Raw genomic sequence first — 144,179 nt, forward strand, 5'->3', positions numbered from 1 at the left:
AGCAATTATATAGATAACTATAGCTCATTGTGTTAAGTGCCATAAATGAGATAAATACTACAGCAATATGTAAGGGAAAACTCTAAAACATGCTTTGAGATTCAGGTAAGACTTTTCAGAAATGGGAGCTATGAAGGATAACTAGACTAGAATGAGAAGAGGTAGAAAGGCCTGGATATGGGAGACAGCATGGTAAGTCTAAGAAACTGTTAGTGGCCTTATCATAATGAATGCTTTGACTTTGGCTGACAGGAGGGGAGGATGGTTGGGACATGAGTGGATATAGGAAAAAGGCTTATGGGGGTCATTCTGGCTGAAACAAGATGAATAAAGGCAGTGACACAGCAGGGGAAAAAATAAGTGACAGATTATATAGATAATAAACAGGAAAAATGACAGCTTGGTGAATTATTATGGAGGAACAGTGTGAAGACAAAAAAGTCAGATTTCCAACTGGAGTTACTGAGTGTCTTAAAATGCCATTCATTGTGTTACAGTGAATGGGGAACAACATAGGAAGTACGAGTTGAAGGAATTTTGGGCATGTTAAACACCATGCTTCTATGGGACACTCATGAACTTGTCTGACTGAGAGATCTATATCTACCTCTGCAACTGAGAATAGACATGGAGGCAGGAGTTAAAGGCTAGGCATCATCCATATATTGAAGGTGTGGAAATGAAAGTATTCAGGAAAAAAAGACGGTTTAGAATAAACATTTGAAAATAATACCATTTAAGGGATGGGAAGGAAATGAGGAGTTGCTGAAAGAAAGGAATTAAGTAACTAGAGAACAACTAGGAAATGAGACGTCACATAATCTAAAGAAGGCATTGTAAGACAGATGGAATGATCAACATTGATAAATGCAACAGAGAAGTAAAAGACAGTAAGTCCCCTACATAGAAACCTTCAAGTGTGTTCACGTGTCCAATCAAGTAAGTTAGTTCACATTGTCTACTGTACATTGTCATGTGTGTGCATCCTCTACAAATGGTTTTGTGCTTTTGTGTAATTTATTGCACAGTACTGTATAGAGTACAGTAGTACAGTATCCTTATTTCAAGCCCAGGATGTCCAGAAGCAAGCATAAAAGCAGCAGTGATGTAGCTGGTACTACTATCAGCCCCTCTTTACCAGTTGTTGTACTGTACTACTGTACTTATCAGGTTACTATACTGTAAGATTTAAAATGTCTTTATTTTTTGTGCTTGTTTTTTATGTATTATTTGTATGAAAAGTGTTATAAACTTGTTACAGTATGGTACTATATAGCCGATTGTATTAGTTAGGTACCTAGGCTAACTTTGTTGGACTTAATGAACAAACTGGATTTATGAACTCACTCTTGGAACAGAACTTGTGTGTATGTAGGGGACTTACTGTAAGGTAAATACAGAAAAGTAACCATTAGTACACAAAACAGAAGTTCTATGTGACCTTTGCATAAGCAATATCATAGAAGTAGCTGACACTGGGGGTAGTGGGATTAGAAATAAGTAGGAAGGAAATAAGACAGTGAGAATAAATAACCCATTTATAAAGTTTGGTTGTAAAAGTTATGAAACACACGCAGTAGAATTTCCTTCTCTTTCTCTTTCTCCTTTCTCTGTCGCCTTTCCTTCTTTTCTGTTTCTTCCTTTTCTTGTTTTCATCTCATTTCTTACCTTTCTCCTTCCTTCCTTTTTCTTTTTTAAATATATAAATGATATGGGAATATATAAATGATAATGGGAAGGAGTCAGTACAGAAGATGGCGAAGGTCAAAAAGAGAGAAGGATAAATTGATTGTTGATGCTTGGGGCTAGTGCACGGGGATGACCCAGAGAGATGTTATGAGGAGTGCACGGGGATGACCCAGAGAGATGTTATGAGGAGGGAGGTGGGAGGAGGGTTCATGTTTGGGAACGCATGTACACCCGTGGTGGATTCATGTCAATTTATGGCAAAACCAATACAGTATTGTAAAGTAAAATAAAGTAAAAATTTAAAACAATTGATTGTTGAGATTGGTTGCTGAGAATGATGGAGTGAATTGAAGTCAAATTATAGGTGAAAAGATTGTTACTAAGGATGCAGGGTTCTGCTTTGATTCTAAAAAGTAAAGCGGAGGAAAATATCCTGCTAATATTTTAGAACTCACAGTAATGCCTTAACTGAATATCTTTCTTTTCTTTCTCAATAAGGGAAAATTCATGTTTATCAAAGGGAGACTAATAGGTGGTGGCAGACATTTGAGGAGAATGGACTAGAGGCCCTCTGGAGAATAGGAGAGAGAGAGAATGAAGGAAAGAGAAGCGTTTGGTAGTGTTTATGGCCCAGCTTAAATTGGAGACTTTAAATCTGTATTGGAAGCAGGTGATATGGCAGTGTGCTTTATCTGATGTTCAGGAATCAGAAAACAATGCAGAGAATATTAAGTTCGATCCAGGTGTGGAGACAGCACATGATTGTTAAGTGTCATTAAAGTACCCTAGAAACATTCACGTTGTAATCTAAACAGCATAATTTGTGAACAACCTGCAAAAGCATGTACGATGGCTCTGGCAAGACTGGCTTCTTGCCAGATGAATGCAGTGAAAGGGTAAAGAAGAAGGAGGTTGGAGAATATTGTAAAGACAGTTGAATGGCACTCCATGGAGGCTAAGCTAGACAGGGAAGGGGTTAATGATAGGTGGGGGAAAGTGAATGGCTAAAGCATACTCTCTGTGCCTACGGGAACAAGTTTAATGAACATTCCCATGGTACGTCTTATGCATCTCAAGAGGGCAATTTCAATATTCCCTCTGAAGGCCCTAACACTGTCCCTTGACCTTATTCATTTTGTGAAACCACAGTAGCAAATGTATGGCATGGTGCTGGGTCTCAAATAAGATATTGCTAGATACCAAGTAAGCTTGCAACACTCAAAGAAAATGACATTAAAGGTACAGCCTCTGAAGAAGAGAATCAAAAAGCAAAGAAACAAGCTGAGGATTTTGGAATAGAGTATCTATATAAATGATAAAAGGGACCCCAAACTTTGTCCTTCAGTTTTCTCATTTTCAAATGCTTAATTACTGTAGTTTCAGAAGTGCAATAATTTGGCAAATGCTTCATTTGTCAAACTTATTTCCCAGTTAAAATGTGAACTTGAAGAGGTACATTAGACTTAAAAATAAATAAAAACAAAAAATCTGCATTGAGTTTTCAGGAAGACAAATGTAACGTTATTAATCAAAATATATGATTAAGACATTTATCATCCAAATTGGTATTATTTACTCTATTGAGATTTATGAATTTATTTTCAGAATTAAAATTCTCAGTATGATGGTGAAGAATGATAATAGACCTTAAAAACACAATTCAACATACTTTTTAAATTGGGAAACATGACTTAGCATATCATGTTTTAAAATTTGTAGTCTAAAATGTTTTGAGTATATGCCTAAATCATTTTACTGTTCAATTTCCTTTGTTTCTGCTATATGCAAATAAACTATCAATCAAGGATTTGACAGCCAATTCCTTTAGGTTGAATGGTTCTGGAGAGCCTAAGATCAGATTCTGACCCTCGTATCTTAATCCAAATCATATAAATCATATCTGTGGATTTTCTCCCTGACCACCACTAATTTAGAGTCACAGTAAAATAATTGAGTTGTTAATAGTTTGACAAAAATAATTTATTTGAAGTCACACAGTCCAAAAACAAGTCAAAGAAATTTCTCTAAAAGAGAAATTGAGTTATTTTGTGTGTGTGTACATGGACCAAAGATAAAATTCATTTTCCTACCTTTATTCTCTCTCAGAATCTTAGTAAGAGCTGAAAAGAACATGGAATGCTCTTTGTTGTTCAGTCACTAAGTCGTGTCCAATTTTTTGTGACCCCGTGGACTGCAGCACGCCAGTCTTCTCTGTCCTTCCCTACCTCCCAGAATTTGTTCAGATTCATTTCCATTGAGTCGGTTATGACATCCAAGTCATCTCATCCTCTGTCACCCCCTTCTCTTCCTGCCCTCAATCTTTCCTAGGATCAGGGTCTTTTCCGATGAGTTGACTCTTTGCATCAGGTGGCCAAGTATTGGAGCTTGTTTCAGCATCAGTCCTTCCAATGAATATTTAAGACAGACTTAAATCAATCCTTTAGGATTGACTGGTTTGATCTCCTTGCAGTCCAAGGGACTCTCAAGAGTCTTCTCCAGCACCACAATTTGAAAACATTAATTCTTCAGTGCTCAGCTTTCTTTATGGTCCAACTCTCACATCCATACATGACTACTGGAAAAACCATAGCTTTGAATGCATGAACCCGTGTTGGCAAAATGATGTCTCTGCTTTTTAATACATTGTCTAGATTTGTCATAACTTTCCTTCCAAGGAGCAAGTGTCTTTTAATTTCATGGCTGCAGCCACTGTCCACAGTGACTTTGGAGCCCAATAAGATAAAGTCTCTCACTGTTTTCATTTTTCTCCCCATCTGTTTACCATGAAGTGATCTGCTACTGAAAGACCAGTAAGAAACTCCCAAGTAAACATTGTGTGTATATAAAATGTTTGAACTTAATCCTGTTTGACAATCTTCCTCAATGTGCATTAGAATAATTTGAATGTGTAAGCAATAAAGTTCACTGGAACACAATAATATAATTTTACTCACAAGAACTAAATGAATTAAAATGTCTGGTTGGTGGGAATAGAAGATAATCGTTTAACAATTTTAGAAGGTGAGTTTTACATACACTATTTGCCAATCCCTGGTGGCTCAGAGGTTAAAGCGTCTGCCTGCAATGCGGGAGACCTGGGTTCGATCCCTGGGTCAGGTAAATCCCCTGGAGAAGGAAATGGCAACCCAGTGCAGTATTCTTGCCTAGGAAATCCCATGGACGCAGGAGTCTGGTGGCCTACAGTCCACGGGGTCGCAAAGAGTCAGACACGACTGAGCAACTTCACTTCACTTCACTTCACTTGAGTAGTTTAGAAGGAAATACAATTTAGAAAGCCATAATCTTGATTTTCTCCCTCTTGCAGATACCTATATCTACAACTTTTCATGAAGTTTTTGCTGTGTATAATTTTAAAATTATTATTTTTTTAAACCATGTCTTGGAGGAGCTTGTAGGATTTTAGTTCTTCAACTAGGTATCAAACACATGCCCCTTTGCATTGGAAGGTGGCACCCTAACCACTGGACAGCCAATGAATTCCCTGAGCTATTTTCTTAAATGGGGTTTCAATGAACCATGTGATTGTATAAGTCATGGAGAATATACTAAAATTGAAGAAAAATTGTTCACCATATGTGACAAAACCTTCCTTCCTTTTTACAACCCTAGATTCTTTTCTTCTCTGATTTGAATTGTCACCCACAAAGAAATATATCTATATGATTGCTTTACATACACCTATACACATGCACAAGCATGCACATACATTAATTTTAATTTCCTTCTAAGGAAATCAATTTTATGATTTGGAAACATAAACTAGTAGAAGGCAATTGTAGTTGAATTCCAGCTGGAAATCCTACTTTATTAAACAAATTTCTTGTTACACATCTTTAGCTTGTTTACAGTTCTGTCCATATGTTTGTATGGCATTGCGCCGACTCATCGAATCTGCCAGTTTTACAGAGGCACTTACTGTTCAGAAAAGATGGATCCAGATGGGTTATCTGGATAATGGCATGTCAGGGAATGTTTAACAGGAGGATTCCTACTTGCTGTTTCTCACAAGTCCTTTGTTTCTTTTTAAGCAGAACTGCACGCTGTTCCCAGGAACTGGGGTCATTATGTGAGACAGTCTTGAATCTCCTTTAGTAAACATTCTCTTTAGGAGAAAACTGCTTAGTCTCGATCCCTTTTCTTGAGATATGGATTGTCTCCTGACCTTGTGACCATCATCATCCCTTGTTCCCTTGGTAACGGTTACTCTACATTTGGTTTTCTGATCTTTATCATTGACAAAAGAAACTTCTTGTACTACAGCCTATATATACTCACAGAAAAATCATTAAAGCACCTTTGCTCCATCAGAGCTTGGGTCTCCGTGTCTATCTTTCTTTCTTTCTCTCTCTCTCTCTCTCTCCTCGGCTGATTCCTTGGAGTGCAGAGACCTGTCTTGCTCACTCTCCCGCCCGGGCTTCTAATACTCCCTCGAGAAAGCTCCCTGTGCCTTCACCCTCCTTGAGAGGGCACCCAGTGCCTTCGTGAGAGATGCAAGTCCTGTTTCAAGGACTTTATTGGTTTTCTGCGTAAACCAGGGAGTATCAACCTCTTTCTCTCTTTCATTTTCCAATCATTGCCTCCGGACCACCAGGTCCCGGTCCATTAAATTACCCCAACAATGGCATGCATATTATCACCTTGGAAAAATGCCGCCTGTCTGTGACAGACTCACATTGGTAGCCTGTGTTTCCTTAATTAGACTTTTGGTGTGTCAATGGCTACATATATAATCTTTCATCATCAGGGTGGAACCACCACGGGTTTCATGATCACTTCAACACAACTTAGTCTGGAACTCTAAAAAGTGCGTGGCAAAACTGTGCATAAAGAGCAAATATGTAAGAAAATATTACAACTTTGTAGGAAAGATGAATAATAATTTACAACAAATCAAACAACATGGGTTGGGAAGATCCCCTGGAGAAGGAAATGACAACACACTCTAGTATTCATGTCTAGGAAATCCCATGTATGTAGAAGCCTGGTGGGCTACAGTCCAAGGGGTCACAAAAGAGTTGGACATGACTTAGCGACCCAATAACAACAGCACACCATAAAGGTCCATGATTGCCACTGTAGCCCATGGTCTCCATACTCATTCGACATTATTTGGTGGCCTTTTGTTTGGAAGAGGAACAAGGAGGAAGGACTACAGATGGACTTTATGCAATTTGTATAAATCTGAAATAAAGTTCAACAGGAACAGAAGGTGAGCTTAAGTCTGTTTCATTATGAAGATAGGAAGGAATGTAATGGCACTATCAACTTGCAATCAGTAATGTTGAATCCAACACTTCCCTCAAAGGCACTGTATCAAATCTGTTTCAAAGAATTGGATGGTTTGTTTTCTAATCTCAACTGCATCTATTGAGAGATGCTAACCATGCTCAGAAATGTCTTCATTTTTTTAATGTTTTTGTTTTAAATATAAATTTATTTATTTTAATTGGAGGTTAATTACTTTACAATATTGTATTGGTTTTGCCATATCAACATGAATCTGCCACAGGTATACACGTGTTCCCCATCCTGAACCCCCTCCCTCTTCCCTCCCCATACCATCCCTCTGGGTCATCTCAGTGCACCAGCCCCAAGCATCCAGTATCATGCATCGAACCTGGTTGGTGATTTGTTTCATATATATTATACATGTTTCAATGCCATTCCCCCAAATCATCCCACCCTCACCCTCTCCCACAGAGTCCAAAAGACTGTTCTATACATGTGTGTCTCTTTTGCTGTCTCACATACAGGGTTATTGTTACCATCTTTCTAAATTCCATATATATGCATTATTATACTGTATTGGTGTTTTTCTTTCTGGCTTACTTCACTCTGTATAATAGGCTCCAGTTTCATCCACCTCATTAGAATTGATTTAAATGTATTCTTTTTAATGGCTGAGTAATACTCCATTATGTATATGTACCACAGCTCTCTTATCCATTCATCTGCTGATGGACATCTAGGTTGCTTCCATGTCCTGGCTATTATAAACAGTGCTGCGATGAACACTGGGGTACAGGTGTCTCTTTCAATTCTCGTTTCTTCTGTGTGTATGCCTAGCAGTGGGATTGTTGGGTCATAAGGCAGTTCTATTTCCAGTTTTTTAAGGAATCTCCACACTGTTCTCCATAGTGGCTGTACTAGTTCGCATTCCCACCAACAGTGTAAGAGGGTTCCCTTTTCTCCACATCCTCTCCAGCATTTATTGCTTGTAGGCTTTGGATCACAGCCATTCTAACTGGCATGAAATGGTACCTCATTGTGATTTTGATTTGCATTTCTCTGATAATGAGTGATGTTGAGCATCTTTTCATGTGTTTATTAGCCGTCTGTATGTCTTCTTTGGAGAAATGTCTGTTTAGTTCTTTGGCCCATTTTTTGATTAGGTTGTTTATTTTTCTGGTATTGAGCTGCAAGAGTTGCTTGTATGTTTTTGAGATTAATTCTTTGTCAGTTTCTTAATTTGCTATTATTTTCTTCCATTCTGAAGGCTGTCTTTTCACCTTGCTTATAGTTTCCTTTATTGTGCAGAAGCTTTTAAATTTAATTAGGTCCCACTTGTTTATTTTTGCTTTTATTTCCAATATTCTGGGAGGTGGGTCATAGAGGATCCTGCTGTGATGTATGTCGGAGAGTGTTTGGCCTATGTTCTCCTCTAGGAGTTTTATAGTTTTTGGTCTTACATTTAGATCTTTAATCCATTTTGAGTTTATTTTTGTGTATGGTGTTAAAAAGTGTTCTAGTTTCATTCTTTTACAAGTGGTTGACCAGTTTTCCCAGCACCACTTATTAAAGAGATTGTCTTTTCTCCATTGTATATTCTTGCCTCCTTTGTCAAAGATAAGGTGTCCATAGGTGTGTGGATTTATCTCTGGGCTTTCTATTTTGTTCCATTGATCTATATTTCTGTCGTTGTGCCAGTACCATACTGTCTTGATGTCTGTGGCTATGTATTAGAGCCTGAAGTCAGGCAGGTTGATTCTTCCAGTTCCATTCTTCTTTCTCAAGATTTCTTTGGCTATTCAAGGTTTTTTGGATTTCCATACAAATTGTGAAATTATTTGTTCTAGCTCTGTGAAAAATACCGTTGATAGCTTGACAGGGATTGCATTGAATCTATAAATTGCTTTGGGTAGTATACTCATTTTCACTATATTGATTCTTCCAATCCATGAACATGGTATATTTCTCCATCTATTACTGTCCTCTTTGATTTCTTTCACCAGTGTTTTATAGTTTTCTATATATAGGTCTTTAGTTTCTTTAGGTAGATATATTCCTAAGTATTTTATTCTTCTCATTGCAATGGTGAATGGAATTGTTTCCTTAATTTCTCTTTCTGTTTTCTCATAGTTAGTGTATAGGAATGCAAGAGATTTCTATGTGTTGATTTTATATCCTGCAACTTTACTCTATTCATTGATTAGCTCTAGTACTTTTCTGGTGGAGTCTTTAGGATTTTCTATGTAGAAGATCATGTCATCTGCAAACAGTGAGAGTTTTACTTCTTCTTTTCCAATTTGGATTCCTTTTATTTCTTTTTCTGCTCTGATTGCTCTGGCCCAAACTTCCAAAACTATGTTGAATAGTGGTGGTGAGAATGGGCACACTTGTCTTGTTCCTGACTTTAGAGGAAATGCTTTCAATTTTTCACCATTGAGGATAATGTTTGCTGTGGGTTTGACATATGTAGCTTTTATTATGTTGAGATATGTTCCTTCTATTCCTGCTCCCTGGAGAGTCTTTATCATAAATCGATGCTGAATTTTGTTAAAGGCTTTCTCTGCATCTATTGAGGTAGTCATATGGCTTTTATTTTTCAATTTGTTAATGTAGTACATTACATTGATTGATTTGTGGATATTGAAGAATCATTGCATCCCTGGGATAAAGCCCACTTGGTCATGGTATATGATCTTTTTAATGTGTTTTTGGATTCTGATTGCTAAAATTTTGTTAAGGATTTTTGCATCTATGTTCATCAGTGATATTAGATTGTAGTTTTCTTTATTTGTAGCATCTTTTTCTGGTTTTGGTGTTAGGGTGATGGTGGCCTCATAGAATGAGTTTGGAAGTTTACCTTCCTCTGCAACTTTCTGGAAGAGTTTGAGTAGGATAGGTATTGGCTCTTCTCTAAATTTTTGGTAGAATTCAGCTGTGAAGCCGTCTGGACCTGGGCTTTTGTTGGCTGGGAGATTTCTGATTACAGTTTCAATTTCTGTGCTTGTGATGGGTCTGTTAAGATTTTCTATTTCTTCCTGGTTCAGTTTTGGACAGTTGTACTTTTCTAAGAATTTGTCCATTTCTTCCACGTTGTCCATTTTATTGGCATATAATTGCTGATAGTATTCTCTTATGATCCTTTGTATTTCTGTGTTGTCTTTTTCATCTCTCCATTTTCATTTCTAATTTTATTGACTTGATTTTTCTCCCTTTGTTTCTTGATGAGTCTGGCTAATGGTTTGTCAATTTTATATATGCTTTCAAATAACCAGTTTTTGGCTTTGTTGATTTTTGCTATTGTCTCTTTTGTTTCTCTTGCATTTATTTTTGCCCTAATTTTTAAGATTTCTTTCCCTCTACTAACCCTGGGGTTCTTCATTTCTTCCTTTTCTAGTTGCTTTGAGTGTAGAGTTAGGTTATTTATTTGACTTTTTTCTTATTTCTTGAGGTATGCCTGTATTGCTATGAACTTTCCCCTTAGCACTGCTTTTACAGTGTCCCACAGGTTTTGGGTTGTTGTGTTTTCATTTTCATTTGTTTCTATGCATATTTTGATTTCTTTTTTGATTTCTTCTGTGATTTGTTGGTTATTCAGCAGTGTGTTGTTCAGCCTTCATATGTTGGATTTTTAATAGTTTTTCTCCTCTAGTTGAGATCTAATCTTACTGCATTGTGGTCAGAAAAGATGCTTGGAATGATTTCAATTTTTTTGAATTTACCATGGCTAGATTTATGGCACAGCATGTGATCTATCCTGGAGAAGGTTCCATGTGTGCTTGAGAAAAGGTGAAATTCATTGTTTTGGGGTGAAATGTCCTATAGATATTAATTAGGTCTAACTGGTCTATTTTATTGTTTAAAGTTTGTGTTTCCTTGTTAATTTTCTGTTTAGTTGATCTATCCATAGGTGTGAGTGGAGTATTAAAGTCTCCCACTATTATTGTGTTATTGTTAATTTCCCCTTTCATACTTGTTAGCATTTGTCTTACATATTGCAGTGCTCCTATGTTGGGTGCATATATATTTATAATTGTTATATCTTCTTCTTGGATTGATCCTTTGATCATTATGTAGTGTTCTTTTTTGTCTCTTTTCACAGCCTTTGTTTTAAAGTCTATTTTATCTGATATGAGTATTGCTACTCCTGCTCTCTTTTGGTCTCTATTTTCATGGAAAATCTTTTTCCAGCCCTTCACTTTCAGTCGTATGTGTCCTTTGTTTTGAGGTGGGTCTCTTGGAGACAACATATATAGGGGTCTTGTTTTTGCATCCATTCAGCCAGTCTTTGTCTTTTGGTTGGGGCATCCAACCCATTTACATTTAAGGTAATTATTGATAAGTATGATCCCATTACCATTTACTTCATTGTTTTGGGTTCAAGTTAATACACCCTTTTTTTGTTTCCTGTCTAGAGAAGATCCTTTAGCATTTGTTGGAGAGCTGGTTTGGTGGTGCTGAATTTCTCAGCTTTTGCTTGTCTGTAAAGCTTTTGATTTCTCCTTCATATTGGAATGAGATCCTTGCTGGGTACAGTAATCTGGGCTGTAGGTTATTTTCTTTCATCGCTTTAAGTATGTCTAGCCATTCCCTCCTGGCTTAAAGAGTTTCTCTTGAAAGATCAGCTGTTTATCCTTATGGGAATCCCCTTTTGTGTTATTTGTTGTTTTTCCCTTGCTGCTTTTAATATTTGTTCTTTGTGTTTGATCTTTGCTAATTTTATTAATATGTGTCTTGGGGTGTTTTGCCTTGGGTTTATCCTGTTTGGGACTCTCTGGGTTTCTTGGACTTGGGTGATTAGTTCCTTCCTCATTTTAGGGAAGTTTTCAACTATTATCTCCTCAAGTATTTTCTCATGGTCTTTCTTTTTGTCTTCTTCTTCTGGGACTCCTGTGATTTGAATGTTATGGTGTTTCACACTGTCCTGGAGGTCTCTGAGATTGTCTTCATTTCTTTTTTCCTCTCTGATTCATTTATTTATACCATTCTATCTTCTAATTTTCTAATCCTATCTTCTGCCTCTATTATTCTACTATTTGTTCCCTCCAGAGTGTGTTTGATCTGATTTATTGCATTATTCATTATAGATTGACTCGTTTTTATGTCTTCCAGGTCCCTGTTACACCTTTCTTGCATCTTCTCAATCCTTGTTTCCAGGCTCTTTGTCTGTGATTCCATTTTGATTTCAAGATTTTGGAACATTTTCACTATCATTATTTGGAATTCTTTTCAGGTAGATTCCCTATCTCTTCCTCTTTTGTTTGATTTGTTGGGCATTTATCCTGTTCCTTTACCTGCTGGGTATTCCTCTGTCTCTTCATCTTGTTTATATTGCTGAGTTTGGAGTGTCCTTTCTGTATTCTGGCAGTTTTTGAAGTTCTCTTTATTGTGGAGTTTCCTCGCTGTGGGTGGGGTTGGACAAGTGGCTTGTCAAGGTTTCTTGGTTAGGGAAGCTTGTGTCAGTGTTCTGGTGGGTTGAGCTGGATTTCTTCTCTCTGGAGTTCAATGAAGTGTCCAGTAATAAGTTATGAGATGTCAGTGATTTTGGAGTAACTTTGGGCAGCCTGTATATTGGAGTTCAGGGCTGTGTTCTTGTGTTGCTGGAGAATCTGTGTAGTATGTCTTGCTCTGGTACGTGTTGGCCCTTGGGTGGTGCTTGGTTTCAGTGTAGGTATGGAAGCGTTTGATGAGCTCCTGTCAATTAATGTTCCCTGGAGTCAGGTGTTCTCTGGTGGTCTCAGGGTTTGGACTTAAGCCTCCTGCTTCTGGTTTTCAGTCTTATTTTACAATAGTCTTAGGACTTCTCCTTCTATACAGCACCGTTGATAAAACATCTCCTTTCAAAGACAATGGGCTGCTTTTCTGGGTGCCTGATGTCCTCTGCCGGCATTCAGAAATTGTTTTGTGGAATTTACTCAGTGTTTAAATGTTCTTTTGATGAATTTGTGGGGGAGAAAGTGGTCTCCCCGTCCTATTCCTCCACCATCTTAGGACCGCCCTTTTAATGTATTTTTAAAATTTTTGTTTTATATGTTAAAGTATAGTGATTTACACGATATTTTGTTTCAGGTGTACAGCAAAGTGACTGCTATACATGTACAAAAATCTATGTTTTCTCAGATTCTTTTCCCATACAAGTTATTACAGAGCATTGAGTAGAGTCCCTTGTGCTATACAGTAGGTCCTTGCTGGACCTACTACAGTGTGCATGTGTTAGTCCCTAACTCCTAATTTATCACACCCCCCACACCTTTCCGCTTTGGTAACTGTAAGTTTGTTTTTTAAGTCTATGAGTCTGTTTCTGTTTTGTAAATAAGTTCATTTGTATCAGTTTTTAAGATTCCACATATAAGTGATATTATAAGTTATTTGTCTTTGTCTGACTTCACTTAGTATGATCATCTCTAGGTCTATGCATATTGTGGAAAATGGCACTATTTCATTATTATTATTTTTTTGGCTGAGTAATATTCTTTCTATGCTAAGAGATAATGTTTATTTCTTTTCTTCTAAGAAATACAGTTATATTCTACATTGGCAAATTAATGTATAAGATGGGTCTGAGCATTTCATATCAAATACTGTTGTGGTTCAGTCACTCAGTCATGTGACTCTTTGCCACCCCATGGAATGCAGCACACCAGGCTTCCCTGTCTTTCACCAACTCCCAGAGCTTGCTCAGACTCATGTCTGAGTCAGTGATGCCATCCAACCATCTCGTCCTCTGTCACCCCCTTCTCCTCCTTCCGTCAATCTTTCCTATCATCAGGGTCTGTTCTAATGAGTTGGCTCTTGGCATCATGTGGCCAAAGTATTGGAGTTTCAACTTCAGCATCAGTCCTTCCAATGAACATTCAGGAATGATTTCCTTTAGGATTTACTGGTTTGATCTCCTTGCAATCCAAGGGACTCTCAACAGTCTTCTCCAACACCACTATTCAAAAACATCAGTTCTTCAGTGCTCATCCTTCTTCATAGTCCAACTCTCGCATTCACCAATGACTACTTGAAAAACCATAGTTTTGAATACACAGAACTTTGTAGGCAAAGTAATGTCTCTGCTTTTACATATGCTGTCTAGCTTGGTCATGGCTTTTCTTCAAGGAGCAAGCATCTTTTAATTTCATGGGTGCAGTTACTATCTGCAGTGATTTTGTAGCCCAACAAAATAAAGTCTGACACTGTTTCCATTGTTTCCCCATCTATTTGCCATGAAGTGATAGGACCAGATGCCATAATCTTCATTTCTTGAATGTTAAGTTTTAAGCCAGCTTTTTCACTCTCCTCTTTCACTTTCATCAAGAGGCTCTTTAGTTCCTCTTCACTTTCTGCCATAAGGGTGGTGTCATCTGCATGTCTGAAGTTATTGATATTTCTTCCAGCAATCTTGATTCCAGCTTGTGCTTCATCCAACCTGGCATTTTGCATGATGTTCTCTGCATATAAGTTAAATAAGCAGAGTGACAATGTACATTCTTGATGTACTCCTTTCCCAAATTGGAACCAGTCTGTTGTCCCATGTCTGGTTCTAACTGTTGCTTCTTGAACTGAATACAGATTTCTCAAGAGGCAGGTAAGGTGGTCTGGTATTTTCATCTCTTTTAAAATTTTCCACAGTTTCTTGTGATCTACACAGTCAAAGGCTTTAGGTTAGTCAATGAAGCAGAAGGAGATGCTCTTCTGGAACTCTATTGCTTTTTCTATGATCCAATGGATATGACAAATTGATCTCTGGTTCCTCTGCCTTTTCTAAATCCAGCTTGAACATCTGGGAGTTCTTGGTTCATGTAGCATTGTAACCTAGCTTAGAAAATTTTGAGCATTACTTTGCTAGCGTGTGAGACAAGTGCAATTGTGTGGTGAGTTGAACATTTTTTTGGCTTTGCCTTTCTTTGGGATTGGAATGAAAATTGACCTTTTCCAGTTTTGTGGCCACTGCTGAGTTTTCCAAATTTGTTAGTGTATTGAGTGCAGCACTTTCACAGCATCATCTTTTAGGATTTGAAATAGCTCAACTGGAATTCCATCACTTCACCTCCACTAGCTTTGTTCATAGTGATGCTTCCTAAAGTCCACTTAACTTTGTACTCCAGGATGTCTGGCTCTAGGTGAATGATCACACCATCGTGGTTATCTGGGTCATTAAGATTTTTCTGTATAGTTCTTCTGTGTATTCATGCCACCTCTTCTTAGTATTTGCTGTTTCTGTTAGGTGCACACCTTTTCTGTCCTTTATTGTGCCCATCTTTGCATGAAATTTTCCTTTGGTATGTCTAATTTTCTTCAAGAGATATCTAGTCTTCCCCATTCTATTGTTTTCCACTGTGTCTTTGCATTGTTCATTTAGGAAGGCTTCCTTATGTCTCCTTCCTATTCTTTGGAACTCTGCATTCAAATGGGTATATCTTTCCTTTTCTCCTTTGCCTTTCACTTGTCTTCTTTCCTCAGTCACTTGTAAGACCTCCTCAGATGACCATTTTCCCTTTTTGCATTTCTTTTTTCTTGGAGATGGTTTTGATCACCACCTCCTATACAATGTCTTAACCCCTGTCCATAGTTCTTTAAGCATTCTGTCTATCAGATCTAATCCCTTGAATCTATTTGTCACTTCCACTGTATAATCATAAGGGATTTGATTTATGTCATACCTGAATGGCCTGGTGGTTTCCCTACTTTCTTCAATTTAAGTCTGCTCAACCCAGTATACTGGGCTGAATTAAAATATATTTATGCATATCTAAGTCAGTTTGAAAACAAAATAGAGCCTTGGATGTCATTCAAGTTTCTCATTATCGAAGAACAAGTGGCTAGTAACTGGTCACAAATTATTTACCTAATTTAGATTTGTACCCCCTTACCCTAAACCAACTTTTTAATATAGATTATTAAATTAGCTGTAACATGTCTAATATTTTAAAAAATTATCTTCCTGGAGTAAAATGTCATGTTTGCATATTTATATGAATTAAAGAGATTACTTGTGAGTGAAAGTCTCTCAGTCGTGTCTGACTCTTTGCAATCCCATGGACTGTACAATCCATAGAATTCTCCAATCCAGTATACTGGAGTGAGTAGCCTTTCCCTTCTCCAGGGGATCTTCCCAACCCAGGAATTGAACCCAGGTCTCCCACATTGCAGGTGCATTCTTTACCAGCTGAGCCACAAGGGAAGCCCAAAAGAGGTTACTTAATTCTCAATAACTGTAACTTTTTAATAAGTAGAAAAAAAATTATACTTCTTAAGAAATCTTAGAGGATTCCATACCTGGGCATGATCCCCAATTCTGGCCAGTGTAGGAGCCTTTTCTCCTGTCTCTGAAAAAGTCTCCTTTAAAAATTTTCCTCATCTCTAAGCCAAAGACAAAACTGTCACAGCATTTTTTACAATACATTGGGTTGGCCAAAAAGTTTGCTCATGTTTTCCATATGATTTTGCAGAAACCCAGTATAATATCATACATAATATAATATGTCTGTAGGTATATTGTCATTCAAAATAAAATTTTTAAGATAATCTATATATTTAATCTCTTCTTTGCCAAAGACTATTATTACAAAAATAAGTTAATAATCAAGTGATCATCAAATTATATATCTATATATCAACTGTTTTATATTTATTTTTATTTATATTCATAACTTATCTGACACAGGTAAAATTTGCTGAAAGCAAAAGTTTCAAAGAGAAAGTGAAATTTAAAAATGAGTAGAAATTTATTAAGCATAGAAAGGGAAAAATAATATAATTTTGATTGTTAATATATTTGCTTTAAAATTTTATGAAATGGTTAAGTTTGTGACTTGCATGCTTATGAAAGACATTTATTTTAAGTTGATATAAGGCTTATAACATAAATTTGATGAACTTTTGCTCTTTATGTAATAATTGGGAAAACAAAGTGAAAATGGTAAAACTGCTTGGAACAATGCCTCTTTCAGTGACTTGAAAGAGCAAAACTTAGTTTCTACTGTGAGATAAAAACAGCCATGATTAGGTATCTCTGGATTTTAATTTTGCTGTGGAATTGTGTTCGCAGAAAATTGCTTTAAAACTAACCTAACACAACAGAATTAAAAGAGGCTTACTCCTTGGAAGGAAAGTTACAGAGACATTACTTTGTCAACAAAGGTCCGTCTAGTCATGTATGGTCCATGGTCATGTATGGATGTGAGAGTTGGACTATAAAGAAAGCTGAGAGCCGAAGCATTGATGCTTTTGAACTGTGGTGTTGGAGAAGACTCTTGAGAGTCCCTTGGACTGCAAGGAGATCCAACCAGTCCATTCTAAAGGAGATTAGTTCTGGGTGTTCATTGGAAGGATTGATGTTGAAGCTGAAACTCCAATACTTTGGCCACCTGATGTGAAAAAAAATGACTCATTTGAAAAGACCCTGACCCTGGGAAAGATTGAGGGAAGGAAGAGAAGGGGACGACATAGGATGAGATGGTTGGATGACATCACTGACTCGATGGATATGGGTTTGAGTGGACTCCGGGAGTTGGTGATGGACAGGGAGGCCTAGTGTGCTGTGGTTCATGGGGTCACAAAGAGTCGGACACGACTGAGCGACTGAACTGAACTGAACTGAACTGAACCCAACAGGATTACTGACCTCAAACATGGCTGCCTGTAAAAAGATTATCTAGTGGGCTTTTCCAAAAATAAGATACCACAGCCTCATTGACAGATATTCTAATGCATAACCAAAGTTGAGAACCACTGGTCTAGATGATCTAAAACCTCTTCTCTTTTGAACAATCTAGTATTGTATGCTATGTCAAATTAATGTAAAATATATTAGTAAAAGTTATTTGCATGTGAAATTCAATTAAAAAATGCTTATAGGTTTCTCAAATATGATAAAATCACTCCCTTTGATCAATTATTTGGCAAAGGTAGTAACTGATAGAGTTTCTTAGGAAAATAACATTCTCAGTTTTCTATTCTACCACTTTATAGAAAAATTTTGTCCTATTACCCAGCTAAATAGGTACAAAAGTAAAATTCACTTATATATTCAAATTGAGAAGCAAGTAGCAAGGGTAACTTCATTGAGTGGGTTAGTTTGGATTCTCTCTTTTGTGTTAGTGTATGTTCAACTTATTGATAGCTAAAAATATGCATCATTTTCCATAAGATTTACATTCTGAGAAATTATCCTTTAAGTTATTAGTACAAAGATTTCAGTTCTCTCTTATTTTCTGTGTAAACATGATTCTGCCTCTACATGGCAGATAAGCAGAGAGTTGTCAGCAGCATCAACATAAGTATACAGCCGATGTTATTCACCAATGGTCAATTATCTACTTAGAGGTTAGGGTAATGAGGCTACTAAATAAATAATTTTAAGCTTGCAAAATAGCCAAGTGCTTCTTAACATGTCATACACATATTCCTGATGTAGTTCTTCTAAATAGACAACTTTAGGAGTAAAAGTTTCCCCTTGATATGTATTAATTCTCTTGGTTCTTCTCCTATAATACTTGTTGGAATTGAAGAAGACACTTGGCAGTGGCTGCGTCCATTCTACCTCAGAGACGGTGTATATAATTGGCAGGAGATTCATTGTCAAGTATTTGGACACTTTTCAGTCAAGCTGATCTACCTGACAATATTCCTAATATTCATTTCATTTTTCAACCAATGTTTTTGATTGCCTGCTATGAGTGAGACATAGTTAATGATATAAATCATAACTGAATCTTTAAAGGCATATATTTTAGAATCAGAAAGACCCAGGTTAAATTCCTAGTTCTTCTGTTTATGTGCATTTGTTCTTGACCAATTTGCCTAAATTATTTGACATTTTCCTCATCTATAAAACAAGAGATTAAAAATAACCACTTCACTATGTTTCTGAAAGGATTTAGAAAATGTATGTGACCACACACAGCAGAGTTTCTAACATAAAGCAGACATCCAATGAATACCAAGTTCATTATTTCTTATAAAATTATCTACAGTTTTATCTTAGAAAAATTTTATTTGACAACTCGGATAATTTGTTTAACCAAGTTTAATAAAAATTAACAGTATCATCTACTAACCAGTAATTGCATATAAGTAAGTATTGACCCATTCCAAACAGCACATGAAGGAATAATGTCTTTAGTATAATAAAGAAATACTTAAATGAGAAGAAACAACATACTAGGGGAAAATGGATGTGAACAAGAAATTCAAAGAAAGAAAAACATTTAGGGATAATAATCATATAAAATCATTCAGTGTAACTGAAAATTAAAGATAAATTATTGGTAAGGATGTCAGAAAAATCCCAATATATGTATTTCGGAAGTGGTATAAACTGGTATATCATCTTTGAAGAGAAATTTGGCAACATCTGTCATGTTATAAAATGTATATACACCTTTGACTCATATATCTATGCAAGAATATTCCTTGAAGAAATGTTTGTAAGAACAAACATTAGAAGCAACTACATGTCCAGCAATAGAGGATTAATTAAATAAGATAAGGTGAATAAAGCTAGAGATAAATACAAATCATGTTCTATCAATTTAAAAAATACTATTGAACTTTTTGAAGTATACATTTTGGTCCTTTAAGAGCTATAACCTGAAAAGATCATATATACATATTTCTATAGGAGAATGGCATTGAAGCATGTATAATATCATATATGAAACAAATCGCCAGTCCAGGTTCGATGCATAATACTGGATGCTTGGGGCTGGCTCACTGAGACGACCCAGAGGGATGGTACAGGGAGGGAGGAGGGAGGGGGTTCAGGATGGGGAACATGTGTATACCTGTGGTGGATTCATGTTGATGTATGGCAAAACCAATACAATATTGTAAAGTAATTAACCTCCAATTAAAATAAATTTTTATTAAAAAAGAAATTTAATAAAAGTATTAAACATCTATAAATAAAATTAGGCATAAGGAAATATTTTTCTAGTGGGTAAAATCATTATATTTAGTGAAAAATGCTCTGCCAAGGTTTTAAAATTCTAATTATTCCAATATGATAACAGAATGCAGCACCCAATGCTATTATGAAAAAAGTACAATAGGCTAACATTATTTTGGTACTCTTACAGGGTAAGCATCAAATAATTCTTACAGATTGCATTTCTATTTTTGAAATTTAGAAACAATTCATCAAAATGCTTATATTTTTATAATCTGCTTTACTTATTTAAAACCAAGTCAAATTGCCAAAATTTAAGATAAATTACATTGGGGACATTAAAACACTGAAATTTCAGTTCATCCTACATTAAAGAGTTGGAAAGGTTAACACAAATGCAATAAAATTAAATATTTAGTTCCTTGTATTTTATTTCACAGTATGTGTTCATATCTGTCAGATTTGAGCAGTAGGATAACAGGATAGGTTTGTCTTCTGAAACATGATACTGACCTAGAAGTCATTATGTAAATGTAAAAAGCTAACAATGTGATCATACAAAATTAATTGTTTCTCAGGGCCACAGTTATTAATAGAAAAGAATCCTAGGATAGCTTTTGATATGGTTTCCTATAAATATTTGCCTAGTTTACTTGTTATGTAAAATGATTTGGATGATATGGAGAAAAATAGACTGTAAGAAAGTGTAGCTTTTAGCCCAATTCTGTTTTCTTGTGGACTGGTTGCTTTATGGCTGGGATTTTAGAAAAGATATATTTAACGAGTACTTTTGGGAAATGTCACTATTTGTTTTGGATCACAATCTCCCCTCCCTTCATGTCACGGATTAAATTTCAATAAATTTTGGAATAAGTAATACTTATCTTTTAAAAAAATATTTATTTATTTTTGGTTGCACTGGGTCTTCATTGCTGTGCATGAGCTTTAGTTGTGGAGAGCAGGGGCTACACTTCATTGCAGTGTGTGGGCTTCTCATTGCAGTGGCTTCTCTTATTGCATAGCACAGGCTCTAGGCACGTTGGCTTCAGTAGTTGCAGCATGGGGACTCAGTAGTTGCGGCTCACAGACTCTAGAGCACAGGCTTAGTAGTTGTGGTGCACAGGCTTAGTCGCTCCATGGCATGTGGAATCGTCCCAGATCAGGGATTGAACCTGTGCTCCCTGCATTGACAGGTGGATTTTTATCCTCTGTGCTACCAGGGAAGTCTGGCAATACTTATCTTTAATGGTCTCAATAGCACTATTATATCTTCCTGTTCATTTCTGCCTCTCATTCAATGTTTTGCTTCCTCTGTTAATGTCTAATCCTGTCACTCTGTTCTACATTAGGTGTCTCTGATAAGTAGTATTTTTCTTAAAAAAAAAAAACAACAACTCAAAATTCCTTCATAGTAACACAAAAATCCTTCATAATCCTTCATAGTAAATAATTTTTTATTTTTTAATATAAATTTATTTATTTTAATTGGAAGCTAATTACTTACAATATTGTATTAGTTTTGCCATACATTAACATGACTCCACCATGCGTGTACATGTGTTTCCCATCCTGAACCCCCCTCCCACCTTCCTCCTCATCCCATCCTTCTGGGTCATCCCAGTGCACCAGCCCTGAGCATGTTGTCTCATGCATCAAACCTGGACTGGCGATTCGTTTCACATATGATAATATACATATTTCAAAGCCATTCTCCCAAATCATCCCACTCTCACCCTCTCCCACAGCGTCCAAAAGACTGTTTTATACTTCTGTGTTTCTTTTGCTGTCTCACATACAGGATTATCATAACCATCTTTCTAAATTCCATATATATGCGTTAGTATACTGTGTTGATGTTTTTCTTTCTGGCTTACTTCAGTCTGTATAATAGGCTCCAGTTTCATTCACCTCATTAACACTGATTCAAATGTATTCTTTTTAATGGCTGAGTAAAGATGGAAATACCAGACCATCTGACCTGCCTCTTGAGAAACCTATATGCAGATCAGGAAGCAACAGTTAGAACTGGACAGGGAACGACAGATTCGTTCCAAATAGGAAAAGGAGTACATCAAGGCTGTATGTTGTCACCCTGCCTATTTAACTTATATGCTTCTTGATGAAAGTGAAAGAGGAGAGTGAAAAAGTTGGCTTAAAGCTCAACATTTAGAAAACAAAGATCATGGCATCTGGTCCCATCACTTCATGGCAAATAGATGGGGAAACAGTGGAAACAGTGTCAGACTTTATTTTGGGGGGCTCCAAAATCACTGCAGATGGTGATTGCAGCCATGAAATTAAAAGACGCTTATTCCTTGGAAGAAAAGTTATGACCAACCCAGATAGAATATTGAAAATCAGAGATATTACTTTGCCAACAAAGGTCTGTCTAGTCAAGACTAAAGTTTTTCCAGTGGTCATGTATGGATGTGAGAGCTGGATTGTGAAGAAAGCCTAGCACTGGAGAATTGATGCTTTTGAACTGTGGTGTTGGCAAAGACCCTTGAGATTCCCTTGGACTGCCAAGATCCAACCAGTTCATCCTAAAGGAGATCAGCCCTGGGATTTCTTTGGAAGGACTGATGCTAAAGCTTAAACTCCAATACTTTGGCCACCTCATGCGAAGAGTTGACTCATTGGAAAAGACCCTGATGCTGGGAGGGATTGGGGGCAGGAAGAGAAGGGAACGACAGAGGATGAGATGGCTAGATGGCATCACTGACTCGATGGACATGAGTTTGAGTGAACTCTGGGAATTGGTGATAGACAGGGAGGCCTGGTGTGCTGTGATTCATGGAGTCTCAAAGAGTCTGACACGACTGAGTGACTGAACTGAAGTGAATATTCCATTGTGTATATGTACCACAGCTTTCTCATCCATTCGTCTGCTGATGGACATCTATGTTGCTTCCATGTCCTGGCTATTATAAACAGTGCTGCGATGAACAATGGGGTACACGTGTGTCTTTCGATTCTGGTTTCCTCGGTGTGTATGCCTAGCAGTGGGATTGCTGGGTCATAAGGCAGTTCTGTTTCCAATTTTTGAAGGAATCTCCACACTGTTCTCCATAGTGGCTGTACTAGTTTGCATTCCCCCCAACAGTGTAAGAGGGTTCCCTTTTCTCCACATCCTCTCCAGCATTTATTGCTTGTAGACTTTTGGATAACAGCCATTCTAACTGGTGTGAAATGGTACCTCATTGTGGTTTTGATTTGCATTTCTCTGATAATGAGTGATTTTGAGCATCTTTTCATGTGTTTTCAGCCATCTGTATGTCTTCTTTGGAGTAATTAATTTTAAAATTAACTTTTAAAAGTTTAATTTCACCTTTGTTTGTTAACTTTGTATCTTTCTTCTTTGCTAAATTCACTTACTAGTTCTTGCCATGGTTGTGGATGTATAGGATAATCTACACATCAGTACAGACACTTTTACTTCTTCCTTTCTAAGTGATTTTTAATTTTTTTTTTTGCTTTAGTATAATGACTTGTACCTTTAGGACAATCCTGGACAGCAATTTTGTGAATGTGCATTCTTTCCTTGTTCCCAGTATACAGGGCAAAATACTCATATATGCACCATTAAGTACAATATTAAGTTTTCTGCAGATATTCTTTTATATATATATACAAATGTCTTTACTATAGATATCCCAGAAACCTGAATTTTTAACATGTCCCCCTTCTCAATTCTGACTGCACAGGGTAGGTCAGGCTACAGAAGACTTGAAGTTTAGAGCCCCTGAAATTCCTAACTTCTGCTTACTGGTTTGTTTTTTTTTTTAATATAAATTTATTTCTGCAGATTATTCTTTATCAAATTGAGGGTGATTTTCTAAAAAGGGTTTTTTTTTGGGAAATTGGATTTTTATCAAGTGCTTTTTTAAAATCCACTGACATTATCATATTGTTTTACTCCTTTAATCACATGATATACTGATTTTCATTTATTGATTTTCCTTGTCAAGCATTCCTATATAAAACATACTCAGCTACAAGGTGTTAGACTTTTTATACATTGGTAAATTTGGTTTGCTTTAACCTATACTGGCGATCTCTGCCTTTCCTTTCTTTTCCTTTTGCTGTCTTCTTTTTGTGTTAAGTTGAATATTGTTAGCAGATAGACCAGTCAGAAAGTCATTGCACTAATCCAGGCAAGCGGTGGAAGTGGCTAGGATCAGGTGAAATTGGAGAAAGGGATCAGATCCGAGGTGAATGTGGCTAGGATCAGGTGAAATTGGAGAAGGGATCAGATCCGAGATATATTTTTGAGGTAGAGTTGATAATTCTTACATATGAATTATATATACATATAAATAATATCTGAACAGTAGCATACTGATTGTCTTGAACATAATAGGCACTCAAAAGATGTTAGTTTCCTCTTTTATATGATCCCTGGCAACATTTGTAAATCCAGTTAGACTAGTCTCCTAACTGTCCCATCAAACACATTATGTTAACTCATGTCTTTATTTGCCTTTTCTCATGTTTAATTTCTACATCCTCTGTTTATATGTTTTAGAGATTAATTTCTTGTCAATTGCTTTGTTTGCAAATATTTTCTCCCATTTTGTGTGTTGTCTTTTCATTTTTGTTTATGGTTTCCTTTGCTGTGCAGAAGTTTTTAAGTTTAATTAGGTCCCATTTATTTATGTTTTTATTTTCATTACTATAGGAGGTAGATAAAATCAATTTATGTCAGAGTGTTCTGCCTATGTTTTCATCTAACAGTTGTATAAGTATCTTGTCTTACATTTAGGTCTTTAATTCATTTCATGTTTTTTGGTTTTTTTTGTGTGTGTATGGTGTCAAAGAACGTTCTAATTTCATTTTTTTATATGCAGCTGTCCAGTTTTCCAGCACTATTTATTGAAAAGACTGTTTTCCATCGTACCATCTTAACCTCCTTTGTTGTAGATTAACTGATAATAGGTATGTGGATTTATTTGTGGGCTTTCTATCCTGTTCCATTGATATATATTTCTGTTTTTGTGCCAGTACCATAGTGCTTTTTGATGACTGAAGCTTTGTAGTATAGTCTGAAGTCAGGGAGCCTAATTCATCCAGTTACACATTTTTTTTTTAAACAATATTGCTTTAACTATTAAGGGTATTTTGTGTCTATACACAAATTTAAAGAGGTTTTTTTTTTTTTTTTGCCTTAGTTATGTGAAACTTGCCATTGGTGATTTGACATGGATTGCATTCAATCTCTAGATTGCCTTAGGTAGTATAGTCAATTTGAGAGTATTGATTCTTCCAGTCCAAGAACATGGTATATCTTATCCTTCCATCTGAATCCACTTCAATTTCTTTTATCAGTGTCTTATAGTGTCTTACAGTCCTTAAGTAGGTTTATTTCTAAGTATTTAATTCTTTTTGATGCAGTGACAAATGGAATTGTTTCTTTAATTTCTCTTTGTTAGTATTCATTGTTAGTATATAGAAATGAAACAGATTTCTGTGCATTAATTTTGTATCCTGCAACTTTACTAAATTCACTGATGAGTTCAGTAGTTTTTTCTAGCATCTTTAGGATTTTCTATGTATAGTATCATGTCATCTGCAAACAGTGACACTTTTACTTCTTCTTTACTAATTTGGATTCCTTTCATTGCTTTTTCTATGTTTACTATGGCTCAGACTTCCAAAATCATGTTGAATAAATGTTGTGAGTGTGGACATTCTTGTCTTGTTCCTGGTCTTAAAGGAAATGCTTTCAGCTTTTCAATACTGAATATGATGTTAGCTGTGGGTTTGCCACATATGGCCTTTATTATATTGAAGTTGTTTCCCTTTATGTCCACTTTCTGGAGAGTTTTTGTAATAGATGAGTGTTGAATTTTGTCAAAAGCTTTTTCTGCATCTATTGAGATGATCATATGTTTTTTATTCCTCAATGTGTTACCGCTGTGTATAACACTGATTGATTAGTGTGATAATCACTAATTATTAGAGAAATGCAAATCAAAACTACAATGAGGTATTACCTCACAGAATGGCCATCATCAAAATAATATATGCTGGGGGGTGGTGTGGAAAGAAAGGAACCCTCCTACAATGTTGATGAGAATGTATATAATACATTGGTCAGATTTTTTTAGCCAACAAGAAAGGGTAGTTGGCAAAGGAGAAGAATAATAAGAGGAAATGGTGCTTTCTTCTTAGGATTTTAAAACAATGAATCACTGTCTATGTTGTATTTATGCAGCTGTCTCTGTCCTATTCCTGTATTATAAGGGTATGAAATGTACATAGTGCACCAAATTTAATGAGGTAAGCCCGGAATGTTGTTCCTTCTAAAACACTTATTGCAGCAGCATCAGTAGCCTGTATCTAAACAGAGAATGGCTTTTTGTAGCTTCCAGTGCCTCACCAAATAGCTTAAATTTCTGATAGGCCAATAACATCAATGATTTATTTTAAGTAGGCAATTCAAAACCAAAAATTTATTCACATCAAACAAATGAAGCTAAGTGAAGTTAAGATACTAATCGAAGTAGAAGTATTAATAAAATTGTCTTTTCACCTTGTTTGTAGTTTCCTTTGCTGTGCAAAAGCTTTTACATTTAATTAGGTCCCACTTGTTTATTTTTGTTGTTATTTCCATTAGTGTGTCATAGAAGATCTTGCTTTAATTTACGTCTTCAAATATTCTGCCTATGTTTTCCTCTAAGAGTTTAATAATCTCTAGTCTTACATTTGCATATTTAAGCCATTTTGAGTTTATCTTTGTGTATGGCTTTAGGTAGTATTCTAATTTAATTCTTTTTGCAAATAGCTGTCCAGTTTTCCCAGCACCGTTTATTGAAGATTATTGAAGAGCCTATCTTTGCCTCATTGTATATTCTTGCCTCCTTTGTAAAAAATAAAGTACCCATATATGTGTGGGTTTATCTCTGGGCTCTCTATCTTGTTCCACAGGTCTATATTTCTGTTTTTGTGGCAGTACCATACTGTCTTGATGACTGTAGCTTTGTAGTATAGTCTGAAGTCAGGGAAGTTGATTCCTCTGGCTCCATTCTTCTTTCTCAAATCTGCTTTGGCTATTCAGGATATTTCATGTTTCCATATGAATTTTGAAAATTTTTGTTCTAGTTCTGTGAAGAATAACATTGGTAATTTGATAGGGATCACACTGAATCCATAGATTGCATTTGATGGTATAGTGATTTTAACAATATTGATTCTTCCTACCCAGGAACATGGAATATCTCTTCATCTGTTTATGTTGTCTTTTATTTCTTTCATTAATGTCTTATAATTTTCTGTGCACAGTTCTTTTGTCTCCTTAGGTGACAAAATTAATTATTTTTGTTGCAGTGGTGAATGGGATTGATTCCTTAATTTCTTTTTCTGATTTTTCATTGTTAGTATATAGAAATGCAAGTGATTTCTGTGTATTGACTTTGTATCCTGTGACTTTGCTAAATTCACTGATTAGCTCTAGTAATTTTCTGATAGTTTCTTTGGGTTTTCTGTGTATAGTATCATGTCATTGGCAAACAGTGAGAGTTTTACTTATTTTCTGACCTGGATTCCTTTTATTTCTTTTTCTTCTATAATTGCTGTAGCTAGAAATTCCAAAACTATGATGAATAATAGTGGTGAGAGTGCACACCCTTGTCTTGTTCCTGATCTTAGAGGGAATGCTTTCAGTTTTTAACCACTGAGAATAATATTTGCTGTGGGCTTTTCATATATGGCCTTTACTATGTTGAGGTAGGTTCTTTTTATGCCCATTTTTTGAAGCATTTTTATCATAAATGGATGCTGAGTTTTGTCAAAGGCTTTTTCTGCCTGTATGTGATGATCATATGGTTTCTATCTTTCAATTTGTTAATATGGTGTATCATGTTGATTGATTTTCATATATTGAAAAATCTGAGTAATGGAAATAAAAACAAAAATAAACAAGTGGGACTTAATTAAACTTAAAAGCTTTTGCACAGCAAAGGAAACTACAAACAAGGTGAAAAAACAACCCTCAGAATGGGAGAAATAATAGCAAAGGAAATGACTGACAAGGAATTAATTTCCAAACTATACAAGCATCTCATACAACTCAATACCAGAAAAGCAAACAACCCAGTCAAAAAGTGGGAAAGGAACCTGAAGAAACATTTCTCCAAAGAAGACATACAGTCGGCTAACAAGCACAGGAAAAGATGCTCAACATCACTCATTATTGAAAGTGAAAGTGAAGTCGCTCAGTCGTGTCCAACTCTTTGTGACCCCGTGGACTGTAGCCCACCAGGCTCCTCCGTCCATGGTATTCTCCAGGCAAGAATACTGGAGTGGATTGCCATTTTCTTCTCCAGGGGATCTTCCCGACCCAGGGATTGAACCCAGGCCTCCTGCATTGCAGGCAGACGCCTTAACCTCTGAGCCACCAGCAAATACAAATCAAAACTACAATGAGATACCACCTCACACCAGTCAGAATGGCCATCATCAAACTGTCTACAAACAATAAATGCTGGAGAGGGGGTGGAGAAAAGGGAACACTTGCACTGCTTGTGGGAATGTAAACTGATACAGCCACTATGGCTGTATGGTATGGAGATTTTTTAAAAAGTTAGGAATTTTAAAAAAAAGCTGGGAATAAAACCACCATATGATGCAGCAATCCTACTCCTAGGCATATACCCTGTGGAAACCAAAATTGAAAAAGACACATGTACCCCAATATTAATTGCAGCACTATTTACAATAGCTAGAATATGGAAGCAACCTAGGTGTCCATCGACAGATGAACAGATAAAGAAGTTGTGGTACATATATACATTGGAATACTTGTGGTGGTTTAGTCACTAATTCATGTCCAACTCTTGCGACCGCATGGACCGTAGCCTGCCAGGCCCCTTTGTCTATTGGATTCTCCAGGCAAGAATACTAGAGTGGGTTGCCATTTCCTTCTCCACGGGATCTTCCTGACCCAGGAATTGAACCCAGGTTTCTTGCATTGCAGCAGATTCTTTACCAGCTGAGCTACAAGAGAAGCCTCTCAATGGAATACTAGTTAGCCATAAAAAGGAACACATTTGAGTATATTCTAATGAGGTGGACGGACCTAGAGCCTACCATGCAGAGTGAAATAAGTCAGAAAGAGAAATATAAATACTGTATACTGACGCATATATATGGAATTTAGAAAGATGGCACTGATGAATTTATTTTCAGGGAAGCAATGGAGAAACAGACATAGAGAACAGACCTATGGACATGTGGGGAGGAGAGGAGGGAGGAGGGAAGATATATAGAGAGAGTACCAAAAAAATTTACAATACCATATGTAAAATAGATAGCCAATGGGGATTTGCTGTATGACTCAGGGAACTCAAACAAGGGCTCTTTGACAGGCTGAAGAGTGGGATGGGGAGGGAGATGGGAGGGAGGTCTGGGAAGGAAGGGACATGGGTGTGCCTGTGGCTGATTCTTGTTGATGTATGACAGAAAACCACAAAATTCTGTAAAGCAATTATTCTTCAATTTAAAATAAAAAATAAAATAAAATTATCTGAAAGAAACATCATATGTGTTTGACAAGAGAAAAATGATATTGTCTAAAATCACACAATGCAATGACTGAATTGTCTTAAAGTGGCCCATTATACCTTTAAATTTATTAAAGGTAAAAGGAAAATGGAGAGTCAAATATAGCTCTCAAAAGATGGTGATATAGGAAACTTGGAATGGAGGGTTATCTGACAGACGTCATCCAAAGCCTTAGCTACTCATCAAGGTAGGGAAGTCCAAGCCAGTTCAAGTTCAGGGGTATCAGCCTTAAGTCCGAGTAATGCTGTCTCAGAATAAAGGAGATGTTTTGCACGCATGAGGCATAACACTGTAATTTTTGTATTCTATGTGTTATGTTTCTCAGTTGGCACAACAAGAGCTCTGACCTTTTAAGTTATCCTTTACTGAGCCAGAAAAATGAAAGGCCAGTCAAATTTTTGAGGAGGAATGAAGAAGAAAGCAAATATTTTGCAAGTGTACCCCCTCCTTTCTCTGATAACAAGTATCCTTTCAGTCCTAGTTAACAACTTGTGCAATTTTTAAATCTGTGAAAAGTAGGGAGATAACAGATACTGTCCCTCTTTCTCTGAAACATGTTACTTCCTAGATCCCTTCACTATTCTTAGTATGTTGAAGACTTTACCTATTTAATAAGGATTTAAAATATAAAAAATGAGAACTAATTGTTCTCAATTATTAAATCATTTTAAACTGACACTGAAAGTCCTGATAATTTGACAACCTTATGGTCAACTTTTACCCTTGTAGCTCTCTCTCTACCTTATAATGGAGAGAACTTTTCACCATTAACATGGATATTACTGTCAGATATGAGAGACATTAGAGTATAGTGCTAAAGTGTTTGGATTCTGTAATCCAAACCACCTTCCTAGGTTCAAAACTCAGCATTACCATTTATGAGCTGTGTGACCTGAAGCAATTTATTTTAATCAGCTGCTGGGTAGTTGGATTGTTTCCAGTTTATTTATTTATTTTTTATCAACTCATGCATAGTTCTCATTGGTTGATAGTGACATAACAGGGTGATATCACAGGGGCCAACATTATCAATCCTAAGGATCCAGTAGGCCTTGAGTGCTACTTGTAGTTAACATCTACTATTTACTTGGGATTTTAATACCTGTAAAATAGCTCAGGAAATGTGTGGATACTGTTATCTAGGTACTTCAGAGAGGAGCAGCAGAAGATATGGGGGAAGGATCTGTACCATGAAGGCTCCAGAGGGTCCTGCTCAGTTTTGGTGATACTGATGTGCCTATTTAAATAATTTGTCCATTTAAGTGTTGTTTTTCTTATTATTCAGCTATCAAAATATTTTACATGTTGTGGATATAAGACCTTTAAATTTTATATCAGGACTTAGCATTTGTTCCCTCTATAAACTGTCAGAGAGTAAATATTTATTTTTGCTGTGTGGGTCATATGTTTCTCATAACTCTGCCATTGTAGCATGTAAGCACCCACAGAAAATACATAAACATAAGGTAATGACTACGTTGCAGTAAAACTTTAGTTATATAAAAATAAACTGGAACATGAGCTGTAGTTTACTGACCCCTGAGTAAAATAATTTGGAAATTCATTCTTCAAGTTATTCCAGTCTCTGGGTTCTCTTTCCATTTTCTTAATGGAGTATTTTGAAGTACAAAAGTTTTTTTTTGTTTAGATGAAGTTTAATTTTTTCACTTTTTTATGGAGCATGCTTTTTATATTGTATCTGAGAAATCTCTGCCTAATAAAAGGTCATAAAAATTCTTTCATCTTTGCCTCTGAAAGCTTGATTATTTTAGCAATTAAAAACTTCAGTTTTTTATCTATTTTGAGCGAAGCTTTGTGTAAACTGTGAGACAAAGTTGTAAATTTATTATTATATGGATGTGTATCCAATTGTTCCAGCACCAGTTGATGAAAAGACTCTCCTTTACCCATTGACTTGACTTAAAATCTTTATTGAAAATTAACTTGCCAGAAATGTGAGAGAACCTTTCCTCTCTATTCTGTTTTACTGATATATAAGTACATTCTTTTACCAATGCCACATTGTTTTGTCAATGGTTGCCTCACAAGATATTTTGAAATCAGGTAGTGGAAATCATTCATCTTTACATCTTGTTTTTTTTTTAAAAAAATTGTTTAAGATATTCTGGATCCGATTCATTTTCTGTTGTCTGTTCCATTGATTTCCACTTAATATATATCATTTTCTCTCTTTTTCTGGAAATGGGTATGATTTGTTCCATTTCTAGTTTCTATGACTGATGCTTAAATACTTCAAGTTTTCTTCCTAAAATAAATGTTTACACATAATAACTCTCCCTCTAAGTAGTGCTTTAGGTGCATCTCGGATATTTTGCTATTGTTTGTTGTTGTTTGCTTCCATTCAGTTTATGTATTTGAATTTCATTTTTAATTTTCTTTTGACCTAATGCCTAGTGTGAAAAATGAAAGTGTTAATCACGCAGCCATGTCTGACTCTTTGTGAGCCCATGGACTGTAACCAATCAGGCTCCTCTGTCCATGGAATTCTCCAGGCAAGAACACTGGAGTGGGTTGCCATGCACTTCTCCAGTGGATCTTCCCGACCCAGGGATTGAACCCGGGTCTCCTGCATTGTATGAAAATTTATTTACCACTTAAGCTACCAGGGAAGCCTAATGCTTAGTATACTTATTAATTTGTAAAATTTGAAGAATTTTCTAATTCCCTGTGCAGTTTCTAATTTAATTTCATTGTGGTAAGATAATATACTTTATATGACTTCAGTCATTTAAAATTTATTGACATTTGTTTTGTAGATTAGCATATGGAATCTCATGGAAAGTACTCCATGTATGCTTTAAAAAGATACATATTTTGCGACTGTTAGACGTAGTGTTCCATTTATGTCCTTTAAGTCAAATTATGTTGTAATGTTGCTTAAGTATTCTACATCTTAAATAATTTACTGTGTAGTTTCTGGTGGGAAAGGAATATTAAATTTTCAAATTTAGGTTTTGTAGTTACACTAAAATATGGAAATTTCCAACTATAGTGACTGTTATATCTATCTCTAATTTCAGTTGATTTTTTTTCTTTTTCTTTTTTTTGCTTCATATATTTTAGAGATCATTTTTAATTGAAGGGTAATTGCTTTACAATATTGCTTTGGTTTCTGCCATACAGCAATATGAATTAACCATAGGTATACATATGTCCTCTCCCTCTTGAATTTCCCTCCCACCTCCCACCCATCTCTACCCCCACTAGGTTGTTACACAGCACTGGTGTGAGTTCTGTGAGTCATACAGCAAATTTCCATTGGCTATGTAATTTATATATGGTAGTATATATGCGTTCATGTTACTCTCTCCTTCCTCCCTCCCACCTTGTCCATAAATCTGTTCTCTATGTCTGCATCTCCATTCAATTCAGTTGCTCAGTCATGTCTGACTCTTTGCGACCCCATGGACTGCAGCACGCTGGGCATCCCTGTCCATCACCAACTCCCAGAGTTTACTCAAATTCATGTCCATTGAGTCAGTGATGCCATACAACCATCTCATCCTCTGTCATTCCCTTCTCCTGCTTTCAATCTTTCCCAGCATTAGGGTCTTTTCCAATGAGTTAGTTCTTTGCATCAGGTGGCCAAAGTATTGGAACATCAGCATCAGTCCTTCCAATGAATATTCAATACTTTTTACCTTTGGGATGGACTGGTTGGATCTCCTTGCAGTCCAAGTGACTCTGAAGAGTCTTCTCCAACACCACAGTTCAAAAGCATCAATTCTTCAATGTTCAGCTTTCTTTATGATCCAACTCTCACATCGATACATGACTAATGGAAAGACCATAGCTTTGACTAGATGGGCCTTTGTTGGCAAAGTAATGTCTCTGCTTTGTGATACTCTGTCTAGCTTGGTAATAGCTTTTCTTCCAAGGAACAAGCATCTTTTAATTTCATGGCTGCAGTCACCATATGTAGTCATTTTGGGGCCCCCCAAAATAAAGTCTGTCACTGTTTCCTTTGTTTCCCCGTCTATTTGCCATGAAATGATGGGACTGGAGGCCATGATATTAGTTTTTGGAATGTTGAGTTTTAAGCCAGCTTTTTCACTCTCTTGCACTTTCATCAAGAGGCTCTTTAGTTCTTCTTCTCTTTCTGCCATAAGGGTGGTGTCATCTGCATATCTGACATTATTGACATTTCTCCCAGCAATTTTGATTCCAGCCTGTGCTTCATCCAGCCCAGCATTTCTCATTATGTACTCTGTATATAAATTAAATAAGCAGTGTGACAATATACAGCCTTGACATACTCCTTTCCCAATTTGGAACTAGTGCCTTGTTCTGTGTCTGATTCTGCCAGTTGCTTCTTGTCTTGCATACAGATTTCTCAGGAGGCAGGTAAGGTGTCTGTTATTCCCTTCTCTTTAAGAAGTTTTCACAGTTTGTTGTAAACCACACAAAGGCTTTGGTGTAGTTCCTGAAGCAGAAGAAGATTTTTTTTTTTTCTGGAATTCTTTTGCTTTTTCTATAATCCAATGGATGTTGGCAATTTGATCTCTGGTTCCTCTGCCTTTTCTACGTCCAGCTTGAACATCTGGAATTTCTCGGTTCACATACTGTTCAAGCCTTGATTGGAGAATTTAGAGCATTACTTTACTAGTGTGTGAGATAAGTGCAATTGTTCAGTAGTTTGAACATTCTTTAGCTTTGTCTTTCTTTGGGAATCAAATGAAAATTGACCTTTTGCATTCCTGTGGCCACTGCTGAGGTTTCCAAATTTGCTGTCATATTGAATGCAGCACTTTACAGCATCATCTTTTAGGATTTGATATAGTTCAGCTGGAATTTCATTGTTGCCCTTCAAATAGGTTCATCAGTACCATCTTTCTGGATTCCATGAAAGTGAAAGTGAAGTCGCTCAGTCGTGTCCGACTCTTCAAGACCCCATGGGCTGTAGCCCACCAGGTTCCTCTGTCCATGGGATTACCCAGGCAAGAATACTGGAGTGGGTTGCCATTTCATATGTGTTAATATACGATATTTGTTTTCTCTTTGACCTCACTCTATAATAGGCTCTCAGTTCATCCACCTCATTAGAACTGACTCAAATGCATTCCTTTCATAGCTGAGTAGTATTCCATTGTATATATGTACCACAACTTCTTTATCCATTCATCTGTTGATGGACATAGGGTTGCTTCCATGCCCTACCTGTTGTAAATAGTGCTGCAATGAACTTTGGTGTTCATGTGTCTTTTTCAATTTGCTTTCCTTAGGGTATATGCCTTGAAGTGGTATTGCTGGGTCATATGGTAGTTTTATTTCTAGTTTGTTTTAAGGAATCTCCATGCTATCTTCCATAGTGGCTATGTAAATTTACATTCCCACCAACAGTGCAAGAGAGTTCCCTTTTCTTTGGAGATTATTTTTAAGCTACATATACATTGGCTATGTGTTTTTAATAAATGTCCCTCTTCATCTCCTTAATTAATTATAAATGCTGTCTCATTAATAAATGTCCCTCTTCATTTTGGTTTTGGAAAAAAAAATAGAAGCCACAATTTGAGTATCTCCCTAAGCTAAACACTCATAGCTATGTAACCAAAACTTAAAACTGTCTTGATTTCTCTGAAATGCTGACTCTGACTTTAAACAAAACTTAAGGTTTCTTCATGTTAATAAGACCGTGAATCTTCCTAGCCAATAAGCTACAAACAAGTAACTTTATGCATTGCTACCATCCTAAAAGGAATGTAAGTTTCTCTTACTGTAAACTCCTCTCCCCATGGGATTTTCCAGGCAATAATACTGGAAGAGGTTGCCATTTCCTACTCCAAGAATCTTCCTAACCCAAAGATCAAATGTGCATCTCTTACATCTCCTATGTTGGCAGGGGGATTCTTTACCACTGGAACAACCTGGGAAGCCCTCAAATTTTTAGTAACCAATCACAATAGAAAACAATCATTCATGCTCTATAAACTGCACTGTAACTGCTGAGGAAGAGCTTTTTAAACTCTTAGTTTTGAAGTCTCTCTGTTCAGTTTGTTTCTCATTCAATTACATATTCATATAAAGTAAAGTTCTCTGAGTTGTCTTTTCACAAAATATATTTTGTCTGATATTCATACAGTGACCCAAACTGACTTATGCTTGCTATTTGCATAGAGTAACTTTTTCTATGATCTTACTTTCAAATTACTTGTATCTTTGAGTATGTGGCTCTTGTAGAGAATTTATATTTATATCTCAATTTTTATCTATTTGATAATCTCTATCTTTTGGAGTTTTAGTTTATTTACTTTTTTGTTGGAGTATAATTGCTTTAAAACGTTGTATTAGTTTCTGCTGTACAGTGAAGTGATTCAGCTATAGGTATCCATATATCCCCTCCCACTTTGACCTCCCTTTCACCCCCCTGCATACCCAATCCTCATCACAGAGACTGAGCTGAGCTCCCTATGCTATACAGCTGCTTCCCACTTGCTATCTGTTTTACACATGGTAGTATATGTAGGTCAATTCTATTCCTAATTCATCCCACCCTCCCCTTCCCCAACCTTCCTCCTCACCCCCACCCTGTGCCCATACATCCATTCTTTATTCCTATGTTTCTATTCCTTCCCTGAAAATAGGTTCATCTGTACCATATGTACAGATGACATGTCCTTTGACATGCCCCACCCTCTTGTGTTCCAAATACTTCCTAACTTCCTGGAACTGTGAGATGGTTCAGGCTCATCTTGTATTTTCCCTCTGTCAGCCCTTGAATCAGTCATTTCTCCAAAGAGCTCTGGTTTCTTTTATTGGAAAATGGCATTTAGAAACTGTGTTATACACGTTTCTGAAGTTTCATTGTATTTCTAGACCCTCTTAGTAGACAGAGCTAGGACATACATGTGGACTAACAAACACATTGCTAAATCTAACTACCTATGTCTCTTCATTTATTTACCTATGTATATATGTATGTATTCATTTATACTTACAATAAAATACACATGGGTTCCATTGATATTGCAGGCTCTAACAGTACCACACATTCATTTAAGCTTTTCCTGCTTGTTAGCAGATTCTTTAGCTGAGAGTGAGAAATTAAGCCTTCATTATCCACAATATGTTTACTTATTTGTGTGTCTCTAAAAACATAATTGCTCACCCATATCCTTTGAGTAACAGCTTTACCAAGTAAAGTGCAAGATTTATGTACAGTTGCTTTTAAAAATTTAGCCTTACAGTATTTAATCAAAGCACTATTCTGCAAGGATACTTTGGTCAGCTCCATTTCCCCACTCATTTCAGTGAGTCTGTATCATATATTTCCAGATAGACTCATGTGCCACGGTCTACATTTCATCCTGGTTTTCTCTCGATATCCTAGTTACTTTTTTAAAAATTTTCGTGCATCAAAGATTATTCTTTGTGGTACATGTGTCTATGGATTTTGATACATGAATGCAGTCATGTATTCACCACTATCACATCATACATAACGTTGCTTTGTAACCTTTGTCTGCTAATCCTCACTGCTGAACAGTTCTTGTTGATGGCTTCATTTTCTGAGTTTGCATCACACTTTTCTGTTTCTTTACATGTCAAGAAATTTTTGGTTAAAACTGGCAATTTTAGATCATATTTTATAATGACACTGGAATCTGTTCAGCTGAAGATTACTGTTTATTTACTATTGTTACTGTTGTTCAGTTGCTCAGTCATGTCTGACTCTTTGTGATACCATGTGCTGCAGCACAACAGATTTTCCTGTCCTACGCTATCACCTGGAGTTGGCTCAAACTCATGTTCATTGAGTGGATGGTGCCATCAATCATTCTCATCCTCTGTTGCCTCCTTCTCATCATTATCATCATTGAGTCACTCAGTGATGTCCAACTCTTTATGACCCCATGGACTGTAGCACACCAGGCTTGCCTGTACTTCACCATCTCCTGGAGCTTGCACAAACTCATGTCCAATGAGTCGGTGATGCCATCCAATCATCTCATCCTCTGTTGCCCCTTCTCTTCCTGCCTTCAATCTTTCCCATCATCAAGGTCTTTTCTAATGAGTTGGCTCTTCACATCAAGTGGCCAAAGTATTGGAACTTCAGCATCAGTCCTTCCAATGAATATTCAGGACTGATTTCCTTTAGGATTGGTCTGATCTCCTTGCAGTCCAAGGGACTCAAAAGAGTCTTTTCCAACATCACAGTTCAAAAGCATCAATTCTTTGGCACTCAGCCTTCTTTATGGTCCAACTCTCACACCCATGTATGACTACTGGAAAAACCATAGCTTTGACTATACAGACCTTTGTTGGCAAGGTGATATCTCTGCTTGTTAATATGTTGTCTAGATTTCTCATAGCTTTTCTTCCAAGGGGTATGCGTCTTTTAATTTCATGGCTGCAGCCACCGTCCACAGTGATTTTGGAGTCCAAGAAGATGAAATCAGTCACTGTTTCCATTTATTCCCCATCTATTTGCCATGAATTGATGGGCCTGGATGCCATGATCTTGATTTTTGAATGCTGGGTTTAAAATCAGCTTTTTCTTCTTGCTCTTTCACTTTCATCAAGAGGCTCTTTAGTTCCTCTTTGCTTTCTTCCATTAGGGCGGTATCATCTACATATATGAGGTTGTTGACACTTCTCCCGGTAATCTTGATTCCAGCTTCTGCTTCAACCAGCCTGGCATTTCTCATGTATGTCTATATATTGTCACTGTGCTTATTTAACTTATATGCAGAGTACATCATGGGAAATGCTCAGGTGGATGAAGCACAAGTTGGAATCAAGATTGCTGGGAGAACTATCAATAACCTCAGATATGCAGGTGACACCACCCTTATGGCAGAAAGTGAAGAAGAACTAAAGAGCCTCTTGATGAAAGTGAAAGAGGAGAGTGAAAAAGTTGGCTTAAAGCTCAACCTTCAGTAAACTAAGATCACAGAATCTGGTCCCATCACTTCATGGCAAATAGATGGGGAAACAGTGGAAACAGTGGCAAACCATTTTCTTGGGCTCAAAAATCACTGCAGATGGTGATTGCAGCCATGGAATTAAAAACAAAACAAACAAACACTTACTCCTTGGAAGAAAAGTTATGACCAACTTAGACAGCATATTAAAAAGCAAAGACATTATTTTACCAACAAAGGTCCATCTAATCAAGGTTATGGTTTTTCCAGTAGTCATGTATGGATGTGAGAATTAGACTATAAAGAAAGCTGAGCACCGAATAATTGATGCTTTTGAACTGTGGTGTTGGAGAAGACTCCTGAGAGTCCGTTGGACTGCAAGGTGATCCAACTACTCCCTCCTAAAGGAAATCAGTCCCGAATATTCATTGGAAGGACTGATGCTGAAGCTGAAACTCTGAAATATAGGTCACTTTATGACTCATTGGGAAAGACCCTGATGCTAGGAAAGACTGAGGGCAGGAGGAGGAGTCAACAGAAGATGAGATGGTTGGATGGCATCACCGACTCAATGGACATGAGTTTGAGTAGGCTCTGGGAATTGGTGATGGACAGGGAAACCTGGCATGCTGCAGTCCATGGGATCAAAAAGAATCGGACACGACTGAGCTAGTGAACTGAACCGCATTAAATCTATAGATTACCTGGGGTAGTGCAGTCATTTTGACAATACTGATTCTTGCAATCCAAGAACATGATATATCATTCCATCTGTTTTTGTCATTTTTTTATTTCTTTCATCAGCGTGATATAGTTTTCAAGTACAAGTCTTTTGCCTACTTCACTTCAATTCAGTCGCTCAGTCATGTCCGACTCTTTGCAACCCCATGAATTGCAGCTCGCCAGGCCTCTCGGTCCATCACCAAATCCCAGAGTCTACTCAAACTCATGTCCATCGAGTTGGTGATGCCATCCAGTGATCTCATCCTCTGTAATCCTCTTCTCCTCCTGCCCCCAATCCCTCCAAGCATCAGAGTCTTTTCCAATGAGTCAACTCTTCGCATAAGGTGGCCAAAGTATTGGAGTTTCAGTTTTAGCATCAGTCCTTCCAATGAACACCCAGGACTGATCTCCTTTAGGATGGACTGGTTGGATCTCCTTGCAGTCCAAGGGAATCCCAAGAGTCTTCTCCAACACCACAGTTCAAAAGCATCAATTCTTTGGCGCTCAGCTTTCTTCACAGTCCAACACTCACATCCATACATGACCACTGTAAAAACCATAGTTTTGACTAGATGGACTTTTGTTGGCAAAGTAATGTCTCTGCTTTTGAATATGCTATCTAGATTGGTCATAATTTTTCTTCCAAGGAGTAAGTGTCTTTTAATTTCATGGCTGCAGTCACCATCTGCAGTGATTCTGGAGCCCAAAATATAAAGTCTGACACTCTTTCCGCTGTCTACCCATCTATTTCCCATGAAGTGATGGGACCGAATGCCATGATCTTCCTTTTCTGAATGTTGAGCTTTAAGCCAACTTTTTCACTCTCCTCTTTCACTTTCATCAAGAGGCTTTTTAGCTCCTCTTCACTTTCTGCCATAAGGGTGGTGTCATCTGCATATCTGAGGTTATTGATATTTCTCCTGGCAATCTTGATTCCAGCTTGTGTTTCTTCCAGTCCAGCGTTTCTCATGATGTATTCTGCATAGAAGTTAAATAAGCAGGGTGACAATATACAGCCTTGATGTACTTCTTTTCCTATTTGGAACCAGTCTGTTGTTCCATATCCACTTCTAACTGTTGCTTCCAGACCTGTATACAGATTTCTCAAGAGGCAGGTTAGGTGGTCTGGTATTCCCATCTCTTTCAGAATTTACCACAGTTTATTGTGATCCACACAGTCCACAGGACCCATAACTGTTCCATGGTAAATATATACCTTTACCCCATCATTGGTGGAAGTGAAGCTCATTCTGATCACATTCTCCATGTCTCTCTCTCCTCTGCATCTCGGGGCTTGTCAAGTCAAAACTTACATGCCATTAGTCTTTTTTCACAAATGAAGTTTTCAGCATTACTTACACAACTTGGCGACAGGTGTTTTACATTGCCAGGCCATTGTTACAAATGTCTTAGGATTTTAAAATACCTTAGCATGTTTGGGCCTACCGTCTTACTTAAGCATGTCAGGTTACTTGACCCCTATGCCATTGTTTTCCTAACTTTTAAATATTTGCTTAAACTGAGTCCATAGAACAAGACATTTGTAAAAACATGATTTGTTAATAAAAATGTTCCCCTTGATATTTTTCTTGGCAAATACTCTTTTCTTTTTGTTTTACATATCAATTTAGCTTTTGCACAGCTTCTGATGCATTTTCACAATCATCATTCTGCTTAGCAAACTAAGGAACTTCCTTAAGATCTACCTTTTAGAAAGTATTGTAAAAAACAGTTTTCTGTGAATTTTTTTCACCTGACAATTCTCTCTCCATGCTCTTTTTTTGTTTCTTTCTGTGAACTACTTTGACCCTTGCATGATAAAGACTCTGTGCTTAAGAACACACCTTGCAGCACTAACTTCATGAAGCTTTAAATTATGATTTTAGGTTTTTCCCCATGAAGTGTTCTCATCTTACATTAATCGGAATTGTGCCCTCTCAGTCCCATGCCAGCTGTACAGTCCTTCCAGTAGGATTTTCTGTTGAACCTTGTAGTTAAACCTATACATCATCTTTCCCACCTAAACATGTCTGAATACTACCACAAATAAATTTTTAATATAAATTTATTCATTTTAATTGCAGGCTAATGACTTTACGATATTGTATTGGTTTTGCCATACATCAACAAGAATCCGCCATGAGTGTACACGTGTTCCCCATCCTGAAGCCCCCTCCCACCTCCCGCCCCATACCATCCCTTTGGGTCATCTCAGTGCACCAGCCCCAAGCATCCTGTATCATGCATCGAGCCTGGACTGGCGATTCATTCCACATATGATATTGTGCATGTTTCAATGCCATTCTCCCAAATCATCCCGCCCTCACTCTCTCCCACAGAGTCCAAAAGACTGTTCTATACATCTCTGTCTCTTTTGCTGGCTCCCATAAAGGGTTAACATTACCATCTTTCTAAATTCCATATATATGTGTGTTAGTATACTGTATTGGCGTTTTTCTTTCTGGCTTACTTCACTGTGTATAATAGGCTCCAGTTTCATCCACCTCATTAGAACTGATTCAAATGTATTCTTTTTAATGGCTGAGTAATACTCCATTGTGTATATGTATCACAGCTTTCTTATCCATTCATCTGCCAATGGACATCTAGGTTGCTTCCATGTCCTGGCTATTATAAACAGTGCTGCAATGAACATTGGGGTACATGTGTCTCTTTCAATTCTGGTTTCCTCAGTGTGTATGCCCAGAGTGGGATTTCTGGGTCATAAAGCAGTTCTATTTCCAGTTTTTTTTAAGGAATCTCCACACTGTTCTCCATAGTGGCTGTACAAGTTTGCATTCCCAGCAACAGTGTAAGAAGGTTCCCTTTTCTCCACACCTTCTCCAGCATTTATTGCTTGTAGGCTTTTGGATTGCAGCCATTCTAACTGGCGTGAAATGGTACCTCATTGTGGTTTTGATTTGAATTTCTCTGATAATGAGTGATTTTGAGCATCTTTTCATGTGTTCGTTAGCCATCTGTATGTCTTCTTTGGAGAAATGTCTATTTAGTTCTTTGGCCCATTTTTTTTTCGAGTGTATGATCTTTTATTTTATTTTTATTATTTTTTTTAAATATAAGAGACACAGATGTATAGAACAGTATTTTGGACTCTGTGGGAGAGGGAGAGGGTGGGATGATCTGGGAGAATGGCATTGAAACATGCTTGGGGCTGGCCCATTTTTTGATTGGGTCATTTATTTTTCTGGAATTGAGCTGCAGGAGTTCCTTGTATATTTTTGAGAATAGTTCTTTGTCAGTTGTTTCATTTGCTATTATTTTCTCCCATTCTGAAGGCTGTCTTTTCACTTTGCTTATAGTTTCCTTTGTTGTGCAGAAACTTTTAATTTTAATTAGGTCCCATTTGTTTATTTTTGCTTTTATTTCCAATATTCTGGGAGGTGGGTCATAGAGGATCCTGGTGTGATTTATGTCAGAGAGTGTTTTGCCTATGTTCTCCTCTAGGAGTTTTATAGTTTCTGGTCTTACATTTAGATCTTTAATCTATTTTGAGTTTATTTTTGTGTATTTTATTACAAAGTGTTCTAGTTTCATTCTTTTACGAGTGGATGGCCAGTTTTCCCAGCACCACTTGTTAAAGAGATTGTCTTTTCTCCATTGTATATTCTTGCCTCCTTTGTCAAAGATAAGGTGTCCATAGATGCGTGGATTTATCTCTGGGCTTTCTATTTTGTTCCATTGATCTATATTTCTGTCTTTGTGCCAGTACCATACTGTCTTGATTACTAGTTTGTAGTAGAGCCTGAAGTCAGGCAGGTTGATTCCTCCAGTTCCATTTTTCTTTCTCAAGATTGCTTTGGCTATTCAAAGTGTTTGTATTTCCATACAAATTGTGAAATTATTTGTTCTATCTCTGTGAAAAAATACTGTTGATAGTTTGTCAGGGGTTGCATTGAATCTATAAATTGCTTTGGGTAGTATACTCATTTTCACTATATTGATTCTTCCGATTCATGAATATGATATATTTCCCCATCTATTAGTGTCCTCTTTGATTTCTTTCACCAGTGTTTTATAGTTTTCTATATATAGGTCTTTTGTTTCTTTAGATAGATATATTCCTAAGTATTTTATTCTTTACTTTGCAATGCTGAATGGAATTGTTTCCTTAATTTCTCTTTCTATTTTCTCATTATTAGTGTATAGGAATGCAAGGGACTTCTGTGTGTTGATTTTATATCCTGAAACTTTACTCTATTCATTGATTAGCTCTCGTACTTTTCTAGTGGAGTCTTTAGAGTTTTCTATGTAGAGGATCACGTCATCTGCAAATAGTGTGAATTTTACTTTTCTTTTCCAATCTGGATCCCTTCTATTTCTTTTTCTTCTCTGATTGCTGTGGCCAAAACTTCCAAAACTATGTTGAATAGTAGTGGTGAGAGTGGGCACCCTTCTCTTGTTCCAGACTTTAGGGGAAATGCTTTCAATTTTTCACCATTGAGGATAATGTTTCCTGTGGGCTTGTCATATATAGCTTTTATTATGTTGATGTATGTTCCTTCTATTCTTGCCTTCTGGAGAGTTTTTATAATAAATGGATGTTGAATTTTGTCAAGGGCTTTCTCTGCATCTATTGAGACAATCATATGGTTTTTATTTTTCAATTTGTTAATGTGGTACACTACATTGACTGATTTGCAGATATTGAAGAATCCTTGCATTCCTGGGTTAAAGCCCACTTGGTCATGATGTAGGATCTTTTTAATGTGGTCTTGGATTCTGTTTGCTAGAATTTTGTTAAGGACATTTGCATCTATGTTCATCAGTGATATTGGCCTGTAGTTTTCTTTTTTTGTGACATCATTGTCAGGTTTTGGTATTAGGGTGATGGTGGCCTCATAGAATGAGTTTCAAAGTTTTCCTTCCTCTGCAATTTTCTGAAACAGTTTGTTTCTTTGAAGACCAGGCAGATACTGTTAAAACTTGTCTGGGAAGTTCTGACTGAACCACTGTTTTCACTACACATTTCACCTTTTGATTTCTATATATTTTGGCCTTTACAAAATTCTCTGAAAGGAAAAAATTTCAATTCATTGGAAGACGGTAAAAGGCACTTGTAACAGTTCTTTGCTAAAACATAAAAAATTTGGGGAAGGTGGAATTATGAAGTTCCTGAAAGATGGCAGAAGGTAATGGAACAAAACACTGAATACATTGTTAAACAAAGTTCTTGGTGAAAGTGAAAAACATCTTTTATTTTTACTTAAAAATCAAAGGAACTTTTGGGCCAGCTCAATATCTAATCAACAAGGATCTATGATATAGCACAAGGAACTCCATTCAATAATTTTTAATGACCTGAATGAGAAAAGAATCTGAAAAATAATAGAAATATGTATAACTGAATCACTTTGCTGTACTAATACAAAATTTAAAATCACCTACAGTCCAAAATAAATAAAAATTATTAAAAAAATTAAGGATTATGCTGCTTTGCCTCAATTCAGTTCAGTCACTCAGCCATGTGCAACTCTTTGTGACCCCATGAATCGCAGCATGCCAGGCCTCCCTGTCCATCACCATCTCCTGGAGTTCACTCAGACTCACGTCCATCGAGTCAGTGATGCCATCCAGCCATCTCATCCTCAGTCATCCCCTTCTCCTCCTGCCCCTAATTCCTCCCAGCAACAGAGTCTTTTCCAATGAGTCAACTCTTTGCATGAGGTGGCCAAAGAACTGGAGTTTCACCTTTAGCATCATTCCTTCCAAAGAACACTCAGGACTGACCTCCTTTAGAATGGACTGGTGGGATCTCCTTGCAGTCCAAGGGACTCTCAAGAGTCTTCTCCAACACCACAGTTCAAAAGCATCAATTCTTAGATGCTCAGCTTTCTTCACAGCCCAACTCACATCCATACATGACCACTATAAAAACCATAGCTTTGACTAGACGGACCTTTGTTGGCAAAGTAATGTCTCTGCTTTTCAGTATGCTATCTAGGTTGGTCATAACGTTCCTTCCAAGGAATAAACGTCTTTTAATTTCATGGCTGCAGTCACCATCTGCAGTGATTTTGGAGCCCAAAAAAATAAAGTCTGACACTGTTTCCACTGTTTCCCCATCTATTTCCCAGGAAGTGATGGGACAAGATGCCATGATCTTGTTTTGTGAATGTTGAGCTTTAAGTCAACTTTTTCACTCTCCTCTTTCACTTTCATCAAGAGGCTTCCTCTTCACTTTCTGCCATAAGGGTGGTGTCATCTGCATATCTGAGGTTATTGATATTTTTCCTGGCAATCTTGATTCCAGCTTGTGCTTCCACCAGTCCAGCATTTCTCATGGTGTACTCTGTATAGAGGTTAAATAAGTAGAGTGACAATATACAGCCTTGACATACTCCTTTTCTTATTTGGAAACAATCTGTTGTTCAAATGTCCAGTTCTAACTGTTGCTTCCTGACCTGCATACAGATTTCTCAAGAGGCAAGTCAGGTAATCTTGCATTCCCATCTCTTTCAGAATTTTACACTGTTTATTGTGAACCACACAGTCAAAGGCTTTGGCATAGTCAATAAAGCAGAAATAGATGTTTTTCTGGGCTCTCTTGCCTTTTTGATGATCCAGTGGATGTTGGTAATTTGATCTCTGGTTCCTCTGCCTTTTCTAAAACCAGCTTGAACATCTGGAAATTCATGGTTCACGTATTACTGAAGTCTGGCTTGGAGAATTTTGAGCATTGCTTTACAGGCATGTGAGATGAGTGCAATTGTGCAGTAGTTTGAGCATTCTTTTGCATTACCTTTGCTTGGGATTGGAGTGAACACTGACCTTTTCCAGTCCTGTGGCCACTGCTGAGTTTTCCAAATTTGTTGGCATATAGAGTGCAGCACTTTCACAGCATCATCTTTCAGGATTTGAAATAGCTCAACTGGAATTCCATCTCCTCCGCTAGCTTTGTTCATAGTAATGCTTTCTAAGGCCCACTTGACTTCACATTCCAGGATGTCTGGCTCTAGGTGAGTGATCACACCATCATGATTATCTTGGTCATGAAGATCTTTTTAGTACTGTTCTTCCATGTATTCTTGCCACCTCTTCTTAATATCTTCTGCTTCTGTTAGGTCCATACCATTTCTGTCCTTTATCAAGCCCATCTTTGCGTGAAATTTTCCCTTGGTATCTCTAATTTGCTTGAAGTGATTGCTAGTCTTTCCCATTCTGTTGTTTTCCTCTATTTCTTTGCGTTGCTCACTGAGGAAGGCTTTCTTATCTCTTCTTGCTCTTCTTTGGAACTCTGCATTCAGATGCTTATATCTTTCCTTTTCTCCTTTGCTTTTTGCTTCTCTTCTTTTCACAGCTCTTTGTAAGGCCTCCTCAGACAGCCATTTTGCTTTTTTTACATTTCTTCTCCATGGGGATGGTCTTGATCCCTGTCTCCTTTACAATGTCACGAACCTCATTACATAGTTCATCCTGCACTCGATCTATCAAATCTAGTCCCTTAAATCTATTTCTCACTTTCACTGTATAATCATAAGGGATTTGATTTAGGTCATACCTGGATGGTCTAGTGGTTTTCCCTACTTTATTCAATTTAAGTCTGAATTTGGCAATAAGGAGCTCTTGTCTGAGCCACAATCAGCTTTCTCTCTTGTTTTTGCTGGCTGTATAGAGTTTCTCCATCTTTGGCTGCAAAGAATATAATCAATCTGATTTCGGTGTTGACCATCTGGTGATGTCCATGTGTAGAGTCTTCTCTTGTGTTGTTGGAAGAGGGTGTTTGGTATGACCAGTGCATGTTCTTGGCAAAACTTTATTAGTCTTTGCCCTGCTTCATTCTGCATTCCAAGGCCAAATTTGCCTGTTACTCTAGTTGTTTCTTGACTTCCTATTCTTGCATTCCAGTCCCCTATATTGGAAAGGACATGTTTTTTGGGGTGTTAGTTCTAAAAGGTCACTTAAGTCTTCATACGATCGTTCAACTTCAGCTTCTTCAGCTTTACTGGTTGGGGCATAGACTTGGATTACTGTGGTATTGCATAGTTTGCCTTGGAAACGAACAAAGATCATTCTGTCGTTTTTGAGACTGAATCTAAGTACTGCATTTCAGACTCTTTTGTTGAACATGATGGATACTCCATTTCCTCTAAGGGATTCCTGCCTGCAGTAGTAGATATAATGGACATCTGAGTTAAATTCACCCATTCCAACCCATTTTAGTTCGCTGATTCCTAGAATGTTTATGTTCATTGTTACCATTTCCTGTTTGACCACTTCCAATTTGCTTTGATTCATGGACCTAACATTCCATGCCCTATGCAATATTATTCTTACAGCATCAAACCTTGCTTTTATCACCAGTCACATCCACAATTGTGTATTTTTTTTTTTTTTGCTTTGGCTCCATCCCTTCATTCTTTCTGGAGTTATTTCTCCAGTGATCTCCCATAGCATATTGGAGATTAAGCGCTGGTAGCTGGGATGGCGAACAAGTGTGGGTGGATGCGATGGCATACATGAGTGGCCGAGAGGAGCTACCCCACATCTGAGGTCGGGGCAGTGGCTGAACGTGCCAGGCTGTGACAGTGCAGGAGCAGCCTAGAGGAGGTACCTCATGCCTGAGGCCAGGGGTTGCGGCTGGGAGGAGCTACCCTCTGCCACAGGTCAGGGGTGGTGGCCGCGTAGGAGGGCCTAGAAGAGATACTCCACATTCAAGGTCAGGAGGAGCGGTGGTGAGGAGATTCCCCTCATCCAAGGTAAGAGAAACCCAAGTAAGAGGGTAGGTGTTGTAAGAGGGCATCAGAGGGCAGACAAACTGAAACCATAATCACAGAAAACTAGTCAATCTAATTACACTAGGACCACAGCCTTGTCTAACTCAATGAAACTAAGCCTGCCATGTGGGGCCACCCAAGATGGGCGGGTCATGGTGGAGAGGTCTGACAGAATGTGGTCCACTGGAGAAGGGAATGGCAAGCCATTTCAGTATTCTTGTGTTGAGAACCCCATGAACAGTATGAAAAGGCTGCTTTGCCTAGGCCCATACAATAAAATGATGTAACAAGAAAGAAATATTTTTATAACTTACAACAAGGCAAATGTATACAAAATCTTTCCTGGATTAGTTGATTCAGTAGTATATCAGCTTCAGTATACTATATTCTCACAATTTTGTTTCTAAATTTACAATATGGATGAAACTCACACAGTATTGTCCAAAGGCAGAGAGTTTCTCCATAATGAGTGGAAAAAAATCATTTGAGAAGCTCTCTTGGAGTCACTGCCTTATGTCTCATTGGCTAGTGTTGGATCACACACATTCACAGAATGACCATTATTATCTTAGACTAAGGAAACTTCAGTCTCTGGGGCTGGGAGGGAGGAGGATCATCTTCCGAGCACAGAAATCAGAATTCTATCAGCAATAAAGTATGGAAGTGAGGATAAATTTGGAGCAGGCAATGAATAATGCCTGCTGTAATGTACTGTGACTAAAAACACCCTTCGTTGTCTGACTCAAGCCTATTCCACTATCCTCAACTTCTCTGCTCACCCTTCTATATTGCTATTCACTGTGTTCAACTTGAGTCTTTAGTCTTCCTGCTTCCTTTGCTTAGGATATGGAGGAAAATAGTTGTATGTAATCAACATTGTCTGCCAAAATCCATTTCATGTCCATTATTTTAGCATCCAAATAAGTCAACTGAGTTAGGAATCAGAAACTCAACTATATTTTGATCTTCCTAAAGCTCCTCACTTTAATAATCTTGCTCATGATCACCTATTTTATATTGATCCATTATTTTGTGCATATCAGTGCCTTCTTATACAGTATATTGGTTTTTATGAAAGATATAAATTAAGCAGAGGATACAAGAAAGGTCAAGAGATTTATCCAGAGTCATCCAAATGACTCTTGGATCAAAAATTACTACACACAGTTGTGACTCCTTAGGCACTGCTCTATTAATTCTTTCAACTTATTTCATTCAGTGTTAACTGTGAGCATACTCTCATTTCTCTGATTTGAGAAACACTGTACCAGATAATAGGCTTTCCCAGTGTCTCAGACGGTAAAGAATCTGCCTGAAATGCAGGAGATTCAGGCTCGATCCCTGGGTTGGGAAGATCCCCGGGAGAAGGGAATGGCTACCCACTCTAGTACTCTTGCCTGGAGAATTCCATGGACAGGGAAGCCTGGATATAACAACAGGGTATGATTTGGGCAAAAGAACAGAAAAAGAAAATGTAGAAAGAAAATGAATTAAGAAGGCAAAACATGTTGAAGTCTCAGTATTCTGGCAGTAGGAAATCAGAGCCCAGAGTCCAGTTAAGCCGCATATTTTCATAAACCTCAGCACAAAACTTCAGAATGGCTCTGCAGCAGCTCCAAAATATTGAAAAATGGAGCTCTTTTGAAACAGACAAACTAGGGTGCTCTGGAGTTAGGCTTCAGAGGCTCACTCATGCCCAGCCAGTTTGCAGGATAATGGTAGTAAGCCCAGATGGTCCACGTACTGTGTTGCCTATATTGTACCAGATGGCTGTGGCCTCTGACATTCAAATATCTTATTGAGACATCCATTTTCATTATAAATTCCCCCACTAAAAAGCAAAAAGCACCACACACAAAAATAAACTCAAAATGGATTAAAGATCTAAATGTAAGACCAGAAACTATAAAACTCCTAGAGGAGAACATAGGCAAAACACTTTCTGACATAAATCACAGCAGGATCCTCTATGATCCACCTCCCAGGATTCTGGAAATAAAAGCAAAAATAAACAAATGGGATCTAATTAAACGTAAAAGCTTCTGCACAACAAAGGAAAATATAAGCAAGGTGAAAAGACAGCCTTCTGAATGGGAGAAAATAATAGCAAATGAAGCAACTGACAAAGAACTAATCTCAAAAATATAAAAGCATCTCCTGCAGCTCAATTCCAGAAAAATAAACGACCCAATCAAAAAATGGGCCAAAGAACGAAATAGACATTTCTCCAAAGAAGACATACGGATGGCTAACAAACACATGAAAAGATGGTCTACATCACTCATTATTAGAGAAATCCAAATCAAGACCACAATGAGGTACCACTTCATACCAGTCAGAATGGCTGCAATCCAAAAGTCTGCAAGCAATAAATGCTGGAGAGGGTGTGGAGAAAACGGAACCCTCTTGCACTGCTGGTGGGAATGCAAACTAGTACAGCCACTATGGAGAACATGTGTGGAGATTCCTTAAAAAATTGCAAATAGAACTGCCTTATGACCCAGCAATCCCACTGCTGGGCATACACACTGAGGAAACCAGAATTGAAAGAGACACATGTACCCCAATGTTCATCGCAGCACTGTTTATAATAGCCAGGACATGGAAGCAACCTAGATGTCCATCAGCAGATGAATGGATAAGAGAGCTGTGGTACATATACACAATAGGGTATTACTTAGCCATTAAAAAGAATACATTTGAATCAGTTCTAATGAGGTGGATGAAACTGGAGCCTATTATACAGAGTGAAGTAAGCCAGAAAGAAAAACACCAATACAGTATACTAACACATATATATGGAATTTAGAAAGATGGTAATGATGACCCTGTGTGCGAGACAGCAAAAAAGACACAGATGTGTAAAGCAGACTTTTGGACTCTGAGGGAGAGGGAGAGGGTGGGATGAATTGGGAGAATGGCATTGAAACATGTATACTATCATGTAAGAAACGAATCACCTGTCTATGTTCTATGCATGATACAGGATGCTTGGGGCTGGTGCACGGGGATGATCCAGAGAGATGATATGGGGTGGGAAGTGGGAGGGGGTTTCATGTTTGGGGACTCACGTACACATGTGGCAGATTCATGTCAATGTATGGCAAAACCAATACAGTATTGTAAAGTAAAATAAAGTAAAAATAAAAATTTAAACTAAAACAAATAAAATAGAAAAATAGTAATAAAAAGCAAAAAGCAACCAAAAGAAATCAATCCCCTTCTGAATTAAAATCAGATATTGAAATAACCATTATCTTTTATCATGAAAAGGTACTCTTGTTTATCTTATTGCTTGAGGTATCACAATATGCTTGCAGAACCAGAAGTGAGGCCTTACTTTAATTCAAACACACCATCTGAAAGAAATTGATCATCTGTGTTTAAATATGTGGGCTTAAATGTTCATGTCTAAATATTTGCACAGGTATTTTTATTTTATACTTTCTATGTATAAAATGATTTTTGCTGTTTTATTTTTGCATCTAAATGAAAATAAGTCTAATAGGACAGGGTCCTATAGGGTCTAATAGGGTTATGGGTTTCCCAGGTGGTGCTGGTAGTAAAGAACCTTCCTGCCAATGCAGGAGACATGAGACACAGGTTCAATCTCTGGGTCAGGAAGACACCCTGGAGGAGGGCATGGCAACCCACTCCATTTTTCTTGCCTATAAAATCCCATGGACAGAGGAGCCTAGTGGGCTACAGTTCAAAGGGTCACAGAGAGTCAGACATGGCTAAAGCAAATTAGCACTCATGCACATGGAATTATAAGTGAATTAATCAGAAAGATGCAATCAATATTATGAGTCTTATGTTCAGTTTCTTATGTACTTAACAATGTGCCCCTTAAGCCTTGCACCCAAATCCTACTTCCATCTTCAGATTTGTTGGCTACATTATATTTATGTCAAAATATAGCTTACTGTTGTCCTTTGCCATTGGATCAAAGCTTTGAATTCTTTATTTTTCTATTTCAGATAATTTATTTTTTATTATTTGGAAATCAGTAGTTTAGGGAGTGAAGTGCTTAAAATGAAACTATTCAATGGAACTGCATAGGCTATAAACAGACCTATGGTTGGGTTTTATATTGAGCAAGCCTAAGTTCCAGTTTACTCATCAGTAAAGTGAAGATGATAACACCTATTTAAAAGGTTTTAATGATTGAGCACTTATGAAACAGTTCAGTTCAGTCACTCAGTCGTGTTCAACTCTTTGTGACCCCATGGACTGCAGCACACCAGGCCTCTCTGTCCATCACCAACTCCCAGAGTTTACTCAAACTCATGTCCATTGAGTCGGTGATGCCATCCAACCATCTCATCCTCTGTTGTCTCCTTCTCCTCCCACCCTCAATCTTTCCCAGCATCAGGGTCTTTTCAAATGAGTCAGTTCTTCACATCAGGTGGCCAAAGTATTGGAGTTTCAGCTTCAACATCAGTCCTTCCAATGAACACCCAGGACGGATCTCCTTTAGGATGGACTAGTTGGATCTCTTTGCAATCCAAGGGACTCTCAAGAGTCTTCCCTAACACCACAGTTCAAAAGCATCAATTCTTTGGCGCTCAGCTTTCTTATGTTTATTAAACATAAGCAAATACTCTAAAACTCATCTTGTGAGGCCAGCATTACCCTGCTAGTAAAATAAGACAAGGATACTACAGGAAAACAAAATTATAGGATAATAACCCTGAAGAACATAGATGAAGAAATCCTCAACAAAATATTAGCAAACTGAATTCAACAGTGTATTAAAGGGAAGACATATCTTGATGAAGTGGGATTTTTCCCGAGGGGGAAAGGAGGATTCAATATCTGCAAGTCAATTAATGTAATCTGCCACATCATCAAACTAAAGAATAAAAACTGTATGATCATCTCATGGATGAAAAAAAAGCTTTTGATAAAATTCAACATCAATGGATGTTGATGAGAAAAACTCTAAACAACATGAGTATAGAGTGGACATGCATGCCTGCATGCTTAATCACTCAGTCGTGTCTGAGTCTTCGTGACTCCATGGGCTGTAGCCTACCCATCTGTACATGGGGATTCTCCATGCAAGAGTACTTGAGTGGGTTGCCATGCCTTCCTCCAGGGTTGAGTAGATATACTTCAACATAATAAAGGCCATATACAATGTCCACAGCTAACAACATACAGAACAGTGAAAAGCTGAAAACATTTCCTCTAAAATCAGAAACAAGACAAGGACATCCACTTTCATCACTCCTATTCAACATAGTATTGGATCTTCCTATACGGATCACTTTGGCAAGAAAATAAGGAATAAAAGGTATCTGAATCAGGATGAAAGAAGTAAAACTATCTCTATTTGCAGATGACATGATATTATATACAGAAAGCCCTAAAGATGCCACAAAAATACCATTCAAATAATAAATTTAGTCTAGTTGCGGAATATAAAATCAATACACACAAAAAATCTATTTCAGTTTATAGATTAATAAGCTATCAGAAAGAGAAGCTAAGAAAACAATCTCATTTACATTTTCATGAAAAAGTAAAAAGAAAAGAAAATATCTAGGAACCTATTTAATCAGGGAGTTGAAAATCTATATGTTAAAAACTATAAAATACTGATGAAAGGAAATGAAGAAGGCACAAATAATTCCATGCTGACAGACTGGTGGAATTATCACCAAATGTTTCATATTCCAAAGCAATCTATATTCAATGAAACCCCTATTAAGATTCCAATGGCAACTTTTACAGAAATAGATCAAACAATCCTAAAATCTGTATGGACCCACAAAAGACCCTAAGAAGCCAAAGCAGTTTTGAAAAAAAAAAAAAAAAGAAAGAAAGAAACAAGCTGGAGGCATCACATTTCTTGATTTCAAACTATACTATAAAGCTATACTAATCAAAACAGTATGTGAAAGTGAAGTGAAAGTGTTAGTCACTCAGTCCTACCCAACTCTTTGTGACCTCATGGATTGTAGCCCACCACACTCCTCTGTCCATGGAATTCTCGAGGCAAGAATACTGGAGTGGATTGCCATTTCCTGATCCAGGGGATCTTCCCAACCCAGGGACTGAACATGGCTCTGCCACATTGTAGGCAGAATCTTTACCCACTGAGCCACCAGGAAAACCCTATAGCATTGCATAAAAATAGTCACAAAGGGACTTCCCTGGTGGTCCAGTGGTTAGGATTCTGTGCTTCCACTGCAAGAAGCACAGGTTTGATCCCTGATCAGAAAACTAGCATTCCACATGCTGTGCAGTACAGCCTAAACACACACACACACACACACACACACACACACACACGGGTCAGTGAAAGAGTACAGAAATAAACCCAGGCATATATGGTCAATTAATTTATGATAAAGCAGTCAAAGATATACAACAGAGAAAGGATGGTCTCTTCAGTAATTGATACTGGGAAAACTGGACAGCCATATGCAAAATAATGAAACTGGATCCTTGTCTTACTGAATCCATCTGTAATACCACTGCTCCAAGTCTAGTCCAATCTATCATCTTCTCTCATCTGTACTACTGCATTACCTCCTAACTGGTTCTCCCTGCCTTCACTCTTGCCTCTTTTCAATACATGGTCTACAAGGTAGATTAAAGAATGTTGTTTTTTTTTTTTGCAACATATAAAATTATATGTCATCCCCATTCTCTCTGCTCTAAGTGAAAAAAAGAAATAACCCCCCTTTACCAGAGCCTTAAAAACTTCACATGATAATATTAGGTTCTTGCCTACCTCTAAAACTGCCTTTCATATCATACTTTCCTTCAATCTAGGGTCTCCTCTCTATTCATAGGTCAAAGCATGCATGTCTTTCCTTACTTGTACTTGCTTGTCCCTCAGCCTAGAATATACTTTCCTAAGATGTAAAATGATTGTCCCATTCTCATCACTAAAGCCTCAGCTTAAGTTTTGCCTCTTTAGAGAGGATATTTTGTATGCTGTATGAAGCAGTGGTGAATGTGCTTGTCTCAGATCTCCAACAGCAGGGTGCAAAACTGGTCAGTTTCTTTCCATGTTCCTCGACTCTAAAGTCATAACCACCTTGTTGCTCCCAGCCAACGCCTGGATGTAACAGGGATGCTAAGTCAGGCTCCTTCCTAGGAGATACAGGACTCCTCTGACCGATGACTTTGGCTTGAAGACTCCCCATCAGTCAAGACTTCAGTACAACTTTGATTCTACAATTTCCTCTTCTTCTCTCTCTTCCTCACAGAAGTTAGAGCTGCATAGGCATCACCATCAGGGCCTCTAAGCCTCCTCTGACTCACTCTACATTCTCTCTCACAGGTATTTTTCCCAATAAACATCTTATACTTCTCAGCTCACATTAGTCTCTATTTCTCAGAGGAACAAGCCTAACATAACCATATGTAGATGGCCTTCTCAGTCACTATCTCATTTACTTGTTTATATTCTCCAGAGCCTTAATGTAACCTAAAATTATTACTTTATCTTCGTTTGTTGTTGTCCTTCCCACCCCACTGTAAGCTCCATGAAGACCTTATTTTTCTTATTTATCCTATGTCAGCAGCATAGCGTGTGACACTAATTAGGTATTCAATAGATAACTGTTTTTTAAGAAATAAATAAATAAGAAAAAATAAATAGATAACTGTTGAGTCAATTAATCTATTCATGAAATATTGAGTGGAAAAAAAAAGATGTAGACTAAGGTTTTAATAGTTGTCACTATAGTGAGGAGAGTAAAATTAGGGTTTTACTCTCAAATTTTTAGGGAAAGTACATTTTTCTCACTTAATTTGTACTTTGGAAGAAAGTAAACTAGGTAAGATAGGTAAAAATAAAAAGAAAATATTAACTCATATGAAACCATGCAAACTGAATTTCAAGTATAAATGAAAATAATCCATTTTTCATTCAAGATTCTAATAATCTTTTAAAATGAGATTTTAAAATTTATTGTGAACATATATAAAATCCCTCTAATAACTTTAAAGTAAACTGCATGCTTGCTTCACAAATCCATAATCTAAAAAAAGAAAGAGTAAGGAATAGAATATGGCAGGGAAGGAAGAAAATTGCTTTTAGGGTCATTGTATGATAAGATAGAAAGTACTGCCTAGACTTCTCTAACCCTCATTTATGGTCCTGTGATACTTAGAGAAAAGCTCCCCCAAAGAATTAATGATAGATTTTAAGAAAGGCAAGTTGTCAAGAGAACACTAGGATGTTATTCTAAACATGTGCTACAGAGCATTCAGTGAGATTATACAACTGCAGCAACAGAACAGGGTAGGTAGGAAAAGGGTGTGTAACAACTCAATACTACTGGATGCCTACTCTGTATCAGGTCTTGAGTTAGGAAATTTGGATAATGAGAAAAACAAGTCAGAGAGCTGTTAAACTCATAGAACTTCATTTAATGGAGAAGTTTGGTATGAATGAAAATGCAAACATATAAGTACAGTAAGTTTGATATGTGTGCTCAATCGTGTCTGACTCTTTGTGATCCCATGGACTGTCGCCTACAAGGTTCCTCTGTCCATGGAATTTTCCAGGCAAGAATACTGGAGTGGGCTGCCATTTCCTCCTCCAGGGGATCTTCCCAACCCAGGGATTGAACTGGCATCTTTTGCACTGGCAGGCGGATTGTTTACCACTGCACCACCTAGGAAGCCAATAAGTTCTACAGGGTGTAATAAATGTAAGAGTAGTAATGGTAGAAAGGAAAAGTCTCACTTGAATTCTTTGTGGAGGGATATTGGAGAGCAAAGTGGTAGAAGCTGAAGCTAGAGAAAGAGGCCAAGGCAAGATATGGAGGGGCTTTGGATATAATTCTAGGTAATTTGGAATTTTTATTAGCGGTCATTGTTCTCCTAAGTTTTGATTGTGCATCCCTATCACTTAAAGTAACTGAATATAGACACTCAATGAATGTACATTTTTATATATTCATAAATTGATAAAAGTGAATATGCTATGTACATTATAAAGCATATAGAATAGAAATTTTAAGATGAGACACAATTAACATAAAAAGAAATCACACTATTTTCCCTAAAATAGCATAGTCTTCATGACCACTTTGGATAATGGGTCTTAAGGGGGACAGTAAAATGATCAGATTTTTATTTTAAAGATTACTGAGGGCAATGTGGATAGATTACAGCTACTAATATAGGAACTTAAGGACCAGTTTTGTGCTTATTGTACTTTTGGTGATGAGCAATTGGAAATAACTTGATTTTTATGGAAATAAAACCTTGGGGTAGATTTCAGAGATACTTTCTAATAGCATAGGTATGGGGATTTGAATGATTGGATGTGGTTGGATAGGGTCAGTGCAAGGATGATTTGAAGATGCTATCTAGTAATTTAAGATCCGTCCCAAACAATAAAACAACAAAAACAATATTAACAACAAAAAAAGAAAGTTGAAAAGTGAGCAGAGTTGAAATTGCCATGGGGATGATTTAATTTTGGATTTCTGAATTTGAAATGTTCCCTTGGTATCTTTAATTTTCTTGAAGAGATCGCTAGTCTTCCCATTCTGTTCCTCTATTTCTTTGCATTGATTGCTGAAGAAGGCTTTCTTATCTATTCTTGCCATTCTTTGGAACTCTGCATTCAGATGCTTATATCTTTCCTTTTCTCCTTTGCTTTTCACTTCTCTTCTTTTCACAGCTATTTGTAAGGCCTCCTCAGAAAGCCATTTTGCTTTTTTGCATTTCTTTTCCATGGGGATGGTCTTGATCCCTGTCTCCTGTACAATGTCAGGAACCTCATTCCATAGTTCATCAGGCACTCTATCTATCAGATCTAGGCCCTTAAATATATTTCTCCCTTCCACTGTATAATCATAAGGGATTTGATTTAAGTCATACCTGAATGATCTAGCGGTTTTCCCTACTTTCTTCAATTTAAGTCTGAATTTGGCAATAAGGAGTTCATGATCTGAGCCACAGTCAGCTCCTGGTCTTGTTTTTGTTGACTGTATAGAGCTTCTCCATCTTTGGCTGCAAAGAATATAATCAATCTGATATCGGTGTTGACCATCTGATGATGTCCATGTGTAGAGTCTTCTCTTGTGTTGTTGGAAGAGGGTGTTGCTGTGACCAGTGCATTTTATGGCAAAACTCTATTAGTCTTTGCCCTGCTTCATTCTGCATTCCAAGGCCAAATTTGCCTTGGAGTACTGCCGGGGTCCAGCCCCGGTGGATCCAGGGAATTCGAAGGGTGGACGGCGTCGGCGTGGAAAGACTTGTTTATTTATTAAAGTAAGATTAGATTAAGAAATTATAGTGTAGTAAGAAGATTAAGTGGAAGAAGAGGGCTGAATAGCTTGGTTTACGCGGAAGGCCAATAAAAATCCAGACAAGGAATTTGCACCATCTACGTTGGGCCACCGGCGCCCGCTTGAATATCTAAGGGTGCCTCGCCTTAAGCTCCCTTTCTCGCAGGTCTTAACAGCCGGGGCAAGTAAGTAGACGTGGAGAGCCTCCGCGCTCCAGGTGGAAATTCAGCCCGAAATTAAAGTAAAGAGCAGAGAGAGGGAAAGAGAGAGAAGAAGAAAGAGAGAGAGACACGGGGGGAGCCAGAGTGCCAAGAAACCAGGCTGGGAGACTAGTTAGAGAAGCTGGTCCAAGAAGCTGGCCCCGGGCCCCCGGCCCCTGGCCCCTGAAGCTGGCCCCATCCTTTATTGTTCAAAAGGCCTTTTATACTTTTTGATAAAACACAGAGATCAATGGGTAACACAAGATTATGTAGCGTTCGCAGCTCAAGCTCTTTCTATACATCATTTGGCATACAAAAGGTCTCAGGTGATTTACATTATCTTCTGGCCAAGAGGCTTGTTAACACTTTTTGGCTCTCTTCCTTAATGAATGTTAATCTTGTTTCCCCTGAAGTGTTTTTCTTTAATCTACATTTCCTTAAAGCATTAGCATTAAAGTTACATCTCTATAGAACAAAGGTGCAGTGGGATATAACAAAGAAGGTACTTAACTCAAAGATCTAATGTTGCTAACACAAGGTCTACTACTTGTTTTTCTAACTATATCTACAACTAAAGGATGTGAAAATTTGGCAGCAAATATTGACTTAACAAATGAAACCTTTAATCAGTCCTATTCTAAAGATTTTGACTCCTCGGAAGCTCCTACATTCCTAGGATGTTTTAAGCTTCCTGTGCCTCCTGCGGTCAGGAGGCCTCAAACAATCACACGCGCAGCTGTACGAGTCCTGCAGGCAGGCTAGAAAGCCATCAGAGGGTTTTTTGGATTGAAACACTCTTTTAAATGCAGAAGACTAAAGCCCTGAATTGACTTTTTCCAGAAAATGTCAGAAGAGTGGAAACGCAGAGCACAAAAGCCGGCAGATTTTTGTTGGGGTACATGCTTAGGAATTTCCAGAGGGGTCCCTGAAGTCTGAGCACGCCTTGCGTATGTCAGCTTCCTTCCTCATGACCTTGTCACGGGCGGGATTCCTCACACTGGCTTCCGGCAGAGTACATTTCTGAACTGTGGTGAATGACTGAACTGAACTGAACTGAACTGAATTTGAAGTACAAATGTCATCAGTTCAGTCACTCAGTTGTGTCTGACTCTTTGCAACCCCATGGGCTGCTGCATGCCAGGCTTCCCTGTCCATCACCAACTCCCGGAGCTTATTCAAACTCATGTCCATCAAGTCAGTGATGTCATCCAACTGTCTTATCCTCTGTCATCCCCTTCTCCTCCTACCTTCAATCTTTCTGAGCATCAGGGTCTTTTTCAATGAGTCAGTTCTTAACATCAGGTGGACAAATGTCACATACAGGTGGAAATGAATGACAGGAAGGTGGGCTCGCAGAAATTAAGTTTAAAGCAAAATTGTTGATAAGAGACCTACTGATAGTTAAAATCATGGAGATAAATATCACCAGCTTTCTAGAATATACTTTGAAATTGCTCCTATCATCATTCATAGTTAAATTCAAAATCCACATTTGACCAGGTGTTCTTAATGCTGTACTTAAAGTCAGCTAGGGAACCTTTACAGGGGGTGGTCCTAAGATGGCAGAGGAAAAGGATGGGGAGACCACTTTCTCTCCCAAAAATTCATTGAAAGAACATTTGAACACTGAGCAAATTCCACAAAACAACTTCTGAATGCTGGCAGAGGACATCAGGTATCCAGAAAGGCAGCCCATTGTCTTCAAAGAGAGGTAGGAAAAGATGTAAAAGATTAGAAAAGAGGCAAAAGAGATAGGGATGGAGATCCGTCCTGGGAAGAGAGTCTTAAAAAAGAGAGGTTTCCAAACACCAGGAAACACTCTCATTGGCGAATATGTGGTGAACCTTGGAACCTCAGAGGGCAATATAACCAGAAGGAAAAGTAAATAAATAATTAAACCCCACAGATTACGTGCCTAAGGGCAACTCCCAGGGGAGAAGCAGTGCAGAGGCTCGCATTGGCCACTAGCAAGTGGGGACTGGACAGGGAGGCGCAGGCTGGATTGCTTAGGGTAAGGACCAGGCATGAATGCCCAGAGAGCAATCTGAGGGAACTAACTTGAAATAGCAACGCAGACTGTGAGATAGCTATCCCATGCAAAGCCCTAACCTAACACACCACTAGGCCCGGTCACAGAACAAAGGACTGAACAGAGCTAGCTGATTGTGGACTGGCCTGTCCCCCACCAGAGACAGGCAGGTGAGGCCAGCCAGAGACAGAATGGGGCAATAGCGGCCTCAGAGAGGCATCATCTACCAAACTGCAAGCAGGCTTCATTGCTAACCAAGACTTCTTGGGATTCTGGATGGTTGACATCCGCCAGGAGGGTTTCAGCCAGAGATCAGCTTCCCAGAAGAGACACAGGGCACACCTGAGAAGGTGCGCCAGTTGTACACCCAGAAAACCGAGTGGTGGGGATGGGGGAAAAAATAAGCCACAGCCTCCAACTGGGGGCGACTGCACTCGTCAAGCACCTGGTCACCTGAGCTGCTTGGACCTGGGAAGGGCACAAAACGCAGGCCCAACCAAGTCTGCACATTTGCAGAGTACCCGAGAACCTTAACCTGAGTGGCTTAGACCTGAAAAGTGCATGCAACCCAGGTCCTGCCTCAGACATGTCCCGGCAGAGCAACCTAGAGCCTGAATAGTGTAGATGGGGAAAGCACACATGCCTTGAGCAGCGGCAAACCCAGTGTGACAGAGACACTGCAAGCACTCCCGACACACGCCAGTGATATTTGTTTGCAGTGTTCCTTCCTCGCCACAGCATGACTGAACAAGTAATCCTAAAAAAGTGACCACCATTGCTCCCTTGTGTCAGGTTGGAAATTAGACACTGAAGAGGCCAGCAAACAGAAGAAGCCAAAATAAACAAAGGGAACTGCTTTGGAAGTGACAGGTGCAATAGATTAAAACCCTGCAGTTAGCACCAACGACATAGAAAGGGGCCTACAGATGTTGAGAAATATAAGCTGATCAAGGAACTATCTGAAAATGAACTGACCCCACAACAACTTGAGAAAGTCCTAGATATATTTTAACTATTGTCATTTAAATTTTTTTTAAAAAGTCCTCTGTTACTCCTTTAATTTTAATTTTTATAACCTACTACTATTTTGCAGAAAAAAAAGACCTTATTTTTAAAGCAAACTTCATCAGTTCAGTTCAGTTCAGTTGCTCAGTCGTGTCCAACTCTTTGCGACCCCATGAATCGAAGCACCCCAGGCCTCCCTGTCCATCACCATCTCCCGGAGTTCACTCAGACTCACGTTCATCGAGTCCATGATGCCATCCAGCCATCTCATCCTCGGTCGTCCCCTTCTTCTCCTGCCCCTAATCTCCCCCAGCATCAGAGTCTTTTTCAATGAGTCAACTCTTCACATGAGGTGTCCAAATACTGGAGCTTCAGCTTTAGCATCATTCCTTCCAAAGAAATCCCAGGGCTGATCTCCTTCAGAATGGACTGGTTGGATCTCCTTGCAGTCCAAGGGACTCTCAAGAGTCTTCTCCAACACCACAGTTCAAAAGCATCAATTCTTCGGCGCTCAGCCTTCTTCACAGTCCAACTCTTACATCCATACATGACCACATGAAAAACCATAGCCTTGACTAGATGGACCTTAGTCGGCAAAGTAATGTCTCTGCTTTTGTATATACTATCTAGGTTGGTCATAGCTTTCTTCCAAGTAGTAAGTGTCTTTTAATTTCATGGCTGCAGTCACCATCTGCAGTGATTCTGGAGCCCAAAAAAAATAAAGTCTGACACTGTTTCCACTGTTTCCCCATCTATTTCCCATGAAGTGATGGGACCAGATGCCATGATCTTCGTTTTCTGAATGTTGAGCTTTAAGCCAACTTTTTCACTCTCCTCTTTCACTTTCATCAAGAGGCTTTTTAACTCCTCTTCACTTTCTGCCATAAGGGTGGTGTCATCTGCATATCTGAGGTTATCGATATCTCTCCCGGCAATCTTGATTCCAGCTTGTGTTTCTTCCAGTCCAGCGTTTCTCATGATGTACTCTGCATAGAAGTTAAATAAGCAGGGTGACAATATACAGCCTTGATGTACTCCTTTTCCTATTTGGAACCAGTCTGTTCCATGTCCAGTTCTAACTGTTGCTTCCTGACCTGCATACAGATTTCTCAAGAGGCAGGTCAGGTGGTCTGGTATTCCCATCTATTTCAGAATTTTCCACAGTTTATTGTGACCCACACAGTCAAAGGCTTTGGCATAGTCAATAAAGCAGAAATAGATGTCTTTCTGGAACTCTCTTGCTTTTTCCATGATCTAACGGATGTTGGCAATTTGATCTCATATATATATATATATATGTATATATATATATATAATAATCTTTGTGACTGTTTTTTTCTTTCTTTCTTTTTTGTTTTGTTTCTTCTTTAATATTGTATTTTTGAGACTGTAACCTCTACTGTAGATTTTTAATCTTTACTTTTTGGTGTTTGTTGTCATTTTTGTACCTTTAAGAGCCCAATCTTCAGTACCCATTTTTACTTGGGTGTGAGATTACTGGCTGGATTTCTCTCTCCAACTTTGGACTCTCCCTTTTCTTCACCAGTTTGCCTCTATCTCCTCCCTCCCTCTTCTATTCTCTACCCAAATCTGTGAATCTCTTTGTGTGTTCTGGGCTGTGGAGAACACTTAGGGAACTGGTTATTGGCTAGATCAGTATCTCTCTTTTTGATTCCTCCTTTTATCCTCCTGGGCACCTCTGTCTCCTTCCCCCCTCTTATCTTCTCTGTGTAACACCATGAACATCTCTGAGGGATCCAGACTGTGGAGAGCACATAGGGAAGTGATTACTGGCTAGCTTGCTCTCTCCCATTTTGATTTCCTCTCTTCCCCTCCTGGTCACCTCGATTTCCCTCCTCCCTCTTCTCTTCTCCAGGTAACTCTGTGTACCTCTCTGGGTGTCCCTCACTGGGGAGAAACTTTCATCATTAACCTAGATGTTTTATAATTGGTGCTGTATAGATGGAGAAGTCTTGAGGCTACTGTAAGAATAAGACTGAAAACCAGAGGCAAGAGGGTGAAGTCCAAATCCTGAGAACACCAGAGAACTCCTGACTCCAGGAAACTTTAATTGATAGGAGCTCATCAAACGCCTTCATACGTACACTGAAACCAAGCACCTTTTTCTCAAGTGCACGTGGAAACTTCTACAGGATAGATCACCACCTGGGCCAATAAATCTAGCCTTGGTAAATTCAAAAAAATTGAAATCATTCCAAGTATCTTTTCTGACCACAATGCAGTAAGATTAGATGTCAATTACAGGAGAAAAACTATTAAAAATTCCAACATATGGAGGCTGAACAACACACTGCTGAAAAACCAACAAATCACAGTAGAAATAAAAATATGCATAGAAATGAATGAAAATGAAAATAAAACAACCCAAAACCTATGGGACACTGTAAAAGCACTGCAAAGGGGAAGGTTCATAGCAATACAGGCTTATCTCAAGAAGTAATAAAAAAGTCAACTAAATAACCTAACTCTACACCAAATACAACTAGAAAAGGAAGAAATGAAGAATCCCAGGGTTAGCAGAAGGAAAGAAATCTTACAAATTAGGGCAGAAGCAAATGCAAAAGAAAGAAAAGAGACCATAGCAAAAATCAACAAAGCCAAAAGCTGGTTCTTTGAGAAGATAAATAAAATTGACAAAACATTAGCCAGACTCAACAAGAAACAAAGAGAGAAAAATCAAATCAATAAAATTAGAAATGAAAATGGAGAGATCACAAAAGATAACACAGAAATACAAAGGATCATAAGAGACTACTACCAGCCATTATATGCCAATAAAATGGACAACTTGGAAGAAATGGAAAAATTCTTAGAAAAGTACAACTTTCCAAAACTGAACCAGGAAGAAATAGAAAATCTTAACAGACCCATCACAAGCACGGGAATTGAAACTGTAATCAGAAATCTTCCAGCCAACAAAAGCCCAGGTCCAGACAGCTTCACAGCTGAATTCTACCAAAATTTTAGAGAAGAGCTAACACCTATACTACTCAAACTCTTCCAGAAAATTGCAGGGGAAGGTAAACTTCCAAACTCATTCTATGAGGCCACCATCACCCTAATACCAAAACCTGACAAAGATGTCACATAAAAGCAAAACTACAGGCCAATATCACTGATGAACATAGATGCAAAAATCCTTAACAAAATTCTAGTAAATAGAATCCAAGAAAACATTAAAAAGATCCTACATCATGACCAAGTGGGCTTTATCCCAGGAATGCAAGGATTCGTCAATATCTGTAAATCAATCAATGTAATATACCACCTTAACAAATTCAAAAATAAAAACCATACGATTGTCTCAATAGATGCAGAGAAAGCCTTTGACAAAATTCAACATGCATTTATGATAAAAACTCTCCAGAAAGCAGGAATAGAAGGGACATACGTCAATATAATAAAAGCTATATACAACAAACCCACAGCAAACATTATCCTCAATGGTGAAAAATTGAAAACATTTCCCCTGAAGTCTGGAACAAGACAAGGGTGCTCACTTTCACCACTACTACTCAACATAGTTTTGGAAGTTTTGGCCACAGTAATCAGAGCAGAAAAAAAAATAAAAGGAGTACAAGTTGGAAGAGAAGAAGTGAAACTCTCACTGTTTGCAGATGACATGATCTTCTACATAGAAAACCCTAAGGCCTCCACCAGATAATTACTAGAGCTAATCAATGAATATATTAAAGTTTCACGATGTACAATTAACACACAGAAATCCCTTGCATTCCTTTATACTAACTATGAAAAAACAGAAAGAGAAATTAAGGAAACAATTCCATTCACCATTGCAACAGAAAGAATAAAATACTTAGGAATATATCTACCTAAAGAAACTAAAGACCTATATATAGAAAACTATAAAACACTGGTGAAAAAATAAAAGAGAACACTAATAGATGGAGAAATACACCATGTTCATACATCGGAAGAATCAATATAGTGAAAATAAGAATACTACCCTAAGCAATCTATAGATTCAATTAAATCCTTATCAAGCTACCAACGATATTTTTCACAGAGCTAGAACAAATAATTTCACAATTTGTATGGAAATAAATACAAAAAACCTCAAATAGCCAAAGCAATCTTGAGAAAGAAGAATGGAACTGGAAGAATCAACCTGCCTGACTTCAGGCACTAATACAAAGCCACAGTCATCAAGACAGTATGGTACTGGCACAAAGACAGAAATGTAGATCAATGGAACAAAACAGAAACGCCAGAGATAAATCTACGCACCTACGAACACCTTATCTTTGACAAAGGAGGCAAGAATATACAATGGAGAAAAGAAAATATCTTTAACAAGTGGTTCTGGGAACACTGGTCAACCAGTTGTAAAAGAATGAAACTAGAACACTTTCTAACACCATACACAAAAATAAACTCAAAATGGATTATAGATCTAAACGTAAGCCAGAAACTATAAAACTCCTGGAGGAGAACATAGGCAAAACACTTTCTGACATAAATCACACCAGGATCCTCTATGACCCACCTCCCAGAATATTGGAAATCAAAGCAAAAATAAACAAATGGGACCTAGTTAAAATTAAAAGCTTCTGCACAACAAAGGAAAATATAAGCAAGGTGAAAAGACAGCCTTCGGAATTGGAGAAAATAATACCAAATGAAACAACTGACAAAGAACTAATCTCAAAAATATACAAGGAACTCCTGCAGCTCAATTATAGAAAAATAAACGACCCAATCAAAAAATGAGCCAAAAAACTGAACAGATATTTCTCCAAAGAAGACATACAGATGGCTAATGAACACATGAAAAGATGCTCAACATCACTCATTATCAGAGAAATGCAAATTAAAACTACAATGAGGTACTCTTTCACGCCAGTCAGAATGGCTGCAATCCAAAATCTACAAGCAATAAATGCTGGAGAGTGTGTGGAGAAATGGGAACCCTCTTACACTATTGGTGGGAATGCAAACTCTTACAGCCACTATGGAGAACAGTGTGGAGATTCCTTCAAAAACTGGAAATAGAACTGCCTTATGACCCAGCAATCCCAGTGGTGGGCATACACACCAAGGAAACCAGAATTGAAAGAGACGTGTTTACCTCAATGTTCATTGCAGCACTGTTTATAATAGCCAGGACATGGAAGCAACCTAGATGTCCATCAGCAGATGAATGGATAAGAGAGCTGTGGTACATATACACAATGGAGTATTACTCAGCCATTAGAAAGAATACATTTGAATCAGTTCTAATGAGGTGGATGAAACTGGAGCCTATTATACAGAGTGAAGTAAGCCAGAAAGAAAAACACCAGTACAGTATACTAACACACATATATGGAATTTAGAAAGATGGTAATGATAACTCTGTATGTGCGACAGCTAAAGAGACACAGATGTATAGAACAGTCTTTTGGACTCTGTGGGAGAAGATGAGGGTGGGATGATTTGGGAGAATGGTATTGAAGCATGTGTAATATCATATAAGAAACAAATCGCCAGTCCAGGTTCGATGCAGGATACAGGATGCTTGGGGCTAGTGCACTGGGATGACCCAGAGTGAAGGTACAGGGAAGGAGGTGGGAGGGGGATTCAGGATGGGGAACACGTGTACACCTGTAGTGGATTCATGTTGATGTATGACAAAACCAATACAATACTGTAAAGTAGTTACCTTCCAATTAAAATAAATAAATTTAAATTTTAAAAAATGAAGAAATTAAAAAAATAATAAAAGTAGAATAGTCTGGAGCACATTTACATATTAAGGTGCAGGGACTATGAACACAAAGGTGTTGAAGATGCAGAAGAGAGAAGATAATATAGTAGTTTCTCAGCTAACCAGTATGCTTGATTTAGAGTCTTTCATTTCATCTTTTTCGGTTGAAAATTCTGTTTAAATTCCCAAATTCACCTTCATGTCCTTGTAAATGTATTCTACTAAAAGTTTCCAACATATCTGAATCATAATAGGCATGTGGAAAGTGAGATTTGTGATAAAATATTTTAAACAATTTTTATAATGCTTTTTCAGAAATGTTTACTTCAGTATGCTATATGAAAAACTACTCAGTCTTTCCTGAAGTTTTTTAATCACAGAGCTCCCTAAATCTGCCAAACATGAGATCATCGTAGGACAGCAGTCTCCAACCATTTTGGCACCAGTGACAGGGTTCATGGAAGACAGTTTTTCCATAGACTGGGGAGTTGGAGGGGATAGTTTCAGGATGATTCAAGTGCATTACATTTATTGTGCAATTTATTTCTATTATTATTACATCAGCTTCACCTCAGATCATCAGGCATTAGATCCCGGAGGTTAGGGACTCCTGTTTTAGGAAGCTATTACCATGTAACACACATGGAAAACAGCATTCAAATCACTAGGTTGTCAGTTTTTGCATCAATTTGCCAGAAAATAAAATATCAGTGATATATAATAATAAATACTTATTTTTCACATTTGCATTTCAACTAATCTAGGCTGGCTTGATGGTGACAATCGGGTAGATCATTTTCCATGTGTTCTTCACCTTCCTCTGGAAGAAGTGACCTAATTGGAGCATGGTTTTTACATGGCAATGACATAAGCAAAAGAAGACACAACCAATTTTGTGAACCCTGTTTTGTGTTATGTTATATCTGCTCACATCCCATTGTCCAAAATAACTCATATGACTAAGTCCAAAGTTAGGGGGCTGGGAAATATATGCACCATTTTGTAGAGGAACTGTAAGATTACATGGAAGAGGATGAGACTACACGGTGTGAGGAAGAATTGAGGCTAGTAATTCAGTCTACCAGAGTTCTTGAGATAATCATTTTGAATGAGGCTGAATGTAGGAATCAGGACACCTGAGTTTACAGTGTTTCTAAATTAAGGTTCTATTGACATATTACATTGTCTAACCTTTCCTAGATGTTATCAGATTTTAGCATTGCTGACTTTCACCTACTTAATGCCAATAAGCATCCCAACAAATTTTTCCAAATACTCTCTGGGGAATCAGTAACATCCCTAGTTGAGACACACTATAGGACCAGTGCCCTGGAGGCAACATGCTCTCCTCCTGGGTGTTCTCTTCACACCCCAGGGCAGGGGGTTCTCCCTGCCTCACTCTCTTTGCTTCTCTGTATCTAACATTCCAGTAGAATGTTGAGATTATACTTTTTAATAATTATACACAACTTTGGCACAAAATGCATCGTCTTATTTTTCTCAGCCACAAGAAAACAGTGAGAATTAACAAACTTTAAATTTTGCTTCAGTGTTAACATTTGATGAATTGAAATATAAAATGAAAAAATTGAGAAATATAAATGATAGAGGCAACTATAATGTGTCTGGAAAACAGAATATACTCTGCAGGCCATATCCCAAATCACCCTGGGAGTATATGGTTCCCTTCTCATACTTTAAGATGACAGTAACAAGCTAAAGAATACCAGAAGAAAGCAATTAGAATGGTCACTTAGGACTGAAAAACGTGTCACATTAATAACTTTTGATCTAACTGAGGACATTTAGTTATGAAATAAAGGATGAATTTATGAAAAGAGAGCTGAAAATCAGGATAAAAGCCCAATAACAGTTTCATTTGTTTATTAAACATATCATTTTTGAGTACCTGACATGTGTGGGATGTGATGTTGGGCCTCTTGAAATTTATAATATAAAATAGATTTAATATCTATTGCCAAAGGGGCCATGCTAGAGGTGCAGGGGGCAGGGGGAGGGAGGGCAGATAAACAACTTTCATCTCAACATAAGACAGAGGGACATAGTTAGTAAGTAGTCTGAAAAAGAAATATGTGATTTCAGGAGTCACTGAGGCTCCCATCATTGGAGATATTCAACTATTCAGAGAGTAAAAATTAATCTTATATATCTTTGAACACCTGGTAACTTAGCACATGCTGGTCACAGGGTAGGTCAGTAGGAGTTTGTTGGATAAATAAATACATCAAGTGGGTGACAAAAAAGTGTTTCTTTATAAAGTTATCCAACTCAAAGATTTTGTGACTTTAAGATAAATGGAACCCACAGAGTCACAGTTCCTTGCTTTTTCTTACCTCAAAATTTTCCTTATACAGTATGTTAAAAGGAAGTATATCTTCAAAGATTGAGGACAATATGGGAGAAAAAAAACAAAGTTATCCAAGGTTAGCCAGATGGGTATATAAATAGTCCGGGCTTTGCAAGTTATGTCTGGAAGGGGGCTGAGAGTATTCATACAACTCACCATTCTCTTTTGCCTACCATCTGTAGTACTTTGGGAAGCACTAAGTTTTCTAGAGAAATTATCCTAATTTTCCATTTCCTTCATTACTTTTGAATTAATACAGCAGATGGTTTCTTATCATTACTTTTAGTCAAAAAGATAAAATAAAATATCAGAAGAAAACAAGTTAATTACAGGCTACAGTTAGTAAGATTTTTATCAATATTTTCCTTACTAAAAATGTAGGAAAAGATGTTATTGATTGGAAGCAAACAGTTGCCAGACATAAGAAAATGAGTGAGAACCCATGTTTGAGTCACCCAAAGAAAACCTCAAAGTTATAATGGCCCTTGATACCACTTGATTATGTAAATATATCTTGTATTTCTATAACACATAAATTTTAGTTCCAAAACAGGAAGTGAAGTTTAAAATACAATCTCTTGTCAAATTAATCATTGTTGCCATCTGAGGTTAGGGCTGAGTCAGAATTATATTGAACTTAAAACATAACTCATGAAAAAAAAATAACTCATGGATGTTCAGTCATCTCAATTTATGTACATTTATTCAGGATGTACCACAACACTAGAAATATGGTCATGCTGCGGGCAATGAAAAGGTAGATGGAACTTATTTTGTATTTATGGCTATGTTGAAATAACAGATACTGGATTTATCTTCCCACTGATAATTACTACAGAATTGGGCCAAATATATGAAATAACTATTTTTACACACTGGACAACAGGCAGCACAGCGAAAATAAATGAGGTTACTCCTACGATCATACTGACTTTCTGCCTGAAGGCACATTCCACACCACACAGCAGACAAGGGATCACATCCAGAACAGAGTGGATCTGTGAACTGAAGGGACAGAGATTAGGGATGCTGAGTATGCTAGAACATATAGGGTAGAGTTCTGAGAAGACAGAGCTAACCAGCAAAAGAACTCCAGAATTTTGCTTGATAAAAACACCCTTCAAAAATTAAAGCAACATCAACACTCAAATAAATGAAAAATGAGAGACTATTTCACCAGCAGACTTACACTAAAGAAACACTAAAAGAATTTTATCAGGCTAGAGCAATACTATGCTGTTGTTGTTCAGTTGCTAAATTGTGTCCTACTCTTTCATACTCTGAATTGTAGGCCTCCAGACTCCTCTGTCCATGAGATTTCCCAGGCAAGAATACTGGAGTGGGTTGCCATTCCCTTCTCCAGGAAATCTTCTCAACCCATAAGTCAAACCCATGTCTCCTGCATTGCAGGTGGATTCTTTACTGCTGAGCCACTAGAGGAGCCCAAAGCAAAATTATACTTGATAGGAAATCAAATCAAAAGAAAGGAATAATGAGAGATAAAAAATAATATGCAGGTAAATATAAAACACTTATATTGGCTTTTCTTAATATACATAAAACATTTTATTGACTACTTAAAGCAAATATAATAAGGTATTCTGGGCTTAGACATGCACAGAAAAAATATGTAACAGCAATAACAAAAACGACAAGAGGGCTTAAAAATACTGCTGTAAGATATTCGACTGTATGGAAAGTCACATAATACTAATTCAAAGACTGTAAGTAAATGATATACAATGTAATTAATAAATGCTAATCTGCAACATATCAATGAAAGTGGCAGAATGAGGACATCTGAAAATCAACAATAACACTGGCAAAAAAAAGGTTAGAATCAACATTTCCAGGATGCTGAAAATTAACTGGAGGCTTGTAGCAATCCAGGAAGTATTTATTCTAGAAAATAAGCCGACTTTCAGTAAGAACTGTGAACTCTGTGGCTTTTTAACGGTTTAATTTCAATTCCCCTCTCCCACCTTCACCGAGGTCCTAGTAGTTTTGAAAATCAATGGATGTTGGTGAAAGTGAGAGAGATGAATAGGAATTGAACAACCCGCAATCACGGTGAAAAGCGGCAGTCTGACTGCTGCTGTTGCTGCTAAGTCACTTCAGTCGTGTCCGACCCTGTGCGATCCCATAGACGGCAGCCCACTAGGCTCCCCCGTCCCTGGGATTCTCCAGGCAAGAACACTGGAGTGGGTTGCCATTTCCTTCTCCAATGCATGAAAGTGAAAAGTGAAAGTGAAGTCGCTCAGTCATGCCCGACTCTTAGCGACCCCATGGACTGCAGCCTACCATGCTCCTCTGTCCATGGGATTTTCCAGGCAAGAGTACTGAAGTGGGTTGCCATTGCCTTCTCTGGCAGTCTGGCAGCCACTTTTAAATCCTCATTTCCAAAAAGCTTATCATTATTTCCCTTGTCTCATGATTCCCTGGAAGATCCCACTTGCAAACCAAGCCTGTCTTTATTTGACCTGACCTGAAAGTGAAAAAGCTTTTCCCTGCAGTATTAGTCAGAAACATTTAGAGGGTGGCGGGGGGGTGGGGGGAGCTTCCCTGGTAGATCAGTGATGAAGAATACACCTGTCAATGTGGGAGACACAGGTTCGATCCCTAATCCAGGATGATTGCACATGCCGTGGAGCAACTAAGACCGGGTGCCACAACTATTGAGCCTGCATTCTAGAGCCCACAAGCTGCAAGTACAGAGCGCACATGCCACAACTACTGAATCCCGTGTGCCCTAGAGCCTGTGCTCCACAAGAGAAGCCACTGCAATGAGAAGCCTGTACACTGCAGCTAGAGAGTAGCCCTCGCTTGCCACAACTAGATAAAAGCCTACACAACAAAGACTCAGAGAAACCGAAAAAGAAATAACACTTAGATGAAGTTGTTTAAAATCAGAGCTGCCTAGGGTGGTGCATATCTACTGGGGCAAAAGTGGGTAGCCCAAAACTTTAAAACAAAAGCCTGGGAAGTGAAATGACATACAATCTTTGGAAAGCTCTGACATATTACTGGTAATCTATAAGATGATGTGAATGCACAGGGTGTGTGTATGCCCAGAGCAGGGCACACTCTCAAGAAAGATCCAACAAGATCCTAAGCAATCATTACAATCCTAGCTACAAATCTTTGCTACAATTAGCTATCTTAGCAAAGTAATGGAGCAAAGCTTTCTATATTAATGACGCCGACTTGGTACTAATTTTAAGTAAAATGTTATATTATTGATTTTAACACTCTGGACCAACACTAAGAAAATGACTCCCCAAAGTATATTAAAGAAATGGCAAGATAATGAAAACAGTACATTTGAAACTATATATTTAAAATCACATGTTAAATGATTCCATTTATAGGAAATGTCCAGAATAGGCAAATCTATAGAGACATAGAATAATCCATTGTATCTAGGGCTGAAGGGATTGGGTAAATGGGGAGTTGACTGCTAATGTGTTTGGGATTTTGGGGGGGACAATTAAAATGTTCTGAAAGTAGTGGCAATTTGTATGCAACTTTGTAAATATACTAAAACCACTGAGTTACATAATTTTAAAAGGTTAATTTAATCACTTTTATTAGCTGCTTAATCGTTTCCAAATCTCTGCGACCCTGTGGACTATAGTCAGCTAGGCTCCTCTGTCCATGGAATTCTCCAGGCAAGAATACTGGAGTGAGTTGCCATTCCCTTCTCCAGTGGATCTTCCCAATGCAGGAATTGAACCTGGGTCTCCTGCATTGTGGGCATATTCTTTACTAAATTATATAATTTTAAAATCGTTATAAAAATCTGTAATACTAATTAAATAACCAATAAAAAGAATAAATGGAGCTCTAAATCCTCTAACAACAACAACAACAAAAAAACAGGCAGGAAAATAGAAAACAGGTACCAAGAACAGATGGAAAAAAATAGAAAATAAAGCATAAGAAAACATTGCTCAACCAGTAAAACTGAAGATCTAATTGGCTTTATTAGGTGATTTGTGACTCAGATGCATCCCAGCTAACAGCTAGAAGGGTGATCTGAGGGGTTGTACAAAACAGAAGGTTTTTATAGAGAGAAGGATAAAGTAACAAACCTATTAGCAAAAAAAAGAATATTATTTTTAGGCCAAGACATCTTTTTTGAGGGGGGACGGTAAAGGTAGGTGTTTTATCATGCAAATTGCCTCTTCTTCCTCTGAGTGGATATACAGGGTCCATCTTGCAGGTGACCTCATTGGTGCTGACCAAAAAATTCAGGACTGGTTGATTAAGATTACATTTCTGGTGAAAGACAAAACTGTAATTAGGTTAGTTATTTAATCTACATTTGCTATCATGGGCTTTATCACAAGTTGTGTCATTTTGAGCCTGTGGTTTTCTCTTTAACATTCCTCAATCCAAGATGAGAGTGCTACATATAGAAAAGTCAAGGGATGAGTCAGAATCGAATCTGTGATGTTTTCATAAAACAATGTGATTTTGAGAGTGGCACTAAGTCATAGAGATATTGTCAAATCTGGAAGATGAGATTCTAGTTTTTTTTTTTCAATTGCACTTGGGATGAAAGTATTCACCATGAATGAGGTTGCTTGGCTTTAAAATAAGTTATGGAAAGGATCAGTAAGAAGCATGAAGTTTTAAATACATTCATAGTCTAAAGGTGTGCTTCCAATTTCATGAAAAGGTAGGAAACATGCAGTAATTAAAAGGCAGAAAGATATGAAATGATGGGAGATCATATTTGAAATATTCAGATGTTATAAACAAGACAAACTAGATTAAAGACTTACTGAGCATAGCCCCGCCATCAGAAAAAGATCCAGTTTCTCTCTCAGTCATTCTCTCCCATCAGGAAGCTTCCATAAGCATCTTATGTTTCTCCAACAGAGGGCGGACAGACTGAAAACCACAAGCACAGAAAACTAACCAATCTGATCTGATGGACCACAGCCTTGTCTCACTCAATGAAACTCTGAGCCATGCCATGTAGGGCCACCCTAGATGGATGGGTCATGGTGGAGAGTTTTGATAAAACGTGGTCCACTGGAGAAGGGAATGGCAAACCACTTCAGTATTCTTGCCTTGAGAACCCCATTAATAGTATGAAAAGGCAAAAAGACAGGAGACTGAAAGATGAACTCCCCATGTCAGTAGATGCCCAGTATGCTACTAGAGATCAGTAGAGAAATAACTCCAGAAAGAATGAAGAGACAGAACCAAAGCAAAAACAACACCCAGTTGTGGATGTGACTGGTGATAGAAGTCAAGTCTGATTCTGTAAAGAGCAATAAAGCATAGGAACCTGGAATGTTAGTTCCATGAATCAAGGAAAATTGGAAGTGGTCAAACAGGAGAGGGCAATAATGAACATCGACATTTTAGGAATCAACAAACTAAAATAGACTGGAATGGGTGAATTTAACTTCAATGACCATTATATCTACTACTGTGGGAAAGAATCCCTTAGAAGAAATGGAGTAGCCATCATAGTCAACAAAAGGGTCCAAATGCAGTATTTGGATACAATATAAAAAATGATAGAATGATCTCTGTTCATTTCCAAGACAAACCATTCAATATCACAGTAATCCACGTCTATGACCTGACCATTAATACTGAAGAAGCTGAAGTTGAATGGTTCTGTGAAGACCTATAAGAACTTCTAGAACTAACATCAAAAAAAGATGTCTGTTTCATTATAGGATACTGGAATTCCAAATTTAGGAAGTCAAGAAATACCTGAAGTAACAGGCAAATTTGGCCATGGAGTGCAGAATGAGGCAGGGCAAAGGGTAACAGAGTTTTGCCAAGAGAACACACTGCTCATAGGAAACACCTTCTTCCAACAACACAAGAGAAGACTCTACACATGGACGTAATCAGATGGTCAATACTGAAATCAAATTGATTATATTCTTTGCAGCCAAAAATGGAGAAGCTCTATACAGTCAGCAAAAACAAGACCAGAAGCTGACTGTGGCTCAGATCCTGAACTCCTTATTGCCAAATTCAGGTGAAATTCCTTGTTCTGGGGTGAAATGTTCTATAGATATCAATTAGGTCTAATAGGCCCATTGTATCTTTAAAAGTTTGTATTTCCTTGCTAATTTTCTGTTTAGTTGATGTATCCATAGGTGTGAGTGGGGTATTAAAGTCTCCAACTATTATTGTGTTACTGTTAATTTTCCCTTTCATACTTGTTAGCATTTCCTTACATATTGCAGTGTTCATATGTTGGGTGCATATATATTTAAAATTGTTATGTATTCTTCTTGGATTGACCCCTTGATCATTATGTAGTGTCCTTCTTTGTTTCTTTTCACAGCCTTTATTTCAAAGTCTATTTTATCTGATATGAGTATTGCTACTCCTGCTTTCTTTTGGAGTGAAATATCTTTTTCCAGACCTTTACTTTCAGTCTGTATGTGTCCCTTGTTTTGAGGTGGGTCTCTTGTAGACAGAATATATAAGGGTCTTGTTTTTTTTATCCATTCAGCCAGTCTTTGTCTTTTCATTGGGGCATTCAACCTATTTACATTCAAGGTAATTATTGATAAGAATGATCCCGTTGCCATTTACTTTGTTGTTTTGGGTTTGAGTTTATGCACCTTTTCTGTGTTTTGTGTCTAGAGAAGATCCTTTAGCATTTGTTGGAGAGCTGGTTTGGTGTTGCTGAATTCTCTCAGGTTTTGCTTGTCTGTAAAGCTTTTGATTTCTCCTTCATATTTGAATGAGATCCTTGCTTAGTACAGTAATCTGAGTTGTAGGTTTTCCTCTTTTGTCACTTTAAATATGTCCTACCGTTCCCTTCTGGCCTGAAGAGTTTCTATTGAAAGATCAGCTGTTATCCTTATCGGAATCCCCTTGTGTGTTGTTTTCCCCTTGCTACTTTTAATATTTGTTCTTTGTGTTTGATCTTTGCTAATTTGATTAATATGTGTCTTGGGGTGTTTTGCCTTGGGTTTATCCTGTTTGGGACTCTCTGGTTTTCTTGGAGTTGGGTGGCTATTTCCTTCCCCATTTTAAGGAAGTTTTCAACTCTATTATCTCCTCAAGTATTTTTTCATGGTCTTTCTTTTTGTCTTCTTCTTCTGGGACTCCTATGATTCGAATATTGGGGTGTTTCACATTGTCCCAGAGGTCTCTGAGGTTGTCATCATTTCTTTTAATTCTTTTTTTTTCCTTTTTTCCTCTCTGCTTCATTTATTTCCACCATTGTATCTTCCATCTCACTTATCCTATCTTCTGCTTCAGTTATTCTACTGTTGGTTCCCTCCAGAGTGCTTTGATCTCATTTATTGTATTATTCATTACATAGTAACTCTTTTTTTATTTCTTCTAGGTCCTTGTCAAACATTTCTTGCATCTTCTCAATCCTTGTCTCCAGGCTATTTATCTGTAACTCCATTTTGTTTTCAAGATTTTGGATCATTTTTACTATCACCATTCTGAATTCCTTTTCAGGTAGACTCCCTGTCCTCTTTTATTTGATTTGGTGGGCATTTATCCTGTTCCTTTACCTGCTGAGTATTTCTCTGCCTTTTCATCTTGTTTAGATTGCTGTGTATAGGGTGGCCTTTCCGTATTCTGGCAGTTTTTCATTCCTTTTTATTGTGGAGGTTCCTCCCTGTGGTTGGGGTTGGATGAGTGGCTTGTCAAGGTTTCCTGGTGAGGAAAGCTTGTGTTGGTGTTCTGGTGGGTGGAGCTAGATCTCTTCTCTCTGGAGTGCAGTGAAGTGTCCGGTAGTGAGTTTTGAGATGTCTATGGGTTTGGTGTGACTTTGGGCAGCCTGTATATTAAAGCTCAGGGCTATGTTCCTGTGTTTCTGGAGAATTTGAATGGTATGTCTGCTCTGGAACTTGTTGGCCCTTGGCTGGACCTTGGTTTCAGTGTAGGTATGGCGGCTTTTGGATGAGCTCTTACCGATAAACTTTCCCTGGAGTCAGGAGTTCTCTGGCATTCTCAGGTTTTTGATTTAAGCCTCCTGCCTCTGGTTTTCAGTCTTATTTTTACAGTAGCCTCAAGACTTCTCCATCCATACAGCACCAATGATAAAAATCTGGGTTAATGGAGAAAAGATTCTCCACAGTGAGGGACACCCAGAGAGGTTCGCTGAATTACATGGAGAAGAGCAGAGGGAAGAGGGAGATAGAGATGACCAGGAGAAGAAGACGGGGAATCAAAAGGGGTGAGAGCAATCTAGCCAGTAATCAAATCCCTAGGTGTTCTCCACAGCCTGGAACACCCAGAGAGGTTCATGGAGTTACATAGGGAATAGAAGAGGGAGGAAGGAGATCAAGGTGACCAGGAGGACAAGATGGGAGGTCAAAAGCTGAGAGACTGATCTAGCCAGTAATCAGTTCCTTAAGTGTTCTCCACAGCCCAGAATACCCAAAGAGATTCACAGAGTTGGGTAGAGAAGAGAAGGGGTAGGGAGGAGACAGAGGTGACCCAGGGGAAAAAACGAGAGTCAAACAGGGGTGAGGGCAATCAAGCCAGTAATCATACTCCTAAGTAAAAATGGATACTAAAGATTGGATTATTAAAGGTACAGAATTGATAACAAATACCAAAAAGCAAAGATTAAAAATCTAGAGTAGAGGTTAGACTCTCAAAAATATTTTAAAAAATCACAAAAATTATAACAAGTATATATGAAATTTGCTTTAAAAATAGGATCTTTTTTGACAAGGTAATAGTAGGTTATAAAAATGAAAATTAAAGGAGTAATAAAGGACTTAAATCTAAAAAACATTAAAAAATTATAAAAAATGATAATAGTAAAAATATATCTAGGAATTTCTCTGGAGCTGTTGCAGGCAGCGTGGAGTCAGTTCAGTTTCAGATAGTTCCTTGTTCCAGCTTATACTTCTCAAGGTGTATAGGCCCCTTCCAATGTAGTTGGTGCTAGCTACATGGTTTTAATCTGTTGCACCTGTTACTTCCAAAGTGGTTCCCTCTGTTTATTTTGTCTTCTTCTGTTTGCAAGTCTGTTTAGTGTCTAATTTCCGCCCTGACACAAGGGGGCAAAGGTGGTCATTTACTTAGGCTCACTTGTCAGTCGTGCTGTGGGGAGGGAGGAACACTGCAAACAAATATCACTGGTGAGTGTGGGGAGTGCTTGTAGTGTCTCAGCCGCACTGGGTTTGCCCCTGCTCACAACATGTGTGCTTTCCCAGTCTACATTGCTCAGGCTCCAGGTTGCTCTGCAAATGAACTATGTAAAGCGGGCCCTGGGTTGCATGCACTTCCCAGGTCGAAGCCACTCAGGTTCAGGTTCTCGGGTACTCCACAAAGGCACGGACTCAGTTGGGCCTGCGTTGAGTGCCCTTCCCAGGTCTGAGCAGCTCAGGTGACCAGGTACTTGGCAAGCACACTCTCCTCAGGTGGAGCAGTACATCTTATCACCTCCCTGGTCCCAGCCACTCGGTTTCTTGGGTGCGGAGTGGGAGCGCTGTCCCAGGTGTGCCATGTGTCTCCTCTGGGGAGCTGATCTCTGGCTGTGACCCTCCTGTTGCATGTCAATCATCCAGGATCCCAGGAAGACTTGGTTAGCAGCTGGGAACCTGTTCGCAGTTTGGTAGAGGATGCCGTCTCTGGGGCTAAGATTACCCCTTTCTATCTCTGGCTGTCGCTGGCCTACCTCTCTGCCTCTGGTGGGGGATGGGCCAGTTTGCAGCCGGCTAGCTCTCCTCTGGTATTCGCTCAGTCCTTTGTTCTGTGAGTGGGCCAGCAGTGCCTTTGGTTAGAGCTTTACATGGGAAAGTTTTTTTTCTCTCTCTTTTTTTCTCTCTCTCTGGATATCCCACAGTTTGGGTTTCTATCTCACATTAGCTCCCTCAGATTGTTCTCAGGGCATTCAGGCCTGGTCCCTACCCTAAGCAATGCAGCCCACGCCTCCCTGTTCAGCCCCTGCGTGCTGGTGATGGATGAGAGCATCTGGGCTACTTCTTCACTGGGAGTTGCCATTAAGCATGTAATCCGTGGGTTTTAATTATTTTTCCTCCCAGTTATGTTGCCCTCTGAGATTCCAAGACTACCGACAGACCAGCCAGTGAGAGGGTTTCTTGGTGTTTGGAAACTTTTCCTCTTTTATGACTCCCTCCCTCGGATGGATCTTCATCCCTAACTCTTTTGTCCCTCTTCTTATCTTTTATATTTTATACTACCTCCTTTCGAAGAAAATGGGCTGCCTTTCTGGGTGTCTGGTGTCCTCTGCCAGCATGCAGATGTTGTTTTGTGGAATTTGCTCAGCATTCAAATGATCTTTCAATGAATTTGTGGGGGAGAAAGTGGTCTACTCATCCTATTCCTCTGCCACCTTAAGACCGCCCTGTATAATGGCATTTCTATCAATGATTCATCTCCTTTTATGTTATTCCATTATAATAGAATCTGTGTTTGTTACCTCTCCTAATATAGACGTATCACTCTCTTTCATACATCAGATGTTTGTTAAGCACCTACTATGTGTCAGAGCTTTGCAGGCACTGGACATATTGCAGTTAAAAAAATCCTTGTCCTCATGAATTTATATTTTATTCCCAAGTTAGGTAGAGATATACAATAAGCAAAGAAGCAAAATATATCATATAATCACTAAAAGCTATGGAGAAAAAACAGGCAGAGAGGGAAAGAACTCAATTAACTAAACATAGATGGAATCAGAATGAACACTACTTGTTCTATGTTTTATAGTTTTATCATTAATATAGGAAACCTGAGACTGTGTGGAATTGATATTGAGAAGGTCATGCCCAGAATTACATCTTGTTATTAGTCAATGCATTGTTTAAAGTAGACATGTTGAGTTTTTAGCCACATCCTCAAAATATACATAGTGCATACATACACTATTTTTTTTTAAAAAAATGAAGTATAGCTGATTTACAGTGTTGTTTCTTTGTTTTTATTTTTTTCAACTATTTATGTTCAATTTTAACTGTTATTAATGGCAGAATTGTTTTGCCCTGATGGGTATCTCTTTGCAGAATCTTAGTAAGTTTGAGATTAGAAACAACAACTTTACTGAGATGTATGTGGGCCTACTTCTTTTGCACATTTCTTATTGGATGTTTTATTTTTTTATTTATTTATTTTATTTATTTTTTTTTGTTTTTTTTTTTTGTTTGTTTTTTTTTTTGTGTGTGTGTGTGCGTGTTTTTTTTTAATTTTAAAATCTTTAATTCTTACATGCATTCCCAAACATGACCCCCCTCCCACTTCCCTCCCCACAACAACTCTCTGGGTAATCCCCATGCACCAGCCCCAAGCATGCTGCACCCTATGTCAGACATGGACTGGCGATTCAATTCTTACATGATAGTTTACATGTTAGAATTCCCATTCTCCCAAATCATCCCACCCTCTCCCTCTCCCTCTGAGTCCAAAAGTCCGTTATACACATCTGTGTCTTTTTTCCTGTCTTGCATACAGGGTCGTCATTGCCATCTTCCTAAATTCCATATATATGTGTTAGTATACTGTATTGGTGTTTTTCTTTCTGGCTTACTTCACTCTGTATAATTGGCTCCAGTTTCATCCATCTCATCAGAACTGATTCAAATGAATTCTTTTTAACAGCTGAGTAATACTCCATTGTGTATATGTACCACAGCTTTCTTATCCATTCATCTGCTGATGGACATCTAGGTTGTTTCCATGTCCTGGCTATTATAAACAGTGCTGTGATGAACATTGGGGTACATGTGTCTCTTTCAATTCTGGTTTCCTTGGTGTGTATGCCCAGCAGTGGGATTGCTGGGTCATAAGGTAGTTCTATTTGCAATTTTTTAAGGAATCTCCACACTGATCTTCATAGTGGCTGTACTAGTTTGCATTCCCACCAACAGTGTAGGAGGGTTCCCTTTTCTCCACACCCTCTCCAGCATTTTTTGCTTGCAGATTTTTGGATCGCAGCCATTCTGACTGGTGTGAAGTGGTACCTCATTGTGGTTTTGATTTGCATTTCTCTGATAATGAGTGATGTTGAGCATCTTTTCATGTGTTTGTTAGCCATCCGTATGTCTTCTTTGGAGAAATGTCTATTTAGTTCTTTGGCCCATTTTTTGATTGGGTCGTTTATTTTTCTGGAATTGAGCTGCATAAGTTGCTTGTATATTTTTAAGATTAGTTGTTTGTCAGTTGCTTCATTTGCTATTATTTTCTCCCATTCAGAAGGCTGTCTTTTCACCTTGCTTATATTTTCCTTTGTTGTGCAGAAGCTTTTAATTTTAATTAGATCCCATTTGTTTATTTTTGCTTTTATTTCCAGAATTCTGGGAGGTGGATCATAGAGGATCCTGCTGTGATTTATTTCTGAGAGTGTTTTGCCTATATTCTCCTCTAGGAGTTTTATAGTTTCTGATCTTACATTTAGATCTTTAATCCATTTTGAGTTTTTTTTTTTTTTTGTGTGTGTACGGTGTTAGAAAGTGATCTAGTTTCATTCTTTTACAAGTGGTTGACCAGTTTTCCCAGCACGACTTGTTAAAGATATTGTCTTTACTCCATTGTATATTCTTGCCTCCTTTGTCAAAGATAAGGTGTCCATATGTGTGTGGATTTATCTCTGGGCTTTCTATTTTGTTCCATTGATCTATGCGTCTGTCTTTGTGCCAGTACCATACTGTCTTGATGACTGTGGCTTTGTAGTAGAGCCTGAAGTCAGGCAAGTTGATTCCTCCAGTTCCATTCTTCTTTCTCAAGATCTTATTCATGATTAAATCTGCAACTGCACGAAAGAAGCCCATTTCCCCACTGTTAGTTTTGCATGCCAAAAAGCTCATATCATTAATCATTTCTGTGGAATGTATGCTTACAATTCGTAACTGAATGGAAGCTATGAATTTGGTGTTTTTCTAGTAGAAAATCACAGACTCCAACCCAGATCTACTTAATTAGTAGTCTGCACTTTAACAACATCTCCAAGTAATTCATTTGAAAATTCAGTCTGAGAAACACTAATACATTGTAATATTCTAGAAAGGAAAAGAATAAAATAATATAATGGAAAGATTAAGATTAGGTCATGGGCAAAATAACTGCAGCTTTGACTATCATTGACTCTGATCATCTGTTTCGAAAAGGAGGAAGAAAAGAGCTAAACTGAGATGTAAACAAGAATACTGTCCCCTACTATCACTTGTAATCAATGATAGGATGCACCAACATTTCCTTAAGTAGACCTATACTTCTTAAACATTTGAACATCCCTGGTGGTCTAGAACCTGTGCTTCTGCTGCAGGGGGTGAGAGTTCGATCCCTGGTCAGGGAACTAAGATACCGCATGCCACAGTTCAGTTCACTTCAGTTGCTCAGTCATGTCTGACTCTTTACAACTCCATGGACTATATCACGCCAGACTTCCCTGTCCAACACCAACTCCCAGAGCTCACTCAAACTCGTGACCATTGAGTTGGTGATGACATCCAGCCATTTCATCCTCTGTCATCCCCTTCTCCTCCTGCCTTCAATCTTTCCAAGCATCAGGGTCTTTTCCAATGAGTCCGTTTTTCTCATCTTGTGGCCAAACTATTGGAGCTTCAGCTTCAGCTTCAGCTTCAGCATCTGTCCTTCCAATGAATATTCAGGACTGATTTCCTTTAGGAATAACTAGTTTGATCTCTGTGTGGTCCAAGGGTCTCTCAAGAGTCTTCTCCAACACCACAGTTCAAAAGCATCAATTCTTCAGTGCTCAGCCTTCTTTATAGTCCAATTCTCACATCCACACATTTCTACTGGAAAAACCATAGATTTGACTAGAAGGACCTTTGTTGGTAATGTCTCTGCTTTTCAACATGCTGTCTAGGTTAGTCATAACTTTTCTTACAAGGAGCAAGCATCTTTTTATTTCCTGGCTTCAGTCACCATCTGCAGTGATTTTGGAGCCCCGAAAATAAAGTCCCTCACTGTTTCCATTGTTTCTCCATCTACTTGGCATGAAGTGATGGGACTGGATGCCATGATCTTAGTTTTCTGAATGTTGACTTTTAAGCCAACTCTTTCATTCTCGTCTATCACTTTCATTTAGAGGCTCTTCAGTTCTTGGATTTCTGCCTTAAGGTTGGTGTCATCTGTGTATCTGAGGTTATTGATATTTCTCCCAGCAACATTGATTCCAGCTTGTGCATCATCCAGCCCGGCATTTCACATGATGTACTCTGCACATAAGTTAAATAAGCAGAGTGACAATATACAGCATTGACATACTCCTTTCCTGATTTGGAACCAATCATTTATTCCATGTCCAGTTCTAACTGTTGCTTCTTGACCTGCATACAGATTTCTCAGGAGGCAGGTCAGGTGGTCTGGTATTACCATCTCTTGAAGAATTTTCCACAGTTTGTTGTAGTCCACACAGTCAAAGGCTTTGGTGTTATCACAGAAGAAGAAGATGTTTTTTGGCAATTTGATCCTCTGCCTTTTCTAAATCCAGCTTGAACGTCTGGAATTACACAGCTCGTGTTCTGTTCAAGCCTGGCTTTGAGAATTTTGAGCATTACTTTTCTAGTATGTGAGATGAGTGCAATTGTGCAGTAGTTTGAACATTCTTTGGCATTGCCTTTCTTTGGGATTGGGATGAAAACTGATCTGTTCCAGTCCTGTTGCCACTGCTGAGTTTTCCAAATTTGCTGGCATATTGAGTACAACACTTTAACAGCATCATCTGTTAAGATTTGAAATATCTCAACCGGAGTTCCATCACCTCCACTATCTTTGTTGGTAGTGATGCTTCCTGGGGCCCACTTGACTTCACATTCCAGGATGTGTGGCTCTTGGTAAGAGATCACACCATTGTGGTTATCCAGGTCATGAAAATCTTTCTGTATAGTTTTTCTGTGTAATCTTTCCACCTCTTCTCAGTATCTTCTGCTTCTGTTAGGTCCATACCTTCCTACGTCTTTTATTTATTTTGGCTGTGCTGGGTCTTTGTTGTTGCATTTCAGTCTCTTTTGTTGACTATGTGGGATATTCCATTTCTTCTAAAGGATTATTGCCCACAGTAGTAGATATAATGGTCATCTGAGTTAAATTCGCACATTCTAGTACATTTTAGTTCACTGATTCCTAAAATGTCGAGGTTCAGTCTTGTCATCTCCTGTTTGACCAGTTCCAATTTATCTTTATTTATAGACCTAAAATTTCAGGTACCTATGTAATTATTGTTCTTTACAACATCAGATTTTACTTCCATCCCCTGTCACATCCACAACTGGGCATTGTTTCTGCTTTGGTTCCATCTCTTCATTCTTTCTGGAGTTATCTCTGCACTCTTCTCCAGTAGTGTATTGGGTACCTACCGACCTGGCTAGTTCATATTTCAGTTTCATATTTTCTGCCCATTAATGGGGTTCTCAAGGCAAGAATACTGAAGTAGTTTGCCATTCCCTTTTGCAGGGGACCATGTTTTGTCAAAACTCTCCACAATGACCCATCCATCTTGGGCAGCCCTCCAGGGAATGGATCATAGTTTCATTGAGTGAGACAAAGCTGTGGCCCATGATGTCAATTTGATTAGTTTTCTATGATTGTGCTTTTCATTCTGCCTGTCCTCTGAGGGATAAAGATAAGAGGCTTATGGAAGCTTCCTCATGGGAGGGACTGACTGTGGGAGAAACTTGGTATTTCTCTGATGGGTGGGCCATGCTCAGTTCAGTTCACTTCAGTCGCTCATTCCTGTCTGATTCTTTGTCACTCCATGGACTACAGCAAGCTAGGCCTCCCTGTCCATCATCAACTCACAAAGTTTACTCAAACTCATGTCCATTGAGTCAGTGATGCCATCCAACCATCTCATCTCTGTCATCCCCTTCTCCTACCACCTTCAGTCTTTCCCAACATTAGGGTCTTTCCAAATGAGTCAGTTCTTTGCATCAGGTGGCCAAAATATTGGAATTTCAGCTTCAGCATCAGTCCTTCCAATGAACAACCAGGACTGATCTCCTTTTGGATGGACTGGTTGGATCTTCTTGCAAGCCAAGGGTGTTCAAGAGTCTTTTCCAACACCACAGTTCAAAAGCGTCAATTCTTGGTGCTCAGCTCACTTTATAGTCCAATTCTCACATCCATATGACTACTGGAAAAACCATAGCTTTGTCTAGATGGACTTTTGTTGGCAAAGTAATGTGTCTGCTTTTTAATATGCTGTCTAGGTTGGTCATAATCTTTCTTCTAAGGAGAAAGCATCTTTTAATTTCATAACTATAGTTACCATCTGCAGTGATTTGGAGCCCCAAAAATAAAGTTTGTCACTGTTTCCACTGTTTCCCCATCTATTTGCCATGAAGTGATGCCAGATGCCGTGATATTAGTTTTCTGAATGCTGAGTTTTAAGCAAACTTTTTCACTCTCCTCTTTCACTTTCATCAAGATACACTTTAGTTCTTTGCTTTCTGCCATACTGTGGTGTCATCTGCATATCTGAGATTATTGATATTTCTCCCAGCAATCTTGATTCCAGCTTGTGCTTCATCCAGCCCAGAATTTCACATGATGTTCTCTGCATGTAAGTTAAATAAACAAGGTGACAATATAAGGCATTGACATAATCCTTTCCCAATTTGGAACCAGTCTGTTGTTCCATGTCCAGTTCTAATGTTGCTTCTTGACCTGCATACAGATTTCTCAGGAGGCAGGTCAGGTGGTCTGGTATTCCCATCTCTTGAAGAATTTCCCACAGTTTGTTGTAATCCACACAGTCAAAGCCTTTGGTGTAATCACTGAAGCAGAAGAAGATGCTTTTTTCCCCCCCAGATTTCTCTTGCTTTTTCTATGATACAATGGATGCTGGCAATTTGATCCTTTGCTTTTTCTAAATCCAGCTTGAATGTCTGGAATTTCACAGCTCGTGTTCTGTTCAAGCCTGGCTTGGACAATTTTGAGCATTACTTTGCTAGCATGTGAGATGAGTGCAATTGTGCAATAGTTTGAACATTCTTTGGCATTGTATTTCTTTGGGATTGGAATGAAAACTGACCTGTTCCAGTCCTGTGGCCATTGCTGTGTTTTCCGAATTTGCTGGCATGTTGAGTGCAGCACTTTCACCACATCATCTCTTAGGATTTTAAATAGCTCAACTGGAATTCCGTCACCTCCACTAGCACTGTTGGTAGAGACGCTTCCTAAGGCCTACCTGACTTTGCCTTCCAGGATATCTGGCTCTAGGTGAGTGATCACACCATCGTGATTATCTGAGTCGTGAAGACCTTTTTTGTATATTTCTCTTTTGTATTCTTGCCACCTCTTCTTAATATCTTCTGCTTCTGTTAGGTCCATACCATTTCTGTCCTTTATTGAGCCCATCTTTGCATGAAATGTTCCCCTGGTAGCTCTAATTTTCTTGAAGAGATGTCTAGTCTTTCCCTTTCTAATGTTTTCCTCTATTTCTTTGCACTGATCACTGAGCAAGGCTTTCTTATCTCTCCTTGCTACTCTTTGGAGCTCTGCCTTAAAATGGGTGTATTTTTCCTTTTCTCCTTTGCCTTTCACTTCTCTTCTTTTCAGCTATTCATAAGGCCTCCTCAGACAACCATTTTGCATTTCTTTTTACTGAGGATGGTCTTTATCCCTGCCTCTTGTACAATATCAGGAACCTCCGTCCATAGTTCTTGAGTTACTCTTTCAGATCTAATCCCTTGAATATATTTCTCACTTCCACTGTATTATCATAAGGGACTTGATTTAGGCCAGACCTGAATGGTGCAGATGGTGATTGCAGCCATGAAATTAAAAGATGCTTACTCTTTGGAAAGAAAGTTATGACCAACCTAGATAGCATATTAAAAAGCAGAGACATTACTTTGCAAACAAAGGTCCGTCTAGTCAAGGCTATGGTTTTTCCAGTGGTCACGTATGTTATGGATGTGAAAATTGGACTGTGAAGAAAGCTGAGCGCTGAAGAATTGATGCTTTTGAACTCTTGGTGTTGGAGAAGACTCTTGAGAGTTTCTTGGACTGCAAGGAGATCCAACCAGTCCATCCTAAAGGAATTCGGTCCTGGGCATTCACTGGAAAGGCTGATGCTAAAGCTGAATCTCAAATACTTTGGCCACCTTATGCGAAGAGTTGACTCAGTGGAAAAGACCCCGATACTGGGAGGGATTGGGGGCAGGAGGAGAAGGGGACGACAGAGGATGAGATGGCTTGATGGCATCACCGACTCGATGGGCATGAGTTTGAGTAAACTCTGGGAGTTGGTCATGGATAGGGAGGCCTGGCGTGGGGTTGCAAAGAATCAGACACGACTGAGCGACTGAACTGAACCGAATGGTCTAGTGGTTTTCCCTACTTTCTTCAATTTGAGTCTGAATTTGGCAATAAGAAGTTCAGGATCTGAGCCCCAGTCTGCTCCCGGTCTTGTTTTGGCTGATTGTATAGAGCTTTACCACATTTGGCTGCAAAGAATATAATCAATCTTATGTCAGTATTGACCATCTGGTGATGTCCATGGGTAGAGTCTTCACTTGTATTGTTGGAAGAGGGTGTTTATTATGACAAGTGCATTCTCTTGGCAGAACTCCATTGGCCTTTGCCCTGCTTCAGTCTGTTCCCCAAGGCCAAATTTGCCTATTACTCAGATAATTTTTGACTTCCTACTTTTGCATTCCAGTCCCTTATAATGAAAAGGACATCTGTTTTGGGTATCAGTTCCAGATGGTCTTGTAGGTCTTCATAGAACTTTTCAACTTCACCTTCTCCAGCTTTAATGGTCAGGGCATAGACTTGGATTACTGTGATATTGATTTTTTTTTTCTTTTTGTCTTGGAAACGAACAGAGATCTTTCTATCATTTTTGAGATTGCATCGAAGTACTGCACTTCAGACTCTCTTGTTGACTATGATGGCCACTCCATTTCTTCCTAGGAATTGTTGCCCACAGTAGTAGATATAATGGTCATCTGAGTTAAAGTCAACCATTCCAGTCTAGTTTAGTTTGTTGATTCCTAAAATGGCCATGTTCCCTCTTGCCATCTCCTGTTTGACCACTTTCAATTTTCCCTGATTCATGGACCTGACATTCCAGGTTCCTATGTAATATTGCTCTTTACAGCATTGGATCTTGCTTCCATTACCAGTCACATCCAAAACTGGATGCTGTTGTTGCCTTGGCTCTGTCTCTTCATTCTTTCTGGAGTTATTCCTCCACTGATCTCCAACCTACATGGCATGGCTCACAGTTTCACTGAATTGGACTATTTCTGCTTTATTGACTATGCCAAAGACTTTGACTGTGTGGATCACAATAAACTATGAAAAATTCTGAAAGAGATGGGAATACCAGACCACCTAACCTGCCTCTTGAGAAATCTGTGTGCAGGCCAGGAAGCAACAGTTAGAACTGGACATGGAACAACAGGTTGGTTCCAAATAGGAAAAGGAGTACGTCAAGGCTGTATATTGTCACCCTGCTTATTTAACTTCTATGCAGAGTACATCATGAGAAACGCTGGACTGGAAGAAAAACAAGTTGGAATCAAGATTGCAGGGAGAGATATCAATAAACTCAGATATGCAGATGACACCACCCTTATGGCAGAAAGGGAAGAGGAGCTAAAAAGCCTCTTGATGAAAGTAAAAGAGGAGAGTGAAAAGGTTGGCTTAAAGCTCAACATTCAGAAAACAAAGATCATGGCATCCGGTCCCATCACTCCATGGGAAATAGATGGAGAAACAGTGGAAACAGTGTTAGACTTTATTTTGGGGGGCTCCAAAATCGCTGCAGATCGTGATTGCAGCCATGAAATTAAAAGACGCTTACTCCTTGGATGAAAAGTTATGAGCAACCTAGATAGCATATTCAAAAGCAGAGACGTTACTTTGCCGACTAAGTTCCATCTAGTCAAGGCTATGGTTTTCCAGTAGTCATGTATGGATGTGAGAGTTGGACTGTGCAGAAGGCTGAAAGCCAAATAATTGATGCTTTTGAACTGTGGTGTTGGAGAAGACTCTTGAGGGTCCTTTGGACTGCAAGGAGATCCAACCAGTCCATTCTGAAGGAGATCAGCCCTGGGATTTCTTTAGAAGGAATGATGCTAAAGCTGAAGCTCCAGTACTTTGGCCACCTCATGCGAATAGTTGACTCATTGGAAAAGACTCTGATGCTGGGAGGGATTGGGGGCAGGAGAAGAAGGGGAGGACCTAGGATGAGATGGCTGGATGGCATCACTGACTCGATGGACGCAAGTCTGAGTGAACTCTGGGAGTTGGTGATGGACAGGGAGGCCTGGCGTGCTGCGATTCATGGGGTCGCAAAGAGTCGGACACGACTGAGTGACTGAACTGAACTGAACTGTGGTCTATGTGATCAGATTGGTTAGTTTTCTGTGTGTGTGGCTTTCAGTCTGTCTGTCGTCTGCTGGAGAAGGATAAGATGCTTATGAAAGCTTCCTGATAAGAGAGATTGACTGAGGGGGAAACTGGTCTTGTTCTGATGGGTGGGGCCATGCTCAGTAAAATTTTAATCCAATTTTCTGTTGGTAAGTGGGGCTGTGTTCCCTCCCTGTTATTTACCTGGGGCCAAACTATGGTCGAAATAATGTAGATAATGGTGACCCCTTCAAAATTTCTCAGGCCTGCACTGGTACACTCAGGGCCCCCAATCCTGCAGCAGGCCACTGCTGACCCATGCCTCCACTGGAGACTCATGGACACTCACAGGCAAGTCTGGGTCAGTCTCTTGTGTAGTCACTGCTCCTTTCTCCTGGGTCCTGGTGTGCACGAGGTTCTGTGTGTGCCCTCCAGGAGTCTGTTTCCCAGTCCTGTATAAGTTCCGGTGTCTCTATGTTGGGGTTAATGGCAACATCCTCCAAGAGGGCTTATGCTATATGCAGGTCTGCTGCACCCAGAGCCTCTGTGGCAGGCCACTGCTGATCAGTACCTCAGCAGGATACACTCAAACACAGTTCTGTCTCAGTCTCTGTGGAGTCTCTGGGTCCTGCTCAGTAAATCTTTAATACAATTTTCTGTTGATGGGCGGGGCTGTGTTCCCTCCCTCTTTTTTGATCTAAGACCAAACTATTGTGGAGTTAATGAAGATAATGGTGCCCTCCTTCAAAAGATCCCATGTACTCACTGCCACATTCAGTGCCCTGGACCCTGCAGCAGGCCACCACCAACCCACGCCTCTGCTGGAGACTCCTTGAGACTCACAGGCAAGTTTGCGTCAGTCTCATGTAGGGTTGCTGCTCCTTTCTCTTGGGTCTTGGTGTGCATACGGTTTTGTTTGTGCCCTCCAAGAGCCTGTTTCCCTAGTCCTGTGTAATTTCTGGCAGGTCTATTGTGGGATTAATGGCAGCCTCCACCACATGATGTAGCCAAATAATAATTACAAAATTAGAAATTATGAATGACGAGCAGGCCACAAAATAGAAAAAAAATTGTATTGATGAACCCATTAATTGACATAATATATTTGACACATTTCTCAAGTCAGCACTTTCTAAAGTTGTTCTTTGTGTATTGAGGGATATGGGAGAAGAAGAAGAAATGGCGAGGGGAGAGGGCAAGGCTAGACAGGGAAATGGTAGGCAACCTCATCCTTAGAGGCTAAGTGGGTCTTCAGGATTTAATTTAACAATTTAAAATACTGGAGTGGGTGGCCATTTCCTTTTCCAGGAGATCGTCCCAACCCAGGGATCATACTCACATCTCCTGCATTGCTGGCAAAGATGAGGAACAACAAGGACTCTCATTTGTTGTTAGTGGGAATGCAAAATGGTAGTCACTTTGGAAGCAATTTCTTACCTAGCTTAACATTATCATACCATATGATCTAGCAATTATGCTCCTAGATAGTCAACCAAATGATTTGAAAGCTAATGGCTACACAAAAATATGCACATGAATTTTATAACAGCTTAACACATTCTCTCTCTCTCACATACACACACACACATATTGGAAGCAACCAGTGTCTTTTAATAGATGAATGGATAAACTACGGTACATCAATATGACAGAATACTATTCAAGAATAGAAAGAAATGCACTATCAAATCACAAAAAGAAATGGATGAAACCTGAATGAATGTTATTAAGTAAAATAAGCTAGTCTGTAAAAGATTATATACTGAATGATGTCAATTATAGGACATTCTAGAAAAGGTAAAACTGTAGAGTGAATAAAAAATATCAGAAGCTTTTTTCTTTTGCTTCAGAATAGTTTTATTACTTCGGATACAGTTTGTCAGCACTCAACTATGCCTCTTCTGCTTCAACACACAAATCCACTCAATCCAGGTCTTCCTTGCCCCATACATATTATGTTATTGTATGCATCTGCAGGGACCTCAAGATTGGAACATTTGCGGTTACCACCAGTTACTGTGGCAAGTTTCAGATTCTGCACCCTGGACACAAAGTTCACAAGGTCCCTCTCAAGCTGGGTTAAGGTACCGAACATACTTTGTCGGGGGAAGCCTTTTCCTTTTTCTTTCCTGAAGAGCCAAAGGAACAAACAGCCCAACGGGCACAAATAGTGCACGCCTTACTATTGTCACTGTCTCCTAGAAACTTCAGTATCATGAACAGCAGAAGGAGGAGAAAAAGCCAGTACAGCTTGCCCCCAAGCCAGCCTTGGGCTTCCTCTAGTTCATTCTGGCGAATTCAGAAGTGCCTTCTGATGGTCACCTTCCCCATGAGATCTACGGCTTCATCTCTCAGAGCATAAAACACATAGGCATACAAAAAAGAGACACACGTAGGCCAAAAAAAGAACCATATTACAGACTGCACGGTGAGCTGAGATGAAGTGGCTCGTGGTGTGCTGGTCTGCCCTTACATGTGGAGACTGAGGAACAGGCAGGGCTAGGACTTTGGTGAGGTTGCAGAGGGCCCTGCCCTGGCCAGAACCCATGTGGCCATTGTGATGCCTTCAGAGCAGAGGATAAGGAGGCCTGCCGGGGTCAACTAGGAGTGGGGCTTAAAGGGAAATTGCAACATTTCCAGCAGCTGGTGGAAAAAGTCACATTTAAGTAAATTGTTGTTCAGTGGCTCAGTCATGTTCAACTCTTTGTGACTTGATGGACAACAGCATGGTAGGCTTCCCTGTCCTTCACCACCTCCCAGAGCTTGCACATACTCATGTCCATAGAGTCAGTGATGCCATCCAACCATCTCATGCTTTGTTGTCCCCTTCTCCTCCTGCACTCAATCTTTCCCAGCATCAGGGTCTTTTCCAGTGAGTCAGTTCTTTGCATCAGATGACCAAACTACTGGAACTTCAGTATTAGTCCTTCCAATGAATATTCAGGACTTACTTATTTTAGGATGGACTGGTTGAATCTCCTTTCTCTCCAAGGGACTCACAAGAGCTTTCTCCAACACCACAGTTCAAAAGCATCAATTCTTCAGCATTCAGCTTTCTTTATGGTCCAACTCTCACATCCATACATGACTATTGGAAAAACCATAGTTTTGACTATAGGGACCTTTGTTGGCTAAGCACTTTTTCTGCTTTTTAATGCACTGTCTAGTTTTGTCAAAGCTTTTCTTTCAAGAAGCAAGTGTCTTTTAATTTCATGACTACAGTCACCATCAGCAGTGATTTTGGAGCCCAGGAAAATAAAATCTGTCATTGCTTCTACATTTGGTAAATATCTGGTGACAAAACAATTCTCATATATGCTCCTGGAAATTTGGCTTGGATTTGGAATGCTTACTGGTTCTCTAGCATCTTTATATTTTATATTGCTAAAGTGCAAAATTATTAATATTCATATACTTCATATTTTGATCATTTCAAAAGCCTCTTGATGAAAGTGAAAGAGGAGAGTGAAAAAGTTGGCTTAAAGCTCAACATTCAGAAAATGAAGATCATGGCATCTGGTCCCATCACTTCATGGGAAATAGATAGGGAAACAATGGAAACAGTGTCAGACTTAATTTTTTGGGCTCCAAAATCACTGCTGATGGTGATTGCAGCCATGAAATTAAAAGATGCTTACTCCTTGGAAGGAAAGTTATGACCAACCTAGATAGCATATTGAAAAGCAGAGACATTACTTTGCCAACAAATGTCCATCTAGTCAAGGCTATGGTTTTTCCTGTGGTCATGTATGGATGTGAGAGTTGGACTGTGAAGAAGGCTGAGCACCAAAGAATTGATGCTTTTGAACTGTGGTGTTGGAGAAGACTCTTGAGAGTCCCTTGGACTGCAAGGAGATCCAACCAGTCCATTCTGAAGGAGATCTGCCCTGGGATTTCTTTAGAAGGAATGATGCTAAAGCTGAAGCTCCAGTACTTTGGCCACCTCATGCGAAGAGTTGACTCATTGGAAAAGACTCTGATACTGGGAGGGACTGGGGTCAGGAGGAGAAGGGGACGGCAGAGAATGAGATGGCTGTATGCCATCACCGAATCAATGGACATCAGTTTGAGTGAACTCCGGGAGTTGGTGATGAACAGGGAGGCCTGGCGTGCTGCAATTCATGGGGTCACAAAGAGTCAGACACGACTGAGCAACTGAACTGAACTGAATAGGATATGAGCCTAATGAAGAAAATACAATTATATCTCTACTTCACCAGAACATATTCTCATCTTCAAGAGGAAATTATCCTCCAAATCATTTTGTGTGTAGAAAGTTTGCACTCATCATTTATATTCTTCATTTAGCAGAAGGCTTGCCTGATATCATTGGGTCACTCAGGAATCACAAGAATACATTCAAATCTGTCATTGAAAACTACTGAAGAAAATAGTATTTACCAGTTTCCCACAAATAAGAAGCTGAACTGACAGCTTACTAGTCAATGTCATTTAAAACAATACATTGTGAAAAGGATTTCATATTACATTGCTTCTTCTTGGAGTGTAGAAAATGGATTATTACTGCAAAACCACACAAAGACTCTCTGAAAGCTGAGAAAGTGGAACTTCCACTTTAATGTATGCTTAAGCAGATGATGACAGTTTCAGTCTGGGCTTGAATGCCTAGTATTCACTTTTTCCCCTATGTTCCTAGCATCAAGAGTTATGAGCCAAACTCTTGATTTTACAGTGGTGTTCTTTTATTGTGCTCCTATTAAGAAATTAACAGTCCAGTTCCTGCCATCAAAGCCATTATATACCACTTTTCCTGTATAAAATTGTCTTGAACCTAATATATCAAGCCCAAGTATTAGTGAGTCCTCCCATTAAGCGAGACTTTTCTGTGCCTTATTAAAGTACTTACCACTAATCATCTTTCCATACAAGCAGTTAATTATGTCTATTATATCTAAATATATAAACCAGGAATAGAGAAAACAGAGAATTTGGCTGTTTTCTGATCATAATCCTTTAGACTCCCTTGAGAGCAGGGAATGTATATTATTCACTTGGCATCTCAGTGCTTAGAACAGTGCTTGCTAAGTGAGTATTCAATAAATTCATATCTAATAACTGAATATAGTGGGTTGACCAAAATGTTCATTCAGATTTTTCCACAAGATGCTATGGAAAAACCTGAATGATCTTTTCGGATAACCCATAAAAATGAAGTGAAACACTTCTACTTCATGACTGTTCATCATAACTGGTTTCACTGATTTTCTTTCAATTTTCATGTGTGTATGAATGTATGTGTGATTTTATAGGAAAAAATGTAGTTTCAAACCTATTAATTATTACAGTTCTTCTGTTTAAGGTCAATGGTGTGAACATAGAACTAATCTTTTCTGTGAGTCTTATGTCTTTATCTCTGGGAAAGCAATAGTCATTTCTCCTGAAATCAAGGATGCAGTGTGAGGATCATTTCCCACTCATTTCCACACATCAAAAACATAAAGTCTACTGCCGCTGTTTTATAATTTCCAAGTCCTTTTCCCTGTCACTGTATCTATATACCCTGTTCATGCTCTGGTTACCAAATTACTTTGTTACAAGCTTCATTCTGACTTTATTTGCTCTTGTGCCTGTGTGACAGCATAATGAAATGGCCAGCACTAAATCAGTTTTTTTTTTAACCTCATCATATCTCTCCTGATGATTTTATGATGGTTTCCTATTATGCTGTAGGTTATTGAAATATTTACTTTCTAAAGTCACTTAAAGCAAAATACACTATAGGGCAGGATAGGATGTATGTGCACATATGTGTGTGTATGTGTAGATAAAAAAGAATGTGGTCCTCAAACTTTAGAAAATTGTTATCTATAGGGAAAAGTATATATACACACACATACACATATGCTTAAAGGCATATTTGCAAACCAGTTGTCTAAAACTTCTTTATATGCTCATAAAAAATTAAACCCAAATATGTCTAGATACAGATACATGGACATATATAATATAAATGTGTATGTAAATATAAATGTATATATGTATAAGTGTATGAATCTAATGGAATCCAGTGGAATCTAAGTGGGATCCAAATGTGTGTATAGATAGTACACACACACACACACACACACATATATATGTAGTTCAGAGCTAACTAGAAATATTACTTTTTGATGATAAACTGACCTCACGTAATCTGTAAAGGGTACTTCCCTCCTCTTATTATGACACTCTTTCTTGATGCCAGTCTTAAATGCAAAAGAGTCTATAATATAATTAATTTTAGAGCTTGGATTGTTGAAGGATCAGAAATAAAAATATGATCAGCATTAATTCATACCAGTTAGGAAAGTTGTTTGGTAGAAATAAGTTTGATTGAATTTTAATATTGTGACTTTGTGAAGCTCTTAGTCTAAGCTCTCACTTATTCCTAATAGGTAGTTTCTTACAGTCACTTTTTTTATTTTATTATTTTAATCAGAGGAAAATTGCTTTACAATGTTGTCATGGTTTCTACCATACAACATGCAAATTAGTCATAATTATACATATATCACCTCCCTCTTGAGCCTTACAGTCCTTTAAGCTGACACTTACAATGGGCAAGTTTACTTTTATAGTTTTTTTTTTTCTAATTTTCTTGGTCTTTGGAAGAAAAGCTATGACCAAACTTGACAGCATATTAAAAAGAAGAGACATTACTTTTCCAACAAAGGTCCATCTAGTCAAAGTTATGGTTTTTCCAGTAGTCATGTATGGATATGAGTTGGACTATAAAGAAGGCTGAGCACTGAAGAACTGATGCTTTTTAACTGTGGTGTTGGAGAAGACACTTGAGAGTCCCTTGGACTGCGAGGAAATCCAACCAATCCATCCTAAAGAGAATCAGTCCTGAATATTCATTGGAAGGACTGATGTTGAAACTGAAATTCCAATACTCTGGCCACCTGATGAAGAGAACTGACTCATTTGAAAAGATCCAGATAATGGGAAAGATTGAAGATAGGAGGAGAAGGGGACAACGGAGGATGGAATCGTTGGATGGCATCACTGACTCAATGGACATGAGTTTGAGTAAGCTCTGGGAGTTGGTGATGGACAGGGAGGCCTGGATTGCTGCAGTCCATGGGGTGGCAGAGTCAGACATGACTGAGCAACTGACCTGACTGAACTGACTCTTCTAATTTTCTTATATCAACCCTGAACTAATCTTCAACTGGCCACCTCACTTGCTGTTTTCTTCATTTAAAGATTTTATGTTTTGCTTTACTATTATTTTTTTAACAGAAAGAAGCACCAAAAATTGATTGTCTTCTCCAAAATTAAAAAAAAAATTGAACAAAATATACCAGCTATCTGGATTATGGTTTAACAATATAGTAGACAAAATAAAATCAAAATAATTTGTAAATCAAATGAACACATTTACCAAATTTTATTAGTACAGATGAGAGGAAACATTCATTTTAACAAGGATAACACAGTAAGTTTAAATATTTATCTTGCCTACCAGGTAAGCTGATATGAGGAGTGGTAGCATATATGAATTAAAAAAAAAAAAATGCTTGGTTTGTAACCGCAACACCTGAGGTAGAGTCTTGGTTCTACATGTCCTGGTTATGTGAATTGATAAAATTTATTTATTTTATCTCTCTGGGCTTCTTTGTCTTCCTATAAAAATGGGTCCATAATTATTTTATGCTCACAAAATTTTTCTGAGGAATGAACTGCTATAGTTGTGAAGAGTCAAGCATAAGCAATGAATTATTTTTCCTTGGAAAAATCCCTGTATGCAATGTTTGCCATTCATGGAGGAAAAAAAAATCTTTCTAAACGTTGTCTGGGCTCCTTGGTGTTCTCCTAAAGAGGTATTTGATCAAAGGTGGCAATATTCTGCAGGAAAAGCAGCTGATAATATCTGAGTAATGTTCTGCCCCCTCTAGATACACCTTCCTCCATCTGCGGGCTACAGGTTACAGCCTGTGTCTCAGAAGGCAGGATTAAATAAATGCTTTGCTTTATACCAAGCTTTAGTTGACCTAAAACAACAACAACAACAACAACAACAACAACAAACAGCTTTCTAGATCATACTTGTTTTGGGGAGAGGAACATTTCTTCACAGTCACATTTTCTAAGCATCATTTACATTCTAAGCCAAGCTAATTGTGATATTTTGACAAAAAAAAATACTATGGTGCAACTGAAAAAGAATTTTCATGCTCGAGATTTAAAAACAGGATGGTAATACTGAAAACTTTATCATTTTATGTCACTATTCTAAATTCTTATAGCATATTGTGTTTACCAAATAATGTTACATTTTATTGCAAAGTTTGTATGATTCTCTAGCTGTTTTATTAGTTTACAGTAGTCATGATTGTCAGAAAGGGGACTCAAGTGACCAGCTGTGCTAATTGGGTAAGACTTTTTCTGTTCTCAATGTCATCTTGTATAGAATGAGAGAGTTTGTATAGAATAAGAAATTGATACAAGTATTCTGTGGAGCTGTTTTGTTTGTCTAGCATAGTGTTATATATTTTAAAATATACACTCTCCAGGTCAACAACAAGACCCTAGCACTGATTATTGTCTTATATCCTGTCATTTCATAAATTTATATTACTTATGTGATCCCTAGAGATATTACAATTTTGGATTTCTTCACTAGATCATATTTTAATTTCCTTTTAGTGCAAACATTCTATGAGAGTAGTAAAGTAAAACACGATCTAGATCTTGAAAATTGCAGATAATTTTAAAAAAGATTTCTGATATTGTCAATCAGATTTAATATAGAAAATATAAACTACATTTTTTTACAATTTTGGATAAATTTTAAAACTTTACAGCAGAGTTTATAACAAATAAGAATAAAATGTCCTTTGCAAAGGAGAAGGAGAAAGAGTAGGAGGGAGAGAAAAAGAAAAAGGGGAGGAGAAAGAGAGGAAGAAGGAGGGAGAAAAGAATAGGCAGAGGAGAAGAACAGAAAGCTAAAGATGTAAGCAAATTAGTTAGCACTACTCAAGGCTTGTCCAGGAAAAGAGAATAGAGAGGAAAGTATTAGCTGCTTATTAGATAATAAATTTGAAGTTAGTTAGGTATAAAAACCATGTAGACATAGGATTCAGAGCCTTGGGAAAAAAGAGGGAGTTGGAACTGAGATCTCTGCATAAAGATGAGACCCACAAAGTCCATACTTTAAGTAAAATTGGAAACAATGTTAAAACCCATCAACTGGCAACAAGAGATAACAAGTGATTTTATTGGTCTGAATTGAGGAAAGTAAAAACTTTCCATTAGATTTTAGAACCATTGTCCCATTCTTTATTTGAAGGGTGGGGTGAGATGGAAACAGGTAGTACTTATATGTTCTAGGAACCCAAGAAATTGACATAAATTTGATTCTGAGTCAGGGGTTATCTAACAGTACCTGATACAAGTAAATGCAAAACCACTCTGGAGGGATACTCTCATGACCAAAGTAACAAGGGATTCTCACGGGAAGAAATAAGCCTCATTTAATGTGAGATAATTTTAAAAAATACAGAACATGAAATGAAAAAATGCAATCATCACACATGCTTGACAATGCTTCTCCTGTTTTTCCTCTTTGGTGCCTGCTCAGAATTTGAGGCAACAAAAGAACAATCTGAGAGACCATATAAATACCTATTCATTAAACACATAAAAGAAAGTATTGAAAGCTTAAGAGAAAAAAATGTACATGTAAATAAAAAATAAGTTGTTTTGACCAAAATAAGAATCAAGTGAAAATGCACTCTTTGATATAAAATATTTCAAGGAATGGGTTAAAATATAAAATTAGACAAGGATGGTAAAATTATTAGATATAGAATGCATAGTTTGGAGACTTCTTGTTTCTGGTCTGGTATGGAAGAAGCTGGAAGTCACCACTGCATCCTAAAAACAAAGAAAAAGTTGAACAAACTGAAAAATCAACAGCTCCTCTTATACCAGAGAAGTGAGGTTACAGGGCCAACTATTGTCCAGCAAAATGAAGAGAACAGGCAAATAAAGAGAATTGCAAATCATTGAAGCAGAAACTCATAAGCACAGACCACTATAGGAAGCAATACTGAGGTAGGGAAATCTGAACTATGATGAATTTCTGTAGGCTCAGTATGAAAAAGCCAAACAAATACAAACTCCAGGGGAACCAGCTATGTACGACCCCAACACTTTTATGAATTTCATCTCTAGTGCTTCTGGCAGGAAGAGGGGGAAAGGAACCACTCTGAAATATGGCAGAGCATTCTGTTCTTCTCAACAAAGCCTGCCCTCAGGAGAAAATACTTAACCAGAGCCTAGCCTCCAGGGGTTTTATCAGAGCATCTAGCAAGGGAGTGGGAAATACCAAATTCTAGCCCACTCCACCCATTCTGTCCCACTCAAGGAGGGGCAATGATGGGAGTGGGAAGTTCATATGAAGTTCACCATCCATGGTACAGGTTCACTGAAAAGTGAGACCTACTCATACGATTATAGAATACTTCTCCATTCCTAAGCTTCCCTAATAGTTCAATAGGTAAAGAATCTGCCTGCAATGCAGGAGAGCCAGGTTTGATTCCTGGGTCAGGAAGATACGCTGGAGAAGGGGTAGGCTACCCACTCCAGTATTCTTGGGCTTCCCTTGTGCATAGCTGGTAAAGAATCCGCCTGCAATGCAGGAGACCTGGGTTTGATCCCTGGGTTGGGAAGATCCCTTGGAGAAGGGAAAGGCTACCTACTCCAGTATTCCGGCTTGGAGAATTCCATGACCTATACAGCCCATTGGGTTGCAAAGAGTCAGACACGACTGAGTGACTTTCACTTTCTCCATCCCCAACACCTTATCACCACATTGTGAAAGTGAAAGTCGCTCAGTTGTGTCCAACTCTTTGCAACCCCATGGACTGTACAGTCCATGGAATTCTCCAGGCCAGAATACTGGAGTGGGTTGCCATTCTCTTCTCCGTTACTAAAGACCTATTTACAGCAGTTCCTTTTACCCACTACATCCTATCTGGCTATCAAGGAAAAGAAAAAACAACAACAACAAGAAGACATACTAAAAAGCAAAAAAAAAAAAAAAAAAAAAAAGTAGAAAAGAAAACAAAAAGAAAAAAATAAAAAACACCAAAAACCAGAGTTTAAAGAGAGACCAAACATCACAAGCAGACTTAGATATAGCAGGGATGTTAGAATTAGCAGACTGGGAATCTTAAACAGTTATGATTGAGATGCTTACAGCTCTAAAAATAAACTATACAGTATGTAAGAACAGATGGGCAATGCAAGCAGAGAGATAGAAATTTTGAGAAAGAATCAAAAAGAAAATGCTAGAATTCTAAAACACTAACAATGTTTAAACACTGAGACAGTGAACAGTGAGAGACTTTATTTTGGGGGGCTCCAAAATCACTACAGATGATGACTATAGCCATGAAATTAAAAGATGCTTGCTCCTTGCAAGAAAAGCTATGACCAATCTTGACAGCATATTAAAAAGTAGACACATTACTTTGCTGACAAAGGTCCATCTAGTCAAAGCTACAGGTTTTCCAGTAGTCAGGTATAGATGTGAAAGCTGGACTATAAAGAAAGCTGAGCACCAAAGAATTGATGCTTTTGAACTGCGGTGTTGGAGAAGACTCTTGAGAGTCCCTTGGACTGCAAGGAGATCAAACCAGTCAATCTTAAAGGAAATCAGTCCTGAATATTCATTGGAAGGACTGATGCTGAAAGTGAAACTCCAATACTTTGGCCACCTGATGTGAATAACTGACTCATTGGAAAAGACCCTGATTCTGGGAAAGATTGAAGGGAGGAGGAAAAGTGGACAACAGAGGATGAGAAGGTTGGATGGCAGCACCAGCTTGATGGACGAGTTTGAGCAAGCTCCCGGAGTTGATGATGGACAGGGAAGTCTGGTGTGCTGCAGTCAGAAAGAGTTGGACACAACTGTGTATATTAACTGAAAACAATAACAGAAATAAAGAATGCTTTTCATGGGCTTAGTAGACTGCACCCAGCTGAGAAAACAATCTCTGAGCTTGAGGATATCTAAGCAGAAACCAATAAAACTGAAAAGTGAAGAGACAAAAGCTAGGGAAAAAAAACAACAAGAAGAGAATATCAAAGAACTGTGGGACAACTACAAAATATGCAACATATGCATAATGAGAATACTAGGAGGAGAAAGAGAAAAGGGAACAGAAAAATATTAAATAATGAAAGAATTTCCCCAAATTACTGTTAGACAGCAAACTACAGATCCAAGAAGCTCAGAGACTATCTAGATGCAGGATAAATTCAAAACACAACAAGAACTTTACCTACACATATCATTTTCAAACTACAGAAATGCAAGAATATAATATACAGTATTTACAATAAAGATGTAAACATTATTGGCATAGTTTAAGAGTTAAGAAAAGCATGATAAAAAAATCTAATATACCTTTGTAGGAGATCTTGAAGAAGAGGGTGATTGAGGTAGAGGCAGTATTCAAAAACATGACAGAAAACTTTTCATAATGATGAAATACATGCATCCTGAGACTCAAGAAGCACAATTAGACTGCCAGAAAATAATACGTACTTAGATGCATCACAGTGGAATTGTAGAAGAGGAAAGGAAAACAACTGATTCTAAAGTCAATAACAAAGAAAAACACAAATTTCATACCAAGGACTGAAAAGTGACTTGAGAGTTCAGTTCAGTTCAGTTCAGTTCAGTCGCTCAGTCATGTCCAACTATCTGCGACCCCATGGATCGCAGCATGCCAGGCCTCCCTGTCCATCACCAACTCCCGGAGTTCACTCAGACTCATGTCCATCAAGTCAGTGATGCCATCCAGCCATCTCATCCTCTGTCGTCCCCTTCTCTTCAGTAGACTCATTCAAAAATGTATTCCAAGATGTCTATGATATTCACAAAATTGTGGGGAAAAGAACTACTTTGATTCATAATAGCTACTATGTATGGTATTTCAGTTAGAAAGTTCTAATTTTTTAAGTAAGAGAGAAAGTTATAATTCTAAGTGATGGTTTGATAAATGACAACAGTAAATATATATATATATATATATATGTGTGTGTGTTCATTATGTATATATATTTATATAAGTTATATGAGTTCATTTTAAGCTATAGAATAAAGCTGGTTATAATAAATTCTCAAACCACCAGGTAGAACCTTCATTTCCTTCCCATTCAAAATATATCACAATGCTCATGAGTGAGAATGCCATTAATTTAAAGACAATCTTGAACTTTTTCTAAATTGTAAAAGGGAAATAAACCATTACTGTGCTAATTATATGAACAGTAGCAAATTACACATCAATATGATTTAATACCACATTTGAAAATTGCTGGAGTCCAGCTCCAGCAGCCAGGTATTCAACCTGAAGGGAGAAACGGTGTTGGCGAGTAACAAGACAGCCCCTCAGTTTTCTTGCACTGCCTATTTATTTCAAGTTTAAGATTTTCTTTTATACTTTTACAAAAGCATTAGGTCAGAGGTTTGACATTTTCAGTTCCCCCTCACCCAGATTTATTATGTCCATAAATCATTGTTGCTCTTCAAACAGAGTTCCTGCTTCAGTGATTCTCTCAGAATCAGCCTTACCATCTATTACCTACTTCCTCTAATGTGTCCTATTGTTAACTTTTGATTACATTGTAACGCATGCTACATTCCTCAGTTTATTACTTATCTTTCTAAATCCTGTTTGCCCCTAACATCCTGAGCTCACTATCTCTTAAAAAAGCTTCAAGCTATAGTATCTCTAAGATTCCTAACCTCTATAAGCTATAGTAAAATATGCTAAAATTAAAACATTCCTTAAATCTTTACCTTCTAACTATTTTAATTATTTCTAGGCCCTAAATTCAGTAAACTCCTTTGCCATAAACATTTTCCTCACAAATAGGCTTCAGATAGCAATCCCTCCCATGGCTTCAAGCTGCAGCCTATGTGCTCATCCTGGAGCACTTTTGTAAAAGTCCTTAAACAAATGTCAATGATTAAATTTATGAATTGTTCTCTGAGCACAGCTGCAGAAGGCTTTGTGTCTTCTCATGCTCCTCTCAAGAACAACAAGCACCTTAATATTCCTTTTCAGTCAACTCAGCCAAGGAGAGGAGAAAAAAAGTCAGAATCACAAGGCCTAAATTCCTTCATCCCAGGTCCGTGCCTGCAGGACAAAGAGAGGGTGTTGGGGCCATGCCTCCGTTTTGTCAGTAATGCCTAATGCGGCTCCCGACAGAAAATTATGTGCATAAAAACACATCCAGCCTTAACAGAGACTCCTAATAGTTCAGATGCTTCTGTTGAAGGCTAGGGATACAGTTGTTTTTAAAATATATTTATTTCACTACATTATAGAAACTGGTAGAGAATAAGAGGAGAAATAGCATATTTTTAAATTGAGATATCTAACAACAAGGTTAGAACATTTTCTTGATTTATTATCCCTTGTCCTTTACAGCTAAAAAGTCTTGGAGTTCTGAATTAAACAATATTGATCACTGGAGTAGTTCTATTCAGCAGCTTTATTTACATAAGATAACTGCCAAACACTCTTTTCATCAATGTCCACATGAGGCTTAGCTCTCTTAGACACAAATGTACTCTTAATTCTTGAATGTTTCACATTACTGATCAAAAAGGAAAAGAAAGGTATGCTTTTTGTTTGTTTGTTTCTTAAATCCACATCAAACATAACTCTAATTTTTTTTAAAAAGAAGCTTTGAATATATTTAACCTTAATATTCTTTGAATATTATGGGCTTTCTGTCATAGATACCTAAATGATTCTAATAGTCTAACTACAATGCATGGGCCACATATGGATGATGGGGCGGTGTGGGGAGGGAGTTAGAATAAGAACAACAACAACAACAAATCAGTCATTTAATGTCACAAACATATTTCCAGAAAGTGAATAAATGTTGACCATATGTACAATCCAAAATATATACCTTATTAATAGCATAATTCAAAACTTCTGTGCTTTTATAATAGTATGACTTATTAAGCAGTAATAGAAAGGTTTTTTAAAAGATCAAAATATGAGTGTGGATGTCTCAATTTCTCTTTATAGCTCTATCAGTTCAGTTCAGTTCAGTTGCTCAGTTGTGTCCGACTCTTTGCGACCCCATGAATCGCAGCACGCCAGGCCTCCCTGTCCATCACCATCTCCCGGAGTTCACTCAGACTCACGTCCATCGAGTCCGTGATGCCATCCAGCCATCTCATCCTCAGTCGTCCCCTTCTCCTCCTGCCCCCAATCCCTCCCAGCATTAGAGTATTTTCCAATGAGTCAACTCTTCTCATGAGGTGGCCAAAGTACTGGAGCTTCAGCTTTAGCATCATTCCTTCCAAAGAAATCCCAGGGCTGATCTCCTTCAGAATGGACTGGTTGGATCTCCTTGCAGTCCAAGGGACTCTCAAGAGTCTTCTCCAACACCACAGTTCAAAAGCATCAATTCTTTGGCGCTCATCTTTCTTCACAGTCCAGCTGTCACATCCATACATGACCATAGGAAAAACCATAGCCTTGATTAGATGGACCTTAGCTGGCAAAGTAATGTCTCTGCTTTTGAATATAGTATCTAGGTTGGTCATAACTTTTGTTCCAAGGAGTAAGCGTCTTTTAATTTCATGGCTGCAGTCACAATCTGCAGTGATTTTGGAGCCCCCCAAAGTAAAGTCTGACACTGTTTCCACTATTTCCCCATCTATTTCCCATGAAGTGATGGAACCAGGTGCCATGATCTTAGTTTTCTGAATGTTGAGCTTTAAGCCAACTTTTTCGCTCTCCTCTTTCACTTTCATCAAGAGGCTTTTTAGTTCCTCTTCACTTTCTGCCATAAGGGTGGTGCCATCTGCATATCTGAGGTTGTTGATATCTCTCCCGGCAATCTTCATTCCAGCTTGTGTTTCTTCCAGTCCAGCGTTTCTCATGATGTACTCTGCATAGAAGTTAAATAAGCAGGGTGACCATATACAGCCTTGGCGTACTCCTTTTCCTATTTGGAACCAGACAGTTGTTCCATGTGCAGTTCTAACTGTTGCTTCCAGACCTGCATACAGATTTCTCAAGAGGCAGGTCAGGTGGTCTGGTATTCCCATCTCTTTCAGAATTTTCCACAGTTTATTGTGATCCACACAGTCAAAGGCTTTGGCATAGTCAATAAAGTAGAAATAGATGTTTTTCTGGAACTCTCTTGCTTTTTCCATGATCCAGCGGATGTTGGCAATTTGATCTCTAGTGCCTCTGCCTTTTCTAAAACCAGCTTGAACATCAGGAAATTCATGGATCACGTATTGCTGAAGCCTGGCTTGGAGAATTTTGAGCATTACTTTACTAGCATGTGAGATGAGTGCAATTGTGCGGTAGTTTGAGCATTCTTTGGCATTGCCTTTCTTTGGAACTGGAATGAAAAGTGACCTTTTCTAGTCCTGTGGCCACTGCTGAGTTTTCCAAATTTCCTGGCATATTGAGTGCAGCACTTTCACAGCATCATCTTTCAGGATTTGAAACAGCTCAACTGGAATTCCATCACCTCCACTAGCTTTGTTCATAGTGATGCTTTCTAAGGCCCACTTGACTTCACATTCCAAGATGTCTGGCTCTAGATTAGTGATCACATCATCATGATTATCTGGGTCATGAAGATCTTTTTTGTACAGTTCTTCCATGTATTCTTGCCACCTCTTCTTAATATCTTCTGCTTCTGTTAGGTCCATACCATTTCTGTCCTTTATCGAGCCTATCTTTGCATGAAATGTTCCCTTGGTATCTCTAATTTTCTTGAAGAGATCTCTAGTCTTTCCCATTCTGTTGTTTTCCTCTATTTGTAATGATCACTGAAGAAGGCTTTCTTATCTCTTCTTGCTATTCTTTGGAACTCTGCATTCAGATGCTTATATCTTTCCTTTTCTCCTTGGCTTTTTGCCTCTCTTCTTTTCACAGCTATTTGTAAGTCCTCCCCAGACAGCCATTTTGCTTTTTTGCATTTCTTTACTATGGGGATGGTCTTGATCCCTGTCTCCTGTACAATGTCACGAATCTCCATCCATAGCTCATCAGGCACTCTATCTATCAGATCTAGGCCCTTAAATCTATTTCTCACTTCCACTGTATAATCATAAGGGATTTGATTTAGGTCATACCTGAATGGTCTAGTGGTTTTCCCTACTTTCTTCAATTTGAGTCTAAATTTGGTAATAAGGAGTTCGTGATCTGAGCCACAGTCAGCTCCCGGTTTTGTTTCTGTTGACTTCATAGAGCTTCTCCATCTTTGGCTGCAAAGAATATAATCAATCTGATTTCGGTGTTGACCATCTGGTGATGTCCATGTGTAGAGTCTTGTCTTGTGTTGTTGGAAAAGGGTGTTTACTATGACCAGTGCATTTTCTTGGCCAAACTCTATTAGTCTTTACCCTGCTTCATTTTGCTTTCGAAGGCCAAATTTGCCTGTTACTCCCGGTGTTTCTTGACTTCCTACTTTTGCATTCCAGTCCCCTATAATGAAAAGGACCTCTTTTCTGGGTGTTAGTTCTAAAAGGTCTTGTAGGTCTTCATAAAACTGTTCACCTTCAGTTTCTTTAGTGTTACTGGTTGAGGCATAAACTTGGATAACTGTGATATTGAATGGTTTGCCTTGGAGACGAACAGAGATCATTCTGTCATTTTTGAGATTGGATCCAAGCACTGCATTTTGGACTCTTTTGTTGACCGTGATGGCTACTTCATTTCTTTTGAGGGATTCCTGCCTGCAGTAGTAGATATAATGGTCATCTGAGTTAAATTCACCCATTCCAGTCCATTTTAGTTCGCGATTCCTAGAATGTTGACGTTCACCCTTGCCATCACTTGTTTGACCACTTCCAATTTGCCTTGATTCATGGACCTGACATTCCAGGTTCCTATGCAATATTGCTCTTACAGCATCGGATCTTACTTCTATCACCAGTCACATCAACAACTGGGTATTGTTTTTGCTTTGGCTCCATCCCTTCATTCTTCCTGGAGTTATTTCTATACATCTCTGTATTATATATATTTTTTAAGTTCTGATAAATACAACAATATTCTAAATAGTATTATTATACTTTGTCGTGGGCTTCTTAATGCATAATAATACTCATTTAACATGTATTTTGTTTGCTGTAACTGTACAATTTTATCAGGTTGTTTTGTCTGCTATAAATGTTTATTTTTTTTTACATTTAGCCTTTGTGATTCCCTATGCCAAGTACATTTTTGCTAAAGCCAAAACAGCAATATTCTTGGAGTAATATAACAAAATCAAGAATCTCTAGAACATAATGTTCCAAATATCAAGGGAATAAGCCAAAGTCATCTGACATATGAAAGCCAGTATATTATGACCCCATCTCAAAGGAAAATGTAACCAACAGATGCCAGTCCTGAGATTATCTAGCTGTTGGAATTATTAGGCTAGGGTTTTAAGACATTCCTTATAACTATGCTCAGTGTGTTAAAAGAGAATATGTTGTAATTAATGAAAAAAATGGGAAATCAGAGTAGAGATATACATAATATAAAAGGAACAAATGCAATTTTTAAAGCTAAAAAAAAATACAATACCTGAAATTAAAATTTTACTGGTTGGTCTTAATAAATATAATAGATATGACAAAAGGAATCAATGAATTCTACATAGATTAATAAAAATCATCTCATGCAAAGTGATATAGCTTAAAAGCCAACTGACAAATAAAAATAGAATTCTTAAAATTATTAACTAATCCAGAAAATGCCAGGAAAAATGAACATATAAAAAAAAAGATAGGGAACCGATGTGAAACAATAAAATATTAGGCCTGAGTCAAAATATATAAATAATTATCCTATGTTAATAGCTTAAATACTTCACCTGTTATCCATATAAACTCATTTTAAATATAAAGGCAAATAAATTGAGAGTAAATAGATAGAAATCTTTTAATAGATTCCCCAGTGAACCCACATGGGTCTAAAGATTTCTTTTGGATAGATTTTTAACTTTTCAATTTTTGATTCTTTATTTTATTTTTTATTTTTACTTTACAATACTGTATTGGTTTTGCCATACATTGACATGAATCTGCCACGGGTGTACATGAGTTCCCAATCCTGAACCCCCCTCCCACCTCTCACCCCATATCATCTCTCTGGATCATCCTTGTGCACAAGCCCCAAGCAGCCTGTATCCTGTATTGAACATAGACTGGCGATTCGTTTCTTACGTGATAGTATACATGTTTCAGTGCCATTCTCCCAAATCATCCCACCCTCTCCCTCTTCCTCAGAGTCCAAAAGTCCGTTCTATACATCTGTGTCTTTTTTGCTGTCTCAATTTGATCTTGTTATTTAAGAGTTTTTGATGAATTCATCCATTTCTTATACTCATAGAAATAGTTATTTATACTGCTTTCTTAGGCTATCATGAATGTATCCCCCTAAGATCCATATGTTGAATCCTAATAAAACACCCAAGGTGATAAAATGAGAAGGTGGAGATTTGGGAGGTGATTAAGTCATGAGGGCAAAGCCTTCATTACTAGGATTAGTGCTCTTACAAAAGAGTCTCCAGCAAGATCCTTTGCTCCTTCCACAGTTTGGGAATAAGAGGAGAAGTCTGAAACCTTACCCAAACTTGCTGGTACCCTGTTTCTTGAACTACCAGACTGCATAACTGATTAAAATAAAATTATGTTCATCATTAGCTGCTCAGTATGGCATTTTTATAGCAGCCCAAATGGACTGAGATTCTTATTACTTATTATCCTATTAATTGTTGCAATATCTCTAATGATATTTCATGTTTGACATTATTTATTTGTGTCTTCACTCTTTGTATCTTGTCTGACTTGCTAGAACATTATCAATGTTATTATTTTCAGGAACCAGCTTTTGATTTTATTGATTTTTCTGTGTTGGTTTCTTACTTTCACTGTCATTTATTTCTGCTCTTATCTTTATTATTTCCTTCATTCTACTTATATATGGTTTATTTTCTCTTATAGTTTCTTGAGCTTGAAACTTGGACTTTTTAATTCAAGAACCCTCACTTCTAATGTAAGTATTAATACTATAAGCTTCCCTTTTCGTATTGTTTCCACCCAAAGAGTTTATGTTGATATTCATTTGTACTTAGTTCTTTTTTAAATATTATTTTTGAGACTTTAGTTTTGACCACACAGATTTTTCAGATATGTTTTCTTTCCAAGAGTTTGGAGATTTTATTATTGTCTTTTTTGTTGTTGATTTCTGGTCTAATTTCACTTTGGTCAAACAATATACTCTGTATGATTTCAATTTTCTTCAATTTATTGTTTGTTTTATGGCTCAGGATATGATATATTTTGGTGAATATTCCATGGCTGATTGAGAAAGTATTCATTTTGCTGTCATTAAGTGGGGTGTCCTTATGTGACAGATTATAGTGCTTGATGATATCAGGCAGTTCTTCTATGTCTTTGTTGATTTTCTGTCTAGTCTTTCTAATAATTATGGAGAAAGGGTGTTTAAGTCTTCAACTATAATTGTGGATTTGATTATTTCTCATTTTAGTTCTGTCAGTTTTAGCTTTATGTATTTGAAACTCTGGTGTTTGGTGCATACACATTAGGGATTGCTATATATTTTGGTGGATTGATCCTTTTATCATTATGTAATATCCCTCTTTGTCCCTTGTAATTTTCTTTGCTATAAGGATCTATTATGTGTGATATTAATATAGATATTAATATTTATGTGATATATCTTTTCTCATGCTTTTATTTTCAACCTGCCCATGTCATTATATTTGAAATTACTTTCCTGTAGACAGTATACAGTTGGATCATGCTTTCTTATCCTCTCTAGCTCTCTATTCATAATTGGTCATGTTTTCTTATCCTCTCTAGCTCTCTATTCATAATTGGTGAATTTAGATCATCTATATTTGAAGTAGTTTTTTAAAGCCTGCTATTTTGTTATTTGTTTTGTGTTTGTTCTCTCTATTGCTCAGTGCTCTGTTTCTCCTTTCTTGGCTTCCTGTGAGTTACTTGAACACCTTGTAGAATTCTGTCTTGTTTAATTTATATGGTGTTGTATACATTATAGTTTTCTTAACTGTTGCTGTAGGTGTATATATATATATATATATATATATATATATATATATATACATAACTTAACTTATCACACACCATCAGTATTATTACTTCACTTTGTGTGAGGAATAGAAACCCTACTATTTATGTACCTTTACTCTCTACCTCACTTATTCATTTTTTACCACTATTTTTACATGTCTCCTGCAAGACTGAAACATAGTTTTTCCTAAAAGATAACATTAATAGGATCAATATACCATGACACATATGTATCAAAGTGTTATTTCTTCATTCGAACTTGGGGTAGTAGAAACTAAAGGCTGGCAGTCTCTGTTGAACTCTGCCTTCTCCCTTCTCCAATGTCAGTGATTTTGAACGAATCTACTCTACTTTTACTTCATTTATCCATTAAAAAGTTTCCTTCCAGGTTTATTAAGATGTATTAATAATTGACATACAGCACTGTATAAGTTTAAGGTATACAGCATGATGATTTGACTTATATGTCATTTCATGATGACAACAATATGTTTGGTGAACATCCATTATCTCATAGATACAAATAAAAGAAAAAAAAAGTTTCTTCCTTGTGATGAAAACTCAGGATTTACTCTCTTAACAAGTTTCATATATCACATGTGTGTATTCTGTGCTAAGTCATTTCAGTTGTGTCTAACTCTTTGCACTTCTGTGGATCATAGCCACCAGGCTCCTCTGTCCATGGGATTCTCCAGGCAAGGATACTAGAGTGGGTTGTCATTTCCTATTCCAGGGGATCTTGCTAATCCAGGGAACGAACTCTTATGTCTCCTACATTCGCAAGCAGGTTGTTTACCACTAGTTTCATCTGGGAAGCCCCATATATAACATTCAACAGTATTATATTAATTATTGTTATATATTACAAACTTAGTACTTATTTATCTTATAATGGAATCTTATACTATTTGATTGCCTTCATCTGATTGCTATTCCCCTCTCCCCCTTTCTTTGGTAACCAGAAATCTCATCTCTTTTGAGTTTGTTGTTTGTTTATTCAAGTATAACTGACCCACAACACTATGTTAGTATCTGGTACACAACATAGTGATTTCACATTTCTATATATTACAAAATAATTCCTTTCAGTTCAGACCAGTTCAGTCGCTCAGTCGTGTCTGACTCTTTGCGACCCCATGAATCGCAGCAAGCCAGGCCTCCCTGTCCATCACCAACTCCCAGAGTTCACTCACTCAGACTTACGTCCATCAAGTCAGTGATGCCATCCAGCCATCTCATCCTCGGTCGTCCCGTTCTCCTCCTGCCCCCAATCCCTCCCAGCATCAAAGTCTTTTCCAATGAGTCAACTCTTCACATGAGGTGGCCAAATTACTGGAGGTTCACCTTTAGCATCATTCCTTCCAAAGAAATCCCAGGGCTGATCTCCTTCAGAATGAACTGGTTGGATCTCTGTGCAGCCCCAGGGAATGTCAAGAGCCTTCCCCAACACCACAGTTCCAAAGCATCAATTCTTTGGTGCTCAGCCTTCTTCACAGTCCAACTCTCACATCCATACATGACCACATGAAAAACCATAGCCTTGACTAGATGGACCTTTGTTGGCACAGTAATGTCTCTGATTTTCAATATGCTATCGATGTTGGTCATAACTTTTCTTCCAAGCAAGCATCTTTTCTTTTAGCAAGCATCTTTTAATTTCACAGCTGCAGTCACCATCTGCAGTGATTTTGTACCCCCCCCCCCAAAATAAAGTCTGTCACTGTTTCCACTGTTCCCCCATCTATTTCCCATGAACTGATGGGACCAGATGCCATCTTCGTTTTCTGAATGTTGAGCTTTAAGTCAAAATTTTTTCTCTCTTTCACTTTCATCAAGAGGCTTTTCAGTTCCTCTTCACATTCTGCCATAAGGGTGGTGTCATCTGCATATCTGAGGTTATTGATATTTCTCCCAGCAATCTTGATTCCAGCTTGTGCTTCTTCCAGCCCAGTATATAATTTCTCATTATATACTCTGCACAGAAGTTAAATAAGCAGGGTGAGAATATACAGCCTTGACATGATCCTTTTCCTATTTGGAACCAGTCTGTTGTTCCATGTCCAGTTCTAACTGTTGCTTCCTGACCTGCATACAGGTATCTCAAGAGGCAGGTCAGGTGGTCTGGTATTCCCATATCTTTCAGAATTTTCCACAGTTTATTGTGAGCCACACAGTTAAAAGCTGAACCGAACTGATGCAAGCCAATCTATAGATTCAGAGCAATTTGTATCAAAATATTTACAGCACTTTTCACAGAACTAGAAAAAAATAACCCTTAAACTTGTATGGAAACACAGAAACCCCTATTAAGACGAAGGAAAAAGCTGGAGGTATCATGATCCCTGATTTCAAACAATAATACAAAACTACAGTAATCAAAAGAGTATGGTAGTGGTACAAAAACAGACACATAGTCAATCTTCACCTAGAATGCCTAGAAAAAAAACTCCACACATCTATGGTAAATTAATCCAAGACAATGAAGGCAAGGATATACAATGGCAGAAAGATAGCCTCCTTAATACATGGTATTGGGAAAATTAGATAGCCCCACACAAAAGAATCAAACTAAAGTTCTCTCACATCAAAGATAAAAATAACTTCAAAATGCTTGACAAATGTAAGACCTTAAGTCATAAAATTTCAAGAAGGAAACATAGACAGTACTTTTTTATTTAACATTGGTTTTAGTAATTTTTTTTTTTGGTTATGTCTCCTCAGCCAAGATAAACAAAAGTAAAAATAAAAAATGGTACTACATCAAACTAAAAAACTTCTTCACAGTGAAGAAAACTATCATTAAACAAAAAGGCCAGCTACTAAATGTGAGACATATTTGCAAATGATATATCTCATAAGGGGTTATATCCAAAATATACAAAGAACTCATACAATTCAACATCAGAGAAACAAATAACGTGATTAAAAATAGGCAGAAGACCTGAATAGGTATCTTTCCAAAGAAGACATACAGGTGGCTAATAGACGGATGAAAAAATGCTCAATATCGCTACTCAACAGGGAAATGCAAACCAAAACTATAATGAGATATCACCTCACACTTACCAGAAAGAAAAAAAAAATAACAAGTGTTGGTGACAACATGGAGAAAAGGAGCCCTTCATGCACTGTTAGTGGGAAGGTAAACTGGTACAGCCACTAGGGAAAACAGTATGGATATTCCTCAAAAAATTAAAAATAGAACCACCATCTGATTAAGTAATTCCATTCCTGAATATTTATCTGATTAAAATAAAAACACAAATTAGAAAAGATACATGCACTCAATATGCTCATTGCAGCATTATTTACAATAGCCAATATATGGAAACAACCCAAGTAACCATCACTTGTTGAGTGGACAAAAATTTGTTATATATATACACAATGGTATATTACTCATCCATAAAAAATAATGATAATAATAATGAAATCTTGCCATTTCAACCTTGAAACAACATAGAAAGGACCTAGAGAGTATTATACTAAGTGAGATAAAGTTAGAGAAAGACAAATGCTGAATGATTTCACTTATGTGGAATTTTAAAAACAAAACAAATAAACATACATACGAAAACAAAAACAAAGTCATAGCACAAAGACCAAACATGTGGTTGCCACAGGGGAGGTGGGTCAGGGGAAGGAGAGAAATATGTGAGGGGAATTAGAGGTAAAATCTTCCAGGTGCAAAAATTGTGAGTCACATGTGTGGGTAATATAGTCAGTAATTATGTCGTATCTTTGTATGGTGACAGATAGTAACTAGATTTTTTGTGGTGATCATTTTGAAATGCATAGAAATATCAAATTACCGTGTTTTCTAACTGAAACTAACATAATGTTTTAGGTCAATTACACTTAGAACAAATAAATCAGCAAACAAAAAAATATCAGAAAAAGCAAGAAAAGATTTGTGAATACCAGAGGCAGGTGTGGAGGAGTAGGGGGAATTAGATGAAGGTACAAACTTCCCATTGTAAGATATGTAAGTGCTAGGGATAAAATGTACAACATGATAAAGATAATTAATGTTTAAATATATGTGGAAATCAAGAGTAAACCTTAAGAGTTCTCATCACAAGGGAGAAAAAAGTGGATGAAGCAGGTATAGGAGTATAAGTGGCCCACTTCATTTGGTGAGATTGATCGACCAATTTTAAAATATTCCAGCAAAATTTAGAAATGCTCAGACAGAGTAGTGATAAGGAAAAATTTGGACTAGAGCAATCTTAGTGGTGAATGAGTATATTGTATTTTTGAGAAACCTATTATTTATGGTATTTGTTCATTTAATTATTTTTAAAAATATGACACTTTCAGTCAGTTTCAAGATGAAAATGTTTTGTTGTACATTCTATTCTCTTCTTGGAAGTCACCCTAAAAGCAACAAGAAATAGAAAGATACATGCAAACTCTGATTTTTTTTTTGAACCTTAGTCAGAGAAAACCTTGGAAAAAAAAAATGACTGGAATGTGTTCCAAACAATGAAATCAAGCATGATTGTAGAAGAAAGTAAAAGAAGAAATATAGAACCACAAATCTTATAAAGTCAGAAATTTTCAATTTCCTAATATAAGGTGGGTATTTTGAAGTGTGAAATGAGAGCTCCACAATTTCAACAGCAATAAAATTATGCATACACCAGTATTGTGAGTTTCTCTAGATCTGGTTTGCTTCCACAATATCGAAGAGGTAATAGTGGAACAAAGAAGCACACAGACAATTTAAATTTCCAGGAAGCAACCTATATTTGTGGCATTCTCATTGGTATTGGTATCATATGCCAAGATGTATTGCTTACGTCTGTCTATTTCTTTGGGCCAGGAAAAACAATAAAAGTTAACAGAACACTGACAAAATCCTCAGGCACAAATAAATAACTCTTACCTTGGAGTAGAGTCCTATCCCCTTTAAGACAGTTTCCAGGGAATAACTTGTCTAAAAAACAAACACATGTACCCCAATGTTCATCGCAGCACTGTTTATAATAGCCAGGACATGGAAACAACCTAGATGTCCATCAGCAGATGAATGGATAAGAAAGCTGTGGTACATATACACACTGGAGTATTACTCAGCCATTAAAAAGAATACATTTGAATCAGTTCTGAGGAGATGGATGAAACTGGAGCCGATTATACAGAGTGAAGTAAGCCAGAAAGAAAAACACCAATACAGTATACTAACACATATATATGGAATTTAGAAAGATGGCAATGATGACCCTGTATGCAAGACAGCAAAAAAGACACAGATGTGTAGTGGACTTTTGGACTCAGAGGGAGAGGGAGAGGGTGGGATGATTTGGGAGAATGACATTGAAACATGTATACTATCATGTAAGAATCAAATCGCCAGTCTATGTCTGATGCAGGATACAGCATGCTTGGGGCTGGTGCATGGGGATGACCCAGAGAGATCTTATGGGGAGGGAGGTGGGAGGGGGGTTCATGTTTGGGAACGCATGTACACCCGTGGTGGATTCATGTCAATGTATGGCAAAACCAATACAATATTATAAAGTAAAATAAAGTAAAAATAAAAATTAAAAAAAATAAAAAACAAACAAATAAACAAACAAAAATAAACCTCATTCAAAAGAGTTTAAAAATTCACAACACACACGTAAGAAATATGAGAGACAGTGACAGGAAAGGTGCTTGGCAAGTTAAAATTTTTTTTTACCAGAATAATATTGCAACAAAACAGATGAGAACTATGGCAAAATATTTCACCCCCAAAATTTAAAAAATCATCAAAGCCATATTCTCTCTAGAAGAGCATAAAGAAGAGATGCAAGAACTATTGTGATATAGAGAAAGATAATAAGTGATACTACGTTTTTCTGTAACACTTCAGAAAAAAAAGTCAGAGAAACACATGACAGAAATGAAAGTAAAATTAGAACAATCTGAAAGAAAAATAAAACTAGGTACTATAATCAACTCACTGAGTTACAAATATTGTAGGACAAAAAGAAGAATTTGGAAAGTGCTATTAAAATCAAATTATGAACATCCTTTGGATCATAGAAAAAGCAAGAGAATTCCGTAAAAACATCTGCTTCATTGACTACACTAAAGCCTTTGACTAAGTAGATCACAACAAACTGGAAAATTCTTAAAAAGATGGGAATACCAGACCACCTTATTTGCCTCCTGAGAAACATGTATGCAAGTCAAAAACCAACAGTTAGAACCAGACATGGAACAATAGAGTTGTTCAAAATGGGGAAAGTACATCAAGGCTGTATATTATCACCCTATTTACTTAACTTTCATGCATAGTACATCATGGAAAATGCCAGGCTGGATGAATCACAAGCTGGAATCAAGACTGCCAGGAGAAATATTAACAACCTCAGATATGCAGACTGTTGTTGTTGTGCAACTACCCTATGTCCAAGGGCAACAAGACAGTAGGAGGGGTGCAATCTCACTTAAAAATCAAACCTCATACCCACTAGAGACTTTTGGAGGGCACAAACAATAACTTGTGTTCACCAGGACCCAGGGAAAGGAGCAGTAACCCCCACAAGAGACTGAGCCAGATCTGCCTTTGAGTGTTTGAGGGGCTTCCCTGGTGGCTCAGAAGGTAAAGCGTCTTCTGTATGCAATGCAGGAGACCTGGGTTTGACCCCTGGGTCAGGAAGATCCCCTGAAGAAGGAAATGGCAACCTACTCCAGTACCCTTGCGTGGAAAATTCCATGGACGGAGGAGCCTGATAGGCTATAGTCCATGGGGTCGCAAAGAGTTGGACACGACTGAGTGACTTCAATTCTTTCTATCTTTTGAGGAGGCATGGGCCAACAGTGGCCTCTCACAAGGACAGGGCAGCAGCAGTCCTGGGAGACACAGAGTGTTGCATAAGCCCTCTTGGAAGAAGTCGCCATTAGCCCCACTATAGAGCCACCTAGCAGGTGACTTACAAACTGGAGAACAATTATACCAAAGAAGTTCTCACAGTGCTGCAAAAGTTCTAGGCCCCACAACAGATATGCAGATGTTACCACACTAATGGCAGAAAGCTAAGAGGAACTAAAGAGTCTTTTGATGAAAGTGAAAGAGGAGAATAAAAAAGATGGCCTAAAACTCAGTATTCAAAAAACTAAGATCACGGCATCCAGTCCCACTACTTCATAGCAAATAAATGGGGAAACGATGCAAACAGTGAGAGACTTTATTTTCTCAGGCTGCAAAATCACTATGGACAGTGACTGCAGCCATGAAATTACAAGACACTTGCTCCTTGCAAGAAAAGCTATGACAAACCTAGACAGCGTATTAAAAAGCAGAGACATTATTTTTCCAACAAAGTCCATATAGTCAAAGTTATGGTTTTTCCAGTAGTCGTGTACAGATGTGAAGGCTGGACCGTAAAGAAGGCTGAGTGTCAAAAATTAGATGTTTTTGAACTGTAGTGCTGGAGAAGATTCCTGAGAGTCCCTTGGACAGCAAGGGGATCAAACCAGTCAATCATAAAGGAAATCAATCCTGGATATTCATTGGAAGGACTGATGCTGGAGCTGAAGCTCCAATACTTTGGCTACCTGATGTGAAGAGCTGACTCACTGGAAAAGACCCTGATGCTTGGAAAGATTGAAGGCAGGAGGAGAAGGGGACAACAGAGGATGAGATGATTGGATGGTATCACTGACTCAATGGACATGAGTTTGAGCAAATTCTAAGGGATAGTGTGGAGGATGGAGGAGCCTGCAAAAGTAATCCAAATTTTATAATTGGTAGCAGTCCATGTCAGGCCAAGTGGACAAAGAATAAATATAGAAAACCTAAATAGCACAACTGGTAAGGTAGATTTTTTGGTATGTATCATATTCTATACCATGAAATACAGAATGAGGACTTCCCTGGTGGTCCAGTGGTTAAGACTCTGCCTTCCAATGTATGGAGCAAGCGTCTGATCCCTGGTCAGGGAACAAAGGTCCCACATGCCGTGGCGTGAAGCCAAAAAATAAAAATAATAAAATACAGAATGTATTTTGTATTAAAGGACCTCTGAAATATCTTCAAAAAACAATACTTTGCTAGAAGTGAAACATCATTTTTCAAAGTATAAGAAATGCAAAACAATGTGAATATTCATTAATTACAATTCAATAAATTGGAAGGTAATGACAAAACTAGGAAACAAAAAATCCTTCTTTAGACACTTTCTCTTAAACAATTCAAAGAGAAATTGAAATCTTATGTTAGGATATATAACACACGATGATAAGAGAAATACTAGATATCAGAACCTATGTGATGTGTGTAGAGCACTGCTCAATTAAATTCCAGTCTTAAATACTTATACTAATAAAAAACTAAAAATATATGAATCATCAAACCAAAAATGTTAAGGAAAAAAAGACAAATATAAGGTAAGTCAGAAGAATTAAAAGGCCTTAAGAATTAATGGACTTAAGAAAAAAATGTTGGTTCTTTGAATAACAATAAAATTGAGAAGCAGGTAGCTAATCAACATAAAACACTGGCGTATTTTTAAAAAATGAATAATGATGAAATAAGCACAGATAAGGAATAATGAGGCTACCTGTTCAACTGTGTGCAAATAAATTCAAAGATCACAATGAATAGATAATCCTTGCAAAAAATACACCAAAACTCACTCACAAAGACATTAAAAAATCTATCACAAAACATGCATTGCATGTGTGTGCTTCAGTCATGTGACCCAATGGACTGTAGCCCACCAGGCTCCTTTGTCCATGGGGATTTTCCAGGCAAGAATACTGGAGTGGGTTGCCATGCCCTCCTCCAGGGGATTTTCCTGACCCAGGAATAGAACCTGCATCTTTTACCTGCATTGGCAGGAGGGTTCTTTACCACTAGCACCACCTAGGAAGCCCAAAACATACATTCAGTTCAGTTCAGTTCAGTTGCTCAGTCGTGTCCACCTCTGCGACCCCATGAATCACCACACACCAGGCCTCCCTGTCCATCACCAACTCCTGGAGTTCACTCTAACTCACGTTAGGGTTCAATAATTCCACATTTCTACTTCTTGGAATTCATCTGCAGAAAAATTACATATAGGAGAAATAAATGTGTTTACAAATTAGTTTATCAAAGAATTGTTTGTAAAACCAAATAATTTGAACAATAAAGGAAAAGGAGCAACAACAAAACTTCTTTATCAACAGAGGAGCTGAAAATTAAGGGTTGATGGAAGTAGTTGGGCTCTAAATCCTAGTCTTTACCTTCTGCAATCTACCCAAAACAAAACTGGAAGATCCTGGTATTTTTCTATTATACTTAGTCACCTTGTCATTTAGTTTCAAAGTGAAATGAGAAGGTTAATATGGTGGAGGGAAAATGGAATATATTTCAAAAATTCAAATAAAACCTTTTAAAATGAAAGTTATTAGGAATAAAACCAAATTTCAAATTTTACACAAAGTTTTCAAGTTTTAACTCACAAAACACACATAGATTTTTGAATACAAAGAAAAAAAAAACCTTCCTATGGACACCAATATGCAGCACATACCAAGGAGTAATTGAATCTTAATTCAGGTTTAATAACTCTTTCCAGTTTGGAAACTTTCAGCTACAGTTTCTGTGTGCTGTGGAAATGAAAGAATTCTAACAGACCTTTTCCACCTCTATTATAGTCAGCATTTAGGAAGCAAGAAAGAGCTTTTATGAAGTAGAACAAAGTTTAGTAAATCCCAACTTTCCTTGATATTTTATTAAAACATCATTGAGAACAGTCAGTCTTCGAATCTAATTTTTTTTTTTTTAGGAAGGTAATGCAATTTGTACTCTAAGTTGCTCTGCTTGGTGGTATATAATTTGGGCTTCATTGAACCATTGGGGAGATAATCCTTGTAAGTATCTAATGTTTATAAGGTCCGTTTTCTTTCTGGTTTTCCCCCCCTATGTCCAGCATTGTAAATAGCTAGCTCTGTAACATTGGATGACACATAATATTTTGATGTCCAAGTCTGAATCTTTCCAAATTGGGTTGACAAAATCAATGACTTAAAGTCATCTCTTTGTAATCTTCTTAACACAACAGTTTTAAGAAATGGATAGTCTTAGATTCTGAAACAACCTCTTAGACTCTAGCAATACAAGTTAAAGTGACTTAACCTGCTGAAGAAAAAGTAAAAATGCATTAACAGTTCTAGCCTATCAAGAATCATTTGAGTTACATCCAAGCACAGGAGCTGCTTTAATTATATCATATACAATGATTGGCTTGTTATGATGGTCATGTTTATCACATGATCCATTTATAATTAGTGTTAATTGCCTAATGAGTGATTATGAACAAATTATTTTCAGTATTTATTTATTTGACTGTGCCAGGTCTTAGTTGCAACATGTGGAATCTTAGCTGAGGCATGTGAAATCTAGTTCCTTGACCAGGGATTGAACATAGTCCCTCTGCATTGGGAATGCAGAGTCTTAGCCACTGGACCACCAGGGCAATCCCAGGGGCCAATTCTTTTAGATTAGTCAAAGTATTCACTATGTATTGCCTTTGAATTATTTTCCCCTGCTTTTTGCACTTCTTTTATCTTTACTAATCATTCTGTTTAGGAATCAAAACCAAGATTCTTACCCAGAATAAGCACTTTATAAAAAACTCCTTGTATTCCTCAGTATCTTTCATGTACTCTAGAAGCTATCTCACTTGATAGTCTTTGGGAAATTTTTCATCTTTAATCTGCAGTCTTAAAACCTGCCATGCTTTTTTTGTTTTGTTTTGTTTTGTTTTTTTTTGTTTGTTTTCTTTTATTTATTTATTTATTTATTTTTATTTAATTTTTTTTTAATTTTTTTTTTTAATTTTTAGTTTTTTATTTTTTAAATTTTAAAATCTTTAATTCTTACATGCATTCCCAAACATGAACCCCCCTCCCACCTCCCTCCCCAGAACATCTTTCTGGGTCATCCCCATGCACCAGCCCCAAGCATGCTGCATCCTGCGTCAGACATAGACTGGCGATTCAATTCACATGATAGTATACATGTTAGAATGTCATTCTCCCAAATCATCCCACCCTCTCCCTCTCCCTCTGAGTCCAAAAGTCCGTTATACACATCTGTGTCTCTTTCCCTGTCTTGCATACAGGGTCGTCATTGCCATCTTCCTAAATTCCATATATATGTGTTAGTATACTGTATTGGTGTTTTTCTTTCTGGCTTACTTCACTCTGTATAATCGGCTCCAGTTTCATCCATCTCATCAGAACTGATTCAAATGAATTCTTTTTAATGGCTGAGTAATACTCCATTGTGTATATGTCCCACAGCTTTCTTATCCATTCATCTGCTGATGGACATCTAGGTTGTTTCCATGTCCTGGCTATTATAAACAGTGCTGCAATGAACATTGGGGTACATGTGTCTCTTTCAATTCTGGTTTCCTCGGTGTGTATGCCCAGCAGTGGGATTGCTGGGTCATAAGGTAGTTCTATTTGCAATTTTTTAAGGAATCTCCACACTGTTCTCCATAGTGGCTGTACTAGTTTGCATTCCCACCAACAGTGTAGGAGGGTTCCCTTTTCTCCACACCCTCTCCAGCATTTATTGCTTGCAGATTTTTGGATCGCAGCCATTCTGACTGGTGTGAAGTGGTACCTCATTGTGGTTTTGATTTGCATTTCTCTAATAATGAGTGATGTTGAGCATCTTTTCATGTGTTTGTTAGCCATCCGTATGTCTTCTTTGGAGAAATGTCTATTTAGTTCTTTGGCCCATTTTTTGATTGGGTCGTTTATTTTTCTAGAGTTGAGCTGCATAAGTTGCTTGTATATTTTTGAGATTAGTTGTTTGTCAGTTGCTTCATTAGCTATTATTTTCTCCCATTCAGATGGCTGTCTTTTCACCTTGCTTATATTTTCCTTTGTTGTGCAGAAGCTTTTAATTTTAATTAGATCCCATTTGTTTATTTTTGCTTTTATTTCCAGCATTCTGGGAGGTGGATCATAGAGGATCCTGCTGTGATTTATGTCTGAGAGTGTTTTGCCTATGTTCTCCTCTAGGAGTTTTATAGTTTCTGATCTTACATTTAGATCTTTAATCCATTTTGAGTTTATTTTTGTGTGCGGTGTTAGAAAGTGATCTAGTTTCATTCTTTTACAAGTGGTTGACCAGTTTTCCCAGCACCACTTGTTAAAGAGATTGTCTTTACTCCATTGTATATTCTTGCCTCCTTTGTCAAAGATAAGGTGTCCATATGTGTGTGGATTTATCTCTGGGCTTTCTATTTTGTTCCATTGATCTATATGTCTGTCTTTGACAAAATTCAACATCCATTTATGATAAAAACTCTCCAGAAAGCAGGAATAGAAGGAACATATCTCAACATAATAAAAGCTATTTATGACAAACCCACAGCAAACATTATCCTCAATGGTGAAAAATTGAAAGCATTTCCCCTAAAGTCAGGAACAAGACAAGGGTGTCCACTTTCACCGCTACTATTCAACATAGTTCTGGAAGTTTTGGCCACAGCAATCAGAGCAGAAAAAGAAATAAAAGGAATCCAAATTGGAAAAGAAGAAGTAAAACTCTCACTGTTTGCAGATGACATGATCCTCTACATGGAAAACCCTAAAGACTCCACCAGAAAATTACTAGAGCTAATCAATGAATATAGTAAAGTTGCAGGATATAAAATCAACACACAGAAATCCCTTGCATTCCTATACACGAATAATGAGAAAGTAGAAAAAGAAATTAAGGAAACAATTCCATTCACCATTGCAACGAAAAGAATAAAATACTTAGGAATATATCTACCTAAAGAAACTAAAGACCTATATATAGAAAACTATAAAACACTGATGAAAGAAATCAAAGAGGACACTAATAGATGGAGAAATATACCATGTTCATGGATTGGAAGAATCAATATAGTGAAAATGAGTATACTACCCAAAGCAATTTACAAATTCAATGCAATCCCTATCAAGCTACCAGCCACATTTTTCACAGAACTAGAACAAATAATTTCAAGCGTTGTATGGAAATACAAAAAACCTCGAATAGCCAAGGCAATCTTGAGAAAGAAGAATGGAACTGGAGGAATCAACTTGCCTGACTTCAGGCTCTACTACAAAGCCACAGTCATCAAGACAGTATGGTACTGGCACAAAGACAGACATATAGATCAATGTTTTGTTTTGTTTTAACAGATTTAATGAGGTGTAATTGATATATAGGGCCTTCCCTAGTAGCTCAGATGGTAAAGCAACTTCCTGCAACGCAGGAGACCTGGGTTTGATACCTGGGTCAGGAAGATCCCTTGGAGAAGGAAATGGCAATCCAGTCCATTATTCTTGCCTGGAGAATTCGACGGACAAAGGAGCCTGGCAGGCTACAATCCATAGGGTCCCAAAGATTCGGACATGACTGAGCAACTAACACGCACACACTGAAATGAATATTGGGTGTATGTGTCTTTGCAGAATTGATATATAGTAAGCTGTATGTGAGATTCTGTGGTGGCACTAGTGGTAAAGAACCTGTCTGCCAATGCAAGGGACATAAGAGACTTGGGTTTGATCCCTGGGTCAGGAGGATCCCCTGGAGAAGGGAACGGCAACCCGCTCCAGTGTTCTTGCCCAGAGAATCCCATGGATAGAGGAGCCTAGAATGCTACAGTTTATAGGATTGCAAAGAGTTGGACACAATTGAAGCAACTTAGCATGCAGGCACACAACTTGTATATATTTAAAGTGTACAATCTGATACATTTTGACAAATCTATACACCCATGAAACAGTGACCACAATCAAGATAATGAACATATCGTCCATAGCTCCCCAAAGTCTCCTCTTGGTCTTTTGCCTTTCCTTGTACCCTTGCCTCCCCAAGCAACCACTGATTTGCTTTGTGACACTAGAGGTTAATTTGCATTTACTCTAACTTTATATAAATGTAATCATAAGTATGTATTCTTTTGTTGTCTGCCTTCTTTCATTAAGCACAATTATTTGAGATACATCTATGTTGTTGGGTAATCAATATATAATTCCTTTTTACAGTACTACATTGCTACATGAAAATACCACAATTTGTTTATTCATTCACCTGTGGGCAAATATTGGGTTGCTTCTATGTTTTTGGCTATTCCATATAAAGCTGCTATGAACAGTCATGTACAAGTCTTTGTATGGGGATAAGCTTTCATTTTTCTTGTGTTCTGTCTAGGAATGGAATGTTGAATCATATAGTAGGTATATGTCTTTAACTTATTTTTAATTGAGGTATAATTGACATAACATTAAAGTAGTTTCAGGTTTACAACATGTTTCAATATTTGTATATATTGTAAAATGATCATCACAATAAGGTTAGTTAACATCCATCACAATACAGTTACACATTTTTTTCCCTTGTGATAAGAACTTTTAGGATCTACTCTCTTAGCAACTTTCAAATATGCAATAGAATGTTAGTAACTATAGTTGCCATGCTGTACATTACATCACCATGATGTTCATTTTATAACTGGAAATTTCTGTCTTTTGAATCATTTCACCTATTTTGCCTCCCATCCCTACCTCCTGCCTCTGATAAACACCAATATGTTCCTGGTATCTGACAGCTGTTTTTTAAAAATATTTTTATTGAAGTAAATTATACATAGCATTTATCATTTTAGTATTTTTAACTGTACAGTTCTGTGGCTTTAAATACATTCACACTGGTTTTCAATCATAACCACCATCCATCTTCAGAACTTTTCATCTTACAAAACTGAAACTCTGCAGTCATTAAACCCTAACTTCCCATTCCCTTCTCTTCTAGACTCTGGCAGTCACCATTCTACTTTCTATTTCTTTGAATTTGACTACTCTAGGTATGTCATGTAAGGAGAACCAAATATTAGTTGGATTTTTGAGACTTTCTTTATCTCACTAGGCAAAATATCTTCAAGGTTCATCTATCTTACAGCATGTGTTAGAATCCCCTTTCTTTTTTAAAATGATAGTAATATTCTATTGTACATATATGCCACTTAATTTTTATCCATTCATCCATTGATGAACATTTTGGAAGCTTCTACATTTTGGCTATTATGAATAATGGTGCAATGAAAATGAGTGTACAAATATTTGTTTGAGTCCCTGATTTCACGTCTTTGGGGTATATGCCCAGAACTGAAATTTCCCCATCATATAGTAATCCAACATTTAATTTTTTAGGAATTGCCACTATATTTTTTACAGTGGCAGCCCCATTTTATATTCCCACCAGAAATACACGAGGTTTGCAATTTCACCACATCCTCAATCTTTTTAAAAATAATAACCTAATAGGTGTGAATAACCTTACTGACTACTGATTAAATGAAATGAATGAAAATTAAATGATGTTCAGTGTTGTTTAAGAGCCTTTAAACCCTTTTTCAAACAAACTTCTATGTAAGACAACATGGTCATTCTGTTGGAAGTAAAGCTGGGAGCATCAGAACTCTGCCAGTTTTCCAGGCTCCCAGCCATGTTCCTCTCCCTGTGTTACCCAAAAACGACACCTGAAAGCAGTCCACAATATCAAATAGATTGAAATATCACCACATAAGTATTCAGAGTTGTAACTTCTGCTTTGGTAAGTAATGTAGCCACCATTTCATTCAGTGAAGTTAGTTTCAAAAATTAAGGCAAAGCATTCACAGCAATCAGGAGACAGGGATCAAGACCATCCCCATGGAAAAGAAATGCAAAAAAGCAAAATGGCTGTCTGGGGAGGCCTTACAAATAGCTGTGAAAAGAAGAGAGGTGAAAAGCAAAGGAGAAAAGGAAAGATATAAGCATCTGAATGCAGAGTTCCAAAGAATAGCAAGAGATAAGAAAGCCTTCTTCAGCAACCAATGCAAAGAAATAGAGGAAAACAACAGAATGGGAAAGACTAGAGATCTCTTCAAGAAAATTAGAGATACCAAGGGAACATTTCATGCAAAGATGGGCTCGATAAAAAACAGAAATTGTATGGACCTAATAGAAGCAGAAGATATTAAGAAGAGGTGGCAAGAATACACAGAAGAACTGTACCAAAATCTTCATGACCCAGATAATCATGATGATGTGATCACTAATCTAGAGCCAGGCATCTTGGGATGTGAAGTCAAGTGGGCCTTAGAAAGCATCACTACGAACAAAGATAGTGGAGGTGATGGAATTCCAGTTGAGCTGTTTCAAATCCTGAAAGATGATGCTGTGAAATGCTGCACTCAATATAACAACAAATTTGGGAAACTTAGCAGTGGTCAAGGACTGGAAAAGGTCAGTTTTCATTCCAATTCCAAAGAAAGGCAATGCTAAAGAACGCTCAAAGTACCACACAATTGCACTCATCTCACATGCTAGTAAAGTAATGCTCAAAATTCTCCAAGCCAGGGTTCAGCCATACGTGAACCGTGAACTCCCTGATGTTCAAGCTGGTTTTAGAAAAGGCAGAGCAACCAGAGATCAAATTGCCAACATCTGCTGGATCATGGAAAAAGCAAGAGAGTTCCAGAAAAACATCTATTTCTGCTTTATTGACTATGCCAAAGCCTTTGACTGTGTGGATCACAGTAAACTGTGGAAAATTCTGAAAGAGATGGGAATACCAGACCACCTAACTTGTCTCTTGAGAAATCTGTATGCAGGTCAGGAAGCAACAGTTAGAACAGGACATGGAACAACAGACTGGTTCCAAATAGGAAAAGGAGTACATCAAGGCTGTATATTGTCACCCTGCTTATTTAACTTCTATGCAGAGTACATCATGAGAAACGCTGGACTGGAAGAAACACAAGCTGGAATCAAGATTGCCGGGAGAAATATCAATAACCTCAGATATGTGGATGACACCACCCTTATGGCAGAAAGTGAAGAGGAACTAAAAAGCCTCTTGATGAAAGTGAAAGAGGAGAGCAAAAAGTTGGCTTAAAGCTCAACATTCAGAAAACGAAGATCATGGCATCTGGTCCCATCACTTCATGGGAAATAGAGGGGGAAACAGTGGAAACAGTGTCAGACTTTACTTTGGGGGGCTCCAAAATCACTGCAGATTGTGACTGCAGCCATGAAATTAAAAGACGCTTACTCCTTGGAAGAAAAGTTATGACCAACTTAGATAGTATATTCAAAAGCAGAGACATTACTTTGCCGACTAAGGTCCGTCTAGTCAAGGTTATGGTTTTTCCTGTGGTCACGTATGGATGTGAGAGTTGGACTGTGAAGAAGGCTGAGTGCTGAAGAATTGATGTTTTTGAACTGTGGTGTTGGAGAAGACTCTTGAGAGTCCCTTGGACTGCAAGGAGATCCAACCAGTCCATTCTGAAGGAGATCAACCCTGGGATTTCTTTGGAAGTAATGATGTTAAAGCTGAAACTCCAGTACTTTGGCCACCTCATGCGAAGAGTTGACTCATTGGAGAAGACTCTGATGCTGGGAGGGATTGGGGGCAGGAGCAGAACGGGACGATCGAGGATGAGATGGCTAGATGGCATCACTGACTTGATGGACGTGAGTCTGAGTGAATTCCGGGAGATGGCGATGAACAGGGAGGCCTGGCATGCTGCGATTCATAGGGTCGCAAAGAGTCGAACACGACTGAGTGACTGAACTGAACTGAACAGAGAAGAAAAAGAGGTAAAAGGAATCCAGATTGGAAAAGAAGAAGTAAAACTCTTACTATTTGCAAGTGACATGATTTTCTACATAGGAAACCCTAAAGATACCACCAGAAAATTACTGAGCTAATCAATGAGCATAATAAAGTTGCAGGAAATAAACTTAATACACAGAAATCCCTTGTATTCCTAAACATGAACAGTGAGAAAACAGAAAGAGAAATTAAGGAAGCAATTCCATTCATCATTGTTTCAAGAAGAATAAAATATTAGGAATAAATCTACCTAAAGAAACAAAATATCTACATATAGAACACTATAAAACACTGATGAAAGGAATAAAAGAGGACACAGATAAATAGAGAAATATATCATGTTCATAGATTGGAAGAATCAATATAGTGAAAATGAGTATACTCCCCAAAGCAATCTATAGATTCAATTCAATCCCTATCAAGTCAGCAACAGTATTTTTCAGAGAATGAGAACACATAATTTCACACTTTGTATGGAAATAGCATCGAATAGCCAAAGAAATCATGAGAAAGAAGAATGGAACTGGAGGAATCAACCTGCCTGACTTCAGACTATACTACAAAGCTACAGTTATCAAGACAGTATGGTACTGGCACAAAGACAGAAATATAGATCAATGGAACAAAATTGAAAGCCCAGAGATAAATCAACACACTTATGGACATCTTATCTTTGACAAAGGAGGCAAGAGTATACAATGGAGAAAAGACAATCTCTTTAACAACTAGCACTGGGAAAACTGGTCAACCATCTAGAAAAAAATGAAACCAGAACACTTTCTAACAACATTCACAAATATAAACCCAATGGATTACAGATCTAAATGGAAAACCAGAAACTATAAAACTCCTAGAGGAAAACAGGCAAAACACTCTGACATAAATCATAGCAGGATCCTCTATGACCCACCTCCTAGAGTAATGGAAATCAAAGCAAAAATTAAAAAAAAAATGGGGCCTAATTAAAATTAAAAGCTTTTGCACAACTAAGGGAACTGTAAGCAAGGTGAAAATACAGCCTTCAGAATGGGAGAAAATAATAGAAAATGAAGCAATTGACTAAGAATTAATCTCAAAAATATACAAGCAGCTCAATACCAGAAAAATAAATGACCCAACCCATAAATGGGCCAAAGAACTAAACAGACATTTCTCCAAAGAAGACATACAGGTGGCTACCTAACACATGAAAAGATGCTCAACATCACTCATTATCAGAGAAATGCAAATCAAAATCACAATGAGGTACCATCTCATGCCAGTCAGAATGGCTGCTATCCAAAAGTCTACAAAAAATAAATGCTGGAGAAAGTGTGGAGAAAAGAGAACACTCTTAACTGTTGGTGGGAATGCAAACTAGTACAGCCACTATGGAGAACAGTGTGGAGACTCCTTAAAAAACTGGAAATAGAATTGCCATATGACCCAGCAATCCCACTGCTGGGCATAAACACCAAAGAAAACCAGAATTGAAAGAGACACGTGTACCCCAATGTTCATTGCAGCACTGTTTACAGTAGCTAGGACATGGAAGCACCCTAGATGTCCATCAGCAGATGAATGGATGAGAATGGGGTGGTAGATATACACAATGGAATATTACTCAGCTATTAAAAAGAATGCATTTGAATCAGTTCTAATGAGATTGATGAAACTGGAGCCTATTATACAGAGTAAAGTAAGTCAGAAAGAAAAACACCAATACAGTATGTTAACACATATATATGGAATTTAGAAAGATGGTAACAATGACCCTATTTGTGAGATAGCAAAAGAGACACAGATATAAAGAACAGACTTTTGGACTCTGTGGGAGAATGGGAGGGTGGAATTTTAGAGAATAGCATTGAAACAGGTATATTACTATATGTGAAATAGATCACTAATCCAAGTTTGATGCATGAAACAGGGCACTCAAAGCCAGTGCACTGGGACAACCCTGAGGGATGGGATGGGGAGGGAGGTGGGAGGGGGGTTCAGGATGAAGGATTCATGTACACCCATGGCTGATTCATGTCAATGTATGGCAAAAACCACTGCAACATTGTAAAGTAATTAGCCTCCAATTAAAATAAATTAATATATTTTAAAAAAGACAACCGATGGAAAATATTGATGTAAGAGGACAGCTCATAATAAATGTATTGGCACTGTATTAATATTAATTTTCACTGTAGGTATTATCTGGCTAAATAGCTGACCAGAAGGACTGCAGGAACAAGTCAATAAAGAAGGTGAAATGCTGGAAAAAAAAATAAGGCAAAGAATTAAAAACTTAAAGACTTAAAGCTGTTAAATATCCTGTGTAATCTTTCAAGTGCCCTCACAGTTCCTTGGTATGTCAAAGTGCTTGGCAAATCCATATTATCCCCTAATCCTTTCAAATTGACTTGAAATGCCATGACATCATTTAAAAACTAATTTCAAGCTGATGAAGCTTTTACTGTTCTTGTATTTTAAATCTGAGTAGGCTGGAATCTAAATTGCTTGAACATCCAATCATCCTTACATGCATGATTTTCCAACAAATATACTCTATAGGGGCCACTATTTACTGGGTCCCCCATATTACATCATTTTCTTAGTGAAATCCAGATTCATGAATGCTTTCTTAATATGTATGCATAAAATTGTTTCAGAGTTAATCAAACAGTTAAAGATACAGCATAGTGTAATGGTTGACAACACGGGCTATGGAACCAGGCTGCTTGAATTACTTTGCCATCTTAGGTGCTGCTTGAATTACTTTGCCATCTTAGGTGAATCAGGCAATTGATCTGGACCTCAGCTTTCTTTAGAATCTATTTCATAGAATTGCTGTGAAGACAGTCGTTTAGTTGGCAGTCATGTTTGACTCTGCGACCCCATGGACTGTAGCCCACCAGACTTGTCTGTCTATGGGATTTCCCAGGCAAAAATATTGGAATGGGTTGCCATTTTCCCCTCAAGGGGATCTTCCTAACCCAGAGATCAAACCCACAACTCCTGCTTGGCAGGCAGATTCTAAACCACCAATCCACCAGGGAAGTGATGAAGATTAACTATACTAATATTTATAAAGTCATCAGAACAATGCTTGGCATATGCAAACACCATAAGTAGAATTAGATAAAATGTCCTTCTTTTTGGACAAAAGATATGCAACAGTTATGAAAGGTTGTTGCTGAACCACAAAAAGATGCTGGGATTCTTGGCCTTCAGAGGAGAAGAATTTAACCCGGGGCCAGAGACGAGGCTTGATCGCTCAGAGCTTTTTTATATTAAAGTTTTATTAAAGTATAAAAGAGATAGAGAAAGCTTCTGACATAGACATTAGAAGGGGCAGAAAGAGTGCCCCCTTGCTAGTGTTAGCAGTGGAGTTATATACTCTCCAATGAATCAGAAGAATGTCTGGAGGTTATAAAGACCTCACAAGCCCTACTCCCATAATTTATATTTGAAGATAACAGGATTAGCCAGAAGTTTTAATCCAGAGACTGTCCTTAGGCAGGGTACATTATTATTATACAATCCTTGCGCTTCTGCGTGGTGTCTGTGACAGACTGCACAGAACAGCGGCCAAGAGGAACTACCACTCACCCAAGGTCAGGGACGGCAACCGAGAGTGCCAGGCTGCAATGGTGCAGGAGCTGCTGAGAGGAGCAACCACATGCCCGAGTTCAGGGGCACATGCCAAGAGGAGCAACCCCACATCCAAGAAGCAGGGCTTCATGGGTGCAGGAGGGCCGAGAGGACCTACTCCACATTCAACATCAAGAGGTGAGGCCATGAGGAGATACCCCTCCTCCAAGGTAAGGAGCAGTGGCTGTGCATTGCTGGAGCAGCTCTGAAGAGATACCCATGTGCAAGGTAAGAGAAACCCAAGTAAGACGGTAAGTTTTGCAAGAGGGCATCAGAGGACAGACATACTAAAACCATAATCACAGAAAACTAGTCAGTCTAATCACATGGACTGCAGCCTTGTCTAACTCAATGAAACTAAGCCATGTTCCATGGGGGCCACCTAAGACGGATGGGTCATGGTGGAGAGGTTTGACAGAATGTGGTCCACTGGAGAAGGGAATGGCAAAACACTTCATTATTCTTGCCTTGAGAACCCCATGAACAGCATGAGAAGGCACAATGATAGGATACTGAAAGAGGAATTCCCCAGGTCGGTAGGTGCCCAAAATGCTACTGGAGATCAATGGAGAAATAACTCCAGAAAGAATGAAGGGATGGAACCAAAGCAAAAACAATATGCAGCTGTGGATGTGATCGGCGATAGAAGCAAGATCTGATGCTGTAAAGAGCAATATTCCATAGGAACCTGGAATATTAGGTCCATGAATCAAGGCAAATTGGAGTGGTCAAACAGGAGATGGCAGGAGTGAACGTGTGTATTCAAGGAATCTAGAGACATTCTAGCAAACTAAAATGACTGGAATGGGTGAATTTAATTCAGATGACCATTATATCTACTACTATGGGCAGGAATGCCTTAGAAGAAATGGAGTAGCCATCATAGTCAACAAAAGATTCCAAAATACAGTACTTGGATGCAATCTCAAAAATGACAGATTGATCTCTGTTCATTTCCAAGGCAAACCATTCTATACTACGGTAATTCAAGCCTATGCCCCATCCAGTAACGCTGAAGAAGCTTAAATTGAATGGTTCTATGAAGACCTACAAGACCTTTAAGAACTAACACACAAAAAGATGTCCTTTCCATTATAGGGGACTGGAATGAAAAAGTAGGAAGTCAAGAAACACCTAGAGTAACAGGCAAATTTGGCCTTGGAGTATGGAATGAAGCAGGGCAAAGACTAATAGAGTTTTGCCAAGAGAACACACGGGTCATAGCAAACACCTTCTTCCAACAACGCAAGAGAAGACTCTTCACATGGACATCACCAGGTAGTCAGCACTGAAATCAGATTGATCATATTCTTTGCAGCCAAAGATGGAGATCCATACAGTCAGCAAAAACAAGAACAGGAGCTGACAGTGGCTCGGATTATGAACTCCTTATTCGCAAATTCAGACTTAAATTGAAGAAAGTAGGGAAAACCACTAGACCATTCAGGTCTGACCTAAATCAAATCCCTAATGATTATACAGTGGAAGTGAGAAATAGATTTAAGGGTCTAGATCTGATAGAGAGTGCCTGATAAACTATGGACTGAGGTTAGTGACATTGTACAGAAGACATTGATAAAGACCATCCCCATGGAAAAGAAATGAAAAAAGGCAAAATGGCTGTTTGAGGAGGCCTTACAAATAGCTGTGAAAAGAAAAGAAGGAAAAAGAAAAGGAAAAAAGAAAAATATCATCATCTGAATGCAGAGTTGCAAAGAATAGCAAGGAGAGATAAGAAAGCCTTCCTCAGCAATCAATGCAAAGAAATAGAGGAAAACAACAGAATGGGAAAGATTAGAGATGTCTTCAAGAAAATTAGAGATACTAAGGGAACATTTCATGCAAAGATGGGCTCGATAAAGGACAGAAATGGTATGGACCTAACAAAAACAGAAGATATTAAGAATACACAGAAGAACTGTACAAAAAGAGATTCATGACCCAGATAATCACGATGGTGTGATCACTCACCTAGAGCCAGACATCCTGGAATGTGAAGTCAAGTGGGCCTTAGAAAGCATCACTACAAACAAAGCTAGTGAAGGTGATGGAACCCCAGTTGAGCTTCTTCAAATCCTGGAAGATGATGCTGTGAAAGTGCTGCACTCAATATAACAACAAATTTGGAAAACTCAGCAGTGGCCACAAGACTGGAAAAGGTCAGTGTTCCTTCCAATCCCAAAGAAAGGCAATTCAAAAGAATGCTCAAACTACTGCACAATTGCACTAATCCCACATGCTAGTAAAGTAACGCTCAAAATTCTCCAAGCCAGGCTTTAGCAGTATGTGAACCGTGAACTTCCAGATGTTCAAGCTGGTTATAGAAAAGGTAGAGGAGCCAGAGATCAACTTGTCAGCATCTGCTGGATCGTTGAAAAAGCAAGATAGTTCCAGATAAACATCTATTTCTGCTTTCTTGACTATGCCAAAGCCTTTGACTGTGTGGATCACAATAAACTGTGGAAAATTCTGAAAGAGATGGGAATACCAGAGCACCTGACCTGCCAGAGCACCTGACCTGCCTATTTGATGGTTAGGAAGCAACAGTTAGAACTGGACATGGAATAACAGACTGGTTCCAAATAGGAAAAGGAGTACGTCAAGGTTGTATATTGTCGTCCTGCTTATTCAACTTTTATTCAGAGTACATCATGAGCAACGCCGGGCTGGAAGAAGCAGAAACTGGAGTCAAGATTGCTGGGAGAAATATCAATAACCTCAGATATGCAGATGACACCACCCTTATGGCAGAAAGGGAAGAGGAGCTAAAAAGCCTCTTGATGAAAGTGAAAGAGGAGAGTACAAAAGTTGGCTTGAAGCTCAACATTCAGAAAACTAAGACCATGGCATCTGATTCCATCACTTCATGGGAAATAGATGGATAAACAGCAGAAACAGTGTCAGACTTTATTTTTTGGGCTCCAGAATCACTGCAGATGGTGACTGCAGCCATGAAATTAAAAGACACTTACTCCTTGGAAGGAAAGTTATGACCAACATAGACAGCATATTCAAAAGCAGAGACATTACTTTGTCAACAAAGGTCCGTCTACTCAGTGGTATGGTTTTTCCTGTGGTCATGTATGGATGTGAGAGTTGGACTGTGAAGAAGGCTGAGCGCCAAAGAATTGATGCTTTGGAACTGTGGTGTTGGAGAAGACTCTTGAGAGTCCCTTGGACTGCAAGGAGATCCACCCAGTCCATTCTAAAGGAGATCAGTTCTGGGTGTTCATTGGAAGGACAGATGCTAAAGCTGAAAGTCCAATACTTTGGCCACCTCATGTGAAGAGTTGACTCATTGGAAAAGACCCTGATGCTGGGAGGGATTGGGGGCAGGAAGATAAGGGGAAGACAGAGGATGAGATGGCTGGATGGCATCACCAACTTGATGGACATGAGTTTGAGTAAACTCCGAGTCTTGATGTTGGACAGTAAGGCCTTATACAGTAGAAGGAAAGGAATCTTTAAAATTAGGGCAGAAATAAATGCAAAAGAAACAAACGCAACCATAGCAAAAATCATCAAGGCCAAAAGCTGATTCTTTGAAAGGGTAAATAAAATTGACATACCATTATCCAGACTCGTCAAGAAAGAGAGAAAAACCAAATTGATAAAATTAGAAAAGAAAATGGAGAGATCACAACAGACAACACAGAAATACAAAGGATCATATGAGACTACTACCAGCCATTATATGCCAATAAAATGGACAACGTGGAAGAAATGGACAAATTTTTAGAAAAGCACAACTTTCCAAAACTGAACCAGGAAGAAATAGAAAATCTTAACAGACCCATCATAAGCACGGAAATTGAAACTGTAATCAGAAATCTCCCAGCAAACAAAAGCCCAGGTCCAGACGGCTTCACAGCTAAATTCTACTAAAAATATAGGGAAGAGCTAACACCTATCTTAAACAAACTCTTCCAGAAAATTTCAGAGGAAGGTAAACTTCCAAACTCATTCTATGAGGCCACCATCACCATAATACCAAAACCTGACAAAGATGACACACAAAAAGAAAATTACAGGCCAATATCACTGATGAACATAGATGCAAAAATCCTTAACAAAATTTCAGCAATCAGAATCCAACAACACATTAAAAAGATCCTACATCATGACCAAGTGGGCTTTATCCCAGGGATGCAAGGATTCATCAATATCCACAAAACAATCAATGTAATACACCACATTATCAAATTGAAAAATAAAAGCCATATGATTATCTCAATAGATGCAGAGAAAGCCTTTGACAAAATTCAACATCAATTTATGAGAAAAACACTCCAGAAAGCAGGAATGGAAGGAACATTCCTCAACATAATAAAAGCTATATATGACAAACCCACAGCAAACATTATCCTCAGTGGTGAAAAGACAAGGGTGCCCACTCTAACCACGATTATTCAACATAGTTTTGGAAGTTTGGGCCACAGCAATCAGAGCAGAAAAAGAAATAAAAGGAATCCAAATTGGAAAAGAAGAAGTAAAACTCTGACTGCAGTTGACATGATCCTCTATATTTAAAACCCTAAAGACTCCATCAGAAAATTCCTAGACCTAATCAATTAATATAGTAAAGTTGCAGGATACAAAATCAACACACAGAAATCCCTTGCGTTTCTATACACTAATAATGAGAAAACAGAGAAATTAAGGAAACAATTCCATTCACCATTGCAATGAAAAGAATAAAATAAAATAATTAGGAATATATATATATATATATATATATACATATATATATACATATATATATATATATATATATACCTAAGGGAACTAAAGACCTATATATAGAAAACTATAAAACCCTGGTATTTCTGTCTTGTCTGTTGTGATCTCTCCATTTCTAATTTTGTTAATTTGATTCTTCTCCCTTTCTTTTTTGTTGAGTCTGGCTAATGTTTTGTCAATTTTATTTATCTTCTCAAAGAACCAGGTTTTGCCTTTGTTGATTTTTGATATGGTTTCGTTTCTTTTGCATTTATTTCTGCCCTAATTTGTAAGTTTTCTTCCATTCTACTAACACTGGTGTTCTTCATTTCTTCCTTTTCTAGTTGCTTTTGGTGTAGAGTTAGGTTATTTAGTTGACTTTTTTCTTACTTCTTGAGATAAGCCTGTATTGCTATGAACCTTCCCCTTAGCACTGCTTTTACATTGCCCCATAAGTTTTGGGTTTTTGTGTTTTCATTTTCATGCATTTCTAGGCATATTTTGATTTCTTTTTTGATTTCTTCTGTGATTTGTTGGTTATTCAGCAGCGTGTTGTTCAGCCTCCATATGTTGGACTTTTTCATAGTTTTTCTTCTGTAATTGAGATCTAATCTTACTGCATTGTGGTCAGAAAACATGCTTGGAATGATTTCAATTTTTTTGAATTTACCAAGGCTAGTTTTATGGCTCAGGATGTGATCTATCCTGGAGAAGGTTCCATGTGCACTTGAGAAAAAGGTGAAATTCATTGTTTTGGGGTGAAATGTCCTATAGATATCAATTATGTCTAACTGGTCTATTGTATCATTTAAAGTTTGTGTTCCTTTGTTAATTTTCTGTTTAGTTGATCTATCCATAGGTGTGAGTGGGGTATTAAAGTCTCCCACTATTATTGTGTTATTGTTAATTTCCCCTTTCATACTTGTTAGCATTTTTCTTACATATTGCGGTGCTCCTATGTTGGGTACATATATATTTATAATTGTTACGTCTTCTTCTTGGATTGATCCTTTGATCATTATGTAGTGTTCTTCTTTGTTTCTTTTCACAACCTTTGTTTGAGGGAGAGGGTGGGATGATTTGGGAGAATGACATTCTAACATGTATACTATCATGTGAATTGAATCGCCAGTCTATGTCTGACGCAGGATGCAGCATGCTTGGGGCTGGTGCATGGGGATGACCCAGAAAGTTGTTATGGGGAGGGAGGTGGGAGGGGGGTTCATGTTTGGGAATGCATGTAAGAATTAAAGATTTTAAAATTTAAAAAATAAAAAACTAAAATTAAAAAAAAAAGTCTATTTTATCGGATACGAGTATTGCTAATCCCACTTTCTTTTGGTCTCTATTTGCATGGAATATCTTTTTCCAACCCTTCACTTTCAGTCAGTATGTGTCCCTTGTTTTGAGGTGGGTCTCTTGTAGACAGCATATTTAGGAGTCTTGTTTGTATCCATTCAGCCAGTCTTTGTCTTTTGGTTGGCACATTCAACCCATTTACATTAAAGGTAATTATTGATAAGTATGATCCTGTTGCCATTTACTTTGTCACTTTGGGTTCGAGTTTGTACACCCTTTCTGTGTTTCCTGTCTAGAGAAGATCCTTTAGCATTTGTTGGAGAGCTGGTTTGGTGGTGCTGAATTCTCTCAGCTTTTGCTTGTCTGTAAAGCTTTTGATTTCTCTTTCATATTTGAATGAAATCCTTGCTGGGTACAGTAATCTGGGCTGTAGGTTTTCTTCTTTCATCACTTTAAGTATATCCTGCCATTCCCTCCTGGCCTGAAGAGTTTCTATTGAAAGAACAGCTGTTATCCTTATGGGAATTCCCTTGTGTGCTATTTATTGTTTTTCCTTGCTACTTTTAATGTTTGGGTTTTTTTTGTATTTGTACTTTGTTAATTTGATTAATATGTGTCTTGGGGTGTTTTACCTTGGGTTTATCCTGTTTGGGACTCTCTGGTTTTCTTGAACTTCAGTGACTATTTCCTTCCCTATTTTAGGGAAGTTTTCAACTATTATCTCCTCAAGTATTTTCTCATGGTCTTTCTTTTTGTCTTTTTCTTCTGGGACTCCTATCATTCGAATGTTGGGACATTTCACCTGGTCCCAGAGGTCTCTGAGGTTGTCTTCATCTCTTTTAATTCTTTCTTTCTTTTTTTTTTTCTCTCCGTTTCATTTATTTCCATCATTCTATCTTCTACCTCACTTGTCCTATCTTCTTCCTCCGTTATTCTACTCTTGGTTCCCTCCAGAGTGTTTTTGATCTCATTTATTGCAGTATTCATTATATATTGACTCTTTTTTATTTCTTCTAGGTCCTAGTTAAACCTTCTTGCATCTTCTCAATCCTTGTCCTCTGGGTATTTATTTGTAACTGCATTTTGTTTTCAAGATTTTGGATCATTTTCACTATCATTATTCAGAACTCTTAATCAGTTAGATTCCCTATCTCTTCTTCTTCTTCTTCTTTTTTTTTTTTTTTTTTTGCATTTATCCTGTTCCTTTATCTGCTGAGTATTTCTCTGCCTTTTTGTCTTGTTTATATTGATATGTTCAGGTGGCCTTTCCGTATTCTGTCAGTTTGTGGTTCCTCTTTATTGTGGAGGTTCCTTGGTGTGGGTGGGGTTAGACGGGTGGCTTGTCAAGGTTTTCTGGTTAGGGAAGCTTGTATTGGTGTTCTGGTGGGTGGAGCTGGATTTCTTCTCTTTGGAGTGCAATGAACTGTCTAATAATGAGTTTTGAGATGTTAATGGGTTTGGTGTGACTTTGGGCAGCCTGTATATTGAAGCTCAGGCCTATGTTCCCGTGTTGCTGGATAATTTTCATGGTATGTCTTGCTCTGGTCTTGTTAGTCCTTGGGTGGTGCTTGATTTCAGTGTAGGTATGGAGGTTTTTGATGAACTCTTATTGGTTAATATTCCCTGAAGTCAGGAGTTCTCTGGTGTTCTCAGGATTTGGACTTCAGCTTCCTGTCTCTGGTTTTGAGTCTTAAAGTAGGCTCAAGACTTCTCCATCTATACAGCACTGATGATAAAACATCTAGGTTAATGATGAAAAGTTTCTACACATTGAGGAACACCCAGAGAGGTACACAGAGTTACATGGAGAAGAGAAGAGGGAGGAGGGAGATAGAGGTGACCAGGAGGAGAAAAGGGACAATCAAAAGGGGAGAGAGCAAGCTAGGCCAGTAACCACTTCCCTATGTGCTCTCCACAGTCTGGATCCCTCAGAGATGTTCATGGAATTACACAGAGAAGAGAAGAGGGGGAAGGAGACAGAGGTGGCCTGGAGGATAAAATGGGAAATCAAAAGAAGCGAGACAGATCCAGCAATTAATCAGTTCCCTAAGTGTTCTCCAGAGCCTGGAACACACAAAGAGATTCACACAGTTGGGTAGAGAAGAGAAGAGGGAGGGAGGAGATAGAGGCGACCTGGTGTTAAAAAAGGAGAGTCAAAAGGGGGAGAGAGCAATCAAACCAGTAATCTCGCTTCCAAGTAAAAATGGGTAGTGAGGATTGGCACAAAATGATAACAAACACCAAAAAGCAAAGATTAAAAATCTAGAGTAGAGGTTACATTCTCATAAATACAGTATTTAAAAAAGTCACAAAAATTATAACATATATGTATATGAAGTTTGCTTTGCCAGGAGAAATATCAATAACCTCAGATATGCAGATGACACAACCCTTATGGCAGAAAGTGAAGAGGAGCTAAAAAGTCTCTTGATGAAAGTAAAAGAAGAGAGTGAAAAAGTTGGCTTAAAGCTCAACATTCAGAAAACGAAGATCATGGCATCCGGTCCCATCACTTCATGGGAAATAGATGGGGAAATGCGGGGGACGACCCGTGAAGGGTTAAGTCTTGGGAGCTCCCTGGCAGGTATGCCGGGCCCTAGGACACGTGCCTAAGCTCCCTGTCCCGCCACCCTCAAGAGTTTTTATAACCCTTAAGGCTCCAAGATGTTTGGTTTCGGCAACATTTCATAGAAGATAGATTATCTTATTGTGTATATTTCATAGAAGATAGATATTCTGATTGTGTTCTGTATACAATGGTAAGGGTCTGGTGATTGTATCCTGAGATTAAAAAACAACCTTGTGAGTGCCTTAAGTCACGTACTTTACCCTATATATACCGCAGCACAATAAAGCAAGGTATCAGCCATTTGGGGCTGATCCTCTCAACCCCATCTTTTGTCTCTCTGATTTTCTTAGCGGGGACGCTCCGTTCTCTCCCTGTGCAGGTGCGACTCTTGCTTGTGCTGGCCGCGGCAGGTGGCGCCCAACGTGGGGCTGTCCTTCGGCACCGTTAACAGCTCGGGGATAGACCGTGGCCTTGTACTGTGTGTCAGGCTTTAACCTGAGAAGCAAGACTTCCACGGTGTCCTGGGCCAGAGAAGGGTCAGAGGACGGGCCTGCACGTTCCAGTCGGTATTTGGACCCAGGGGTCGCGGGACCCCCAGGCAAGCTGTCTGTGTTGCCGGCATCCAGGCCATTTTCTGTCGACAGGGGGCTTCCCTGTGTTTCATTTGATCCTAAAGGGTACACGGTGACCGTGTAATGACTCCCCATCTTCAGGTCAGAAATATTGACCATTAAGTTTTCAGTTGACTCCTGGCTTCCTTCAAGGAGCATCCGGCAGGTGTCCGTGATGTTATCACTCTTCCAGGTAAGAGTCACGTGCGTCACACCCACGAAGGCAGCATGCAGATCCATCACTGGATGAGGTTCTGCTGTGGTATCTCCTGAAGTCCCATTGCTTCCTGGACCTGGATCCGTGCTGTTATCACCTGTCTGATTTGCAAAGCTCATCTGCGGATTCTCATTCGTACTCTTTATGCCGCCCATGGAATTAGAAGCAGTTGTGTTCTTTGTCCAAGTTGGGGTCACACTGGTTGGACTGATGGTAACTGCTTTCATAGGACTGGAGTCAGGATCCAGGGGTGAAAATGTCCCACTGTCGGCTGGAGTGGACTGGCCACTCGAACCCATTACAGTTGCTGTTCCAAGCTCTCCTGGGGCTGCGGTCCATGCACTCTTACTGGTTGTAGATGAGAATGTAGTCACATTGCAGCTGGTGCTACAGTCACCTGTGCACAGGATCTGAGGCCACAGAACCCAAACGCACTTCTGGGGCAGCACGCCACAAACCCTGCCTGTCACAGACCCTGTGGTCAGGTCCCATCCATCTATTAAATGGGCTAGATGAAGAAGGATTCTGCACTGTTCTCAAAAGGAGCAGAGTCTGAATTTTTTCATCAGCAATAACAAGACCATTAAGGCTTAAATGTTGTTTTAGAATCGAAAAAGCTTGATACAATAGATGTTCGTCAGCATGAGCTAGTAATATATCATCCATATAATGAACCAAATATAGCTGAGGAAAACGTTGACGAACGGGAGCTATTGCTGTAGCAACAAATTTTTGGCACAGCGTAGGGCTATTAGTCATTCCTTGCGGGAGAACTCTCCATTGATAGCGTTGCATAGGCTCTTTAAAATTAACAGAGGGTAAACTGAAAGCAAATCTTTTACAATCTTGAGGTGCAAGAGGAATAGTGTAAAAACAATCTTTTAAATCTATAACAATGATATAGGATTTATCAGGTATAGCAGAAGGAGTGGGCAACCCAGGTTGTAGGGCTCCCATATGCATCATTGTTTCATTTACCTTACGAAGATCTTGTAGCAATCTCCATTTCCCAGACTTCTTTTTAATAACAAAAATTGGGGAATTCCAAGCAGAGGTAGAGGGTTCAATATGCCCAAGTCTCAGCTGTTCCTGCACCAGCTGTTGTGCGGCAGAAAGTTTTTCCTGTGTTAGGGGCCACTGATCGACCCATACCGGTTCCATTGCATTAGAGGTGTAGCCAAAGGAGAACAAGTTATAATAGTAAAACAACCTGCTTTTGTAATGCTACCTGTTGAAATAACTGAAGAATGGTATGATGAGACTGCTTTAGAATTGTTACAACACATTAATACGGCTCTTAGCCGTCCTAAAAGAGGTCTGAGCCTGATTATTCTGGGTATAGTATCTTTAATCACCCTTATAGCAACTGCTGTTACTGCTTCTGTATCTTTAGCACAATCCATTCAAGCTGCTCATACTGTAGATTCCTTGTCATATAATGTTACTAAAGTAATGGGAACTCAAGAAGATATAGATAAAAAAATAGAAGATAGATTATCCGCTTTATATGATGTAGTTAGAGTTCTAGGAGAACAAGTTCAGAGCATTAATTTTCGCATGAAAATTCAATGCCATGCTAATTATAAATGGATTTGTGTTACAAAAAAGCCTTACAATACTTCTGACTTTCCGTGGGATAAGGTGAAAAAACATCTGCAAGGAATTTGGTTTAATACTAATGTTTCTTTAGATCTTTTACAATTGCACAATGAAATTCTTGACATCGAAAATTCTCCAAAAGCTACTTTGAATATAGCTGATACCGTCGATAATTTTTTACAAAATTTATTTTCTAACTTTCCTAGCCTTCATTCACTGTGGCGAAGTATAATTGCTATGGGCGCGGTTCTGACTGTTGTGCTTATCATAATTTGTTTAGCTCCTTGCCTTATTCGTAGCATTGTTAAAGAATTTCTACATATGAGAGTTTTAATACATAAAAACATGTTGCAACACCAACATCTTATGGAGCTTTTAAAAAATAAAGAGAGGGGAGCTGCGGGGGACGACCCGTGAAGGGTTAAGTCTTGGGAGCTCCCTGGCAGGTATGCCGGGCCCTAGGACACGTGCCTAAGCTCCCTGTCCCGCCACCCTCAAGAGTTTTTATAACCCTTAAGGCTCCAAGATGTTTGGTTTCGGCAACATTTCATAGAAGATAGATTATCTTATTGTGTATATTTCATAGAAGATAGATATTCTGATTGTGTTCTGTATACAATGGTAAGGGTCTGGTGATTGTATCCTGAGATTAAAAAACAACCTTGTGAGTGCCTTAAGTCACGTACTTTACCCTATATATACCGCAGCACAATAAAGCAAGGTATCAGCCATTTGGGGCTGATCCTCTCAACCCCATCTTTTGTCTCTCTGATTTTCTTAGCGGGGACGCTCCGTTCTCTCCCTGTGCAGGTGCGACTCTTGCTTGTGCTGGCCGCGGCAGGGAAACAGTGGAAACAGTGTCAGACTTTATTTTGGGGGGCTCCAAAATCACTGCAGATGGTGACTACAGCCATCAAATTAAAAGACGCTTACTCCTTGGAATAAAAGTTATGACCAACCTAGATAGTATATTCAAAAGCAGAGACATTACTTTGCCAACTAAGCTCCATCTAGTCAAAGCTATGGTTTTTCCTGTGGTCATGTATGGACGTGAGAGTTGGACTGTAAAGAAGGTTGAGAGCCAAAGAATTGATGCTTTTGAACTGTGGTGTTGGAGAAGACTCTTGAGAGTCCCTTGGACTGCAAGGAGATCCAACCAGTCCATTCTG

This window comes from Ovis canadensis, chromosome X, assembly GCF_042477335.2.
Source record: "Ovis canadensis isolate MfBH-ARS-UI-01 breed Bighorn chromosome X, ARS-UI_OviCan_v2, whole genome shotgun sequence".
NCBI classification, from domain to species: domain Eukaryota; kingdom Metazoa; phylum Chordata; class Mammalia; order Artiodactyla; family Bovidae; genus Ovis; species Ovis canadensis.